The sequence below is a fragment of the Nelumbo nucifera genome, chromosome 8 (genome assembly GCF_055504915.1).
Source record: "Nelumbo nucifera cultivar China Antique chromosome 8, China Antique-T2T, whole genome shotgun sequence".
Taxonomy (NCBI): domain Eukaryota; kingdom Viridiplantae; phylum Streptophyta; class Magnoliopsida; order Proteales; family Nelumbonaceae; genus Nelumbo; species Nelumbo nucifera.
The window spans coordinates 51,616,252-51,760,430 of record NC_142656.1 but is presented as its reverse complement, the minus strand read 5'-3'; the positions used below and the strand labels follow the sequence as shown (position 1 = coordinate 51,760,430).

At 39.0% G+C, this 144,179-nt stretch overlaps 2 protein-coding genes and 1 long non-coding RNA gene across 6 annotated transcripts; all 3 read left to right on the top strand.

Moving 5' to 3' along the window:
• The first annotated feature begins 14,627 nt into the window (after positions 1-14,627).
• Positions 14,628-16,619, top strand: LOC104601558 (uncharacterized). Its single transcript, XR_735909.3, has 2 exons — positions 14,628-15,909; positions 16,105-16,619. It is a non-coding gene; the product is annotated as an uncharacterized LOC104601558 (long non-coding RNA).
• Positions 16,620-33,010: 16,391 nt separating this feature from the next.
• RID2 (S-adenosyl-L-methionine-dependent methyltransferases superfamily protein) lies at positions 33,011-69,880 on the top strand. Of its 2 annotated transcripts, none has more exons than XM_010264929.3 (10): positions 33,011-33,139; positions 33,429-33,584; positions 36,193-36,268; positions 43,044-43,127; positions 43,232-43,287; positions 55,041-55,097; positions 62,388-62,437; positions 62,535-62,687; positions 68,180-68,312; positions 69,387-69,880. In XM_010264929.3, exons 2-10 carry the CDS (start codon positions 33,486-33,488, stop codon positions 69,549-69,551), a joined length of 873 nt encoding a protein of 290 aa, XP_010263231.1. In that variant the 5' UTR covers positions 33,011-33,139; positions 33,429-33,485; the 3' UTR covers positions 69,552-69,880. The 2 variants fall into 2 exon arrangements, with proteins under 2 accessions (XP_010263231.1, XP_010263232.1); XM_010264930.3 differs by having other exon boundaries at positions 33,032-33,139; positions 33,436-33,584.
• A 4,584-nt stretch (positions 69,881-74,464) lies between these two features.
• LOC104601555 (ABC1 family protein) lies at positions 74,465-137,326 on the top strand. 3 transcript variants are annotated; one of them, XM_010264928.3, is made up of 19 exons: positions 74,465-74,742; positions 75,438-75,608; positions 75,715-75,942; positions 95,357-95,443; positions 116,795-116,884; positions 116,968-117,094; positions 117,237-117,337; positions 122,161-122,329; positions 123,408-123,529; positions 125,973-126,101; positions 126,173-126,271; positions 126,400-126,457; positions 126,539-126,614; positions 126,718-126,847; positions 132,991-133,148; positions 134,903-134,975; positions 135,080-135,274; positions 135,928-136,021; positions 136,233-137,326. In XM_010264928.3, exons 2-19 carry the CDS (start codon positions 75,534-75,536, stop codon positions 137,141-137,143), a joined length of 2,922 nt encoding a protein of 973 aa, XP_010263230.1. In that variant the 5' UTR covers positions 74,465-74,742; positions 75,438-75,533; the 3' UTR covers positions 137,144-137,326. The 3 variants fall into 3 exon arrangements, with proteins under 3 accessions (XP_010263230.1, XP_019054038.1, XP_088749104.1); XM_019198493.2 differs by having other exon boundaries at positions 126,715-126,847; XM_088892978.1 differs by lacking the exon at positions 74,465-74,742 and adding an exon at positions 74,816-74,838 and having other exon boundaries at positions 126,715-126,847.
• Positions 137,327-144,179: the final 6,853 nt, after the last annotated feature.

Here is a 144,179-nt window from a genome sequence, read left to right as displayed (position 1 = left end):
AAGTAATAAGTTTCAATGGTTAAACATTAAACAAAATAATAGCAAATTGGCTAATAATTATAAAAATTTTACATTTCATGTTTAAAAATGCAAAGTTCTCAAATAATTCAAACGACATTGGAAGAAATGAAATATAGGAGGAATGATTCATATAATTGGATATTAGATTTATGGTCATACAATAGTTTAGAAGAAGAAAGAAAATAACTTCGTTAATTTGATCTATACAAAAAAATCAATAAAAAGAAAATAAATCCATTACACTCAGTTTCGAAGGGGAAAACTAAAATATAAATGTTTACAACCATTAGCTAGATCTTCCTTGCTCAACATAACCATATACAAGCAATTAGCCAATCCGTGGGCTTAAAAGTACGGAGAGTGGTAAACAGTGATGAACCCAGTATTGGTCGAAGTTGGATTAACGGGATATTTATCACTGTTTTCAAAATTGGACCGGATCAGACGGTCAGACCGACTCCGTTTTCCTCTAAAACCGCTTTTTCCCCCAAAACCATTGATTTTGGTCAGCAAACTGCTGAACCAGCCGGTTAATCATTCAAATCATTTAAATGGTTTTGACTGTTTTTCAATTTTTTAATTTTTTTTTAACTTTTTTATTTTTTTCATCAGAACGGGCTGACCATTTGGGTCGAACGGTCGGACCATTCAAACCGGTAACCGGACCCTGACCGATTCAGTCACCGATTCGTTTTTAAAAACCATGATATTTATAGTTACTGTCACTGAATAGTCAAGTTGGCTGCTACTTGGCCCAATTATAATGTTGAACTTGGGACCTACTGCTACAGTTTCTGGTATAGTTTAGTAGAGAAAGAGTCCATAAAACCTACTATTGCAGTCAGCATTGGCTCCCATTTGTTATCTCATCTTTTCCACACATGGACGTAGTACTGAGAAAATAATGCTGTATCCTTTCTTATCTCTTAGACAATAATACAATTCTAAGGTGTACTACAATATGCACTACTCTAGTCTTACTCTCTTGGACAACACTAGAGTAGTAAGGTGAAGCCAGATGTGCTGATAAGACCAAACTGACTACAAGTACTGAATGAATGCTGCTTTCGAGATGGAAGTTATGGGTGCTGAAGCAGTGAAGCTGGTAGCTGCCACACTCGGTCCGCATGTTTCGCCATTAATGAGTTTCAAACCCAACATTCATCCATACCTACTTAACTTTCCAGGTTGAACTGATGAGTGCACCCCCCGCCCCTCTCCAAAAATAAATAAACAAATAAATAAAACAGGTTTGACATGTTAATAAAATGTTCATGTCTGAGTGAAAACCACAGAAGTTGATGCTATGAGTCTTAAGAGAAGAGCTGACATCCATTTTAGACATCCCCTTGCAGGTTAAGCTAGAATTATCATAAGACAAGCACCCAAACCCCTAGGTTGCTCATCAGGCCACTTTTAAAGCCCCCAATTTCTCAAGCAAGATGGTTTTTCCAAATGCAAAATTGAGTTTTATGGTAGCTAATGAGAGCATTTTCTCTGGATACGATGTAAGAAGAGAAATATTGTAGTTGTTTCTTAATTGACTAAAGACTAATGTGTAATGGCTGGAACACACAGCCACTTGACAACTGTAAAATGTAGGCAACCTGTAAACCAAAATCAGAAGATTTTTTTATAAGTAAAATCAGAAGAAATTCTTATGGAATATGTGAAGGAACTTAGTTACTTGAATTCCTTAGGAAGTGAGAAAGGGAGAGATGAAATGGAACTGAGGTTCAGTTGGGAAGGAGTACTACAAATACAAATATGTAGAGTGAAAAACTTTGTCATTTGTATTTGTATGTATTTATTGTGCATATTTGTATTGATGAAGGAACCCAGCACCACCTGCCACCTCGGCAATGACCAGGGTCCGAGTAGCTCAAGATTGTCTAACTTATCGAGGTGGCACGTATCAGATTTCTAGAAGCATGCCAGCTGTTTCTTAGCTCTTTAGTATCACGCCGCATGACCATAGGATTTATCCTCATTCCACCCGGATCGGACAAACACGATAGGCCTTATCGGCTAGCACATTATCTACCTCCCAAGGTGGAATGGAATCCTAACGGCTCGGGACAAGTATTAGCTCGCTTACACAACTAGCCACTGACTTAAGCATTGGAGTGACCATGTTGGGTTAACTACCCCGGGCTGTCTGTGCTTGCTCCTCTTGCAGCTCGATTCGCCAGCCAAGTAGCCGACGTCCGAGCTATCATCCAACTAGGATCTCCGAATCGTGCACCATCAATTGGTGTCGTCTGTGGGAACGAAAAGAAAGTCGAGTTCTCTACCTTAATCATACCTCTTAGCATTCCATCAATGGCATCAACTAGCAACACCGGAAAGAGCATCGAGATGACTGCCACTGGGGGAAGGAACAGACCTCCATCAATTCGGAGTTCCCCATGGTCTACACTGGCCAGTTCATTATTCCCCTCACCATTTTGAGGGTTCCAACATTGTAGAGTCAGCAGTTCTACACCCAACCGTTGCACACTCCACTGCCTCAAGTGAGCACCACTATCTCGGTTGTAGAGCCATCGGTGATTCCTCCTAGGGTTGGGTCTCAGTAGTTCTACGAGCTGGTATAGAGCGTACGGGTCATGCAATAGATCCACCAGTTCCAGCAATATCAGCAATACTACTTCTACCAGTAGTACCGTTAGCAATTTCCGCCACTTCAGAACTAGAATCAGAATTAGAGCATCCATCCGAATCAAAACTAGAATCAACAGCAGAATGTGCATCGATCTCCTCCTCGGGGCACAGGCACATCTCGGGTCCCGGCCCCTCCTCGGGGTCGGACCCCACCCTAGGACCGGGCAGAAGGTCAGCACACACCACCACCTTCCCAGGTGGAAAATCAAAAGGATCAGCCTTAGGATAGTCGCCACACCAGGACCGATTAGCAACATCATTCATGGCGTTAAAACCGTGATCCTCAAGCCAGCAACCGCCAGCTTGGGGGAAGAGGTGCAGACTCACATCGAGACCCCTCGGTCCCTCATAACAATGAGCGTCAAGTTCGCATTCGTAAGGATGCAAGTAATAGGAACCAACTCCTGCCTTGTGATAGCATTCGAGAACGAGAGCGCACTAGAGTTAAGGTGTCAGACAACACCGAAATGAACAGAACCAACAATGAGGCCACGAGGAAGCGATGTCGTTGCAGAGCACGTCGAGCATCAGCCAAGAGAAGCCTGCCGCCAGCAGTAAATAGAACGAGGGAGGAAGTGAGCTCGATAGTTACAAAGTCGGCTCCAGTATTGTTGAGCCGGCCCTTCCCTCTGGCACAAGAACTTATTTCGGCTCCAAGGCCACAAGGATTCAAGACACCAGCGTTGGAGATGTACAATGGGAAGACTGATCCCAACGACCACATTGACAGCTTCCAGTCTTTAATGCTACTCACCAGAGGCGATGAAGCAAGCCTGTATGTGGCATTTCCAATGACCTTCAGAAACACAACCAGGACGTGGTATAGGAACTTACCCTCGGGCTTGATCAAAAGTTGGTCGCAATTTGTGGATTTGTTCACCATGCATTTCATCACAAGTAAGAAGTGTCTGAAGTCTACAGCGAGCCTTTTGAATGTGGTCCCATGGGATAATGAGTCAATCAGAAGCTACATCAGTAGGTTTAATACAGAGTGCTTACAAGTCCCCAACCTTTATCTAGCTGTGCAACTCACTACAGCCCAGAAGGGAGTCCGTCATGTTAAGTTCTCCGAGCATCTTGGGTTGAACCCTCCAAAAACAATGGAGAAGTTCCTCGAGGATGCCAGCAAGTTCATCCAGGCAGAGAAAGACCTCGGGTCCAAGTTGGAGCTCTAGTAGGGAAAAAAGAGAAAAAGAGAAGACGAGGGTACCAGTAGTAGCAAGCACCGGCGTCGGAAGAGTAAGTCGCCGAAGCGAAGCAACTCCCTGCATAAAAGGAGCAAGTCCCTAAGGAAATCTCCATCTCAGGGTTCTAGATCAAGTTGACGATCTAGGACCCCTCCAATCCATAGGTCTACCTACACCCCCCTCAATGAAAAACAGGGTGAAATTTTGATGGCAATCAAGGATACCGGCTATGTCAAGTGGCCACCCAAGATGCGAGGAGACTCGGTAATCAGAAACCCAAACGTCTATTGCCATTTTCACCATGATGTCAGGCACAACACGAAATGTTGTAGGAACCTCAAGAACGAGATTGAAGAATTGATTCGCCATAGATATCTAAAGAATTTTATCAAGCATGAGGATAGGGAGGAGACGGACCGACAAGCCGACCAACGAAGAGAAGCTCCTGAATCAAGCAGAATTAACGACCAGCAACCACCTCGACAACTGCCACCACCAAAGGACAAGCCAATCTGCGGGGTGATCAATATGATCACTAGGGGGTCCATCGTTGCAAGGTGCAGTATAACAGCATGAAAGACTTCAATTCAGGAGCTAGAGCATGAAGATGAGAACCCGCCAAAATGACCTCAGATAGAGGAGGCAATTTACTTCACCGATGACGATGTGCATGGGATTCAATATCCACACGATGATGCCCTCATAGTCAAGCTCGTGATCAATGACTTCGAGGTAAAGCGGGTACTAGTAGACTCTGGGGATTCGGCTAACATCCTATTCCTATAGGCATTTGACAAGCTATAGTTGGAGCAGAAGGATCTGAAGCTAGCAGACACACCCCTAGTCGGGTTTAGTGGTGATTTGGTGAGGCCTCTTGGCTGAATTGCAGTTCCAGATGCAACAGGAGCATGTCCCAACTCGGTTTAATTTAAGCGCACGTTCTTGGTGGTTGCGACTCTACCCCCCTACAACGTGATTCTAGGTCTACCCATCTTGCATGCCCTATGTGTGGTGGTGTCGACCTACTACTTATCTATGAAATTTTTGACAAGCTACAGAGTAGGGGTAGTACAAGGTGACCAACTTGAATCACGCAAGTGCTACGTAGCTGCACTGAAGAGCAAGGAAAAGTTGGCGGATGATGTTGAACTAGAACCACCACTTAAGCACACAAAAGAGCGAGCTACCCCAATGGAGGAGACAGTCCAAGTCTCGGTCTCTAATGTCGAGCCGATGAAGACCCTCCAGATCGGTGCTCTACTAAGTGAACCGCTTTGGTCACAACTAGTAAGTTTCTTAGTTAATAACTTATGTGTTTTTGCCTGGTCTGTGATAGAAATGTCTGGCATTGACCCTAGTATAATAACTCATAAACTTAATGTGGATCCCTTAGTCAGGCCAGTTAGACAAAGAAAACGAAACCTCACCCCGGATCGGTGGAGGGTAATTGATGAGGAGGTCGGGAAGCTCCTCACAGTAGAGGTGGCCAACCCAAGTTAGGTGGCCAACCCAGTACTCGTGAAAAAGGCCAACAGAAATTAGCACATGTGCGTTGTCTACACCAACCTCAATAGAGCCAACCCGAAGGACTGCTTCCCTCTTCCTAGAATAGATTGCCTGGTAGATGCGACCTCGCGGCACAAGTTGTCGAGCTTCATGGACGGCTACTCCAGCTACAACCAGATTATGAAGGACTTAGCCGACTAGGAGAAGACCACATTTGTAACTGAACTAGGGTTGTACTGTTATAAAGTAATGCCCTTTGGATTGAAAAATGCTAGAGCAATCTTCTAGTTCCTTGTAAATAAGATTTGTGAACCCTTGATTGGAAATAAAGTTGAATGTTATGTAGATGACATGGTCGTGAAGACCAACTTTCAAATTCTTTTCTTGATGATTTAAACTCTATTTTTCAAATTCTAAGAAAATATAACATGAAACTCAAGCCGAACAAATGTGTCTTCAAGGTCACATCGAGCAGATTCCTTGGCTATATAGTGCACCTATGTGGCGTCGAGGCCAATCCGGATAAAATAAAGGCCATACTGGATATGAGACCGCCCTAGAAAATAAAAGAAGTGCAAAGGTTAAATAGCCGGGTAGCTGCCCTAAACTGGTTTTTGTCTAAATCGGCTGGTCGGTGCCTACTCTACTTCAAAGCAATTAAAAAAATGAGAACTTCAATTGGTCCGACGAGTGCCAGCTCATGCTTGGCGAGCTGAAAAAATACCTAAGTACACCACTGGTTTTAACCCAACCTGAAGTAGGAGATGAGCTAAAACTTTACCTCTTTGCGAGTAATGAGGTAGTAAGCTCGGTACTAATTAGAGAAGTAGACTAGGTCCAGCGGCCCGTCTACTATGAGGGTAAAGTTTTGTAGGCACCTGAGACAAGATACCCCAACATCGAGAAGTTGGTTTATGCCCTAGTCATTGCAGCTCAGAAGCTACGCCCTTACTTTCAAGTCAACATGATTGTCATCCTCATCAACAAACCCTTGAGGCACATCCTACAGAATTCAGAGGTCTCAAGCAGATTGACGGAGTGGACCATTGAGCTAAGCGAGTACGGCATCTAGTTTAAGCCATGCCTAGTGATTAAAGCTCAAGTCTTGGCAGATTTCATTGTGGAATGTACGTCCAACACACTGGCCCCTGAGGAGGTTGAGCTGACTAGCACGTCGGAGGCGTCAACCAGTGCGGCACCGGTTCCAGTTAGGGAAAGCTCGGCCTGAGATGAGGAGCCCTGGATCCTCCATGTTGATGGTTTGTCTAATTAGCGAGGAAGTGGTGCTAAACTCATACTGTATGGGCTGAGCAAGGTGAAGCTGGAGTGTGCTCTTTGGTTCGGATTTGAGGCATCAAACAATGAAGCGGAGTATGAGGCATTGATAGCTGGGCTGATCTTAGTGAAGGAAGCACGTCGTGGTATGCAGCAACTCCAAGTTGGTTGGGAACTAGGTAAACGGTGAATACGAGGCTCGGGAACCTATCATAATGGCTTATCTGACCAAAGTAAGGGAACTAAGGCAAGGGTACTACTAGCCCAAAATGAAAGCGGATGCACTTGAGCTCATTAGGAAATGAAACAATTGTTAGAGGCACGCCAACATCCTCCATCAATCTGTCATCGATCTGAAGTATCCGACCAGCCCGTGGCCGTTTTCCCAGTGGGGGTTAGATATCCTCGGTCCACTCCCACTGGCAATTGGGCAGAAAAGGTTTTTGGTCGTGGCAGTGTACTACTTCCCGAAGTGGGTGAAAAACAAGCCACTGGTGATGATCACAGCCCGAAACGTGACTTTTTCTGGAAGAACATAGTCTACCGCTTCAGGCTACCTAGAGTGTTGATATCTGACAACGGGAAGTAGTTCAAGGATATCAAGTTCTAGAACTGGTGTGCCGAGATTGGGATCTAGCAGAATTTCACATCGGTAGGACATCTGCAAGCAAACGGACAAGCCGAGGTGACGAACAAGGCCATCCTCCGCGGACTGAAAGCTTGCTTGGTGCGAGCTAAAGGTTTGTGGGTGGACGAGCTGCCCAGTGTCCTTTGGGCCTCTAGAATGACCATCAAGACCACAACAGGTGAGACACCATTTATTTTGACGTACGGTACGGAGGCCATCATCCCAGCTGAGATCGAAGTAGCGACCCTATGACTTGAAGCATATGACGAAGAGGCCAACGATGACAATCCTTGACTTGATCGAGGAAGTACATGACCTAGCCTACATCTGGATTGTGGCCTACCAACATCGGGTAGCTTGACACTACAATGCTTGAGTCAAGAGACGCCAGTTCCGACACCAATACAACAACCGCAGAATCACAGTAGATCGGGAATAAATGCTGACTACACGTGCATCTTTTATTTACGCATGTGGGTATGCATGCCAAACGATAGTGTCACCCGCGCCACATCAGAATACTAGGATCACATACAGAGAGAATCCAAAAAGGATAAGATTCTCTAACAATGATCCTTTAATAGTCAAACAAAATGAAATATCTCATTTCCTAACAGAAAAGATCCCCTTTCCTAACAGGAAAAAACTTCTTCCTTGGTAATCTTCACTTTCTCTCTATAAAAGGGAGAGAGTGATTCTTCCCCGTAGAGACAACACAATCATAACTCAGACCTAGGGTTTCTCACATAGGGATTCTCCATTCTCCCTTCTCTTCTCCTCTCTTCCCCACATCCTCTTTCAATTTCCCATCGCCATCTCCGGACCTTCGGAGATTGACCGACCTCTGCCTTACCATGGTAATTACATTAGAATCTCTAGTTGTTGTCTCCGATCTTCGAAGATCTGCGCAAGTCCCACATCTTTGCTTTCTTGGTTGGCTCGAACTAAATCCCCCAAAAAAATATTGTTCGTCTCCCCGATCTCAAACACCGAACAAGGGTGGTGGTGTCTCCCTCCCCTCCACCAGCCAGCCGAAGAAGGGGCATTATTTATCGTTGTCCTCTTCCGACGATAACAACGAGAGGTTCCCCAGGGGCCCGACTTGTCGTCTTCATCACCATCAACCTCTTCAACCCTCCCATTTTTCAATTTAAACCTGTTAGGTCCCAATCAGCGCCAAAAGAGAACCGTTTCGTGAAGATAGTATTTTGCTTAGGGTGAAGATAAGCCACATAAATTTTAATTGGAATAAGCTTGCTTTATTCATGACAACAAGGAAATTAAATACAAACGGGAATTAATAATTATTCCTAATTCTTAGATCACATCTCTAAGAAATAGGAAACTAACAGCTAATGGCAACTAGGTAGCCGAAAATTATTCAAAATTAAATAATAACTACTTGACCTATTCTTAAGCAAGCTTGTGGGCATGATCAACAACTACCCCAGAATCTTCTATGCTACATGTCATGGTTCATGCAACGTGTAATGCACTTGCATGCAGTGCAAGTCCTATGCATGACAGCTCTCAGTCAAAATACTTTGGGTTCTTCACGGGCACTCTTTGGGATCTTCTTAGCTTATCAATACCCCCTCCTTTGGCTGGAACCTTGTCCTCAAGGTTCATGTTTATGAACCTGTCTTTCATTTCTTGAGTGTTTTCCCACGTAGCATCATCTACTAGAAGTCTTTTCCATTTGATCAAGCTTTCTTCGATAATTTGGGACCCTTTTTTGACCCAACGGGTGTCTAATATTTCCTCCGATTCAATAATCAAATCACCATCTTCAGTCAATGGAGGTAATTCGGTACTAGCAGCAATTGTTTCACCCAATTTCTTCTTTAGAAGGGACACATGAAAGACCGGGTGAATGCGAGAACCTTGTGGAAGCTTGAGATTGTAGGCCACCTTTCCAAGTTTTTCTTTAATCTGATATGGCCCATAGAACCTGCATGTAAGCTTTTGATAGACTCTTTTAAACACAGATTGTTGGCGGTAAGGATGAAGCTTCAAAAACACAAAGTCTCCCACTTGGTATTCAATGTCCTGACGTTTGGAATCTGCTAGCTATTTCATTCGATTGTTCACTATATGTAAATTCTCCTTAAGCTGTCGTAGCAAGGCATCTCGAGAAGCTAAGCTTTGGTCAATTGCAGCTACTGGACAAGAACCTTCATTGTAATGTGGAATTGTTGGTGGGGGCCTTCCATATAGAGCTTGGAAGGGAGTCATTCCAGTAGATGCATGATAGGTAGTACTGTACCAAAATTCAGCCCATGGAAGGAAAGAATGCCACTTACAGGGCTGTTGGTAAGCAAATAACCGAAGATATTGTTCAATACAACGGTTGACCACTTCCGTTTGTCCATATGTTTGTGGATGGTAGGTGGAGCTCATCTTCAACTATGTGCCTGATAGTTTGAAGAAGTCTTGCCAAAAATGACTGATGAACACCGGATCTCGATCACTTATGATGGATCGAGGCATGCCATGAAGCTTCACAACTCCTTCAATGAATTTTTCAGCCACTAGTTTTGCTGTATACGGGTGGGAGAGAGCCAAAAAATGTGCTGATTTGCTCAACCTATCAACCATGACAAGAATTGAATTTTTACCATTCAAAGGTGAAAGGCCATCGATGAAGTCCATAGTGACATCATCCCGTACTTGACAAGGAATTGGAAGTGGTTGTAGAAGTCCGACAGGTGACAAGGTTTCATTTTTAGTTCGTTGGCACACTTCACAAGAGGCAACATAATTCTTCACTGCTTGGTGCATGGATGGCCAATAAAATTGTTGTGCTAGTCTCTTGTATGTTCTCAGTACACCCGAATGCCCACCAATTGGAGAGTCATGGAATTGTCACAAAAGTTGTTGGGTGATGTTGGAATGAGGAGGCACCACCACTCGGTTTTTGTAACAAGCCAACCCGTTGCACTAGCTGTAAGGAACACCTGGGCTTTTGGTTGCTTGTTTGCTAATTTTTATTCATGTAAGGGTTGTCACCAGCTTCGGCTTTGATTGTATCCCATAATTGAGTTTGAGACACAAACAAGGCATCAAGACTAGGACTAACCGCCACCCATGATAGTGGATCAACTGCATTGTTCTCCTAGCCTGGCTTATATTTGATCTCATAATCATAGCCAAGTAGTTTAGTTACCCACTTTTGTTGCTCGGGTGTTGCTATGCGTTGCTCCAACGAGTACTTGAGGCTGCGTTGATCAGTATGGATGTAAAACTTCCAACCCAGCAAATATGGCCTCCATGTCTGAATTGCGTGAATGATTGCCAGCATTTCTTTTGCATAGACTGACCATGAGCGTTTGGTGGCACCCAAGGCTCGACTCATGAATGCAATAGCCCTTCCTTGTTGTGTCAGAACTGCCCCTATGCCATCCCCTAAAGCATCTAATTCAATGATAAATGGTTCATTGAAATTTGGCATTGCAAGCGTTGGTGTAGTAGTCATGGATTTCTTGAGCTCCTGGAAAGCATTTTCTGCTTCATCTGGCCATCCAAATTGTCCCTTTTTTAAGAGGTTGGTGAGAGAACGTGCTATGATGCCATAGTTGCGGACAAATTTCCGGTAATAACCTGCAAGTCCTAAAAATCCACGCAACTCAGAGACATTAGTAGGCCTAGGCCAATTCAACATAGTTTTAATTTTTCCTTGATCCACCTTAACTCCTTGAGGAGTTACAATATGCCCTAAGTATTCCAATTCTTGTACATCGAAGGCACATTTGCTGAATTTGACAAAAAACTGACGTTGCCTAAGTATTTCAAAAGCCTTTTGAACATGTTCAAGATGCATGGTCCAATTGGGGCTATAAATCAAAATGTCATCGAAGAAAACTAGCATAAATTTGTAGAGGTAAGGGCGAAATATTGAATTCATAATTGCTTGAAAGGTAGATGGAGCATTACAAAGACCAAAGGGCATAACTAAGTATTCATAATGACCATTATGAGTACGAAAGTCAGTTTTATGAATGTCTGTAGGATGCACTCAAACCTGGTGGTATCCCGCCCGTAAGTTAAGTTTAGTGAAATAAGTAGCTCCATGGAGTTCATCAAGCATGTCATCAACTGTAGGAATTGGAAATCTATCTTTGATGGTTACAGCATTAAGTGCTCTATAGTCAGTGCAAAAACGCCATGAACCATCCTTCTTCTTGACCAATAAAACAGGAGATGAAAAAGGACTAGTGCTAGATCTTATAAGCCCCAATTTTAACATATCATGAACTTGTTTTTCAATTTCAGCTTTTTGAAAATAGGCATACCTGTATGGTCTCACATTAATGGGCTCGGTTCCTTCTTTCAAATTGATGTGATTATTTATTTCTCTTGTAGGAGGAAGGTGTGTCAGTTCTTGGAACAAGTCTTCAAATTTCCCCAATAATTGTTTCATCTCAGGATTGACATCCTGAGACGTAGGATCGGCTGCGGATTGAAGACAAATAGCAAACATGGGAATCTCTTGCCGTATATCTTTGAAAATAGCTTTCACTGATGCGGGTTGAATTGATTGCATATCAATCCCTTGTAATTTTTGAGTTTGGTTGCTCCACTGGAATTCCATTGTTAATTGCTTCCAATTACATACCACCGTTCCCAATTGTTCCAACCAATGGACACCTAAGACCAAATCCAGCCAAATTAAAGGTAAAGCATATAGAGTGAGGATAAAAGGAATACCTTGGAGTAGAACTTGGACATTTTTGAATATTTCTTGGCATTTTAATGGCCTTCCACTCGCCACCTTGACATTGAAAGGTTCGGTTGGGACCACTGGTAGTTGCAACATATTGGCCACTCTTTCACTAATAAAGTTATGAGTAGACCCACTATTGATTAGTACAACCACCTCATAAGGTCCAATCTTTGCCATTACCCGCATTGTTTTATAGGCTGTCCATCCTGAGAGTGCATGAAGTGATATCTCGGGTTGTGATTCCATTGAGCCTTCAGTTTCCTCATCATCTGAATATTCACCACTGCCTTCTAACAGTAGAAGTTGTGGTCCTTTACACCTGTGACTCGGTGTAAATTTCTCATTACAATTGAAGCATAGCCCTTGTGCCCTTTTTTTCTGCATCTCGTCCCAAGTGAGCCTTTTCATAGGCAGAGTTGTCTTGAATTTTGTTGGAGAAGGGGAGTCAGCAATGGATCGATTGGAAGGTCGTGTGGCTTTCCTTTGGCGAATCAGCTACTCATCTCTCATCCGTGCAAGGCTAATAGCTTCTTTCAACGATTTCGGCTTGAACATTCTTATGCCATCAGCTATTTCTGGTTTGAGGCCTCCCATGAATGTCCCTACTAAAGCTTTTTGTGTCCAACCTTGTACCCGATTTCCCAGCCGTTCAAATTCTTTTTGATAATCACGTAAGGAGCCCACTTGTTTAATCTTTGACAATGCTTCATCAAAGTCCTCACATTCTGTAGGACCAAATCTTGCCCAAAGTTCCTCTTGAAAAAATTCCCATGTCACCTCTTTGCCTTCTTCCTTATAGGATCTTCTCAACCATTGCCATCATTGATTAGCCTCGCCTTCCAAATGGAAAGAGGCCAAGGACACCTTTTGAGATTCAAGGGTGCCTTGATACTCAAAAAATTGATCCACTCTTGTGAACCATTCGGTGGGGTCATCTCCAGAAAATCAAGGAAACTACAATTTGGCTAATTTGGAAGAGAACAATTGCCGTCCTCCTTCAGAGTTGTCTCGAGATTCTTCTCTTATGTTGCGGAAACGCCCAGTAGGAGAATTTGCCTTAAGTTCGGAATTGTTGCTAATAGATGCAGCTCGGTTGGAGAGTAGGGCTTCAGATAATTTGCTGATGGCGTCTTCTAATTGGTGAAACTTATCAGATACACCCATTTCCATTCGACTAAGGATATCTTGGAGTCCTCCAAGTCCAACCTCTAAATTCTCAATCATTTCCTTGTCCGTTTCCATAGAAGTAACCTGGCTCTGATACCAAATGTTAGGTCCCAATCAGCGCCAAAAGAGAACCGTTTCATGAAGATAGTATTCTGCTTAGGGTGTTAATAAACCATAGGAATTTTAATTGGAATAAGCTTGCTTTATTCATGACAACAAGGAAATTAAATACAAACGGGAATTAACAACTATTCCTAATTCTTAGATCATGTCTCCAAGAAATAGGACACTAACAGCTAATGGCAACTAGGTAGCCGAAAATTATTCAAAATTAAATAATTACTTGACCTATTCTTAAGCAAGCTTGTGGGCATGATCAAAAACTAACCCAGAATCTTCTATGCTACATGTCATGGTTCATGCAACGTTCAATGCACTTGCATGCAATGTGATGAGGGCGGATTTGGCCCTCCAATGACATTATGACATCTTGTCACGGTCTCACACAGGCTTAGCCTTGCCTACGCTTGGCAGGCTTACGTTAAGGGACGCCATCGTCATTTTCGCCTATAAGATTATTGGGAGAATTGATGTCATCTTCAGGCAGACCTCTAAAAGCTTAATGTACTCTTTGAGGAGGAGTGGTCGACCTCCTTGAGTGCCTAACCTTGGCACTCCTAGACCAACTTCCCTTGCAGGGCGGCCCTGGTTAATGGCTAGCATGGCTACCAGGGTTCCTCATGGGTGCACACATGCTCATGGGGACAGTGCACGGACCGGCACTGCGCTGTCGATGCTCAAGGGAGGCTTGGCATGCGAGCCTTGCTCAAGCATGACCCTTCACCTCGCCAGCCCCTTGCCCAAGCTGATCGAGTTATCCCGTTGCCCATAGCGCACGGGTGTGCTTCGACCCAAGCGGCTGTCCAATCATCTTGGCACACAGGTGCCCATCATCATTGGCATATAGGAGACCCATTCACATTGGTGCTAAGCCACCTCTTCGACGCATAGTCGCCTTGCATTGCAGCCGTCCCCCTTTAGCACGTAAGTGGCACCTCCCATGGATCGGCCAGAGCCAGCATAGTGCCCCGGCCATGTGATTTGAGGTCATGACCTAGCGCTACTGACCATGCGCTACTGACCATTGGGGAGCCATCCCGTCGGGCAACTCCTAGCCTCCCAGCATACAAAGGCTTGTCCTGGCCTGCCTTGGCCTGGACGCCATACGGGTTTCTTCCGCTGTAGAACTACCCCCATAACAACCTGGCACCTCATGACAATTAAGTGCAGCCCCTTGACAACCAGGCAGCTCACCACCAGGGAGCTCCACTTCAGCCCCTGAGTCACAGGACACTTGGGGGCAGACGTCGCTGACGAGGTACTTAGCCAAATATTGGTACATCACAAAAATACTAATACGGGATCAGAACCGGTTACATCACACTGCAAGTCCTATGCATGACAGCTCTCAGTCAAAATACTTTGGGTTCTTCACGGGCACTCTTTGGGATCTTCTTGGCTTATCAAAACCACGTTGCTTTCTTCTGTTGGTTAAGCATAGAGTGTTTTGTCTTCCTTTTCTTTTATTTAGTTGCCCTGTTTTTCATTGTGTTAGCTGCAAGTATTTCTCTTGGTTCATTGTCTTTATCTGTGTTGCATTATATTATCGTAATTGTTGGCAAGTATTCTTATTTTCTCTTTTTTTATTTCCTTTGTGCTAAAAACTATATCTGAATCAGTGATCGACTGAAAATTTTATTTCTCCCCTCATTGTATTTTGCGATTTCTTACGCCATAGCCACTTTCTATTCTGTTACTCATTTCGTTCCTTGCATAGTTATTCCCTGATGGACTGATGAATCCTGGGCAATTTCCTTGCTGAAATCGATCCCACACTCTGAGAAGAGTATCACCAAGATGTTAGTAAAGCTACCCCCTGAGTCCGAACCAGTCCCCTTCCCATCAAGTCCACCTGAGCAGACGGGCCCCGAAGTCGCAAGCAGGATTCGGCACCGAACTGTTCACAACCCAATTCTCTTTTTTCGTCGCTACAAACTCTCGAGTTAGGCCACTGAATGACCAATGGTTTCTACGGAGGAATCAACAGAGACCAAAGACTTAATAAAAGAAGGCATCGTTTTGAAGGACACCGTCGTTGAATCCCGAACACAGGGGCTACTATGTCATGGTTGAGATCCGCAGTGAGCAAAGCTGTCGAGGTCGGCGGAAAGAACAACCTTACACGTACCGTCAGGAGCTACGCCGATTCCGTCGTCCAACATACCGGTCAAGCTGTTGCTAAGGGTGCGGAACTTTTGCAGGATCGCATGGCAATATCACTCACTGAAGAATCTAGGGAGTAGACGTAGAAGAAGATTTCTTTTTGTGGTTTCATCATCTTGCTGCAGCAACCTATTCGGTTCCACTCTCAGATGTCCATGATAGTGGTCGTACTGAGACGACAGCGGCGGCGACGAATCCAGTGTTCACCATCATCTTCTCTACCCAAACCAGCGACAAACGATGGGAGCTGCATTCGCGGAGCTCTTCTTTTCTTCTTAACTGAGTCCAGCGAAGAGTCTGATCGCGATGGTGATCGTTGGTTTCCATTATTTCGTTTCTGTATCTTCATATAGCATTCCACGAAGGCACTCTGTGGAAGTGTCAAATCTGCTCGTTCCCCCTGAGAGATCGATCCCAATTGCAGAAAACCTTCCGGTTTCAAGCTAAATTCGAATCAGGTAATTCCCCTCCCTCCTATAGTCCCTTGTTTAGTTCGTATTTGCTTTATTCACTTTTGTTTTATTTTCTACCTCCTGCTTTAACCGGGGGTCGAGGGAAAGGAGGGTCGAAGGAATGGGTTCGGTCGTTCCTTTATCTTGTCAGTTGTGGTGAGATGCTGTTTTTTGTTTTTTGATATTTGTGTTAAATTTCAGCTCTGTTATTCTTGGAGGAAGGGGAACTTGATTCATTCGAAAGGACGTGGTAGAAAGAAATAATTTGTCTGGGATTTCATTGTTACTGAGAGTAATGGATAATTTTTATTTGATAAATCTTGGAATCAAGGTTGGTTTCAGGTTTAGGGATTCTGTTCTGCTTGAACAAGGGTTTGTTTCATATAAGCCTTCTTTTTTATTAATCTGTTGTATTCCTAGTAAATGGTGGGGCAATTTGGGTCCACATGGATTTGGAGATGTTGGAGTTTTGTTCTGATCAAGTGGATTCTATTCATGAAATGGAACTTGGAGCTCAGGGTGCCTTTGCGATAGAAGGATACTGAGATTGACAAAGGTGAGGTCTGGATCTGTCAATGAAGAGAATAAAGACTGCAACCCTAACCCATATTATCAAGAGTATTAAATTATTGAGGTTTGAGAGTTATAGAGTATAGAGATTCTGTTCTTAAGTTCTAAGTCAGCTAATTTAAGAGCAAATGTTTCGTGATATATAACCTAGGTATTGCACAAATGTTTTCCTCTGGAAACTCTCTTTCGGTATTACAGTCTTTTGATGACTTCAATATTGATCAAAATTTTGTGAAGTCTATTCTTTTATGCGAATTATAACCTTACACTTAATTTCTAATCTTCTAACTGCATAGTAGCTTGTTATGGCCTATGGGGATCAAATCTTTTAATAGGCTTTTGAACATTCTGTCATTGGAGCATTATTTTGTATGGTTGCAGATTAGTATTGAATGGTTTAAAAGACTTGCTTTTGAATGTTATTTTCTAAACATTACAGGAGTAAAACAGAAGTCAAGTCTCAGGCATTTTCAAAGCTCCAGCAGCCCCGGGCACCCTCAAAGCCCTAGCAGTCCCAAGAACTTTCAAAGCCCCACCAGCCCCAAACACTCTAAAAGCCCTGGCAGTCCTAGGCACTTTCAAAGCCCCAGCAACCCCAGGCACTCTCAAAGCCTTGGTAGTCTCAGGCACTCTTAAAGCCCTAGAAACCCCAGGCACGAACAAAGCCCTGGTAAGCCCAGGCACGGACAAAGCCCTGGCAACCCCAGGCACGGACAAAGTCCTGGTAACCCCAAGCACAAACAAAGCCCTGACAACCCCAGGTGCAGCCACACCTCCATGTAACCGTCGGGGGGCTTTGTTGATAGTAGGTATGATTCCCATTCAATTCATAAAGGCAGATATTTTGTCTAACTTATAAATGCAATGGTTTAAAGAGGTTAAACTTCACCCGTCCCGTACATTGACGATAACACTTTGCTAAGGAACAACACTAATTTTGGCCATTGATATCTCACTTCCATAGGAAGGCTCATATAGCCCTCTCATGCGATGACCAAAACCTTACCACAAAGGCAACAAAGGTATGAAGCTCATAATTAACCCTTTGGGCTAGTTGCCTTCCCAAACATAGTTGTGACGAAATTCTGACTTATGCTAATTATTTATACTATGACTGAGCCCCAATTGTATCACCCATGAAGGGCCCCGTCTTCCTAAGACACGACAACCCTCGGCCCCTGTATCGGTGGCAAAAACTGCAACGTAATTCAACTTCTCTTCTTTACAAATACAGACCTTAATACTCACCCTACAACTCATTCCTACTATATGTTGGTCTTTCGCACTTAATGTTTAGATATCGGGACAACTCCTCTCTATGAACACGTTTATCACGTACTTAGTTTACATAATGTTATTGCACTTGATAGTATCTCATATGTTGAATAACACTATTCGATATGCGATAAAGTTGACTATGCCTATGTCGATACTTGGTTGTGATATAGTCTAACGGGTGTTCGACCCTGAAATACCTGAATCCTATTATTTCCAATGTTACCTAAAAAACCTGTGAAGTCCCTTCCAATGTTAGTGGACACTTGCAACTTTCTTTCTTCTCAACAACGTTTAACACTTACGTCGAGCCTCTAAACTAAGGGGCATGCACGATTTCCTTTTATAATAGTTCGCAATTAATGGTTGATTACACTTGCAATAGTGTTTGATTGCCTATGATACTTACGAAAAGTACTTATTTGTGACGAAGTGCACAAAATGACCAACTTTAAACGATTTGATTACCATTCAACATTTGCGCTAATACAAGTCATGACAAAAATTCACAGACCATGCGACTTTCTAAACCGCATTACCTACAACCTTGATTCAAACTCTTTCTTACAAACTAATATGCAATAAAGTTTTATTACAAGATCAAAACTTTTGGATGAATGACAAAGTTCTCTCGGAAGTCGTTGCGAAAGTTCTCTCATCTGGAAGCTCTAATACAAAGAGAAAATTTTTCTCTACATTTAAACCTGCTATGCATTAGAAGCCGAACATGATATGCCAAGGCCAATAGCCCACTTACACCGTGGTAAAAGCACTAGTGCAAAAGCACTTAGAAACTGGCACATTTATAACACAATGGTACATATTTATGACAAAGAATTCGCATCCTTCTACAAAAAAGATTAGATACCCTTCCCTATGTGTATACTCCAAAATCCCGCACTATAAAATGGGGGCTTTCCTTCGTCCCTTATTTTAGATACTTGACGCGATACTAGCAAAGCCTTCTATTAAAGCAAAAGTTGGTTGGGTATCATGTCCGCGAGACACCCATACAACACCCTCCCACTCACCCAAGAGGATGGAAAAGGTAACACACCCAACAAAACCTCACTTGAGTGTTTCTCAACAAAAGACATTCTATAAAGATATAGGGGGCTACGCCCACCAAAGCTGTGGCGGGATCACCTCTAGCCACTCCCTCCCTTCCTACTAATGGTCAGGGGCCTAAAATCTAAAAACACCACACGAACCCGGCCATTGCCAAAAAAAAGGCAATACTTATTGCAATCCCATACGCTCTCTTACCAATGGCCATGGGAGCTGAAATACGAAAACTCAGCACTAGCTTGCCCGTTACCAAGAAGGAGCATCACACATAGTAATTCCTAGTGTCTTTTGCTAATTTCCTTCCTGTCAATGGTCAGGGGGCCTGAAACACACAAATAAGGCATAGCATTGACCATTGATAAGAAGGAAATCACCGAAAGATAGGGGGGCTAAACCGTGGAATGTAGGGAGTCCCCATCGCAGACATAAGACGCATCCCACCTACATAAAATCATAAAAATAGGGAAAATTCCCAAACCCAATGCATGCAAACCACTAAGATCTAAAAACAAATACGAAGACAAGTGCTTATTGATAAGCTCCTACTTACCGATAAGCAGGGGGGATAATGTAGGTACATAGTGGTCACTAAGACCATCAGAATACAAAGGGTGTTAAATCAACACTACATGGATGCCTGCAATGAATCCATAACTCAACGCACATTTGCAATAAGTTCATTGCAGATCTGTGATTGCGATAAATTCGTACCCAAGACAAATTGCGATGAACTTCAGCTAGCGCGAATCTAAGATAAAGCTAAGACACACGCGGGTTTAAGACAAACCCCAAACACGTGTGGGTTTGCGATGAACCCCGAACACATGCAGAGTTGCGATGAACCCGACACCATTACATGAACCGTGGAATCACGGTAGATCGGGAATAAATGTTGGTTATACATTCATTTTTTAATTATGCATGTGGGTATGCACGCTAAATGATGGTGTCACCCGTGCCACTTCGGAATACTAGGGTCACATACGGAGAGAATCCAAAAGGGATAGGAATCTCTAATAATGATCATTTAATTTTAACAGTCAAACAAAATAAAAGATTTCCTTTCCTAATAGAAAATATCCCATTTCCTAACAGGAAAGAATTTTTTCCTTGGTAACTTTAACTTTCTCACTATAAAAGGGGGTGAGCAATTCTTCCCCAAAGAGACAACACAATCATAACTCGGACCTAGGGTTTGTCACATAGGGATTCTCCATTCTCCCTTCTCTTCTCCTCTCTTCCCCACATCCTCTCTCTCTTTCCCACCGCCATCTCCGAATTTTCAGAGATTGACCAACCTCTGCCTTACCATGGTGATTACACTCCTGTTAGGAAGTTTTCTACTGAGCTCCTTTCCTAATTTCTCTATTTCTATTCTTATAATTGTTTCTAATTTATTCTATATTATTTTTGTATATATATTCAGTCTTGTAGAGTCATTAAATTAAGTGAAATTTGACCCATTCTTTGAAAACTACTCTTCTCTTTCTTTAACTTGATCCTTTTTCTTTAAAACAGGAGGATGCAAGGTAGACCAGAGGCAACATAAAAATATGTGCTAGAATGTGATGATAAAAACAGTGAAGGTTGAACCAGATTCTGAATTACATAGATCAAGTGCTATATGTCCCATAGGTTGTGCATCAATTGTTAGAGGCAGGTCAAGGAAAATTTTGATTAAGGTACTGGAAATTTCTAAATCTCACATCTGAAACTGTTTGAGTTTCCAAAGTTCCAATTGAATATGGTCCCATGCAGGCTGAGAAGGAAACATGCAAACTACGTAGAGTATTAGCAAATAGAGAACCCGCAAGGCAAACAATTTTGTCATGTCTAAGAATTCTGATTTCGCATGTCGGTATTACTTCTTTTCTTTTAACAAATAAGATATTGTTTTATTATTTGTCAGATGAAATTGTTCCCGTGTACAAGAACTTTATTTTCATTAGCATATCAACATGATTGTCTATATAAAGAACATTTATAGAGACGAAGGTTTGATGGGAATGTAGAGAAATTATTCCCTTTGAAGTCTTTCAAGGATGGAAGATCTAAAAAGTTTGAATGTTGTGTTCACCTAGTAACATACATGATTGTCTTAACATGATAGAACATGTCTTTTCTGAAAAGAGTTAACTCCTGTTTGAAATGTATTAGCAGGGCACTCTTACACCATATTGAACACATGACAACATGCAGTTTTATTTCTTTTCGTATTTGCTATTTTGAAATGCACCATTTTTTATTTCAGTGTAACTTCTTATCCTATTTCTATTTCTGTTTCAGATGGTGCAAATGGATTCTTTTAGTGTTGAGTATGTCAGCCTAACTTTGGTATCCATGCTATGAAGTATAATTGTGTAGAAATATATTTTCCAAAATTGATACTACTTTTACCATGTATTTGCATTTGCTTGTTCATAAAGGAAAACTATTTATTTCTTTGTCTTTTCTTTTCTTTTCTTTTCCTGTCCATGAACAATTGATGATTTTGTATGAATTCTCATAAAGATATAAAAGGGCCATTACCCAATTCTGGTCTTGGGAAGGGTAGTCTAGTAGGGACCCTTAACAGCTAGAATTTTTAGCACGAAGTGACTTCTAAAATTCGTAAGCTACTGCTGGTTCATCTAAGGGAATATAGGAGAAAAGAAATATCACACATAATGCTACTAAAAATTTTAAATTGCAAAATGAGAAATCTCATTAAAAATTGGATTAAGAGCTCTCGAATGCTCTTATTAGAGTTGCCCTTAAGATGAGTCAATTTCGGAAACTTGACCTGAAAGAAAATCATTTCCCTCAATCACTCCATAAAATACAATAGTTAACTGAGTTGGAAATGTTTCTCTTATAGGAGAGAGAAGCTATCTTAAGCAATTGCTTCATGGGTTTTGACCATATATTTTCTGGATAAGGTTTTGACTTGAATTGTTCTTTATTTAATGTTACTAACTAAAGAACCAGACAAGTTTTTTTGAAAAACAGTATCAATAGAAAAAGTTTTCTTAGAAACAGTGTTATGCCGGAATAGTGATAGATTTGAAGGAATATATCATCTTATCTTCCGAAGTATCTGCTAACCAAATTAATAGATTTTGCTGATATTTAAGTACAAAAAGTAAACAAATCTTTGAATGACCATCTTAAACAAGAAAATAACCTAAATTTTATAGTTCAAATCAGAAAAGCCATAATATAGTAGAGGACAATTGTAAATGACGGCACTAATCACTACAAATCTTTTCTCCCAATCATCTAGGGATCTTTCAGCTTTAAATTTCCCAAAGTAAACAAAATTTTCATTCCTTATACTGCTAAAACATTGATGAAAATGAGCAAGGATACTACATTTAAGGTAGAAAAAATAGATTAAACATTACCTTTGAGTTGTAGTAACTTTTACTCTCCTTGTCTCAATGATCCAAAAGCTTCAGGTGGCTATATCTAGAGATGCCAATTCAAAGGAAGCGAGAGAGGGACGATTGATCCAAAACCTTTAGGTGCGAGAGGGGGACGACTGAGAGAGAGAGAGAGAGAGAGAGAGAGAGAGAGAGAGAGAGAGAAAGAGGGAGGGAGCGAGAGAAGGAGAGAATTACTGAGCAAGAGAGAGAGAGAGAGGGACGACTGTGTGTGAGAAAGAGAAAGAGAAAGAGAGGGAGAGACGATTGAGAGAGAGGGCAGGAAGAGGCACAATGGAGTAATTTAGCTCGCACCTTTTATTTTTAGTGGCAGTCGTTTGTTACTAGTACTTGACGCTTATGCCCTTTTATGCCTCAAGCTACTCCTCAAGCCTTAAGGCTTGAGGCTTACACCTCATCCTGACAAAGGCTTAATCCTTATATCAAAGTTATGAAGTTTAAGCCTTAAGGCAAAATTTGTATGCCTCACCTCAAGATATAAGCCTTTTAAAACAATGGCTACACTACCTTGCACATTCTATTTCCAACAATTCATTGAAGTCTTATGAAGCACTATACTCCTAGCTACATGATACAAGGCCTTGCAGTTCTCTCTCTTCATCAGAAACATACTACCACATTTAACTTTTATGATTCCACTTAAAGCAAAAGTCTGGTAGCCTTTAGAGTCAAATTGACTGTGAAATTAGATTTTTATGCATTTTTGGGGCATATGTCACACCACCTAGAGTGCAAATACTCCATCAAACATTTTGATTTTCACTTCCCCAATACTTGTGATGTTACAAGTAAACCCATCACGTAAGGAGAGAATACTAAACCTGTTCATGGGCCGAGTCAGGCCAAGTTTGGGTCAAGCTTTGTCTATGTATGAATGGAATACATTTAGGCCCGAGCCTGAGCCTGAGCCTGGCCCAACCATCAGGCCTAGGTCTTGAGCCTGAGCCCGACCCTCATGTAAAGCCCAAAGCCTAGGCCCGACCAGAAATTTGAAAATAGATTTTTTTATTCAATAAAAGTGTTTTATTTATATTAAAAACCTTTAAAACTCAAAAATAATAAACATCTCACTATTACTTAAAAAAGAACAAGAACAACAAAAAATATTGTATATATATATTTATTAAATAAAATATATTTTTTATTATTTAATACATAGTCTCATGTCAGGCTCGAGTTATAATAGGTTGGGGCGGGCCAGGATGTCGAACTACCTGGCCCATGAACAGGTCTAGACAACACCTATGTTATACTCTTAAAATGTATTAAAATATTCCTTCCTAGAGAAAGCATGTTTACAATACCCAAAATCTAAAACCCACTCATTAAAAAAAAAAAGGTGTACATTCCTTTTGAAACAATGAAAATATCTCCATCATCATTTGATGCAACTACCACACTTCCAAGTTCATCCCCAATCTTTTTCCATGCAACACAATCTCTCTTTCATGTGACCAAACTTGTTGCATTGATAACATTGTATCTTGTTATTATCCCTGACCTTGCATTTAAACTTGAAACTCTTTTGTTCCTTGTTAGATGGCCTTACTTTCTAATTCATTCCTTGCATAACCATTATAGATCCTACCTACTTTTACACTTGGGCTTCCTCCTAATACCATTAGATTGAAGTCATGCAATGACTTCTTCCAGATTTAATATATCTCATCCCAAAGAATAAGAACCCGAAAACTATGGAGAATTATAGACCAATTAGTCTATGTAATGTTATTTATAAAATCATTTTCAAAATTCTGGTTAACAGAATCAAACCTCTCTTGGATGACATTCTATTTCAATTCCAGAATGTCTTTGTTCCTAATAGATAAATAATTGACAATATTTTGATTGCTTACAAGATGAAACATTCAATGAAAAAAAGAAAGGAAGTATTGGAATGATGGCCTATAGAATTGATATGGAAAATGTGTATGGCATGTTAGAATGGGGTTTCAATGAGAGAGTGTTGAAAAAGTTTGGCTTCCATGTGAAGTGGATTGGCTGGGTCATGGAGCGTATAAAGATTGTGTCTTACCAAATTCTTATCAATGACACTCCATCAAGAGCTTTCTACCCCATTAGGGAGTTTTGCTTCTTGTGCAGAAGATTTGGCAAAAAAGTTGGAGAAGTTATCACTTAACCCAAACACTAATATTGGGTGTAAAGCTTCAAAATTGGATTTGACTATTCCTATCCTCCAATTTGTAGACGACTGCCTTATTTATGCCAAAACATCCTTTCAGGCGTGTTCAAATATTAGAGAAGTCCTTCAACATTATGCTGAAGCTTCAGGACAATGCCCAAATTTCACAAAATCAACAGTTAGTTTTTCAAAAAAAAACTTCCCAAATAGGATTCAAAAAATTATTGCTAGAGTTTTAAGAATCCTAATTCAGTCAAATTCCAAGAACTACCTTGGAGCTCCCGTTATTAATGGTAGGGTGACAAAAGATACTTTCGGAAGCCTTAGAGAAGAAATCAATACAAAACTAGCAGGCTGGAAAAACAACACTCTTTCTTTGGTAGGAAGGTTGATTATCATTAATTCCACTATAAGTACAATGCCTTAATTTATTATGATAGCTTTCTAAAATCCCTAATAGTGTGCTTGGTGACATTGACAAAATTCAGAGAAGTTTCCTATGGACAAATGCAAAAGGAAAGAAGCCTATCAATCTAATTAAGTGGATTTGTGTGTGCACCCCAAAAAGCATGGGGGTCTTGGCCTGAAAAACTCCATGGGTGAATGAGGCAAACATGGCCAAGTTGGGGTGCAAACTTTTGAAAGAGGGTGAAAACTTATGGGTAAAGGTCATTAAACATAAGTATCTTACAAAGGATGCCTTTTGGAATGTAAAAGTCAAGGAAAGCCTCATCATGGTCTTGGCATGGCATTCTATCTGCTAGGGAGAACATTAAGGTGAAGTTCACATCTTTGCCCCATTGCACATCCCCGCCGTGTATTAGGAACATCTCCCGATGATAACATCATCAATTCTGTTACTATCATCATGAGATGTTCCCAATACACGACAGGGATGTGCTGTGGAACGTTGTGGGGTGGAGATGTGTTCGGAGTGGGGTGGATGGTTGGTGATGGAAAGACAATTAACTTTTGGCATCACAATTGGGTGAGGGATCGCCCTTTGGTCAACTTGGCGAATCATGTGGATTCAATCCCCATGGACCAACCAATTAGTGATTTTATTGATGAATAAAAGAAGATACAGAAAAGTGATAAAATTTGTGTTGGTTCAATTGATTTAGTGTTTATGTTAGTCTTATTTATGTTTTAAGTTCTTGAGCTTATAATGGGCCTTAGTTATTGGGCCTAAACTTGTTTTATTCCTTTTATGTCTAGGTGTTCCATCACTAATCAGGGGCATTCTAGTCCTTTCTTGTAACATTACATTGTGAATACTTATATAAGATCTAGGGTCGGCTGAAGTGACTAAGCCGCCATTCTCATATCTCCTTTCTTCTTCTTCTTCTTCTTCTTCTTCTTCTTCTTCTTTGGTTGTTGTTCTCCAGCAAACATGGTATCAAAGCACTAATCGGTCTGACTGGTTACAGTCGCCTCTTTTCTCCACTTCTCTATTCCTTCTTTTTTCTCCCTCCTATCTTGGCCACTGTGAAGAAACCCTAGGGTTGACCGTAGAACACAACAAGGTCTGTATCTAGGGTTTCTCTTGGTTGTAGGGCCCAAGGGGAGTTTGTTCCAGAAGATGATGCCCTACTAGAAATCCTACAACAAGTAGTAGCCATTCGACTGCTAAGAGAGATATGTGTGGAACAGATCTAGGTGGAAGGACTGAGTTAGATAGTCCTAGTACAGATCGTAAGGGTGGTCACAGTCTAGGTTCAACCACCAAAGGTGCCAAAGAGGTATGGCCCTCGGCTACAGCTACGACAACAGAAGTCAAAGCCCAGCCCAGAAGTGTTCAATATAGTATAGGGGTGGATTGTTCTTGGTTTCAGAACTATTACAGAGGTGCTTCAGACCTGTTACGGGGGGTTCTCAGACTTGTAACAGCTTCGATAACTCTGAAATCGTGTTCTTTGTACTGAGATTTCAATTGTGATCATTGTAAGAGGAAGGAGATGTCTTCAATATCAGGAGAAGTGTCTTCTAAGGATAATAGAACTGGTGGGAGGTCTTCTAATCTGGAAAATCCAAATTTGCACAGCTTGCAGATCACCAGTGTATTGTTGGACAAATATAACTTCAGAGAATGGTCTGTTTCAGCCATGCTCTTCATTACTTCCTGGGAACTTACGGGTTATTTAGATGGACAGAAGCAGGAACCTAAAGAGGGTGGTGTGGAGTACGCAATATGGTGTAAGAAAATTGCTATTGTTATGTCCTAGCTACTTGCTTCGATGACTCCAATAATGACCAGGACTATTCAACACTTTCCCACTGCTACTAAGATTTGGGAGAAAGTGTCTAAAACTTATGGACAGAGAAAGAACAATGCAAGAATCTTTAGGCTAAACCAAGACATTGTTGCATTGAGACAAGGAGATATGACATTTGTGACTTATTTTGCAACCCTAGAAGAACTATGGGAAGAACTTGATCATCATCTTATTCTCGGTTGGGAGAATATAAGAGACAAGGAGAGGCATGATAAACAAATTGAAGAAGGTAGAGCCTTTAAGTTCTTGGCTGGATTAGACCCAACGTATGAGAGCATAAGGTCTCAAATTTTGGGAAGGGATGAAATGCCAGATTTACACCATGTCTACTATCTAGTAAGGAATGAAGAGGTTAGGAGGAAAGAGATGCAAGTTGACACTCAAATACAGCCTGTTGAACATTCAGCCTTGATTTCTTCAAACCAAAAAGGGAGAAAGCATTCGAACAAGAGGCATCTTAGGTGTACTCATTGTGGAGGTGAAAGGCATGTTAAAGAGACTTGTTGGGTTCTTTATCCTCATCTGAAACCAGCTATGTTAAGGAAAGACAAGAAGCCTCAGAGGAATCAAACAATAAGTGGGAACTTTGTTACTAGTCACAGTGGTGAGAGCCGAAAAACACATCTACAGTTACATTTTCCTCCCATGGGATAGACTGCTAATTCCCACACATCCGGGTCCTTGGATTTCACTACTGATGAGGTAGAGGTCCTTAGCCGGGCCTTAACCCATCTATGGACTAATTCCCTTGCTTCCACCTCTCTTGCCAGATCAGGTAATGTCTCTACTTGTATTGCAACTAATTCTATAGAGTCTACTTCTTGGATTATTGATTTTGGTGCAATTGACCACATGACACACATGTCCTCTTTATTTTCCTGTTATTATTTGATGTCTGGCCAAGATAAGATGAGAATTGCCGATGGTTCTCTCTCCACTATCTCTGGGAAAGGGGGAGGTTGACCTAAGCAAGGACCTCTCTCTTAAATCTGTTTTACATGTTCCTAATCTTACTTCCAACCTCTTATCTATTTTGAAGCTTACCAAGAATTTAAACTATAGCATAACTTTCTTTCCTACTCATTGTGTCTTTCAGGACAGATTGTCGAAGAAAACGATTGGGAGCAGTCATGAGTGTGGAGGTCTCTACTATTTTGATGCAGACATCAGTTCGGTCTTACAATCATCTGCTGCTACTAGTCAGAATAATGAGGAGTCAATAGCTAGGTTACACTTGTGGCATGCTAGGCTAGGTCATTTACTTTTTTCGTCATTGCAAGGGTTGTTTCCTGAATTATTCAAGTGTGTTTCGAGTCAAGGTTTAGTTTGTGAAGTGTGCCAGTTGTCAAAACAATGTAGAACTCTTTATCCAATTTCTAGTAATGGAATTCAAGCTCCTTTTGATTTGGTCCATTATGATGTTTGGGGCCCTTCACCTCTTGTTTCTGTAGATGGCTTTCGTTACTTTATCAGCTTTATTGATCACTATTCACAATGCACATGGATCTACTTGTTAAAAGGACGTGATGAAGTGCCACAGATAACTATGGCATTTTGTAAAATGATTGAAACTCAATTCGACAAGAAGATTAAGCAATTCCGTTCAGACAATGCTGCTGAATATTTTGAAAGTTCCTTGAACCTGTTTATGGAGGATGCAGGAATGCTACACCAGTCATCTTGTGCTAGTATCCCTCAATAGAATGGGGTTGCTGAGCACAAAAATAGACACTTATTGGAGACAGCTCGAGCTTTACTATTTCAACACAAGGTTCCCAAGCACTATTGGTCTCAAACAGTCCTTACCGCATCATATCTGATAAATCAGATGCCATCTAAGATGTTGGGTATGAAAACTCATTTCTCTATCATTTACCCTAATCTTCCAAACTTTCCTCTTCCACCTAGAGTCTTTGGTTGTGTATGTTTTATTCATGTAAAGGATCCAAAGAAGACCAAATTGGATCCTAGGGCTACGAAATTAATCTTTCTAGGGTACTCTCCTACACAAAAGGGTTACAAGTGTTATAATCCAGTTACCAAGAAGAAGTACGTCAAAATGAGTCTCAATCCTATTTTCATTCTTTCCAGAATCCTCTTCAAGGGGAGACTAGTGAGATGGAAGAGGATTCTTCTTCTCCCTCTTTTTCTGTGCCTCTTTCAGCCCCGAGCCTTCCATCTTCTCCTCCTGATCCTCCTAGTTGTAGCACCCCAAGTGAATCTAGTAAGGCTCCCATTGAACCTATTACCACTCTTGATGTTGCAGATGTAACTGAGGACACTAATAGACAACAAAATGATATGAGAATTACTTACAATAGAAGAAAAAAAGACTCTCCAACTCATAGCAGCAACCGATCAGACTCGAATCAATCTATCTCAACAACTCCAAGTAATCTTATCACTCATACTTCTGATTTGAATCTCCCTATTGCTCTTTGTAAACCTATCCATTATTGTACTATCCAACACCCCATTGCTGAATATGTTTCTTATTCATGTTTATCTCCTCGTTATTATTCCTTTGTGTCTATTCTCTCTTCTATGCATGTCCCTACTAGGTACTCAGAGGCAGTGTCTGACCCAAGATGGAGAGATGCTATGAATGAAGAAATGAAAGCCTTAATGAAAGCCAAGATTTGGGAATTAGTGGATCTACCAGAAGGGAAGAGCACTATGGGATGCAAATGGGTGTTCACTATGAAGCATAGGGAGGACGGGTTCATTGAAAGATACAAGGCCAGACTAGTGGCGAAGGGGTTTATTCAAAAGGAAAGGATTGACTACAAAGAGACTTTTGTTCCAGTTGCAAAGCTCAATACAATCTGGGTTCTATTGTCATTAGTTGCAAACTTCTCATGGAGCTATATCAGTTGGACGTGAAGAACGCTTTCCTAAATGGCGATCTACATGAAGAGGTATTCATGAATCCTCCACCAGGTTATGGTTTTGATGGGAAAGTGTGTAGATTGAGAAAAGCATTATATGGTCTTAAGCAATCCCCTCAAACTTGGTTTGAGAAGATCTATGGAGCCATGAAGAAAGTGGGATACACTCAAAGTGGTGTAGATCATACTTTGTTCATAAGGAAATAGGATAGCAGACTTACGACACTCATCGTCTATGTGGATGATATGGTGATTACAGGGAATGATTTAGAAGAGATAAAACGATTGAAGGAATTCTTGGCATTTGAGTTTGAGATCAAAGACTTGGGCCATCTGAGATACTTCCTTGGAATTAAAGTTGCTAGGTCACAAGAGGGCATTTATATATGTCAACGGAAGTACGTCTTTGATCTTCTAGAGGAGACAGGTATGATGGGGAGTAGACCAGCAGATACTCTAATAAAACATAATCATTGTCTATAGGAATCAGTTGGAGATGACTACCTTGATAAAGAGAGATACCAAAAACCGGTAGGGAAATTGATATATTTGTCTCTCACTCGACCAGATATTGCTTATGCCATACATGTTGTCAGCCTAGTTCATGCACTCTCCAAAGATTCCTCATATGAGAGGAACAGAAAGGATTCTTAGGTATTTGAAGACTTGCCCAGGAAAAGGAATTTTATTCAAAAAACACAATAAAATTGAAATTGAAGCATATACTGATGTAGATTGGGCGGGTTCTGTTGGAGATAAGAAGTCTACTTCTGGGTATTGCACGTTCGTTGGAGGGAGTTTGGTTACATGGCAAAGTAAAAAACAGAATGTGGTTGCTAGATCAAGTGCAGAGGCTGAATATCGAGCTATGGCTCATGGTGTTGCTGAACTGTTGTGGCTTAGGACCCTTCTTGGTGAGCTCGGGATAAGGGTCGAGTGTCCTCTCAGGCTGTATGGTGACAACAAGGCTGTCATCAACATTGCAAATAACCCAGTGCAACATGATAGGATGAAACATATTAAGATTGACCGACACTTTGTTAGAGAAAGGATAGTCTAAGGGGAACTCTATATCCCTTATACTCCTTCCGAGATGCAGATTACAGATGTGCTAACAAAAGGACTAGCTTCAATGAAATTCTTAGACTTACTTGGCAAGCTAAACATGACTGACATCCATGCTTAGCTTGAGGAAGAGTGTTGGTTCAATTGGTTTAGTGTTTATGTTAGTCTTATTTATGTTTTAAGTTCTTGAGCTTATTATTGGCCTTAGTTATTGGGCCTAAACTTGTTTTATTCCTTTTATGTTAAGGTATCCCATAACTAATCTGGGGCATTCTAATCATTTCTTGTAACATTACATTGTGAATACTTATATAAGATTCTAGGTCCGGCTAAAGTGACTAAGCTACCATTCTCAGATCTCCTTTTCTTCTTCTTCTTCTTCTTCTTCTTCTTCTTCTTCTTCTTCTTCTTCTTCTTCTTCGGCTGTTGTTCTCCAGCAAACAATTTGCAATGTTGTTCCAATCCAAATATGGAACAAACTTAAGTCCATTTTTGTCTCCTTATCGGGCAATAAGGATAAAATATTTTGGAAACTCAAATAGAAATGGTAAATTTTCAATCAAATCATCATATTACGCTAAAGAAAATTTGGATCACTTTTCTAATTATATGAAATGGATCACTAGGGTGTGGAATCTCAAATGGCCCCCCTAAGATAAGAATGTTTATCTCTTAATATTAAACAACAAGCTTCCAGTTGCTTAGACATCGGGGGTTTGACATTGATGATGCTTGTAACCGGTGTGATGAGATGGAGGATGTTAATCACATATTCAGAAATTGTGTTTATGCAAGTTTGGTTGACATTAACCTCGGATCTAGAAGGGTTGAAAGAGAAAGATGGTAACCTTAGTAATTGGTGGAATAGAACCTATCCTAAAATGGTGCCCCTTGTGGCGAGGTAATGGAGAAATGACATTTACCTTATGGTACCTCTAGAAGAGTAGAGACCTGCGGAGAGTGTTTAACAACATAGAAACTCTGCCTCAAATTATGATAGATCAAGCTATGAGTGTTTATCTAGAGAAGTCAATATACCAAATTAATCCTAATGAAAACAAAAGAATGAAGAATTGGATTCATTGTGGAACAATCCAAACAATGACACTGTTAAGATCAATTTCGATGCTTCCTATGTCAATGGGAACGTTTGTTCTATGGCGACTATTGCAAAGAATTGTAGAGGGGAATTTATTGATGTCAAAGCCTACCGTTTGGGTGATTCAACTATCAACTAGGCATGGGCTGCTTGGGAGGCTCATAATTGGAGAATGAAGAACATCATTGCTAGGTGCCTGGAGAAGAAGAACATCATCGCCCATGAAGCTCTTACAAATTCATTTTCTTCTTCCTGTTTGTCTCTACAATTTATGCCTAGCTAGTTCTTACATTTGTGCGAGTGATTTTTCGGGACGTGCTACCCCCGGGTCTTGTGTAGCCCCTCTTGTCTTATCTGATAAAAAAATAAGGGGTTTTTATTGTTTAGTCCACTTCAGAAATCCTAGCCCCAATGTACAGGTGGGATGAATCATGTGGATTGATGTCAAAGCCATAGGCAGGATGCGGTTTATAAGAGGGCTACTAGTAGAGGGGGCTGTAATTTCAGATTTCTGAAGTGGACTACAATCTAATTATTTCAAAAAATAAAAAATACCATTTACAGGCTTAAATTTATGAGATAGGATTAGGGGTGCAACTTGGGCGGGCCCAACTTGAGCCCGAACTGACCCAACCTAGAATTTTACATGGGTTGAGCTTGGATTTTCGGTTCTTGGGCTGGGCTCAGGCCCAAGAAGTCGGCTTTTTTTTTTGGGGCCCTTAAGTAGCCTGAACCCGGCCTGAGCCGGGCCCAATTATATACATTTATACACACACACACATATATATATATATATATATATATATATGTAAATGTTGTATACATATTTACATATATATACATACATATTTGTATATATAATATTTGTATAGATATTTTGCATACATATTTACATATACACATAAATATATGTATATATTTGCACATTTATATATGTATAATTTTAGAATGAATTCATTAACCAACTTAAACCTGGCTTGGGCCCGAGCCCAACCCAAATGCATCAAAATAGAGGGTGGGCTGGACTCGAATTGAAAAAATCAGGCTTGACCTCGGGCTCGGGCCGGGTTCGGGCCTTAAGCTCAAATTTTAGGGCCAGGCCTGGGTTGACCATAAACCCGGCCCAACCCGCCCGACTTGCACCCCTAGATAGGATAGGGATACATCCATATATATAATTCGGATGACGTTGATAGATCGAATCCGAATTCGAATTTGAATTCGATTAATTGGATACAGTTTGCAGCCCTAACGTTTGAGCGGGTAAAGGGTAGTTTCGTCATTTAAAATACTAGATATATAATTCCCCTAACGATACCTGTCGTCACCCCCTCTTTTGCAGCACCGGAGGCTAGTGGGAGTGAAGTAGGAGAGAAAAGGCTTCCGCTGCTTTAAGGGATTTCAGAGGAATCAAAACTAACCGGAATCAGGTAACCATAATTCTAAGTGTTTTTTCTGATTTTTTTTTTTTTTAATTTTAATGGTTAAGCATGCTAATTCTTTGGTGAGGATATGATTTGGAACTCTTTTTTTTTCTATGGCCATCGGCTTTTTTCCTTTTAATGTATATAAATTGCTTCAAAGATCAAAACTTTATATTTGAGCGTTAGGACTTTGAGGTCCTGTGAAAAGATAAATGTCAAAAAAAGTGTAACAATTTTTGAAAGTTCATTTTTTTTAATGTTTGTGTAAGTCGGTAATAATTCTATCGTGTGTTAGATTTTAGGGGTTGTACGAAGAACTCGGCATCTGGTTTTCTTAGTTGGAGTGAAAGAGATGTCTTCGAGGCCTGAGTTACAAGCTCCTCCGGAGATATTCTATGACGATGCCGAGGCTCGGAAGTATACTTCTTCATCTCGGATAATCGAAATTCAGGTAAATTTTATTTTAAGTTGTTTTAAGCTGATAATTAGCGAATTTTTTAGTATTTATATTTAAAATATAAGCGATTAGTTCCATATCTGAACTTAGCTTGGTTTTTAGCGAATTAAGATGGATTTTCCGATTTTTCTCTGTGGTATTTCTTGTAGAATTGAAAACAAACTATTATACCAATCAATAATTATTGTATATAAATGGTCTATAATTTATATTTAATTGGTTAATAACAAATTATTTAGATAATGTAATAACCAAAACTAGGCATTTTCTGTTTTCTAGTTTTATTTTAAGCAAACCATTTTTTCCTTTTTTTTTCTGAATAGTGGCAAAAAATTGTATTGTATGGAATTATTATTACTATAAAGAGGGTGAGACACCCTCAGAGAAGGGGTTTACAAAATGCTATACATGTATCACTATAGGCTATAGCATATACATTATATCTTGGACTCATAAAAAATGAATCTTCCTTGAAAGAGATAGCTTTAATCCCAGAAAATTGGTGTAGTACTGATGCCCACCGAATTGGAAATCATGCAATCTTGCAAACCAGAACCTTGTGAGAGGAAAATTTCCCTTGAAACACCTTATTAATCATCTCCTTCCAAACCCCCAGAAAACTGCGAAGGGCAGCAAATTCCAATGGATTCTCCATTCAATAGAAAAACAACCCACTCTCCAAGAAGATAACAAATTCTCTACCGATCAAGGACAATGTCTCCAGAATAGATTAAGAAAGTACCTCTAAACTAAAAGGATAGAAGGAAAAATGGGCAATGAATAAGCAAATGATCAGTTGAATTGGTGACTCCCCACAAAGCAGTAGACATTGTGCAAATTCATACCCTTTTTCAAAAGCAACCTCAGTCTTAATCCTATTCCAGCAGCAGCCCAAACCAAGGTTTTAAGAACTGACCCAGAAATAGAACTGCTTTTTCCTCTGGTTCCTGGGTCAGCAATTCAACTGGTTGGGTCAAATAGGTCAAAATGATTGAGTTCAATTTACATTGTATATTGCATTCTGGCCATTAGATTGGAATATTAGGTTAGGTTAGGAAAATACATAGGTCATATATACATATTATTAGAGAGGAGAGAATGGGAAGAGTGGCAGAGAAAGAAGAAAGAAAGAAAGGAGACGAAGAAGAAGATGATTGCCTCCTTCAGATTTCTCTCTCTCAGGTTTCTGTTCTCATCTCATCGCTCTCTCTCTCTTCCCCATCAGCTGGTCAGGTCTCTCTCTCTCTCTCCTCCTCTCTCTCCTCACCAACCGGTCAGTTTCTTTCTCTCTCCCCCACCAGCCAGTCAACTGTTCTTGTTTTTTGTTATTTTAGTTTTTAATAAATAATTTGTTTTTTTATTTAAACTGTGAACTGTTGCTGGAGTTGAATGGTTCAGTGGTTAAACTGTCTAGGTAATTGGTTTGTTGACCAATTCAATGTATTTTTACAAAATAATGGGCCAGGCAGTAGAAGGAACCGAAATGGTAGCCAGTTTCTGGGCTGAGTGGTTCCACTGCCTGGGTCAATGGCGTTTTGAAAACATTGGCCCAAACGAAAAAGATAACCTTGGATGGGACCTGAGATCTCCAAATCCAACTCCATGGAATAGCTTAGAACTCTCTAATCAGCATTTTGTAACAAGATTTGTTGGAGAAAGAACCTGAATGCTCCCTCAGCCAAATTTGAGAACCTCTCTGCTGGGTGTTCAACTGAATGCCTCATAATCTCTACAGCTGCCCTCCAATAAGTGTCACTTTCCAGTCATTCAAATTATTTTTGAATTTGGGTACCCACACCAACTGAGAGCCAACCCATCCTGTACACTCCTCAACAGATGCCTTCTTATTGTCAGCGATGTTATAAAGGCTTGGATACATTACAAAGAACCCGTTCATCACACCAAACATCAGTCCAGGAATAAATATGTTCACCATTACCAGGTTTTATTCAAATATTTGTGTTAAAATTCTGCTTTAGATTCCTTATTCCCTTCCATAGGGAAGAGCTGTAGGACTGGGCAGGCATGAGAGTCTCCTAATCCATAGGGACAACACCATACTTCACTTATTACCTGCTGCCTCTAAAGCTGAATGTGTTCCTCTCCAAACCACCACAACCACCTACTAAGTAGGGCCTTGTTTATTACCTTTTTTTTGATAAGTAAAGAATCATATTCTATTAATTCAAAGATTGGTTACATGAAAATCCCCTTAGAGAGGCACGAGGCAGCTCCATACAGAAAACACAAAAACTATTCTGGGTGCAACTGTAATTTGTATTTTTCAACAGTCATGCCTTGTTTATTACTTTTAACTTAATCAACCCAGTGCCCCCTCCCCCCTTTTCCCTAGGTTCACTTACTTTTTTCTTTTTGATCAAATTTATTAATGGGTTTCAGATATCTTGACGTGTATTTTACTGAAACATTGCTGCATGTAATGTGGGATGTTAAAAAAAAAAAAACTCTTGTTTATAGTTGAACCAACTATTGAATAGATAATTTAATATTATAGAAAATCAGGCATTAGGATGGATTTGAGATTAATTTTTGATTATGAAGGAATCCATTTGCTAATGCTTCTGCTTTGGTGTATCAAAAGTCAAAGCTTTCAGAGAGAGCACTGGAGCTGCTTGCTTTGCCGGATGATGGAGTGCCCAGACTGCTGCTTGATATAGGTGCTTTTCAAATCTTTTAGTTCAATACCTTTTTTATCAATAAGAAACATGAAGGTTTAGTGGAGCTAGATTCCAATCTTATGCTACTTTAGTCATTTTTTTTTTGATAAGCAACAGATTACTTTCATTAAAAATGGAAACCACTGCCTAAAACAAAACACCTCCAGAAGGCACAGAGTACTAACATCATGAATACATAAGAGAGAAAACAAATATTACAGGTTACCACCCAGTCCTGGACAACCCCATTCCAGCTTTTTTTTTCTCTACCCTAGCCCTAGCTAAAGAGTCATCCAGGCCACTAGCACTCCTAGGCACCCAATTGAATGAAGTATTCAATAAGGAACCCCACTATTGTGCCTGTCTCACCAATGGCTTAGCCTTCCAAGGTATCAGGTCCAGTTTCTTCATCCAACAGATTAGAGTTTGACAGTCACCTTCCACCTCTATGTTCTTAAAGTCCTTTATCCTCAGTTCCTCATCACTTCCAGCCCCTGTAATAAAGCTTTCAATTCATCTCTTAAAGAGTACCAAACCCAATAGGCCTAGAGTAGTTGAGTAGGATGTTCCCATTATGGTTCCTGACAACACACCAATGCCTGAGTTCCCTCGGTTCCCATGCTTGCACCTGTTAAAGTTTAACTTAAGCTTCTGTGCTGCTGGTGCACACCAACTGACCATGCTCCCCGAATTCCTCTTCTGAAAGTCAGCAATAGTTTTCCATCCCCGTAACAAATCATTTAGGGAAATACCTTTGAATTCTTTGGTCACCAGAGCCCAATGGGCAGCTCTAATCATGGTGAGCTCAAATAACTCCACCCCTCTTGCCTTCTCAAATACTTTTTTGATGAATAAGGATAGTTTTATTACTTCAAAAGAAAATGAAGATCTCATACAGCAGCCCATGGAGAGGCATGAGCTGCAGCCTCTCTCAACTGATTACAAAGAAACTTAAAAGGAAAAGGAAAAGATGAACATTACGGCTGAGCCCAAAACAAAACTTCCCTATTTGTCCCTTGCTTAGCTAAGCCATCGGCCAAAGCATTTTCTGATCTCCCCACCCATTGTGTACTAACAGACATATTCCTTGTCAGCCACTTAAATTTTTTTGACTTCATTTCTATAGCACCATATAGTTTCCTCAAGGTTCTGCAGCCACCCCACCACCACCTTGGAGTCCCCTTCTATAACAAGCTGTCCTACTCCTAACTGATTTCCGAGTTGCACTCCTTGTATGGCTGCTAATAGTTCTGCTCTGACTGAATCCTCAAATCCCAAAGGACCTGAATAAAGCAGTATAATACATCCAGCCTCATTTCTCAAGACCCCTCCCATTCCAAAGCGCCCTGGATTGCCCTGACTACTCCCATCAAAATTCAGTTTCATTGAACCTTCAAGCGGTGGAGTCCATCTTGTAGATGCCTTAGTCTTCCCAGAAGAGCACCTTGCCACTGCTAGCCAATTTCTCTACAAGTCTGAAAAGGAAAAGTGATGGAAAAGTTCCTAGTCTTCATCCAATGGATTGCCCTATTCATCACACACTCCTTCAAATCTTGACTGCTTCTCTCCTTGTCTTGAAAGATTCTAGCATTCCTTTCTTCCCAAATTGTCCATAGCAAGGCTGCTCTAGCACATCTCCACAATTCTCCCTCTTTTTTTGGGCCAACTAAAGGTAGAAGGGTTAAAGATCATGCACACTTCTGCTGGCATGTTCTCCCTGCACCCAAACAATGAAAAAAGCCAATCCCACAATTCTACAGAGAAAGGACAGGACATTAGTAGGTGATAACAATCATCCATGTGAGCTCTACAGAGAGTACACCAGTTGGGTGCAGTTGGGTGAAATACAAAGGAAAGGTTTTCTCTTTTGCAGATTATCTAAAGTGTTCACTTTCCCATGGTACACTTCCCAACAAAAAGCCATTATCTTCGGGGGAACTGGCCTACACCAAATTTCCTTTGAAGGGAAAACCAATTGAGAGGGAAACTGACAAAGGGACTTAAAAAAAGAAGCACAAGAAAAAGGGCCCTTTGGGCTGAGGAAGCCAAATCCTATTGTCTGGCTTAGATGGTTCCAAACAGACTTGATTCAAGAGACAGAACAGATTAGATAAGGAATTAATTTTTTTTGATCAATAACACAATTCATTAAATAATCTCAATAATAATTACAGAGGAAGACAAGCTTTCTTATCTTCCAGCTATAACTTGAGCCCCAAGAAAGGAAAAAAGGAAAAAAAGAGAAAGAGAAAAAATAAAAATTACAACTATGCCCAAAATATTGACTCCCTCTCCACCCCTTGTTTAGCTAACCCATCAGCAAAAGAATTAGCTTATCTTTTTACCCAACTGATTTTAATTTCCATTTCTCGAGCCAGCCATCTAAATTTCCTCCTCATATTGCTGTAATTCCATAAGCCATTGTTGTCTTTATTCAGCCATCCTACCACCACCTCTGAGTCCCCTTCAGTTATAAGTTTTCGATATTCATCTCCCTGGTTTTCTGGATTCCTTCCATAACCTTATGGATCTCGACTTTGAGAACATGGCAGAAACAATCCCATTCTCATCCCTTAAAACACCCCAGATAAGGAATTAATTTCCTCATCCCTTAACCCCCTACGAAAACCAAAGTCCCAATTTGGAGCCAAAGGTGTACCCTCAATTGTGATAAAGTTTGAAATGACCTCATTTTTATATAGACATGGGGAAAAGTGAAGGGAAAAAGGTTCTTTAAAGGAAGATTACCAACCCAAATATCCTCCCAAAATCGGACACTGTTCCCAAAGTAAACATCATACCTGACAAATTGAAGAACACTGTGAATGGTTTTCCAAGGTGTTGTCAAAGTAGCCTGCCTTGATACACCAGCATCCCACCCATTCTTTGAGCTTCCATGAATGCTTCCCATTACTTCATGCCATAATTTGTCTTTCTCCAAAGGCCACCGCAACTACTTCCCCAACAACGCTAGATTTTTCTGAATCACCTTACCTAGGCCCAGGCCACCCTCTTCTTTGCTTCTACACACAATTTCCCACTTTACCAAATGGTCCTTCTTCCCTTGTCCTGGTTCCCACAGGAAATCCCTTATTAGTTTCTCTAGCTTCTTAGCTTCCCTAGGTGGTATCCTAAAGACAGAAAGAAAGTAAGTGGGTAAGTTTGCCAAGGTAGCTCTTATCAAGGTGATCCTACCACCCAAAGAAATGTAGTTCTTCCACGATGCTAATCTCTTCTCAAACTACTCAACCATTGGAGTCCTAAACCTACCCTCCCTAAGGTTTGCCCCTAACAAAAGCCCTAAGTAGGACAATAGCCAAGAAGAGATGGTGCACTCTAGACAGGTTGCAATAGCCTCACCCTCTCTATCCTCCAAATTGATACCTACTATACAACTCTTTTCCATATTTATTTTCAAATTGGACACTCTTTCAAACCCTCTTATCACCTCTTTTTACTCTGCTACCTTCTCACTAGCACCCCCATCACAAAAATCATCAAGTCATTTGCAAACTGAAGATGGGTGATTGGAATTTGATTTCTATCTATCCTTCACCCCTTATAAGATCTTCCCTATTGGCCGTAGTGATGATTCTACTAAAAATATCAACTACTAGGGTAAAAAGAAAAGGTGAAAGTGGGTTCCCTTGCCTGACACCCCTACAACCTGGAAAGAAGTTCTTCACTACTCCATTCACCAATATTGAGTAGTGACAGGTACTAATACACCCAAGTATCTAGCTACACCATCTTTGCCCAAACCCGCACTTTGTCAACACCTCTAAGAGAAACTACCAATCCACCAATTCATAGGCCTTCTCAAGATCTAATTTATAGACAAAGACTCTTTTTCCAGACCTTTTCATCTCCTCCACACATTCATTGGCAATCAAGATTTGATCAATTATTTGTCGCCCGTGAATAAAAGCCCCTTGGACTTAACTTAACTAATAATGGAGGGGAGAATTGCTTTAATCCTCAGGGAGAGCACTTTAGCCAAGATTTTATAAATGCTCGTCACTAAACTAATCGGCTTAAAATCCTTTGGGTGGCTAGCATCAGACTTCTTAGGGATTAGAGCCAAAAAAGTTGCATTAACTCCATGGCTTACTATGTGTGTTTCTTCAAAAACATTGCTTGTTAGAAAGCCATTGTGAACCTGTTAGGGCCAAAAGCCTCGTCTTTGTCCATTAAAAACATTATTTGTTTAATTTCTTCTTTCTCAAAATTCCGTTCTAACCACATAGCCCTTTCCTTGATCACCCTTGGCCAATTCACCCCTTCCATCACTAATCTCTCATGTATGGGTTTTCTAAATATTTATTTGAAGTGGTCCACGAACTTCTTGGCTATCTTATCCTAATTGGTAATCACCTCCTTTCCTATCTCAAGTTTGGTCACAAAATTCTTCCTCCTCCCATTTGCTAAATCATGAAAGAATCTAGTATTCCCGTCGCCTTCATTAATCCACTTATGCCTTGATTTCTGCCTTCAATAATTTCCTCAAAAGCATCTCTTCTAGATCCTTTCAATTGTCTTCTCAACTCTCTATCACCCTCATTCAAAATATTTTGAGATTCTTTTTCATTCGACTCTTTAATCCGAGAGATTAATCTCATTTTTGTTCGTAAACTTTCCCAAAATGATCCCTATTCCACTCTTTTATTTTGCATTTGAGTCTTTGCAATTTCTTATGGAATTTTATGCCCTTCCACTTTACCCTGCTTAACTCCTCATCCCACCTATACTTCATTTATTCACAAAATCCAGGTGTGTTAGCCACATGTTTTCAAATCTGGAAAGTTCTTGTTCCATTGACAAATGACTCCACCCCTATTTCGATGGGACAATGATTGGAAATGACCCATTGATCAAAAAAAAAAAAAAAAGATTGGAAATGACCCTAGGCAAGGCTCTAGAAACCAAATCTCCCAAGTGATTCTCCCAGTCTAAGTTAAAAAGGAATCTATCCCATTTTCGAGCAGAGGGAATTTTCCTGTAGGTTGGACCAGGTGAATCTAGAGTTTAAAAGTGGGATTTTCTTTAGCTTACAATCTTCAATAAAGCCATTGAATTTCCTCATACTAGTTGTAATTGTCTGTTGGGGACTGCTAGATTCTCTAGTGAATCATGTAACATTAAAATCCCCTCCCAAACACCAGGAACCATCCCATAGGCTCTGAATTGCATACAACTCCTCCCACATTTTGTTCCTTTCTCTATAACTATTAGGGCCATAAACATTGGTTACAACCCAAACAAAACCATCCACCACATTCCTAAATTTAATTGAGACTGAAAATCTACCTATCAATTCCTCCACTGCTTCCACCACATCACCCTTCCAAAGAGTGATGATTCCCCCTGAGTCTCCCCAAGAGGGAGCTGAGGTCCAACCTATACCCCTAGATCTCCAAAATCTCCTAATCCACCTTTTGTCTGGTTTGGAGAGTTTTGTTTCTTGCAGTAGCGCAATTTCAGGATTTTCCCTTTTTAGCAAATCCTTAATCACCCTCCTCTTTCTCGCACTTCCTAGGCCTCTCACATTCTAGCTAATGATTTTCATTCCTTTCTAGCATTTCCTTTCATGCCACAGACTCCATATCACAGTACCCCTAACACATTGCCACAGAATTTTGTCTCTTTGTGTAACATCTCATCCAATTTGTGCTAAACAACTCTTTGCTATCTGTAGGAGGCACCCAACACACTCCACTAGAGAGAAATATTGTTCTGATAACTGAGATGCATAGGCACAATGCAACAAGAGTTGGTTGTACTACTTTAGTCATTATGATTAATCTTTTTTCATGCATAGGCACAATGAAAAAATTGTTCCCATAACTGCGTTGGATATGTATCAAATTCCATTTTTTCATGGATTATTGAGGGAATCTTTTTTTTTTTGTTTTTGATTAGTAAGAAATTCAGTTCATTGCATAAAAAAGATCACCTAACTACCCCACAAGAGGGCAACAGGCTATAAGGTACAAGATATGAACTAATACTTATTCCATTTTTTATGGACATTCTGCATATCATTTTCCATTTTTCTCCTTATCTGTCATAAATGAACTACTACTGATTTATTTCCTATGAAATGTTCATAGGTAACAAAGACAAACTTTTTAGGTTTACTTTATGTCCTTTCGCTTAGGTATGCAATATGATAGTAAACCAATGTTTTAAAACGCGGACACCTCAGAGGTATCAATCCCTCTGGCATACGCCTCGAGGCATTTTGGGGGTGCCTTGCCCCTGGAGGCACACCTCCAGGTGTATGCCTCCCGTGCCTTTTAAAACACTGGAGTAAACAAGAGATGGAGTGTTGAGCCTTTACAATTATTCTATTTATTGGATGTGTCTATGTGTCCATGTTACTGAGTTAGATTCATAGTTGTATGTCAATTCTGACTCCTGTATCCATATCCTTGTAATGCTGGTTTCTGATCAAGTTACAGCTTATTGGTCAAGAAACTTGAATAGGTACTTTGAAATGCTTTAAAATTAAGGAATGAAATTCATCTGGTGAAGTTGGACTTGAGAATTTTGAGCTTGAGAGAAGTTCCATCACCAGCCCTTGCTTGCACAGAACCTTCACTCTGTTATGTAATAGGGTTCTTTTCTTTTTTTGATGAGTGTAATAGGACTCTTTTCTTAAAGTGGGCAGTGGCTCTCTTTTGCAGCCACCTTTTACCTGCTTTGTTTGTGCTTAACGTCATATTGGATGAAACTTGGGAAGTCAACTTTGTAACTTTATTTTTGTTGTTTGTAGGTTGTGGATCGGGTCTTAGTGGAGAAACACTATCTGAAAACGGTCACCGATGGATTGGCCTGGATATATCACAATCAATGCTTAGTATGTCAACTGTTTATTTTTCTTATAGCTGAAATTGTTTTCTTTGGGGTCTTCCCAATTCGTTTCTCTTCAAGGTCCTTTATCAATCACTTCTTTAAATGCAGATATTGCATTGGAAAGGGAAGTTGAGGGTGATCTTATGCTTAGTGATATGGGTCAGGTAGCTCCTTGGGAAACCACTAGCTTTCTTTTCGTTTCCTTTCTATGTAATAATGCTGGTTTTTGCTCTTGAGTTGCATTTTTGAGTTGTATGATAAGATTATACGGTAAATATAATTCTTGGGTTAGGCCTTAGTTGATCAAGTCCCTGTATGGTGCTCGACTTGTCTCAATCAGTAATTGTGAAATTGCATATGCCATTTGCTTCTGTCACACAGTAATGCAATGATCATCCACTTTTCCATAGAAAGTTTAGGGTCCATTATTGAATTTTTTCTATTTAAGTTCAGAAATACATACAGCCTAGGAAGAGGCACGAGATGTTACCTCCCTCAAGGACTGAATCATAAGCACTAAAACATGCCCAAACCTGTGAAACAAATTACAAATTAGCCCAAAACAGATCACCCCTTGACACCCCTTGCTGATCTGCTAACCCACTGGAACCTAACAGTCATATTTCTTGTCATCCATTTAACTTTCTTCACCAGATCCCTGTAGCCCCAACAAACTGTGTCTGGGCTATTCAGCCAGCCCACTACTACCTTGGAGTCTCCTTCTAACAAATTGCTCACTCCTAATTGACTAGCTATCTGTATACCTTGTACCGCTGCTAGTAGCTCTGCCTTACAGAATCACCTTCACCCACTGGTCCTAAGAAAAGAGACAACATATTGCTGTCTTCGTCTCTCAGAATCCCTCCAATTTCGGATGGCCTTGGGTTACCTTGGCAGCTACCATCAAAGTTCAATTTTACCCCTCCATTCGGTGGGGGTTTCCATTCAACTTGTAATTTGTTCTTGGTGGAGACTGTAGAAGCCACTGCTTTCCAATTTCTCCTTAAGTCATCAAAGGAGAAATCTGCCAACAATTGTGAAGATTTCAGCCATGAAATTGTCTTTGTCAATATACATTCCTTGACTTCAGCAAGGCTTCTTTCGTTTTCTTGAAATATTCTAGCATTTCTCTCCTCCCATAAGATCCACAAGGTGGCGGCTCTAATACATTTCCACATTATCTTCCCCCTTTTTGTCAATCTCCCAAGAGCATCTGGAGTGAACAGCAGCTTTACTTTAGAGGGCAAGTTCCACCTGCACCCAAATAAAGAAACAACCCAATTCCAAATATTGGCAGCAAAGGAGCATGATATCAACAAATGGTTACAGTCCTCACCCTTCACTTTACACATAAAGCACCAATTTGGGGACAAACACAAAAAAGGTTTCTTCTTTTGCAAGTTTTCCACAGTATTGATCTTACCATAATAGGCTTCCCAACAGAAAACTGCTACTTTGGGGGGTATTGGCCTTGACCAAACCTCTTTAACAGGGAAGATCTGAGAGGAGGGGTTAGAGCAAAGGGCTTTAAAGAAAGATGTGCAAGTGAAAGAGCCAACCAGGTTTAGAGCCCAGACTCTTTTGTCCGGGTTGGTGGGCTCCAGACACACCGAATCTAGAAGCAACAACAGCTCTGAGACACAATGAAACTCTTCATCCCTTAACCCTCTCCGAAACCCAAAATCCCTATTTAAAGCCAAAGGGCAAACCAGGGGGGAAGGAACCAAGAAATGGGTTTCTTTTTAAAGAGGGGGATGGAATAGAGAAGGGAAATGGTCTTTTAGGGGTTGAGTGCTCACCCAAGTATCTTCCCAAAAAAGAATAGAGTTTCCAGAACGAGCATTATACCTTACAAACCTGAGGAATTTAGGGAGAATGCCAGAGATAGCCTTCCAAGGTGTTGTGAGCAAAGCCCTTCGAGATACCCCCGCATCCCAACCTGATTCAAAACAGCCATGGATACTTTTCACAACTTCATGCCACAACCTCTCCCTCTCCAGGGGCCACCTCCAAAGCCACTTACCTAAAAGAACCTCATTCTTACTCACCACATTCCCTAAGCCTAGTCCTCCTTTTTTGCTCCGACTCACCACTTTCCACTTAATCAAGTGATCTTTTTTCTCTTCATTAGGTTCCCATAGGAAGTCCCTTATCAGTTTTTCCAACCTTTTTGCCTCTCCTTTAGGAATTCTAAAGACTGACAGGAAGTATAAAGGCAAGTTGGCTAAAGTTGCTTTAATCAAAGTAACTCTACCACCCACGGAGATGTACTTCCTCTTCCAAGCTGCCAATCTTTTTTCAAAATTTTCAACCACCGATTCCAGAACCTACTTTCCTTTGGTTTTGCACCTAGAGGAAGTCCTAGGTAGGATAGAGGCCACTGAGAGCAAGTGCATTCTAACAAGGCTGCTATAGACTCCACCTCCTCTCTATTCAAATTAACCCTCACAACACAACTCTTCTCAAAATTTACCTTCAAATTCGAGGCCCTCTCAAAGTGAATTATTAAGTCCTTCATATTCCTTACCTCTGTAAAATCTCAACCTTCGCAAAAGATAATTGTCATCTGCAAATTGGAGATGGGTTACTGACACTCTGTCTCTACCTATTCTCCACCCTCTTAGAGATCTGGCTCTATCCGCTTCTGAAAGGAGTCTACTAAAAGCATCGGCGACTAAGGTGAAAAGGAAAGGTGACGTGAGATCACCTTGTCTTAGACCCCTACTAGCTGGGAAAAAATCAGTGACTACCCCGTTGACTAGGATGGAATAATGGCAACTAGAGAGGCAGCCGTTTATCCATTTGCACCACTTGTCCCCAAACCCACACTTCCTTAGCACGAGTGATAAGAATCCCCAATCCACTAAGTCATAGGCCTTTTCAAGGTCAAGTTTACAAACAAATCACTCTCATTTATCAATTTTTTTTTTCTATTTAAATTTATTAATACAACTGCACATTAGATTTGGTATATTAGTGGGCCTAGTTGATCAAACTCCAGTGTGTGGCTTGAGTCATTACTGGTAAGCATCAAGTCCCATATCCCATCTTCCTTAAACACACATAGACAAGAATAGTATCATATAATGACAATCCACCATATATATATATATATTTTAAAAGAGGGGCAAGAGTCCCTCGAACTAAGTACAAAATATAGAGATATATAGGTCTATATTTCCTATACAAAAAGTATAGTAAGTGACCTGGCTGTATCCACTATTCAGTCATTTACAAAATCCACAAAAAGAGTCCTTTACAACGTTTTTTTTTGTTTGATAATTGAAATTAATTCATTAATCAAAGGATAGGACTGCTACAAGCATCCAGAGGAAAGTGCAAGATCCAGCCTCATTCTAAACACAAAGGCTTTAAAACAGCCAGAAAGAAAAGAAAACAGAATCAGACAATTACAAAACAGTCCGCAACAAATTATCCCTGTTAACCCCTTTGGCAAGTGAATCAGCAAAATTGTTTGCCAACCTTCACACCCATTGGCACCTCACATTCATGTATTATGTTAGCCATCTGAATTTCTTTATAAAATCTCTAAAATACCAATGAATCGAATCCAAATCCAACAACCACCTTAGAGTCACCTTCAATTATTAAATTCTTCACATCAAGTTGACTAGCTAGCTGAACCCCTTGTAAAGCTGCTAGTAATTCCACCCTGCTAGAATTTCCACTCCCCACAGGTCCTGAGAACAAGGCTTTTATGTTGCTGTCCTTTTCTCTGAAGGCCCCTCTGACACTAGAAGCGCTTTTTGAGTGCTGCCATCAAAATTCAATTTAATAAAATCTTCAGGGGGTTGAAACCGTCTGCAATAATATCTCCTTATGAGAGGAACTACTCGCCACTTCTGGCCAACACTTCCACAACTCATTGAAGGAGAAAGATGAGAAGGAAGTAGTAGTCTTTAATCAGTGTATGCCCTAGTCAAAATGCAGTCCTTAACTTCTGACAAATTACATATTTCATTCCTATCATGGAAAAATTCTGGCATTCCTTTCCTTCCAGATTGTCCACAAGGCAGCTGCTCTAATGCATCTTCACATTACCTCCCCCCCCACCCTTTCTTTTTGTAGACCAAGCAAAAGCTAAAGACTCAAGCAACAATCTTGCTTCTGTTGGCAGATTCCCACAGCACCCAAAAAGAGCAAAAATCCAATTCCAAATAGTCAAAGCAAAAGAGCAGGATATAAGTAAATGACAGCAAACTTCACCATTATATTTGCAAAAAATACACCAAATTGGGGACAAACGCATAAAAGGTCTCTTCTTCTGCACATTATTCAAAATATTAATTTTCCCATGAAACACTTCCCAGCAAAACACAGAAACCTTTGGGGGAAGAGGCCTAGCTCAAAATTCCTTTACAAGGAAACCCAAAGAGGCAGGCATAGAATAGAGGTACTTGTAAGAAGAAATCGAGAAGGAGCCTTTTACATTAACTAGTCCTTTCCCACTGATTCATGAATTTCCTTTCAGTTGTGCCTTTAAATTCCTTCTGTTTACCTGGCCATTCTATCAAACACCTTTCGACCTTCCAATTAGCTGCTTGGGATCTACTCCCACCTGATTGAAGACCCTACTATTATGCTCCAACCAAATGGTCCAGCTTAGTGCCCCAGGAAGTAGCTGTTGTAATCTCTTATCCCTTTTGCTGAATGCTTTAGAAGGCCAAGCCACTATCAGAGAAGACAAATCACCTGGCATGACCAAGGCTATTTTCAATGATTGCAAGAAATGACACCATATACAGTAGGATATTGGGCACCAGAGCAAAAGATGAGCAGCATCTTCAACTTCAGCTTGACAGAGCACACACTGATTGACTATAGGCAGATCCTTGGAAATAAGGTGATGTGTGGTAGGAATTCTGTCAAGGATTGCAGTCCACAAAAAAATATCACTTTCAACTGCCACTTTGCTTTCCATATTCAAGACCATAGAATAGGTTCAGCCGAGATGATTACAAGAGATTGATAAAAAATCTGACTGAGAAACTACTGGAACTTCGAAGGACCACCATATGTAACCTTGCCTTGAGGGGTCAATTCTGGCCTGCTGCAGCATGCTTAGCAAATTGGAGAAGTCCTGAGTTTCCTGATCATTTAAGTTTCGCCTCAGATGGGGATCCCATACCACTGGTTCACCCAGGATCTCAGTAGTCTCTTATTGAGGCTCCTTTGTTTTGTGCCAACATGTACAAGGGAAAATTTCCTTGAGAGGCTGAATGTGCAGCCAGGGATCTCTCCAAAAGGCAATATGGTCACCAGCACCTGACTTGAAAAAATGATATTACACCAGAATATCTGATTCAGTTTGGATATGCCCTTCCATAAGTTGAGCCCATAGTCCCATACGGGTAATGAACCTCACCCGTAGACCAACCCTGATTATCCTGTCCATATTTTCCTGAATTAGTTTTCTCAACAAGGCATCCTTCTCAGAGACAAACCTCCATATCCACATCCCCAGTAGTGTTTTATTTACTGCCTCAAGAGGTCTGATTCCCAAGCCACCCTGAGATTTGGGCAAACACACTTGCTTCCAAGGCACAAGGTGTAGACACTTCTCACCATCCAAACCATCCCATAAAAAAATCTCCTGATAATCCATCTTAGTATCAATGAAAAGATGATGATCCACCTTAAAACAAGGGAAATGCAAGTCTAAACCTTCCTTCTGAAACATTTCTTCTGGTTCTTTGCCATTTTACTAGTTACTTTAATATGTATGCAAAACATGGAATCTGCCTCCGGTTTGGGACTAGGTTGAAAGGTGAAACTCCTTAATCTTCAGGTTTTGATAAGTATGTGATCATGGTGAAAAGCTATAGTTATCTTGATTTCTGGTTATGATTAAATTTTGCATAGTATATATAAAATTAACATAAATGATTCGTCAGATCTGATTATTTTCTATTGGTAGAGAAGGTTCTTAGATAGATAGATAAACCCAGAATGGACTTTTTCTTTTTGAGTTTGTTGGGCTACACAACTGGGGGTAGCCCATCGCCCCTACCCATAACCAAATAATGGTAATTTGAAAGAAGGAATGTTAGTAAACAACAATATATGCAACTCTTAGATTTCCTTTACCTCAAAGAAGGTGGGATCTGTGAAAAGACATCCCCAACTCTGTTTTGTAATGTGTTTTGTCATGGGTACAACTACATTTGTAGGGAAAAGTTTACAAGAGTTGCATAAATTCATTGTTTACTGGCATTCCTCTTAAAAGAAGCAAGTAAGCTTTTTTTCTTCATCAAAGCAGAGTTATACCTTAGATGCTATCTTTTGGACTTTAAATACTTACCTTTTTTTTGATGAATAATAATAAGTTTATTGATTCAGAAGCAAATTAGAGTGAGTTCATACATCATCCCAGTGAGGCGCGAGCTGCAGCCCCTCCTTGAAACTTACAAGTAAACTAGGAAAGAAAAACAAGAATCACAACTGAGCCCAAAATAATTCTTCCCGATTTACCCTTGCTTAGCTAACACATCTAACAAGGTATTTGCTGATCTCCCCACCCACTGTACAGTGACCAACATATTCCTTGTCAACCAACTAAATTTCTTCATTTCATTCTTGTATCGCCACATAGCCTCTTCAGAATTTTTCAACCAACCCACCACCACTTTGGAGTCCCCCTCGATTATTAGTTGTTGTACTCCCAGCTGGTTTGCAAATTGGACCCCTTGTATAGCAGCTAAAAGTTCTGCCCTGATGGAATTCCCAATTCCCAAAGGACCTGAGTAGAGCAACAAAATCTCTCCCTTCTCATTTCTCAAAGCACCCCCCACTCCGGATAATCCTGGATTACCCATGCTGCTTCCATCAAAGTTCAACTTAATTGAGCCTTCGGGTGGAGGAGACCAGCTTGTAATTGATTTGGTCTATAAAGATGAACACGTTGCTACTGCTGACCAATTTCTCCAAATGTCATTAAAGGAGAATTGATGAAAGATTTCCAAGGTCTTCAGCCAATGTATTGCCCTGTTTAACACACAGTCTTTCAAATCTTGGCTGTTCCTTTCCTTATCTTGAAAAATTCTGAGATTCCTTTCTTCCCAAAGAGTCCAAGTCAAGGCAGCACGAGCACATCTCCACATAATTCTCCCTATTTTTGTAGGCCAATAAAAGGTAGAATGGTTGAAGAGCATGCGAACTTCTGCTGGTAGACTCCAACTACCCCCAAACAACGAAAGTAGCCAAGCCCAAAGGTCTGCAGAAAAGGGACAAGATACTAATAGATGGTAACAATCCTCACCGTGAGCTCTATAGAGGATACACCAATTAGGAGAAATATAGAGAAAAGGTATTCTCTTTTGTAGGTTGTCTAAAGTGTTTACTTTTCCATGGAAAACTTCCCAACAAAAAGCCATAATTTTTGGGGGAACTGGCCTACACCAAATTTCTTTTGATAGAAAGGGTTGGTGAGTAGAAAGTTGAGAGATGGACTTGAAGAAAGAAGTACAAGTGAAGGTTCCATTGGGTCTAGGAGTCCAAACCCTCTTATCTGGCTTGGAGGGATCCAAACAAACCTGATTAAGACAACCAAGCAAAGCAGAAAGAGAATCAATTTCATCATCCCTAAGTCCTCTACGAAACCCAAAATCCCAAGTAGGATCTAAGGGTGTTCCCAAAGTGAGACAAATTTAGAGACCACCTCTTTTTTGTACAAAGAAATAGAAAATAGTGAAGGGAACAAATCCTTTAATGGTGTGTCTCCTATCCAAATATCCTCCCAAAAATGGACAGAGTTGCCAAAACAAACTTCATACCTGATAAAATTGAGGAATTGAGGAAGGGTGTTGTGAATAGCCTTCCAAGGTGCGGCTAGGTTAGCTTGCCTCGATACACTAGCATCCCATCCATTCTCTGACCTCCCATGAATGCTTCCCACCACCTCATGCCACAATCTCTCTTTCCAAAGGCCATCACCACAACCATTTCCCTAACAGAGTTTGATTTTTTCTAGCTACCCTCCCAAGTCCCAAACCCCCCTCTTCTTTACTTCTGCACACAATTTTCCAATTAACCAAGTGATCCTTTTTTTCTTGTCCCGGCTCCCATAAGAAATCTCTCATCAACTTCTCCAGTTTCCTAACTTCCCTAACTAGTATCCTAAAAACAAACAAATAATAGAAAGGTAAGTTAGCCAAGGTAACTCTTATTAGGGTAATTCTCCCTCCTAAAGAGATATAATTCCTCTTCCATGAGGCTAATCTCTTCTCAAACTTTTCTATCACTAGGGTCCAAAATCTATTCTCCCTAGGATTTGCCCCTAAAGGAAGACCTAAATATGACAAGGCCAAGCAGAGGTGGAACACTCAAGACACTCCGCAATAGCCTCGACCTCCCCTACCTCCAAATTTATACCTGCTACGCAACTCTTTTCCAGATTTATTCTCAAATTAGAGACACTTTCAAATCCTTTTATTAGCTCCTTTAGGTTTGTTACCTTTTCACTAAGACCTCCTTCACAAAAAGTCATTAGGTTGTCTGCAAACTGAAGGTGGCTGACGGGGACTTGGTGTCTCCTTATTCTCCAACCCCTAATGGCATCTTCGCTGTCAGCCTTAGTAATGATCCTACTAATCACATCAGCTACTAAGGTAAAAAGGAATGGTGAAAGTGGATCCCCTTGCCTGACACCCCTGCAAGCTGGAAAAAAATCCTTCACCGTACCATTTACCAGAATAGAGTAGTGACAAGTACTGATACACCCAAAGATCCAACTACACCACTTGTCCCCAAATCCACCATTTCGCATAACCTCTAATAGAAACTCACAGTCCACCAAATCATAGGCCTTTTCAAGATCCAATTTACAAATGAATCCTTTCCTACTAGACCTTTTCATTTCCTCCACACACTCACTCGCAATTAAGATCTGATCTGTTATTTGTCGCCCTTGAATGAAAGCCCCCTAAGCTTCACTAATGATGGTAGGGAGGACTGTTTTGATCCTTAATGAGAGCACTTTAGCCAGAATTTTGTAGATGCTTGCCACCAGACTAATAGGCCTATAATCTTTTGGGTGGTTGGCATCATTCTTCTTAGGTATCAAGGCCAAAAAGGTGGCATTAATTCCAGGGCTTATAGTGTGATTGTCTACAAATTCCTTAAAGACTTCAGCTAGATCCTCTTTCAACACCTCCCAACAGTCTTGATAAAAACCCATTGTAAAGCCATTTGGACCCGGAGCCTTGGATCTATCCATTAGAAAGACAACTTTCTTAATCTCTTCTTCCTCGAAATCCCTTTCCAGCCACCTTGCCACTCCATCAATTCTTGGCCAATCCACCATTTCCATGACTGTTCTCTTACTCAAAGGCCTTCTATAAATCGATTTGAAGTGGTCCACAAATTTTCTGGCTATGGCATCCTGGTTGGTAATCATCTCCTCTCCTATCTCTAGCTTGGTCACAAAATTCTTTCTTCGTCTCCCATTTGCCAAATCATGGAAGAATCTAGTGTTCCCATTGCCTTCCTTAATCCACTTGTGTCTAGATTTTTGTCTCCAACTGATTTCTTCCCTCAATAACACTTCTTCCAACTCCTTTTTTAATTGTCTCCTTAACACTCTGTCCTCCTCGGTCAGCCCATTGTGAGATTCCTTTACATCCAAATTCTCTATTCGAGAGATTAGGCCCAATTTTTTCTCCTCAATTCTACCAAACTAATCTCTATTCCATTCTTTTATTTTGGCTCTCAACCTTTTTAATTTCTTGTGGAACTTGATCCCCTTCCATCTTACCCCCATTTCCTCCTCACCCCACCACTCCACTTTTTTCACAATCTGGATGGGTAAGCCACATATTTTCGAATCTAAAAGGTTTGGGTCCTATAGGAAAAGACTCGGTTCCTATTTGGATAGGACAGTGATCGGAGGTGACCCTGGGTAATGCCCTAGCAACCAAGTTTTCCAAACTATTCTCCCAGGCAAGGTTAAAAAGGAATCTATCCAACTTTGAGTACAAAGGGGTTTCCTGAAGGTTGGACCAAGTGTAACTGGCTTGCAGCAGAGGTATTTCCTTCAGTTCACAATCTTCAATAAAACCATTAAATTTCCTCATGCTTGTTGAGATTACCTGTTGGGGATTACTGGTTTCATCAGAGAATCTAATGACGTTAAAATCCCCGCCCAGGCACCAAGGACCATCCCATAGCCCCTTAATTGCATATAGTTCCTCCCACATCTCATTCCTCTCTCTATAGGAATTAGGGCCATAAACATTGGTTAAGACCCATACACACCCATTTTCTACATTCTTGCACTTAATAGAAACTGAGAATCTGCCTATCAATTCTTCCACTACTTCCACCACATCCTCCCTTCATAGTGTTACAATCCCCCCCGAGGCTCCCCAAGAAGGAGACGAGCTCCAACCTAAACCTCTAGACCTCCAAAAACTCCTCACCCATCTCCCATCTAATTCCATCAGTTTGGATTCTTGTAACAACACAATATCAGGTTTTTCCCTTCGGAGTAGTTCTTTGATCGCTCTTCTCTTCCTTGCACTCCCTAACCCTCTTACATTCCAGCTACTAATTTTCATCGATACAAAATAGCAAAGGAACCCAATAATAGGCCATATTCTCCTCATTTTAGGCCCTTCTATCCCCTCTACCACTGAATTCTAAATCCCCCTCAATGTCTGAGATTAGCCTTTCCACTTCAGATCTTTTTTTCTTATTTGTTCCTCTTTCCCCCCCCCCCCCCCCCCTTCCCAATTTCTCCATCCTTTCCAGCCAATGTTTGAGAAAGAATTTTACCCTTCTCACACTTATTTTTGCTACAACATCTTTCTACGAGTCCTTCCTTTTTATTTTGTTCCTCCATCATTGTACAAATCAATTCCCAATTTCTATCCGCCTCCCCCTTGCTACTTCCTTCCAACACCCTCTCTCCTCCTTCCACTATCACCCTCTCTCTTGCATTAGAAACTCCTGGATAGGAAGCTGGGATATTTGTTACAGGCATAGCAAACAAGTCAGTACCTAAAACAGAATTGACACCCATACCTGATAGAACGGGGGTAGGACTAGAATCACTGAAAATGACTTGCTGACAGGCGGCACATGGTTTTAAGGCCTTTCCCCTTTTTGGACAAGGTTGGGAAGTAGACATGGTGAAAGAATCACTTCCTGACGACCTACCCACTTGGAAGACCTTTCTCTGTGTTTCCTACACTGTAATACCCTAATCCATCCTCACGTTCGATTCTTGTCCCTCTCCACCAACATCCTGTAATTCATTAGACTTAGGGTCAGCTCCCTCGACGAAGGGAGGAGGAGTTTTCACAGCTTTAGAACCAATTTCTTCACCATTCTTCCACATTGATATTTATACTTCATAGTTCATACTTTATTCTTTATCGGATATCATGGGTTTGTATGCATTTTTTCCCTTTAATTTTCCTTGAAGAGCAACAAGTCAACAAACTATATTGTAAAAATGCAAATTAGACATATAAGAGGACCATAAAGGAAAAAATTGTCTGGTATGAGTAAGGTTATTTGTGCAAAATTTTAGCATTTCTTGTTTTGTATGTTTATTATGCTTTTTTCTTTTCTTTTCTTTTCCTTTCTAGTGTCTGGTAATTGCCTTACGATGCAAAATTTATTGAACTGTTTTTTCTTTTTTAATTTTTAATATAGTCCTGGTTTGGATTTTTTTTACCAGAGTTCTGGTTGTGGTTTTGATTTTGGATTTCTCTTGCCTCTGTTATGGTTTCATCCTTGCTTTTACTAATTCCATGATTTCTGCCATTTAACAATTACTTGTTACATTCTCCTTAGTCAAAGTTCTTGTTTGGTGTTATCACATTGATAATTCATGGTCAGTGAGTTTGTGACATTGGTTCCATAGACTTATGATCAGACTGTGCTGTGGTTGCAGGGCTTAGGATTCAGACCTGGAGTTATTGATGGTGCTATTAGTATCTCGGCAGTTCAGGTTAGCTATGTATCTTTCTATTGTCTTGTTTTTAAATGATATCCAGCACCCCAAATACATGTGGTTAAGGCTCAGTTGCATTGACTCGAGTATTTGCTCGTAAGTTGTAGCTTGTAAGTCATAAGGCATAAGATTAATACGTGATATATGTAATGGTTTTTGTGTTACTTGTGGGTACTTGGTTCATGATATAAAACCGTGTACATCAATGAGCCAAACTTGAGAAAGCATAGCTTAGACTAGTTATCCTGGTTCAAGATCATGCTTATCTTAGCATGTGGTGCCAATAGATTTTACCATTAAGAAATCATTGAACTAAGGCTTATTCTCCACCCATTGTAACTAGATAAGGAAATGATACCAAAGTTCACAGATGCAAAGTTTTCATAAGAGCCTTTGGATCTTTAGAGTAGGGTAGTAGCACTGTGAGAGCTCCACTGAAGATCATAAGATATGTAGTGAGTAATGGTGATGGTGCTGTATATTACTATATTCTTGTATCATCAATAAGGCTAATCAGTCTAGGTTGCTTAGAGGCTGGAGGGTAGGCAGAAATGAGGTGATAGTCACCCATCTGCAGTTTGAAGATGAGGTTGTAGTAGGTTTTAGAGATGATATTGAAACTTTCTTTTATTGATGTATTTTCAATTTTATGTATGTGGGTGTTGCCTTAACACCCAAGCTGGATTGTGCTATTTTTTATTGTTTAATGAAATTTTCTTTATTATAAAAAAGGGAATTGTTGAGGATATTCAGAGGCCTGTTAGAGAGACTCTAGTTGGGGATGAGTGACAGAATAATAGGAGTGATCCAAGAGTGAACAGAGATGGGTGGATCTTTCCAACAAATCTCTAATGTTAGGGAGTGTTACTAAACCAAATGAATAGGGAAGGATAATGGAGCATTCAATCCTAGAAGCTGCCTCTACCCAGCCCTCTTGTTCAGGTACTATTGTCATTTTGGTTTTGGATACTAACTCTTGCTCCGTCCCTGTTAGCTTTTCTCCAGGTACCCAACCTAATTGAAATCTGTAAGCCCATGTTAGAGCGGACCAAGCATTAAATGAGAGGGAAGATGTGGAAGAGAGAAAATGAAAGAATGTGGTGGTTGATTTGGAGGGGAAAGGCAGTATAATTTGGGAGTTAATAGAGTCCTATTTGAAGAGTTAAAGAGGGAAGAACTAGAAGGGGAAAGTAATTTCAAAGAAAATGAGGAGGGAGGTAATTTGAGGGAGAGGGTGGTAGAAATTGGGGAAGATAGAGGTGAAGGGAGAGAGGGTTCTTTAGAGAGTAATAACAAAGATGAGGATGGGGCCAATTTTGTTGGGAAGCTTGGCTGCATCGTAAAGAACCCAAATGATATGAAACTTAAGGAAAAATAAGGGTGAAGGGAAGGGAAAGGATAAAAGGGAAATTGGTTGAAGTTGAAAGACTAAAGTGTTGGAGATAAGAAATATAGTGTGAGAAGGGAAAGGATAAAAGGGAGTAAATAGGAAGAGAAGTAATAAGAGGGGGAGGAACCAAGGAAAAAGAAGGTTGAAAATGAAGATTTTAAGTTGGAATGTCCAAGGTTTAGGCAGTGCTAGGAAAGTTTCAATCATTAAGGAGGTGATAAGGAAAGAAAATCCTGATATAATCATTTTTCAGGAAACCAAGCTGGCAGAGTTTGACAGAAGATGGGCTAGAAGTCTATGGAGGGGTAGGGAAGTTAGTTGGCATCTTCAGGGGGTATAGTGGCCATTTGGAGAGATGAGATGTTGACTAGAACTAAAGAGCTTGTGGGTAAATTTACAATGACCTTAAAATTTCAGCAAGTAGACAATGATTTTGAATGGGTATTAACAAATCTGTATGCGCCCAATGGTTATAGGGAGAGGAATGAATTTCTGGAAGAATTGGGTGATATTAGAGGACTTTAGGAGGTTCTTTGGTGTATAGGTGGATATTTTAATGTGATCAGATTCACTAAAGAGACAAATAACAGGAGACAAGGTAGCACTGCTATATGAGAAGGTTTAACCAATTCATAAATACCTTTGAACTTAAGGAATTGCCTCTCTTACATAGTGGTTTTACTTGGTCCAACCTCCAAGCCAACCCAGTTTGTTCTAAATTGGATAGGTTCTTGTTCTTGGTGGATTGGGAAGAGCATTGGGGAGGTTTAGTGTCTAGATCTCTACCTAGGGTAATTGGTAACATTGGGTCATTGGCCAATCTCCATTTGTAGGAAGGAGCTACGTGGGAGAGGCTGAACTCCCTTTAGGTTTGAGACCATGTGGTAGGTCATTCGGGCTTTGTACAAAAGATTAAGGAATGGTGGGGGGAGAGTAACCCAAGAGTAAAATGGAAAGGAATGAGATTCCATAGGAAGTTGCAATTTTTGAAGACTAAGGGCCTGTTTGTTTGCTCTAACGTCTGACATCTGAAAGTGCAATAATTACACTGGTGAATTTTTCGTTCCTCTGAACTCTGAATAAAGAGAATGGTGTTCTGAATTCTGAAAATTGTCAAATGTCAATTTTAACCCCATATATGAGAACTTTTGTTTGTGTTTTTGGTGTATCATTAGAAAACAAAAAGTTGTAAGATTTATCTTTAAGAGATAAGAGATAAGAGGAAATGAACACTATAAGATTCCTCTTAAAAGATAAGATTTAAGAAGAAACAAACATGCCCTAAGATTTGAAAATGGAATATTCAACAATTTGGGAGGATTGAAGAGAGGAAGCATATGGTGATTACTCAAATTGAGGAGTTGGATAAGAAGGGAGTGGTGTATTTGTGGAAAGGGATAAGGAAGCAAGATGGTCTTTGAGGAAGCAACTGAAAGATATCCTCTAAGGGCAGCCTAGTGCACAAGGCTCCCACCAAGCGGGGTCTAAGGAGGGACAAATGTACCCAACCTTATCCCTGTACATACAAAGAAGTTGTTTCCAAAATTTGAACCCTAGTCACTCAAGTTTATAAAGAGGAAATTAGCTAGAGGCAAAAATCAAGGCATAAATGGGTTGAGGGTGACAAATCACATAACAAAATGGTAGATAAAGGAAAAATCATATCTCAAGATTAGTGGTGGATGGTGTAACAATCACGCAACAAAATGAGGTAGTTGGGGCCTTCAAAGAGCACTTTAGATCAATTTCTAGAAGACCCTTGAATGATAGTGTGACTAGATGGCCTTGATTGGCCGAGTTTATCTTGTGAACTCAAGGATTGGTTGGAGAGGAGTTTTGAGATAGAGGAAATCAGGGAGGTTGTGTTTTCTATAGATAGATTTTGGGCTAGATGGGTACAATGCCATTCTATCAAATTGCTAGGGCATTTTGAAAGATGATTTGCATGAAGTGTTTAATGAATTCTTTGAGGGAGGAGTAATAAAACTAGGTTTGAACTCAACTTTTATTGCTTGGTGTCTATGAAGTCTAATGCAACCCATCCTCAAGAGTTTAGTCCCATTAGCTTGGTGAAGAGTTTATATAAAATAATGGAGGGTGGGCCTTGGCACAATGGTTGGCTTGCTCCATTTTGACATGGGTGACCAAGGTTCAAATCTCGGAAATAGCCTCTTTGTATGCGTAGGGTTAAGCTATGTACATTTGTCCCTTCCTAAACCCCGCATTGGCAAGAGCCTCATGCATTGGGCTGCCCTTCTTTTTCTATCCTTGAGGATTAGGGTAGCTCTTCATATTGTGATTTCACCTAATCATGGTGCTTTTATGAAGAATGAGAGTGTGGAGGAGATGAAAAGAGAAGGAAAGAATGGCTTAGTTTGGAAATTGGACTTGGAAAAAGCTTATGATATGGTGGATTGGTTTTTCTTATTGGAAGCAATGAGAAGCTTTGGATTTGGGGAGAGATGGTGTCAGTAGATAATGGGGTGCATTAGGACTTGTCATTATTGTATACTGGTGAATGGAATAGTGGTGGACTTCTTTTTGGATTTAAGAGGAATTAGGTAAGGGAACCCTCTCTCCCTTTATCTTTACTCTAATTGTTGAGGTCCTTGGGAAAATAATTTCTAGGGTGGATTCACAAGGTCTAGTGAGAGGACAAAAAATTGATCGTGATGGGATTCCAATTACACATTTGCAATTTGGAAATGACACAATGTTGTTTTGTTAGGAAGGGAGTAGAAGGTGGGTCAAGAACCTTAAGTTAATAGTACAACTTTTTGAATAGATCTCAAATCTAAAAGTGAATATTGATAAAAGTTATATGGTGGCTATTGATTTGAAATAAAGGGTCAAAGTGTGCAATTGGATGTGAGGGCCTATGAATGGCCATTGCAATATTTAGGTTTACCTCTTGGGAAAATCCAAAGAAGAGTAGTTTCTAGGATCCTATTGTGGATAGGTTTGCTAAAAGACTTGCCTCGTGGAAGAAAAGCTATTTGTCATTAGCAGGTAGGATTGCTTTAATAAGATCCACTTTATATAGTTTGCCTATTTATTGCATATCTGTATTTAAGATGTCGGATGGGGGGCTTTTTGTGGAAGATAGGGGAGGAGAAAAAGAACCATAAAGTTAGATGGGAAGTGGTTAGTAGAAGCAAGGAGTTGATGGTCTAGGCATAGGTAATTTACAAAAAAAGGAATGTATCATTATTGGGGAAGTGGCTTGGAGACTACCTATGGATAAGGATAAACTTTGGGCTAAGGTAGTGGTAAGCATTCATGGTTTTGTAGTGGACTGATGGGATGTTGATGTATTGACTAGGGCTACAACAACTTCCTCGTGGAAGGCCATCCAAGCTATTTTGCCTTTTTTCCTACCTTTTGTTAGGTATGATCCAGTGTTTTAAAAGGCGTGGGAGGCGTAGGCCCCTAGGCAAGCACTCCCAAAACGCCCTGAGGCGTATGCCAATGGCGCTAACACCTATGAGGCATACACCTCATACGAGCTTTTTTCATGAAGCGTGCTAGAGGTGTACTTCTCATGCACCTCATGCACACCTCATATAAAAAGACAAAAAAAAAGAAGAAAAAAGGAAAGGAAAGGAAAGGAAAAGAAAGGGAAGGGAAGGGAAAGAAAAAGAAAGAAAGAAAGAGAAGGAAAGGGAAGGGGAGAAAAGATAAGAGAAAAGAAAGTGGTCTGCCCCCGGCCCCTTCGATTAGTGCTATGCATCTTTATTCTTCTTAATATAGAAGATTTTTATTAAAAATAAAGAAAAATGAGATCCCCCCTTCCTCTTCTTCCTCCTCACTCCCCTCCTTGTGTTCAGGAGGCTTACGCCACTTACGTTATGAACTACGTCTCACGCCTCGCGTGACGACTTCGCGTTTTAAAACATTGGTATGATCTATGTTTTGGAAACCCTAATTCTAGGAACATATTTGGGTGGGGAACCGTCCTTTGAAAGACAAATTTCCCTCCTTGTTTTCCCTTTCAAGATACAAAGATGAGCATGTCTCTACTTTCCTTGTTCCATTTAGTTCAAGAAATTGTTTTGATTGGGACTTGGGTTTGAGAAGGGGTGTAAGGGATTCCGAATGAAATTGTGTTTTGGCTTTGCTTCATATCCTTGTATCCTTGAAGGGATTTTCTTGGTTCCCTCTAAAACTTACAGCCATATTTGGACCCTCTCCTCCACTAGTACCTTTTCCTTTGCCACGTTCTTCAAGACCTTAATTAAACCCTTTATTAGTTTGGGGCATCATCCTTTCCCTATAAAGGAGGTTTGGAGTAAATCTATCCCTTAAAGAATTGGAGGTTTCTGTTGTTAAGTCTCCCTGAAAAGAATAAATACTTTTGAGGGGAGTTTTTTGGCTCCCTCTAAAACTTACAGCCGTATTTGGACCCTCACCTCCACTAGTACCTTGTCCTTTGCTTCGTTCTTCAAGGCCTTTATTCAACCCGTTGATAATTTGGGGCATCCTTTCCCTATAAAGGAGGTTTGGAGTAAACTTATCCCTTAAAGAATTGGAGGTTTCTGTTGTGAAGTCTTCCTGAAAAGAATAAATACTTATGATCTAGGCTAAAGAACAGAACTAATTGGTGCTTATCCCCACGCTAGTGTGTTCTATGCAAGGTTAATGGAGAAACTTTCTTTTACTTATTAATCTCCTGCCCCCTTTGTAACCTATATTTGGAAATGGTTTCTCTCTCTCTCTCTTTGGGTGTAGGTGGACTCCCCCGCTTAATGTGCAAGGCTTGTTTGCCTCTATTTTCTTTAGTTGACCAAAGAAAAGGGGAAGGATAATGTGGAAATGCTTAAGGGCTTCTTTGAGCTGGACGTATGGGAAGAATGGAATTCAAGAATTTTTTTCAGATAAGGAAAGAAGAAAAGAGGCAACCATAGGCACCATCATGATTAGAGTGGTTCAATGGGGGGAAATCTTTGGAGCTCTTTACTGATTTCTCAACAGGTGACATTATGAAAAACTGGATGGAAGTGGCTTGTTCAGACCATCATTAAGTCTACTACAAGCCCCTTATGGTCTCCACCAGCTAATGACAGTAAGTTTAGTTTTGATGGGAGTAGTGCATGTAACCTAGGTCCTTTTGGCATTGGAGGTGTTCTTGGAGATGGTGAAGGCAGAATTATTGGTTTTTTCTCAGGCCCAATTGGTGTAGGGGACTCATTAAAGGCTAAGATTATGGCTGTTATGGAGGGAGTGCAAAAGGCGAAGGATATGAACTTAAGTAAGCTGATTATAGAAGGTGATTCAAAGCTGGTAGTGGAATGGCTGCAAAAGGTAGAAGCTGGACTGTGGAGTTACAATAGTGAAAGAAAGAAATTCAAGTGGATGACACAAGATATGGATGTGAGACTTAGTTGGGTTAAAAGAACTGCTATGCCTTTGCTGATATTCTAGCAAAGAAAGGGGTGGGAAGAAGTCAACTGTTTTGGTCTCAATTGTAATCTCTTAAGTTTTTGAGCAGAGTTAAGAAGCGTTACCTCTCCTCTTTTATGTCTCCAATGTTCTCTGATTTAGTTATTAATGAAATTTTCCGTTATTGATAAAAAGGTACACAGACAAGAATACCCCTGTCCACATACCTACTATGTCAATGTTTTCTAAAAAGAATTACTCTATATGTTAATGTAACTAAATGAACTCATTCGAGTTTTCAAAATCTTGGTCCAAAAGTGTTATTTTGAAAGTTCTACCTGTGAGCTGTAAATCATACCAAATGTCTTATGGCTCATTTAGATTTCAATGCAAAAATCCTTAGTTTCCTTTGGAGAAATATTAAGTGGTTACTCTTTGAATATTTTTTTGATTGATGTTGCAATTCTCCCATTTGTCTGTCATTGAGTTTGATCATTTTCTGGTTTTGAATTAAGCAGTGGTTATGCAATGCTGACAAATCCTCTCACAATCCAAGATTGAGATTGAAGTATGCTTTTTCTGACCATGGAGCCAATATTTTCCTCTCCCAATCAAGAAAGATATTTTGTGGCAGGCATAATGAATGGGGCATAATCTTTTTGCAGGGCTTTCTTTGGATCATTATATAGATGTTTAGCAAGGGGAGCAAGAGCAGTGTTGCAAGTATATCCTGAAAACTTAGCACAGCGTGAGTTGATCCTAGGTTTTGCTATGCGTGCTGGATTTGCAGGTGGCGTGGTGGTTGATTATCCCCACAGGTATGCTATAGGTTAAACAGTCTCAGTCATCTTTATGGCATCAAGAAACTGTGTTGGTTCTTCACCTTTATGCTCCTTTTTGGTTTTCCTTGTTCACTTTTGATAAATTTTCCTTGTTTGCATCCAGCCTATGACTAATCTTGAATCCCCTTCCACTTCTAACTGGAGGCCCAACTGTTTAGCCAATCTGAGCCCTTGAAGGAGCGCCATTACTTCTGCTCTTAGTGAGTCACCCACCCCTAAAGGGCCAGATAAAAGGGCCAAAACTCTTCCTTCCAAATTTCTAATCACACCCCCGATTCCAAGGACCAGGGTTTCCCATAGAACTTCCATCAAAGTTCTGTTTCACAGAAAAGTGTTAGGGTGGGGTCCACTCCTCATTAACAATAGTAGGAGGGATGGAAGAGCCTGCTACTATGTTCCAACCTCTAAGCAAGTCATCTGCAGAAAAATCCTTGAAGAGGTCCATAGTTTTCAGCCAATGTATCACCTTGATGGTAATGCCTTCTATAACTTGTTCTTGGCCTTGGAAAATCCTGTTATTGGAAAAAACTAGAATCAACAGCTCTCATTGTTCTCCACATCACCCTTCCCCGCTTCTTTTGTTGTTGGAAAAAACTAGAATCAACAGCTCCGCCACTCTTGAGGGGGGATTCCACTTGCAATCAAAGAAGGAAGAGAACCACTCCCAGACATGAGTAGCAAAAGGACAGGATAAAAGTAGATGGTTTTTTTTTTTTTTTGATGAATGAGATAAAAGTAGATGATTTACCATCTCACCACTGTTCAAGCAAAGACTATGGGGGTATTGGAGCATACCACACTTCTCTAGCAGGAAAAGAGTTAACCACATTAGTATCAGTCAACAAAGCATTGAAAAATGAGGAAACAGAGAAGCAACCTGATGAAGACTCTGACCAAAGAGAATGCTACTCTCATGCCTTTCAAAAAGAATAAAGCGATTTTGGATGCTGGTAAGCTCCAAATCCAGTGAAGGAATTGTGGTGGTGGAAAGTCGGTCTCCATTCTGCAATTAAAAAACAAAAAAACAGTAGATGGAACCTTTCTGTTGAAGATTTTGGGACTCCCTCAGTGTTTTAAGAGTGCAAGGCTTAGGGGCCAATTTGCACCCGAGGCACAAGCCGCAAGGCGAGGCGCGTGCCTTTTTGAAGCAAGGCACAAAAATAAAAAATGTCAGAAAAATAAAAAAGTGCCAAAAAATTCAAAAAATGTAAAAAAAGTATAAAAATATTAAACATAATATTAATAAAAAATATAAACTTAAATTTTAAAATAAGTGCTTTAAAAAACCTATTATCTAAAATTAAAATACATAAGCATAACATGTGAAGTGTATTCAAATGAGAATTTAAAAATAAAATCAAACGTATAAATCATTTCCAAGCATGTAATTCCCACAATTTCTTTTATTCCTTAATTGCATTACTTCAAGTAGCTAATGTGATATAAAACATATTATATTCCTGATTCTATGAGCCACCTTTGTGCCATGCCCCTCAAGGCAAGCCCAAACAAGTCCATGTTAGGGTCTTAAATTCTTAGTTCTCACACAAAAATAATGATTTTATAATTTTAATTGCTTTTTAAGAAGATATTCTATTAGGATGAATGAATGAACAAGTCCACCCCGACCCAGCCGCTAGGTTCAAAAAAAGCAAAAAAGTGTCCAATTTTCAAAAGGTGCATGCCTGGGCTGAGGTGCAAGGCGCACACCTAGGCGCACCAGGCATGTGCCTTTTGAAAGGGCTGTGCCTAGGACCTAGGCGAGGCGCATGCCCTAAAATGCGCCTCACCTGTGCACCTAGGCGTGCCTTTTAAATCACTGGACTTCAATTGTTGGACTGAACCAGTTCTGGACATGATTGTGACTGCTTGTGGGGGAAACTTGGAGGCTGTGAATGTGACGGATCTTCATGCAGCAAGAATCAAAATCTCAGGTTCAAAGCCAGAGGTCAGTCCTCATTCAATTGATCTGTTTCTTGAAAGTTTTTGGAGGAAAGTGTGGGTGGCAACAGAAGCTCAAGCAACACTTTGGTGCTGTGGGAGAAAGCTTGAAGATGATGATGAGGCATGGTGGGCGATACGTGGAGGTGGGGGTTTGGAAAAGAAAGATGAGATGGAAGTAAGAAATAATTTGGGAGGGGAAGGTAGTTGAGAAGCAAGGTAGACATTGGGTTAAAAACCCAAGATCTTATTCATTGGTGCAAGGAAGAAATGGAATTTAATGTTCCAGAGCATGTGCACGAGGTTCAAGGGCAGAACAAGAAGTCTAAGAGACAGGGAGAGGAATTGGAGATAGGTCAGGTGGATGACTCCAATCAGGCTTTCGATTTGGATCAGGTATCTTCACGTAATGGCTTAAATGGTCACATGGGAGGATGTCCAATTGAGTTAGTTGGGCCTACTATGATGGAGCCCATAAAGGGTGGGCTGGATGTTGGGTTAAATGTATGTAACCTGTTGAACATAAAGGAGGCACATGAGATTTTAAGTGATCCAGTGGACTTTTCAGGAGGGGGTTGTTGGACATTTCTTCTGGTCCATCGTCTTCCTCTTCGACTAGACACTGATGGATGGGATGGGAGGATATGGGGAACCCTGCAATCAGGTCAGTCGAGATTAAGGGGTTTGAGGTTTAAAGGAATGAAGGGTTTTCAGCGGAGGTTTTGTACGAGATACAGGTTTCTCTCAGTGATAACAGAGGAAAATGATACGGTAAGGCTGAAAGGAAAGGAAAAGGAAGGGGCAGGAAAGATATTAAGTAATAAAGTAAGCAATGAGAACAGATTGGGGAAGAAGCAGAAGAAGGATTTAATTAATGGAATGGAAGGAAGGGTTGAATTGGAAAGGTTTGGGGCTATCAAAGGAAAAAGACCTTGCAATGGATAATTGGAAGTTGAAAATGAAGAGGAGGAAGAGGTGATTATGTTGGATGAAGTTCACGAAATTGAGAAGAAAACTGATCTGGAAGCAATTATTAACATCAAGATGGGGGTGGGTAAAAAGCTGGGCCTTTTTTTCATGGGAAGAGAGGAATTTGCAAGAAAAGCCTTTGAGGAAATAGAAGAAATTCCTGGTGGTCTTTGGAAGAATTGTGAGGACAGTGCAATTGTTGAAGAGAGGTCTAAGGTTACAGAGGAGGAGATGGGCATGGTTTTAACAGCAGAGCAACTGTTTTAGCAGAACGCAGTTTAAGAGTTTGAAAGAATTTATGAAAGGCTGGATGAAGGGGGGAGTGCTAAGGACATGCCCAATGCAGTTAAAAGGTTCAAACAACATAAAAATTTCCAAGTTGTGCCAGTATCAAAGGCTTTTGCAAGGTTAAGGGGGATTTATTCGGTAGGTGGAAGGGGAGTTTTGCGCTGTCTGCTTGTAAGGTGTTTGGGTAATATGAGGAGGGGTTCAGTAAGGAGTTTACGCATGGACAATGTTGGGCTTTAATTGGGTGGTTCGAGAGTTTTGGTCGTTTTGTGATTATAGTTTTGGAATTTTTGGGGTGGCAGGGTGTTTTGGTTTCTTATTTTTTGGGGGTTGATTCCTGATCACCCATTGTAATCTCCTATCTTGTCTCTTTCTTATAATTTTTTTCTTTATTTATCTTCAAAAAAAATGGAAGAAAGTATCTGTTATTAATGCCATCCTTTTTATCTATTATTCTGTTTCACCATTAAATAATATCTTAGGTGCAGATCAAGCAACTATATAGCAAAAAATTGTCATATTGTCCTTAATAAACTTCTAATCTGGGTATGCCATCTCACTTCTGATCCATATGATATTCTTTATTACTATCATAAAGTTAGTTCATTTCAGGTGCAATCCAATCAGCTGGTGTAGGGGGGAAATGCCATTAACCTAAGGAGATGCTCAATTGAGGAGACTGTTCTATTAATTATTTGTCAGAATATTTTTTCCATAAAAATTCATTGATAAAAGAAATATTAAAAGTTAGAAACTACATCATTGGCTAATTCTAGCTTCCTGATTGAAGCGGATAAAATTTCAATTTTGTCACTTAGTGGACCTATCTTACTGGGTTAGAGTCTATGTTTTCATGTTCTGTATGTTGTGCACTTTTTAAGCCCTCATTTCCAAGGGTTGTTTATCTTAATTCCTCTCTTTTTGTAGGGAATTAAGGATTTCTCTTCTTTAGTTTTCTCTTTATTATATACATCTATTTTACACATTACTGGTGTAAAAGTTAAAATTTTATGAGGCTGTACAACAGTGGAGTGCCTTGTAGCCCATCTAGCTAGGCCCCTTCCTAGGCATCATCTAGGCAATGTTTTAAAATGTGGAGGCGTGAGGTGTGAGGCATAGTTCAGAACGTAAGAGGCATAAGCCTCCCAAACACAAAGATGCGTAAGCCTCCTTAAGAGGAGGGGGGTCAGGAGGAAAAAGAGGAAGGGGGAATCTCATTTTTCTTTATTTTTAATAATTTTTTTTTTATATTAAGAAGAATAAAGATGCATAGCACTAGTTTCTTTCCTCTTATCTTTTCTTCCCTTCCCTTCCCTTTCCTTTTTTCTTTTTCTTCTCTTTCTTTTTCTTTCCCTTCCCTTTCTCTTCTTTTCTTTTCCTTTCCTTTTTTTCTTTTTTCTTTTTTCTTTTTTCTTTTTTTTCAGTCTTTTTATATGAGGTGTGCATGAGGCACATGAGGCGTATGCCTCTAGCACACCTCATGGAAAAAGCGCATGAAGCGTACGCCTCTTGCACCTGGGGCATACACCTCAGAGGTGTCAGCACCTCTAGCCTACGCCTCGGGGCTTTTTGGAAGCACCTTGCTTGGAGGCACACCTCCAAGCGTACACCTCCCATGCCTTTTAAAACACTTATCTAGATGATGATTTTTTCATATAGAAACTTGGGTAATTTTAACTTGTTTCACTAGTTGGTACAGCAATTAGAAAACATTTAAAGTGATCTAAACACATTGAGAATTATATGACTGAAAAACTAGGGAATAAACCTCTACTCTGTTAATATAAGATGGAGATGCAGAGACTGTGTTTCTATTAGTTAATGAAAGAATAGAGGAAGAGAAAGGTATGAAGAGATGGAGCCCTTGTTATTTTGGATGCAACAAAGATACAGGTGAGAGAATGAAAGGATGGAGCTCTTGTTATTTTGAATGGGAAAGTCAGTTTCCTATTCTTGTATGTTTTTGTTATAGTAGCTTTTGGGAATTCAAAATGTAACATGTCTATTTTCCATGCTGGTGATGTGACATGCAATTTAAATGATTTAATATTTTCTTGCAAACTTTTTAAGAAAATCATTTAATTTTAAAGATGCATAGAATTTCCGTTCTGGATATTTGATTCATGCTATTAATGTGTTTTATGATGGGCAAATCTTTTTGAAAATTTTTTATTAAAGCTACACTGATTTTTGCTTTGATCTTGATTCTTGCCATAGATATGAACCTGCAAATTAAATGGCTCTGGCCTAAATATTTATCTTCATGACAGTTCTAAGAGCAGGAAGGAATACCTTGTCCTCACTTGTGGTCCACCATCCCTAAGCACGGCCCTTCCCAGCGGGAAAGGTGAAGATGGAGAGACTTGTTCTGATGATGATAGTGGAGATGAGGATAATCAGACGGTAAGCTCCACTTAATTGACTCTTCAAGGAAGTGGACACTTATTTGGTACATCAGGAGTATGATGTGCTTATTTGCAGACTGCTTGATCCTTTTCCCTTAAATAAATTCTATGGTCAAATCAAATTGATATACTCTATTTGATTAAAAAGCCATCATCTGGTCAAATATTATCTTGGTGGTATGGCTCATTAATCAAGGAGATAATCTGTTTGCAGCAGTGTTGCATGGGCATGGACATGGGAGTCGGAATCCGACATGTGTCCAGGAGTCTGACTTGGCAAAATGAGAAAACATGGACTGGGGACACATATACTGAAAAGTATATACTATTAAAAGAATTCCATATTCTTTGAATTCTAACGTTAGATACTTACAAAAATATTGCCTGCCAGGCTGTCACTAATTAGGCTGCATTTGGTTGCTGTGCAAATTTTGACCAGCTGCAAGATTTGTAGCCTGTTCAGTGTTTTGCTTTCGTTTTTTCATAAATATAGTTTGCATTGCTACCTGATACAGAATTTGTACTTTTTGTCTATTTTGCATTCATTGGCAGTGTAAATTTTGCATACCAAAAAGTGATGCAAAATTTGCACCACCTTCTACCTCAACTCTTTCTCATATAAAGTGAGGTCACATCATCTTGTATCCTACCATACTCCTAGACGGATAACCCTCCTACCTTCATTCTCCGAGTGAAGGTCACTTTAGTTTACTTACAAACAAAGAAAACTGGCCAAAATCTGAAATAAACCAGAATTTATACTTGGTCCTTTTACACTCACATGCAATGTAATGCAACCAAACACAGCTTAGGTGACATTTGATACATCATTTTCATCTTATAGATTAGCTGTTCATTTATATCATTTTCATGTTATAAATGGGAAATGTTACACACAAGTGCTTTCAAGAATTCATGGAGTATCATACTTGGATGTGTAACCAACACATGTCATCCATTTAGGAGAGTCCATTCAACACTGTTTTGCAGGGGTTTGGAGACAATAGACTCTACAACACCTCATTTATTTAGTATTTTTAGTAATGATGCTGAAAATACTTCTGGCATCCAGGTCTGCATTTCAGATAGGCATCGCCCCAGGAAGAAACTGAAGACAACAAAGAAGGTTAAGGGAAGAGAATGGGTTATCAAGAAAAAGGAACAGATGAGAAGAAAAGGGAACATGGTACCTCCTGACACAAAATACACAGCCCGCAAAAGGAAAGCTCGGTTTTGATCAGTTCATTTTTCATCTGTATTTAAAGCTTGGGTTTGATCAGTTTTGAGGGGTAAATCTAGATTTAGAAGCTTGTAAGCTTTAAGATGTTTACGGTAGTGGTGCTTTTGGAGGATTTCTGAAATTTAGCAGCAAAAGAAAAGCAAATTTTGTTCCATCTCAATTGTCCTATTTGTTTGCCTTATATTTCCGAATTGCATGAAATGGTACACTTTTTTTTTTTTTGAATGGAATGAAATGGTACATTTTTGTAAACTAGAAACAAGTGTTGCCTACTTTATTTAGGCCCTGTCTTGCATTCTGATTCAGTGAAATGAATTTTAGACAAATCTGGATCTTATACTTAATGGAATATCAGTAGATACCTTTTACGTCAGTGATCCCTTTCAAGCTTGTATAGTATTTTTTTTTGCTATATAAAATTAAGGTTCAAAGTATCGTATCGGCCCGTACCGGCCGATACGTATTGTGCCAATGGCTTACTGATATGCCCCTTCAGGGGTTGTATCGGGTCAGCCACTGGTTCAGAGGGTAGCCAGACCTTAAACTGGCCCCTCTGAACTGGTTTCGAAAAAGAAAACAAATGAAACTTAAAAACAAAATGTACCATCATGGGCCGATATGCCGCCCTACCAGTGTATCGGCCCGTGTAGGTATTTAGAACCTTGTATAAAATAACTATATTAACCACCAAAAGAAACAAGGTTCACAACATCCAGCAGCCAGGTAGGCTGATGATCAAACCAAAGAACTCATGCAGAGTTCGTTTAGCATACTTCTTCAAACAATGCGCATTATCATTCAGCCGTCTGTTAATATAAACAAAACTGAGATCTTGAAATTTGACTTTCAGGGCCTGGATTTCAAAAAGAAGATAATAAGGCTGCATTTGGCATTCACTTATCTCCTAATGAGGAATGCCAAATGCAGATATCGAAGAACTAGGAGAACGAGCATCATTTAAACTATTAATCACCAGAGGGAGTCTGAACAGCACACCACCTCGGCCAACCTTCTGTGTTTGTCTTTAAACGAGCCTTTTAGGCCATGTTCGTTTTTCGTGAAGTGAAGGGGGAAAGTTTGGTAAATGGGATTGTGAATGCCATTGACCAATTGGCCAGTGTTCAAATTCTAAAATCATATGGGACCCACGGTAAGTTTAATTTTCCCGAGTATCATCAGTTCTCCGGGTAAACGATACCCTTGCGACACTCGGGTAAATTGGTTTCCCGAGTGGAGGGTAAGTGGATAAAAAAGGAAAATCTCAAAATTGCCTCCCCTTCCCCCCAGTAACATATAAGGTTGAGAGTGTCTCTTCTACTTTTTTCCTAGAAATCACCTCTCGGCTTTGCGTTTCTCCTCCAATCCGTTCTACTTCTCTAAAAATCACACTGCGTTTCTCCTCTTCCACTTTGATACATTGCAATCTGGCTGCTCCTAGCTGGAGGTGACTTGGCTTTTAGTGGACGACAGACGTGGAGAATCTGCACAAAAAGAATCAGAGAACCCGGGAGTGTTTATCCGGCGAGGTTGTTCCGATGCTTAAGTTAGTATATGCGAGTTGAGAGTAATTAAAGAGCAAGAGAGCTAGTAAGCAGTAATTGCGCGTACCTTGGGCCCCGAGAGGGAGGCCTTTATATAATAGAGTCCTCGCGGGCTTTACGAAGTAGTTCCGTGATCTTTGCCATGATAGAATCTGTTTCCGTGTTATCTGGAGATAACATTTATCAGTGGATAAGGCTAATCACTTCTGCCCGGATCGGATGGGGAGATAATGCTTAGTTGTTACGAGGCGTGATCCCGCGGAATTCGGGAACCGTTGGAGTGAATTTCGGGATTACATCGAGGGCAGATTGGCACACCCGAGCTGGTTTCCCCTTGAATTGATGTTCCCGAGTTAAGGCTCGTACACCTCGAACTGAATTAGGTACTGGTGCCGCGACCTGGTACCGAGGTACCCTTAGCTCGGGGTGATCTCAGCTCGAAGAATTTTAGTTCGCGGTAGTGGAGTATTACTTTGTAGCGAGCTGACTATGCCGAGTTGTCACCTATGTCGAATCACATCCACGTGTCCCCTTATTACGAGGTCATGCCAAATCACCCTCCATCATCTTGTTGCCGTTGGTTCTCTAACTTGCTGCTTTGCTTGATCTAATCATCGGCTCAATCATTGATTCTCCTCCATTGTTGCTGCTTCATCCTCCTCCATTGCCAACACCATTGAGCTGTTGCTGCTTCGCCCTCCTCCATTGCCAACACCATTGAGCTGTTGCTACTTCGCTTGTCGTCGCTACTCACTGTTTTTTTCTCCATTGAAACGGTAAGAATCACTATTCCTCTTCCTGTTGATCCGCCATTCCAATTTCCGACCAGATGTTTTTTTCTCCATTAATTTTACGGTCTACGATTTAAAATTTCCGACCAAATGTTGTGCAGGTAGAAACTCTGAGAATGAGAATCAATATGCGGGAGATATTCCTAATGTGCCATTCAATGCTATATAAATAGAGCTTTTACCTTGAGATAACTTGGATGCTTTCTCCAACCATAATCGATCAAGAACCAAATAAAGTTCACAAAATACTGACATGACCATTCGCTTTGAAAAATTTTGGCCTCTTCATCAAACGATTTAGGACCTACTGACCAAAAAATGTTGATATTCAGATTTATTCAACTGCACATCGGGAATATCGGTAATCCTTTACATTACTAAGAAGTCTAATGTGCAGTTGTGTGAACATAACCAGCAATGTGTTGTAGCCAATAGCTCCGACTTCAAACTACATAATGCATATTAAACTGTCGTTTAACCTGATTATGTGACCATTCTCAAATGGTGTAATACCTGTTTTTTAAATAAATTTAAGACATTACATAAACTAATTTTTATTTAAACAATGATGTATTCTTATTTCATTGGGGTTGCATGCAGCCAATGCTACATTAGAATGTTTATTAGTTTTAAATTCTAAACACTAGACAATCTGTTTTTTTTTTTGTTTGATCATTGAAGTATCCATATTTATTTTATAAGGTTCCTGGATCCATCGACTACAAAAAAAGTTCTATGAATATATTCCTTTTTTTTTTTTAGATTTTGAAAGAGGGGAAAGTTGGTCAATAAGATTTTAGTTTCCATTGAATTTCTCTTTTTTTTTAAAGCAATATTTTTAGTTTTAATAAATTTCTCTGTTTTTTTTTTCCAAGGCTCTATTTTTTGTCTAAAACATATTTTGTGGTTTTTTATCAATTCCTGTATTTTCTGCAATTTCTGCTTTTTTTTTGTCTGAAATATAATTTTTGGCTCAAACATACATTCTTTTTATTTCTATCAAATTCTGTACCTTTTGCAATTTCCGCTATTTTTGACTGAAATATACATATATTATTTTTTATTAATTTCTATATGTTTTTGTTATTGTATACCGGGCTATAATCTTCGAGTGAATGCCTTCTTGTTCCACTCCTTTTCACATAAAGTTTTATTAATAAAAATATTGCTACTTATAAGGAAAATGTAAAAATATCAGAAATCTGAAATTGGTATATATCAGATTATCAATGCATTATTTTAATCTTTTTTAAAGACTTTTTATTTTAATTTCTAAATGTTAAATAACATCATTTCCACCCTTCTAAAATTAAAAAAAAGCGGCAGATAGAAATTATATACAATCTTCCGACGTATCAAGCTGTAATCTATGGAATTTTTTTTATACGTTGGGAGAAAGATAGACTATCGCTTTGTATAATTGTATTGCATTCATATCACAATTTCCATTTTTGGCTTGTCATTCATTCTCTCTTCCAGCTCTCAGTCCGAACTTGAACTCGACTTGATACTATATATTAAATAATAAAACATATTTTATTTAATAAAATATGTATATGATATTTTTTCTTCGTCATTCTCTTTTCTTCAAATAATAATGAGATGTTTATTATTTTTAAGTTTTAAAGATTTTTAATATAAATAAAACACTTTTTATTGAATAAAAAAGAAAAAATTTCTATTTTCAACTGGCTAGGCCCAGACGTTGGGCTTTATACGAGGACTGGGCTCTAGCTCAAGACTTAAATCGGATGGCCAAGCTAAACTTGAGCTTGAACTTGAATATATTCTATTAATACATAGACAAAATCCGGCTTGACCCGGCCCATGAGGTCTACTGAGATCTTGAGCACATTTTGATGATAAGCAATTGAGCATATAGGGCGTAGAATGCAAAAGTTGCATAAATGATTGTTTCGTATTCGTTGCACTTACGATTTCTACTTCAAGGACGTTAGACAATGACACCAAGTTTCGGAATGGAGTTCACACTTCCCGTATTTGTCATTGTGAGGGAGATGTTCGTGTTCCCAATCGATGTGCTGTGGGCGTTTGAGGGCGCAAATGTAAATTTCTGGGAATGTTGGCAAATTTGCCAAGTGGCAACTGGCAATAAAAGAGGCGTGTTGGGTTTTTAGGTGACCGACTGACCCTCTGACCGATCGTTCCTCAACAACCTTACGATTTTAGTTTACGAATCACGTATCACGTTAAATGGCACTTCCGTAAATCTCAGGTGACTTGAATCTGTGAGTCTGTACCGTGAGCCTCCAAAGTCCAAATCATCGATTCTGAAAGTCTGCTGAATCCTCAACTCTCAGCACACGTGGCTCAACTGTAATATGCCACGGCAGTCTGATACTTGCCCCACGTGTACGAAAATGACGTGGCGTATCAACAGTATTACAAGTAGAACTGTAGACAATTAGAACCATAAATCGTCTATCCGTTTCCTTTCTTGACTTTCCACTTTCCATCTTAATTTGCTTGAAGACTAGAAATATCAATAAAGCGATAACGAGAGGCTATAACTTTATGCCTCGTCTTTGAAAAACCAACGGCCTTGATTACGTCACTCGTCCAATCCAACGCTCAGATTCCTTCCCGCGAAGTCACGCAGGTGCTTCCGAGCTTTGGAACTTTTGACGTTGGTTCTACTATTTTTTTATTCGTTTCATCTATATTCAAAAATCAATCGAAATTCATTAATTTGATTCTAAGCTCCAATTTATTTTTTTTTGTTTTAATTCGTCTTTTTGTTATCTCACGTCTGCGTCGCGGAGAACATTCGCAACCTATCTCGTTAAAAGTCTAAAATCTGTGCCTCGAGTCTCGCTGTGGAGTTCGCCGAGTTAGGTGAGATTGTATACTCTGCTTCTATGAATAGTTTCGGATTTTGAGGCATATTAGTTGAATTTATGAGGATATCGAGTTCGAATTGATTTAATATAGGTTAGAAATTTTCTGGGGTTCAGTTTGAATTGACAGTATGTTTGCTATTAATTGCTGAATTTTGTAGTGATTCTGCAATTAGTTTCGGATTTTGGGGCATATTAGTTGAATTTATGAGGATATCGAGTTCCAATTTATTGTTATATGTTGGAATTTTCGGGAAATTCAGTTTGAATTTACAGTATATTGGCTATTAATTGCTGAAATTTATAGTGATATAACAATACCCTTGATATTGTGTATTCAGCTCCCTGGGTTTTGGTGAAAATTTTCACAGATTTTGCGGTATTTCCAACGTTTTCCCAATTTCTACAATACCTGGATGTAATTGTGCAACTTGTAAGGAATCAAAGATTTCTGTGCATAGTAAACCCGCAACTGTGCTCTTCCTGAAGTTGCGGACTTTTCTATTATAGTTGCATTAATAGTTTTTTCTTTTTGTTATTCTTTTGATATGTTTACTTGAAATATCTGAAGGTATGACAAACCTCTTTGAAATATATCTTCAGATGGATGTGACCTTGATTAACACTTCGGTTCTTCTTGGTTTAGTGAATATAATTAACTGAAAATGTTAAATATATTTTTGCTGATCCCAGAGAGAGCAAAATTTGAAGAACTACCGGGAGTACTTTTCATCGAATATCAGCGAACTCTGACTTTCCTGCGTCTGTTCTGTAACCATACAAACTCTAATGGGATGGGGAAACATCTACAGGAGACGTGTGAAAGTATTCACACTTGCGTTGATAATCTACCTAGACTATAAGGTCTGTCTTGTTTCTTAATCACTTCTGCAATCTTCATTTTATTTTCGGACTTCCTTACTTTAGGAAACTGCATGACCAATATTTTATTTTTTTGTTATTACTGAAGGCTTTGCAGCAGAGAGAGAAATGGTTTAACAAATCTAAAAGAGATTCCCTATGGGAAAGAGCTCATGAACGCAATGCCAAGCGTGTTCTCAGTTTGATAATAGAGTTGGAAGGATTGTGGGTAAAACTTGGTCAGTATTTGTCTACACGTGCAGATGTGCTTCCTGAGGCTTATATACGTTTCCTTAAGCAGCTACAAGACTCTCTTCCTCCTCGCCCTTTACAAGAGGTAATCCCTAAGAACCTTTGAATTAAAAGGACAAATGAGTTGTAACCATGATAATTTCTTTAGTTTTATTCAATAATATAACAATGACTGCAGGTAGTCTATGAAAAATCTATGATAACAGAAAGACATGGTACCAGAAGAGCTTTGACCAATCAAAACCCACCTATGAATTTTGATAAATGCCACCTGATTGGTTAATACGTTTATGATACCGGTTGATTGGTCACAAGTGTTTTGGATATCATGTCTTTTCCGTAGCATAGTTGAACCCATTTTGTATGTTATTTTGGTAAACCTCAGTAAATTATTTCTACAGTTCATTATTGCCATTTGTTAAAGATCACAAAGAAGAAACAAGCATGAGTGAAAGAAGAGAAGAGCAGAAGAGTCGAGGAGAATCTTTCTTGGGTATGTGGCAGTGCCCACATAACCCTATTATATTAGTGTTTAATAAAAATAAGTGAATGGACAATAATACCCTTGCACCTAGTTACATAAGATATAGTACACCTCATGACAATTATGTTCCAAAACCATGGTGTTTTTTGAGAAAATGAGAGGTTTTAGAACTACTAGACCTTGGCATTGAGCTGAAATTAGAGAAAACTTGGGAAACTATTTTGATTAGTAAGAAGTATATTATTCTGAACAAAGGTACAAAAGGATTAGAGAAGGGATATCCTAGTGCAAGAGGTCTCTTTACTCAGTTTTAGTACCACCTGATTCGAATAAAGCGACCAATGCACCTGTGTAGCTGCACTTGAGTTAACGATTCTAGTTAACTCCAAAGAGAGAGACCTTGAACCTTTCTCTCGTAGTAAGAATTTTCCTTTCACCATCATCTGTACCTTGGAAACTTGTAGCATTTGCCTCTACCTTAACTATAAGAAAGAAACTCTGTATGGCCACATTTCCCTATTCACCCTATTTCCAGAAACTTATTGAGGTCTTGGGAGCCATTGTACTCCTAACTAGATGATACAAACCCCTGCTCTTTTCACCTTTCATTAGGACCATGCCACCATATGTGGTTTTCATAAGTCATGACTCCACTTGCAGTAAAGACCTTGCAATCTTTGGGGTCCAACTAGCTAAGTGATATTAGATTCTTATTCATTTTTTTGGACATACACCACACATCCTAAAGTGCAAATCATTCCTTCAATTATTTTGTTCCTCACCATTCTAACACCCGTGATGTCATAAGTAGACCCATCACCCAAAGAGACAATATCTATCTTCTTCTCTTGGAACATGTTAATATTTTTTTTCTTAGAGTACACATGTAAAAATACCCAGATTCTAAAACCTGTCAACCTAGTACGAGCAAGCAGAAAACAGTTCTATGGGTGTCAAGTAAAATAAGTCAACCCCACCCCAAAAGGCCTCTTGTGTATTAAACATAACATATTATGTATATTTACAAAAGTGCCTTTATGGGGCTGAAAGAAAATAAAGGAAAAAAGTAAAACTACAAAGCTGATATAAAGTGTACAACAAAGGCTATCCTAGTATACCAAGTCCCTTCACACTCCCCCTTAAACTGATGCATGGGTATAAGTATCAGTTTGCCAACAAGAAAGAGATGTCGGGGATGAGAATTGCCTTTGTGAAGATGTCAGCAATCTGCATGTTGGAGGCTACATGAGAAAGAGCAATAGATCCAGCAAGGAACATGTCTCTGATAAAGTGACAATTCACCTTTATATGCTTAGCCCTCCCATGAAACATAGGATTCGATGCAATTTTGATAGCACTAATATTATCTGTATAGAGAGGAATGGGTGTAGGAATGGGACCACCAAGATCCAAAATAAAGACTATAGCCAGACTAGCTCACTGCATATAGAAGACATCACCCTATACTCTGCTTCAGTAGAAGACTTGGAAACAATTTGTTGCTTCTTACATTTCCAAGAGAGGAGAAAATCACCTAGAAACACACACAACCCAGTAGTAGAGCAACGAGTGTTTGGGCAACCAGGCCAGTTAGCATTTGCATATTCTCTCGACTGCATGGGTGAATAGGAGGAGAAGAAGAGACACTGAGTAATTGTGCCACAAACATAACAAATGATCTGATGACTTCAGTTAAGTTAGGCTGACAAGGAGTAGAGACAAACTAACTTATAACTCGAACAACATGAGAAATATCAAATCGGTTCATAGTGAGATAAATAAGAGACCCCACAAGCTATCTATATAGAGTGGCATCTGGAAGTAATAAGTCTTCTAGTTTGGACAACTTAGCATTCATCTCTAAAGGTGTATCAACATGCTTTTCATCTGTAATGTTGGCTAGCTTGACAAGATCAGTGGCATATTTTTGATGACACACAAAATATCCTTGAGCATTATGACAAACTTCCAAACCCAAGAAATAAGTAAGAGGACCTAAATTCTTCATGTGAAAGGAGTTATGAAGAAGAGACATAAGCTCATGAATTCCCTCATCATCATTCCCGGTCAACAGCATACCATCAACATATAATAAGAGGATAGTAATACCATGGGGTCTCTTACAGACAAAGAGTGAGTGGTCAAAGGAGATCTAATTGTATCCTACTACAACAACACCACAGAATCTTTCAAACCATGCTTAAGGAGCCTACTTCAACCCATATAAGGACATCTTTAGCCTACAAACTAGAGAAGGATCTTTGCAATATCCAGGAGGGGGGTTCATATAAAGATTCTCCTTTAATTGACCATGAAGAAAGGAATTATTCACATCCAACCAATGAATGGACCATGAAGAAAGGCATTCTTCAATTCACTCCCAACAATAAAGGCATTTGGAGGGGCATGCACAAGGTCTCATGTGTCATTCTCATGTAAAGCATGAATCTCTACATCCATGGCCTCTTTCTAGTGTGGACTACTAATGGTTTGCTGGCATGAAGTATGAACAAGGAATATCTATGGAGGATGAGACAATAGAGAAAAAGCTATGATTTGAAGGAAAACTATAGCGGTCAGGTGGTCGAGAAATACAAGTAGAACAACGAAGAGAAATGGAAGAACTAGTATCTGAGGAAGGAATATAGTAGAAATCTGCAGAATTAAAAAATATGAAAGAAAAGTAGTTTCTTGAAGAGAGAAGGAAGAGAGGAGAAGAAGAGAAGAAGAGAAGTTGAAAAGAAAAGAGAGCAATAATCTGGCCGCCCCCTTCACTTATTATTTATACTAAAAATAATAGTAGTACAAAGACAACTATGCCCTTATAAGGCGTCTAAACACAAAACAGCATATATAAGACTCAAAAACATAATAAAATTTGGACTCACATAACTACTGTGGTCCCCACCTCCTATCTAACAATTAACATAAAACGTCTACTTAGAAAAACATCATAAAACTAATTAATCTTCAACACTCCCCCTCAAGTTGGGAGTAAATGTCACACATTCCCAACTTGCGTAGATCATGTTCAAGTTTGTTCTTTGCCACCCCTTTAGTGAGAACATTAGCCAGCTGCAGCTCTGAAGAGACATAAGGCAAATAAACTTCTCCGGTTGTTACCGTTTCTCTTATAAAGTGTCTATCAAGTTCAATGTGTTTTGTCTTATCATGCTGAATTGGATTGTGGGCAATATTGACTGCAGCCTGATTGTCACAGTATAACATCATAGGTTCCTTTGCTTTCACCCTAATCTCACTCAAAAGAGATCTAACCCAAAGAAGTTCTGAGACACCATGAGTCATGGATCTATACTCAACCTCTGCACTTGACCTTGCCACAACCGTTTGCTTCTTACTCTTCTAGGAGATCAAGTTTCCACCTACAAAGGTACACATTCCTGATGTAGACCTCCTGTCATCTAAGCATCTTGCCTAGTCTGCATCTGTATAGGATTCTAGCTTTAGATTCTCATGATTTGAGAAAAGAATGCCTCTACCAGGGTGCTTTTTTAGATATGCAAGTATTCTCTCAATAGTTTCCCAGTGCTAAACCCGAGGTGCATGCATGTACTGACTCACAACATTGACAACATAAGAAATATCTAGTCGTGTCATACACAAATACAACAGTCGGCCCACCATTCTTTGATATCTCCCCACATCCTTTACCAACACACCATCCACACCATTAATTCTGTGATTTGGATCAATAGGAGTGTTTGCTGATTTGGTCCCCAACTTCCCAGTCTCCCATAGTAGGTCAAGTACATACTTTCTCTGTGAAATGAAAATCCCATGCTTGGATCTTGCAACTTCAATCCCTAAGAAGTATTCGAGCTCACCAAGATCTTTGATCTCAAATTCTTGCTGCAATGATTTTTTGAGATCATCAATCTCCTCCAAATCATTTCCTGTCACCACTATATCATCCACATACACAATCGGAATTAACACCAGAGCATCTCTCCTCTTCACAAAGAGGGTGTGATCAAAATGTGTCTGTGTGTATCCAAAACGGATGAGTGCCCCTCTGAACCTGTCAAACCAAGCCCTAGGTGACTGTTTCAGTCCATACAAAGATTTTCTGAGTCTGCACACCTTTCATTTACCAACATTTTCATAAAAGCCTGTTGGAATGTCCATATATACCTCATCCTGTAAATCACCATTGAGGAAGGCATTTTTTACATCAAGATGGAACAAGGGCCATGAATAGGTGGCTGCAAGAGATAAAAGGATACGGATTGAACTCATCTTAGCTACTGGTGCAAAGGTTTCCAGATAATCAACACCATAGGTTTGAGTATACCCTTTTGCTACCAACCTTGCATTGTACCTCTCTATCTTGCCATCGGCCCTATACTTCATTGTGAATACCCATCTGCATCCGACTGTCTCCTTGTCTAGGAGAGATCAACTATTTCCCAAGTTTGGTTTTTAACCAAAGCATCAATCTCATCTTGCATGGCTGTTTTCCACTTAGGTTTGGAGAAAGCCTCAGTAACATTCCTGGGTATAGACATAGAATCCAAGGAAGAAAGAAAAACACGGTAGGAGGGTGATAAGGCATTAAAGATGGTGTGAAATGCAATGGGTTGTCAACTTTCTCTTCCCCTTACGAAGTGCAATGGGAAGATCAAGGTTAGTGGGATCAGCTGCAACAATGGTGTTAGGGACAGGAACATTATCATCAGAAAACATAACAGGCTCATGCTCAAGAGGAATACCTGGAACTGCATCTGTCGAATCTAGAGTTTCAGAATGACTGATAGAGAGTGGTGTGGGTTGAGGATGTGTGGAGTCAACCATCATCTTCCGACGTTAATATTTTTGTGAGGCTACCTATAGTGGCTCAGGTAATGAAACCGGAGGTGCAGGACTGGCTGAACTGATGCAAGTGCTGGCTGAACTGATGGAGGCACCAAAGAAATAGGAAGAGGAACAGATTGTGAGTTCTCCTCCCCAAAACTCTCCCCCTGAGGAGAACCACTCGAGAAGAAGAAGGTGGATTCAAAGAAGGTAACATCCATAGTGACAAATCTGCTCCTCGACACTGGGTTATAACAACAATACCCCTTTTGGTTCTGAGCATACCCAAGAAAAACACATTTCTTAGCCTTAGGATCCAATTTCTTGCGATGAGGGCCAAGAATGTGAATAAAGGAAACACAACCAAAAACCCTCAGAGGTATATGAAATATCTCCCCATCTGGAAAAAGAAGACTAAATGGCACCTTAAACCCAAAGTCCGTGAAGGAACACGACTAATCAAATGCACGGCTGTAAGAACTGCATCTCCCCATAACTGCACAGGAACTGAAGCACATACCATAAGACTCCTTGCCACCTCCACAATGTGTCTGTTTTCCCTCTCAGCAACTCCATTCTGTGGCGGTATATGTGCACAACTACTCTGATGAATTACACCATGTTCTAAGAGATACGTGGTCAAGTCCTTCTCAAAGTACTCTCTAGCATTATTTGATCTAAAAGCCTTAGTTCTCACTCCAATTGTGTGAGAACCATCTGGTGGAATTGTCGTAACAAGTTAGAAAACTCATCACGTGATCTCATCAAATATATCCAAGAATATCGTGTATAATCATCCACAAACAAGAGAAAGTAATGGAATCCTCCCATGGAAGGGATATGATATGGTCCCCATACATCAGTGTAAACAATATTAAAAACAAAAGTACTTCTTTTATTACTTGGTTTAAAAGACTATCTACAATGATTTCCTAACTGACAACTCTCACACTCCAAAGTAGATAACTGAACAGACTCAAACAACTTTGGGAAAAGACATCTCAAAGAACTAAAGGAAAGATGACCCAAGCGATTGTGCCAAAGCATAATCTGGTTCACTAACTCTGGCCCACTACTACTGCTGCTACTAACATGATGGCCCTGATGTCTCGGAATCTCATCAAGAAGGTAGACTCCATTCACCTCACGATCACTCCCAATCATCTTCTTTGACTCCAAATCCTACAAAACACAATTACCAGAAAGAAAGGTCATAGAACGGTTCAATTTTTTTGTCAAAGAACTATCACACAGTAGGTTGTTATGAAGTCTAGGGACATGTAAAACAGAGGACAGAGTTATATCATTGGTCACTCTAACTGTCCCCTTCCCAGCAATGGGAATATGTGAACCATCTTCTCCAGAGCACAACTGATAGGAACTGAAAAGGGTAGGGGCATTAGTCATGTGTTCAGATGCTCCTGAGTCTATAATCCAGGGAGGTCCCTCCTTACCTGAAGTGGATGCAAGATTTGCAGTTGTATATGAACTACCTGTATGTGCAAAGGAAGTGGTGTAGTTGGCTCCTGCATTCTGCTGTCCATTTGGAAGGCTAGAGCTAGGTGAATCTTTCTTACTCATAAGCTATCCAAACCTCTCCAATTCTGTTCTCACTATTGCTGTTGCAATGGATTCCCAATAAGTTTGGGAAAGAGGGGCCGAAGAGTCTCCTGTAGTGGCTACATTTGCATTTCCCTTCTTGCTCCTTATCCGGGCAAGAATAAGATTTGGATGAAGCTTCCAACAAGTGTCCCTGTTATGCTTAGGCTTCTTGCAATAATCACAGGGCAAGTCCTTATCTTCCCTTTTAGTCTCACTACTCCCCCTATCTCCATTCGGCTTAGGTTTTGTTGTACCAACCATAGCCGACTGGTCAATCCCAGGCTGTCTCAGCATTACATTCCTCCTACTCTCCTCTCCAGAGACAAAGGCATAGGCTTGAGAGAGTGTCACACCCTCCCTAGAAAGAATATGCTGCCTAGCAATGTCAAATTCAGGGTTCAGCCCTGCCAAGAACTCAAAAACCCTATTCCTCTCTACTAGTCTGTGATAGGTTGTTGCATCATTTACACTTTCCCATACCATAGTTTCTAAGTGATCTATTTTCTGCCATAGGGTTTTCAGCATGGAGAAATACACAGCAAGAGGTTTTTCTCCCTGTTTCATACTTATCACTTGATTTCTTAACTGATAGGCCCTGGCTTCATTTTGCTTTTGAGAGTAGGTTTCAATCACTCCATCCCAAATCTCCTTAGCAGTATTAGCCCATAGGAATTTTTTTTCAATATGAGGTAACATAGAATTACACAGCCAAGACATTACCATGTAATTTTCCTACACTCACAGGGAAGAGTCTATATCAGGTTTCTTCTCCTCCCTAGTGAGATACCCTAATTTTTTATGGGCACCAATAGCCATTTTAGCTGATTGTGTCCACTCCAAATAATTTGTACCATCAAGTTTTACTGTAATAATGATCCCATACCCAAAAATATCACTACTACCTCCAACACCCAGTTCCACAGTACCGATAGATTTCATCTCGATATTCCAACTCTCCATCTTACTTCAAACAGTTCAACAGTAAGAAAAAATAGATTGGAGACCTTCCAAAAATAATTTAATATCACACACACAGAAACCAACCCTTTTGAAAGAAGAAAACCCTATCTAGAGAGAAATCTCTCTCCTCCCCACGCCTCCCAATAGAGAGAAGAGTGAATCGATCACTCCAGGAGGCTTGGAAAATTCCAGAAATCAAACCGCCCTCTTTAGAAAATCAAAAGAAAACTAACAATACCTGGGCGCCCAAGATCAGATCACAAAGAGTCCAACTTTTCTAGGACTCTTCCCCGTACTCCAGTTCTTCCTAATTTTGATGCCGAATAGTATATCACCTTCCTGCTGACTAGATCCCACCAAAAAATCCAAGAACTGGGCAATCTATAGCAGATCGATCAGCCCTTTATTACTTCATGTATTCGGTTGATCTAGGGCTGCATGAGAATGCTTCAAGAAACCCTAGTCGATGCTCTGATACCAAGTAGAAATCTGCTGAATTAAAAAATATGAAAGAAAAGTAGCTTCTTGAAGAGAGAAGGAAGAGAGAAGGAGAAGAAGAGAAGAAGAGAAGTTGAAAAGAAAAGAGAGCAATAATCTGGCCGCTCCCTGCACTTATTATTTATACTAAAAATAATAGAGCAGTACAAAGACAACTATGCCTTTATAGGGCGGCAAAACATAAAACAACATATATAAGACTCAAAAACATAATAAAATTTGGACTCACATAACTACTGTGGTCCCCACCTCCTATCTAACAATTAACATAAAACATCTACTCAGAAAAACATCATAAAATTGATTAATCTTCAACAAATATCGTTTATTGGAGGAGCAGATGGATGATGTTCAAGACTGGGAGGAAGGGGGTTGTAGGCGTAGGGTCTGGAGCACGTAGGCACTTGCAAGAGAAGACAAGAAGATCCTTCATAGCCAGAGAAGGAGAAACTTCCTCATAATCAAAGTTCTACAAAATAGAGATAGGTGCAAACAATCTAGCAACTCTAACAAAGAAAGAGATATGTTCCAGAAACACAACATTCTGAGAAATACAAATATGACAAATAACAGGATCAAAGCATAGAAAACCTTTGTGATCTGGACTATACCCTACAAATCCACACATCACAAATTAATTAGACAATTTGAAAAGATCATGAGAAGGAAGATGTACAAATCATAAGCAACCAAAAACATGTAGATTAGATAGGTCAGGTGGATGACCAAAAAACTTTTGAAAGGGAGAAGTATTCGCAAGAATGAAGGAGAGAAGACAAATACATAGTTGTACTATCTGCTTCTACCCAAAACGAAGGTGGTGCATGAGATTTAATTAACAAAATTCTCTCAACATTGAGAACATGCCCATTCTTGCACTCAGCTACATCATCCTATTGAGGAGTGTTTGGGCAACTTCGTTGTGACTGGATCCCACAACTTTGCAAGTAAGCTTGAAGATCTCCATCCATGTATTCTCCCCCAAAATCTGAATAGAGAATACTCACATCTGACTTGAACTGAACTTGAACCATGGTGAGAAACAACTTGAGTGTAGGAAACACTTCTGATTTATGTCGTAGAAAGTAGATCCACATGTATCTGGTGCAATCATCATTAAAAAATACAAAATGCTTGTATCCCAAATGAGAAGAAACAGAAGTAGTCCAAACATCATGGTGTATAATTTCAAAGGGTGAAGTGGCATGTTCATATGTGTGATAAAAAGGTAGAACATGACTTTTACTTAAGCAACAAGAAGTACAAGACACATCAAAATTATGAATAGAAGGAATTTTATGCTTAATCAAACCAGAGCCAAACAAAAACTCTAGTTTTTCGGTATATGGGTGACCTAATTGTTTATTCAATAAGTCCCAAACATTATTTCTTCGACTCAAAAATGAACTAGATGTAGATGAACTAAGATATGCTGAGGATGTTGCTGGTTGAGACTTCTCGAACTCCAATGCAAACAGACAGCCCAGCCTATGCCCCTTCCCTTTCACCTTCCCAGTGTATCGGTCCTATATCAAACAACCATCATGAGAAAAAGTAAGAACATTACCCTCATCAACAAGTTGACCAACAAAGACTAGATTAGTAGTAAGGTTAGGAACAAAAATGGGTCTTTGAAAGAGGAAGGGACATAGTAAGTGAAAGTTTAAGGCACAAATCATTACTACCGATGATGTTTAATTTTTCACCATTGGTAGTAACAATGTGCTCATGATGTGTCTCAGTAAGGTGGTTTGGTAGATTAGGATAGGCTCTTTGTCATATAATTAGTGACTCCATAATCAATAATCCAAACATGTGAAGGGGAAGAGCAATAACCAAAGAACTTACAAGACAAGCCAATGGTAGAAAAGGCAGAATAAATAGCAAGTGATACCAATTGCCAAATTTTGTCTTCATCCATGGATACAAAGGAATCACCTTTAACAAAAGAATTACCCTTGGTTAAAGTGACATCAGAAGATTGGCCCTCTATTACCTGATACGCACGGGGCTGACCTTTCTTCTAGGCATTCTTAGGTGGTCGAATAGGACAGCCTTGGATAATGTGACCATGTTGTTTGCACTTGCAGTATGTACCAACATTCTTCTTCTTACAATGGGATGCAACATGGCCAAATCCTTTACATTCATAGCACTGAGTCTTAGAGAAATGTTTTTCAATTTGTTTCTTATTTCCATGTGCTATAAAGGTGACATCAGTTCCAGAATCTACTCCTTTTCCAATCCAGTCTAGTAGCCTTCAATAGTCTAGTTTCTTCTAAAAGTTCCCCCATTACTAAATCCAAGTCTAGAAGAGTTCCCCTACTCAAAATATTAGACCGAATTATCTCAAACTCAAGTCTAAGCCTAATGAGTAATTGATTCACCTTTCTTTTTTCAAAATGTTTCTGAAGATATTGAGCACAATCAAGAGGATCCAAAGGGTCAATATGTGCTAATTCGTGTTCTGCCCATAAGTCCAGAAATCCGGCATAATACTCTTGTATCTTTCTGTCTCCCTAACAATAAGAAAATATTACAGATTTGATCTGAAATTGTCTAGAGATATTTGGCTGATGGTAAACCTTCTTTAGATAGGCATACATTTCATAGGCTGTTTGCATTCTTCGCATAGTTACAGCAATATGGGTCTCAATGGAACTTAGTATCCAAGACACCAGTTTTCTATTATCGAGCTTCCATTGCTGGTAAGCTTTGGCTTCAGATTCATCTGGTTTCATAATTTTGCCATTTCTTTTCCCTCAACAAATAAATTGAAGTGGAATTTCCACATGCTGTAATTTGTCCCATCAAATTTCACCGGGATAACATCAGCCTTTTCAGCCATCCTAATGAAATACCACAGTCCGGAAGAGTAACGGCTATAAATTCAAAGCCATAGGAAGAACAAAACGGGGCTGCTGCCCAACCAAATCATATTGAAACTGAGTAACAGTGATACAAATGGTGCAACAACACCCAAGAGATCAAAACTCAATCAGACAACCACCCAGACAAAGGTATTAACAGGTAAAAGTCAAAGACAATTCAAGTCGAATCCAATCCACAAACCAACTGTAGAAATACTTGAAACTGACCTGGGCGACACAAAGTCTGGAATTTCAAGTTCATTGGTGCAGCCGATTGGGAGAAAGAGAGGAATCTTCAACTCTGACTGCGATTTTCCAGAAAAAAGAAAAAAAGGAAACCTCATGCTGAACAGAGCAGCTACCAGAGGTCTTCTGACCAGCTGAATAACAGTCGATTTAGATACCCTAAATCTTCTTTCAATCCTCTAATGGAAGATTTGATCAAAGACAGGTTTGTAGGTGATGCAGTAGGGGTAGAACAAACTATCACCACAGAAATGAGAGAGCAAGAGAGAGTGTGTGTGTGAGAGAGAGAGAGAGGAGAAGGGGTGGAGAAAGAGAAATGAGAGAGAAATCCCAAGGAATCACTCCAAGGGATCCTAGAATCACTCTAGGGTTTGTAGGAACCACTCCATACAGAAAACTTGCTCTAAAGAGATCTTCATTCATTCATTCATCCATCAGCTTCAAAAAGGAAGAGAATACATCTATTTATAGTGACATGTGTGGTCCGGAATACTGTTCACCATAATTACAAAAATGACATTCCTTATCTTTTGTATCAAGAAGCACAATAACTTTCTATCTACTAGTGCAAATAAATTGAAATTGATAGACAAGCCCTACTAAACTAGAGGAACAAGACGTTATAGCCCAGGCCCCACACAGGACTAGTTAAAATGACGAAAATACCTATACTGTCCAAATATACAAAAAATACAAAAAATTTTTAGAAAATTCCATATTTGATTCTTCAGCTCCTGCATTAGTAGGACCTGCTCTGATATCATGTCAACCTAATATGAGCAAGCAGAAAACAGTTCTAGGGGTGTCAAGTAAAATCAGTCGACTCCACCCCAAAAGGCCTCTTGTATATTAAGCATAACGTTTTATGTATATTTACAAAAGTGCCCTTCTAGGGCTGAAAGAACATAAAGGAAAAAAAAATAAAACTACAAAGTTGATATATAGTGTACAACAAGGGCTATCCTAATATGATGTATCAAGTCTCTTCACAAGACCCACTCATATGAAGAATTAACGCACATGACTTTGGAAACTATGAGGATGTCTCCATTGTCATCCAATGCAACTACTACACTATTAAATTCATCCCCGATTTTTTTTCATACCATACAATCTCTTTTCATATGACCAAGTTCCTTGCATCTATAACACTGTACCTTGCCTTTTTCCCTGACATTGGATCTAGACCTACCACTTAGGACTGTAATGAGTTGTTATGCTTAGCAATTTGTGGTTTTCATTGTAAAGAAATTAGCTTTAATATGGGCTCTCCTACCTTTTTGAGCTAATCCCATCTTGTATATGATATTTTAGATTTTTTTTTGACATAAATGCCAATACGTTGGTCATTTATGTTGCTAACTCAGGAGTGTAATTAGTTTTTAGGTATAGCAATTTGAGGTTGTCAATGTAAAGCGATTAGCTTTGGGATGGGTTTCATTACCTTTTTTAGCTAATCCCATCTTGTCTTTGTTAACAGTTGTTTATGTTCTCAGGTTTAGTACCGCAAGGGTACTGTTGTAATTTTCTCTTGTCTTTATGTAGTACGACTGGGCTAGTATAAATAATAATACTAACTCTCGCCCACTGAGTTAAGGAGGGCTCTCAGTCCACTCGAGTCTCCTCTCTTCTCTCCCTCTCTATTCTCCTCTCCTCTCCTCTCTTCTCTAGTTCTTGCTCAACATGGTATCAAAGCAAGTCGTCCAGGCCTGAAGGGTGGTGTCAAGCAAACCTGTTGTTCAATGTCGAGCAGATGGTCTTCTTCATCTTCTAGTCCAGAAGTTATAGAGACTCTTCATCTCCCAGAGCTGGCTCCATCGAACTGCTAATCTGGAGTACTCAGTTCGACCCAGAAGTCATAGAGACCTTTCATCTTCCAAAGCTGGCTCCATCGAATTGCTAATCTGGTGTACTCAGTTCGACCCATAAGACATAGAGACCTTTCATCTTCCAGCCCAGAAGTTGCATCCACCGTCTGTTTGACTGTAGAGAGGCTATCTCTTGAGGTTCGTAGAGGGAGTTCTAGCTTACAGGGAAGCTATCTTCTGAAGTTAAAAGAGGTACTGGTCATCTACCATTCGGCTGCCCTACTGATTGACTGGTTATTGATTGAATGTTCAGCCGATTGATGGACTGTTGATTGACTGTATTCCTTAACAAGCTGCTGTATTCAACTGAGTTTTTTTTATTCTTTCAACCCTATGATGGACTGTTGATGCCCTGAAGCTGATGTTGTATTGATCTTATTGATTGACTGTTCGGCTACCCTGTTAATCTCGGTGATTGTTTGGCTATCAGGCCTGCCGATTGTGTGGTGAACTCCACCATCTTTTTCATTCTGTTGGGAGGTCATATGACTTCGGTTCATTTGTAGGTCATTCAGACCTGGTGATGTACTGCAACTGCAGTATTTTTTTTTAGTTTCCTAAAAGGATTGTAGGTCGTACAGACCTGTTCCAATGATGCATCAACAGGGTTCAGCCTTTACTCCCAGTGAAACCGTAGGTCAGAAGGACCTGTTTTCAGCAATAGCCTTGTACGGCAGTATTCGTTTGGTTCCAGTTGAAAACAACCCTCTTGTAGTCTAAAACAGCTTGAGATTAGATACAAAACCAGAAAAAGAACAAGAGAAGCTTAACGAGTTGAGAGAGGAAGAGAGCTGGCGGCCATGAGAGAGTTAGAGAAGAGAGGTTCGAACTTAACCTCCCTCTAACACTCTAAATCATTTTATTAACTTAATCTTTGAAATATTACAGAGGGGCCCTTGGATGGGCAAGAAATTACAAAATAGAGTATATAAGAGTATGTGCTCAGAATAAGGCCCATTACAGAGAAAAAAAACATAAACATAACATAGAATGAGAGCCTATGGGCCATTCGGCCCATCTCCTCTACACTCCCCCTCAAGCTGAGCATAGATGCTAATCATGCCCAGCTTGCCAGTGTTATGCTGAAGCCTTGCCTTGGGAATGCCCTTGGTGAGAAAATCTGCCAATTGTCCTTCAGAAGTGATGAACGGAAGACACACTTCACCCGAAGAGACTCTTTCTCGAATAAAGTGTCTATCAACCTCAATATGCTTAGTCCTATCATGTTATACTGGGTTGTGGGCAATGTTGATTGTTGCTTGATTATCACAATACAACATCATTGGCTTGTCATGATCAATCCCAAGTTCTTCCATCAATGACCTTAGCCACAACAGTTCAGAGACTCCATGAGCCATGGCCCTGTATTCTGCTTCTGCTGAGGATCGAGCCACAATTGATTGTTTCTTGCTCCTCCAAGAGACAACATTACCAACCACCAGACTGCAATACCCTGAAGTAGATCTTCTGTCATCAATATTGCCAGCCCAGTCAGCATCAGTATAAGCTTCAAGCTTCAGATGACCATGCTTAGTAAATAGAATTCCCTTTCCTGGAGAGCCTTTCAGATAACACAAAATTCGTTCTGCAGCTGTCATATGAGTATCTTTGGGAGCATGCATGAACTGGCTAATACAACTGATAGTATATGCAACATCTGGCCGAGTCATGCACAAGTACAGGAGTTTCCCAAGAAGTCTCTGAAAGACCCCTTTGTCTTCCAACAATGTTCCATCCGAAGCTGAAAGTTTGTGACTCATATCAATGGGAGTTGCAGTTGGTCTAGCACCCATCTTTCCAGTTTCAGATAGCAAATCAAGGACATATTTCCTCTAGGAGATAAGAATCCCATCCTTAGATCTAGCAACTTCTATGCCAAGGAAGTATCTCAACTCTCCCAGATCCTTAATCTCAAATTTTGTGCGAAGGAAAGACTTAAGGGCCCGAATGCCTGAGGCATCATCACCAGTTACTATAATGTCATCAACATACACAATGAGATACACTACTAGAGATCCACTTTTCTTCACAAAGAGAGTATGATCTGACTGTGTCTAGACATAGCCGAATCTAACAAGTGATTTCTTCAACTTGCATACTTGATGCGAACCAGGGAGGAAGTACCAAAAATCATTCAAAATTTCCAGCGGATGGTCTTTACTCAATTTCAGACTGAAATTCAAATTTTTCAATCAGATAATGCCAAAGAATTTTTTCATAGTGACCTCACAGAATTTTTTGCTTCATGTGGTTCTCTTCACCGTAGCTCTTGTGCCCGCACGCCACAACAAAATGGTGTGGCTGAACGGAAGAACCGACATCTCCTTGAAGTGGCTCGGGGTTTACTACTTCATATGAATGTTCCCAAACGTTTTTGGCTTGAAGTTGTTCTTTGTTCCGCTTACCTTATAAATCGTATGCCCTCTCGTTGGTTAGAGTACAAAGCCCCACATCAACTTCTCTTTCCTAAGGCTCCCCTTCTTTCTACTCCTCCTCGTGTCTTTGGTTGTCGGTGTTTTGTCCAAAATCTGTCTCCCACCTGTGGGAAATTGGATTCTCATGCTATCCCTTGCATATTTCTTGGTTACTCCTTTACTCAGAAGGGATACCGTTGTTTTGATCCTGTTTCTCGGAAATTCTATGTCTCCATGGATGTTTCTTTCTTTGAAGATGAGCCTTTCTTTCCTGTTTCTCCTCAGGGGGAGTGTAGACATGAGGAGAAACTGGTTCAGCTTCCTCCTCTTCCTAATTCTTCGCCATTGGCTCAGTCTCCTCTTCCTAATCCTTCTTCCCCTTCTCTTCTTGACCCTCCGCCTTTTCGTGTTTTTTCTGGTCGTCGCAAAGGCCAACCAAATTCAAGAGCTATGGAAAATCCGGAAGTTGTACCTCCAGTGCCACTAGACTCCTCGGGGGAGGATCATACTCACTCAGGTATTTTGGCTCCTAATGATGTCCTTGAATCTATTGAAAATGATCCCTCTGCTGCTAATGACCTTGACCATCCTATTGCTCATAGGAAGGGTGCTAGATTGTGCACCATTAAACATCCCATTTCCAACTTTGTTTCCTATGAGAACATTTCACCCTCATTCCGTGCTTTTCTTACTTCCCTTGACAATGTTCTTATCCCTAAGAATGTGGCAGAAGCTCTTTCAGTTCCTGAATGGACAAATGCCATGAAGGAAGAAATCAATGCCCTTCATAAGAATGGCACATGGGATCTTGTTGATCTTCCTAAGGGAAAGGTTCCAGTTGGATGTAAATGGGTGTTCACTGTCAAACATAGGGCTGATGGAACAGTGGAAAGGTACAAAGCTCGCTTAGTGGCAAAGGGGTTTACTCAAGTGTATGGAGTTGATTATGCTGAAACTTTTGCTCCTGTTGCCAAGATGAACTCCATTAGAGTCCTTTTCTCCCTTGCTGCTAATTTGGACTGGGATTTACATCAGCTTGACATCAAGAATGCTTTCCTGAATGGTGACCTTGAAGAGGAAGTTTACATGATTCAACCCCCTGGGTTTCTGGCTCAAGGCAATGAACAGAAAGTCTGCAAGTTGAAGAAGTCTTTATACGGGCTGAAACAATCACCAAGAGCTTGGTTCAGCAAATTCCATGTGGCAGTTCAGCAGAAAGAATACAAGCAATGTCAATCAGATCACACACTGTTTGTGAAAAGAGGAGAAGGTAAAATTGCTGCCCTAATTGTATATGTAGATGACATAATTGTTACTGGTGACTGAGAGGATGAAATTCAGAGGTTGAAGTTCTTTCTTGCCACTCAGTTTGAAGTGAAGGATCTAGACCTACCAAATACTTTCTTGGAATTGAAGTTGCCCGATCAAAGAAGGGTATCTTCATCTCTCAAAGGAAATATGTCCTAGATTTACTTCAAGACACAGGGAAGATGGGGGTGAAGCCAGTTGACTCTCCCATTGACCCCAACCACAAATTAGGTGACAGTCGAGGTGAACCTCTCAAGGATGTGAAATAGTTTCAGAGGCTTGTAGGGAGGTTGTTATACCTTTCTATGACTTGCCCAGACATTGCATATGCTGTTGGTGTCCTCAGTCAGTTCATGCATGCTCCTAGGTCCTCTCATCTTGAAGCAGCAGAGAGAATCCTCCGATATCTAAAGAAGTATCCGGGTGCTGGTTTGTTATTTCAAAAGCACGGACATTTAAAAGTTGAGGTTTATACGGATGCAGATTGGGTTGGATCCCAAAGTGACAGAAAGTCTACCAGTGGCTACTGCACATTTATAGGAGGGAACCTTGTTACATGGAGGAGTAAAAAGCAAAATGTTGTGGCTAGATCTAGTGCTGAAGCTGAATATCGTGCTATGGCCCACGAGGTAGCTGAAGGCATGTGGATAAAGAATTTATTGAGTGAGTTGGGCTTCTTAGTGGACAAACCTATGTCTCTATTCTGTGATAACAAAGCAGTTATAAACGTTGCTGCCAATCCGGTGCTACATGATAGAACAAAACACATTGAAGTTGACAAGCATTTTATCAGAGAGAAAGTCATCACAGGCGAAGTGTGTACTCCCTATGTCAATTCTGAGAACCAACTTGCAGACATCTTTACAAAGGGTCTAAACCATTCCAAACATCATGATCTGTGTGACAAGTTGGGCATGATTGATATCTATGCTCCAACTTGAGGGGGAGTGTTAACAGTTGTTTATGTTCTCAGGTTTAGTACCGCAAGGGTACTGTTGTAATTTTCTCTTGTCTTTATGTTGTACGACTGGGCCAGTATAAATAATAATACTAACTCTCGCCCATTGAGTTAAGGAGGGCTCTCAGTCCACTCTCCTCTCCTCTCTTCTCTCCCTCTCTATTCTCCTCTCCTCTCCTCTCTTCTCTAGTTCTTGCTCAACAGTCTTTGATGTAGATTTTGTTTTGGCATCAACACTGACATGTTGGTCATCCAACTCAAAAATAGATTTAATTTAGGCATAGGACATGAGTGGCTAACTTTTTCAATTTTATTGACACTTTCTATGAATCATCATCATCGTCCCAACTACATGGGGTCGGCTACATAAATCCTGTTTTGCCAATCTGTTTTCTTTAAAGCCATATCTACTGTTAAATTATTAGTGCTTAAATCATTTCTTACTACTACCCATGTCCTTTTTGGTCTACCCCTAGCCCTTCTAGCCCCTTCAACTTGTAACAAATCACTTCTTCTAACTGGTGCTGCTTATGGTCTTCTATGCACATGGCCAAACCATCTTACTCTACTTTCTTTCATTTTATCACCTATTGGGTCTACTCCTAGGTTCCTATGGATAACTCCATCCTGATCTGCCATGCTCATTCTCTGGACATGTTGTTTCTTGATTGCCCAACACTTTGTTCCATACAACATAGCTGATCTTACAACTGTTCTATAGAATTTTCCTTTCAATCTGAGTGGTATTCGCTTGTCACGTAAAAGTCCAGATGCACGTGTCCATTTTGCCCATCTCTCTCTAATTTTTTGGGTGACATCCTCCTCACTTTCTACGAATGTTAGTAATATAAAAATAATACCAACCTTTCAGTAATTATGTTTGCTTGCACTTAATACTTGAGTGGGTTTGTGCTTGTCCACAATTCAAGTGCGATGGGCTTTCATGTGAGGGTGTGTGTTAGAGAATAAAGACCTATTCAGTAACCTCATCTAACAGCTTGCTTTTAAGCTGAATGGTTCTGTGAGAAAAATAAACCAGTAGTCTTGTAATAATGGCCTATGAAAATTTTTAGATTTCAATACTATATACAACTTATTTAAATAATTACTATGTTTTTAAAACTCTTAAAAAAGTATTTAACATGTAAATTCTAAAAGTCCATGAAAAGTCAAGTTTAGCAACAACTTAATAAATTATCCACATTTATTGACCAAGTATTGACTGTATCACATGATATTGGGTTTTGTTATACCTATGCACTAGAAATCATATCATAAGTTATGGAGCTGTGAAATTTATAAGATCACTTGGTGTCTATATCAATGCGAGAGCAGCAAAACATATGTATTTGTGGATTTGAATGGAAACTATTGTCACTTTAATCCTTGTCAGTAATTACCCACCATCTTAACTATCATCATTTAAATCCTTGCTTAATTCAATGGGGCTACTCTAATAGTTAACTGCATTTTTTACAGGTTTGCCGGACAATAGAGAAAGAATTGGGGAAACCAATGGTTGATCTCTTCTCTTATTTTGTAGAGACACCTCTTGCAACTGCATCAGTAAGTTCTTCGTATAAGCAATAGATAGATAGATAGATAGATTTAGTTTAGGGCATTTGTTTGTCCACGTCTTTGTGCACATATTTGTTGAAAGCACATGGGAACACATACAAAAAGATCTGGTGATGTAGGACCAAGTTCTCTGATATCAAACTGATTGATGTAGGATGAGGAGAAAAATTGTACAATCTTCACGTGGTGGAAAGAAGAGGAAATTAAGGATCTGAATTATGAGAGAAAGAGATTCAGAGAGAAAAAGGAAGAAACAATGCACCATTAGAAGAAAAAGAGAGATTCATGGTGAAAAAAAAAAGAAGAAAAAGAAAGAGAAAGGGGATAATGTATCTCACAAGGCACAACAAAATACAGCTTCAAATCATTTTACATTCATAAAGCTCTTATTGAAGGCTTGCAATATATTTATAAAGTTCTATGTAGGTTATGCTTAGGCTATGTAAACAAACTCTGATACCTAATGATGAAGAAATTGTAACCTCAATAAAAAACTCTTTGAAGAAACTGACAACCACTAACTTAATCTGAAGAAAAAATAGAAATTTGTGGCTTTACCATAAATAATAATTTTGAGGGTTATTATTTGTTGGAGTACACAGATTGTAATGTGAATGACAAATGGGAGAAGAAAATTTTGGGAGAACCTGTGGTGTGTTCACCAGTATCTGTCCAGATACCAATCTGTATTACATGTGCAAATCTCTGAAAGATCCTCATGAAGGGAAGTTTACAGAGCTGTCCCCCTTGATGGGCTAAATTTAAATATAAACAAGAAATAAAGAAGAGAGATATGCTACACATTATATACTGTATTATGGTACAAACACTTAAAACAAATTTATAGATAGCTATCTCTTGAACTTTGCTGAATATTTCCATCAAGCACGTGGTGAACATCCTCAACAAGTTCTTGGTAAATCTTTTGAACATCCAAATTTGGCTTTGGGAATTCCATGTTTTATCCACCTTTTCTTGTATTTCATCTTCAAGAATAGGATTCTAATTCTTTATAGACTAGCTATTATTTGGCACTCCAATCATATCTCTGGTGTCATTCATCTTGAATTTTATAACATTTTTCATGAAGTTCTACTTGTGCTTTAGAGATATTATTGCAAACTTAGACTGAAATTCGAATCTGTTTTCTATCTTTTGCTTTATTCCTGCTGTTAGGAGAGGACGCAGCTCGTGCCTCTCCATGGGAAGCTTGTAACTGCATTATTTCTCTATTAATGAAATCTTATTTTATTTATCAAAAAAATAGACTGAAATTCTTCTAGAAAATGTTAGACATTGGTCAAGATTTAGTTGTTTCCCATGACTAATGGAGACATTTGTAGAAACCAAACAAACAAGCGGGAGCACACAAGAAAAACAAAGAGAAGCAAACACACTATAACTGAAAATAGCTATGCATATTACTAATGCAAAGCATACAAAGATACAAGCATTCACAATGTATCACACACATGCACTATTTTAACTTTAAAAATTACACTCACTAACCTTACTTGGAGGCTACTCACCAAAAGACTCTTCTGCACCACACCCTTACTATTTAACTTGGGATTACTACATGTTTGAAGGGGGTGAGCCCCTATTTATACATGAGCTAACCGCTCATTAGAGGCGGTTTTTATTTTTTACGGTTTTTACATGGATCACGTGGGTCCTTTTTAACCAAAAGTTAAGTCAGTTTTTGAACCGACTTAAGGAAGTCAGTTGCTGACTTCTCATTTCTCCCCTTTCGCAATGACTTCTCTCTTGCTAATCATCAAAAGTCTTCATTTTGCTTTAGGCCTTGAATCTCTTTTCTTGCCTTTTGCCATCTTTCACTTTGACAGGCATCTTCATAACTAGTTGGTTCTAAGTTGCTAACTTCTTCAGCGAGTGTGGCATCTATATACTTAGGGTTAGGGCACCTAACCCTAATTGACCTTCGTAATTCTTGTCTTGGTTGTTCCTCTAGCTCCTCCATCTGACTTGGTCTAATATCTTCAGCTGTCTTTTTCTCAAGAACACCAGTGCTCCATGATCTTGGAGATTTTTGAGTATCAGATGAGCTAGGTTGGGGCTCTAAATCTTCTTTTTCTTTTATCTTCTCTTGTAAATTCTCTTCCATAATTTCAGAATTAGGTAGCTTCATCAAATACCACATTTCGAGATGTATAGCAATGATTGGTATTTGGATCACAGCACCTCCATCCCTTTCTTTCACTATCATAGACGAGGAATATACACCGAATAGCTTTCTTATCGAATTTGTTGTGTAGATGGTTTGGCACAAATACGTAACATATGCAACCAAATACGCGAAAGTAACTTACTATGGGCTGACGATTCCATAACTTTTCATATGGTGAGAGAAAGCCAAGTGATGCTTGCGGTAGTCGATTGATAACATGTGTTGCAGTCTTCATGCCTTCTGCCTAAAATCGTCCTGACACATTTTTACTATGCAACATGCTTCTGCATACTTCAGCTAAATGCCGGTTCTTTCTCTTAGCTACTCCATTCTGTTGCATAGTATTTGGACATGTCAACTATCGTCATATCCCATGTTTCTTGAGATAATCTGAGAATTCTTCTAATGTGTATTCTCCTCCATTGTTAGTGCAGAGGCACTTTATTTTATACCCAACTTCTTTTTCGACCTTCTCTTTCAATTCTATAAACTCTGAAAATGCTTTAGATTTTTCTTTTAAGAAGTACACCCATATGTACCTTGAGAAATCATCAATAAATGTTATCATATACCGCATCCTGGTGTTTGATTCTTGCTTCACTCGTCCAAATGCATTAGAGTGAATGAGCTCCAAAGGTTGTTTAGCTCGAAACTTTGATTCAGTATCTGGTAATTGGTGTGCCTTACCATATTGGCATCCAACACATACTGTGTCGGTCCATACTTCCAATTGAGGGAGGCCTTTCAACATTGACTTTACCATCATTACTTTGAGCCTGTTATATCCAACATGGCCAAGTCTTGCATGCCAAAGATCAACAGTTTCATTACGTCGAGTCTTTTCTACATGAGCTGATTCAACAAACATTACGTAGATAGACTCTAATTTCCGTCCTTCCATAAGTGGTGCCTCTAGTGTATGTATTCTTCGATATACTTTAACATCATTTGGACCAAACACTACATAATTACCAGATGCAGTTAATTGAGATACTGATAATAAATTCTTTTTCATACCTAGCACATGGTAGACATTTTGGAGTTGTGCTTCTTTCTTGGTGAATCGTAGGATGTGCAATGCTTGACCAATATGGGTGATTGGAAGTCTTGCATTATTAACTGTAACAACAACTCGCTTGCCTTTATATTCTGACATAGATTGAAACTTCTATTTATCTCCTGTCATTTGATTTGAGCATCCAGAATCAACGGTCCAATCTCAGCTATAGTCAATTGCTCCATGATTTGGCAAGACAGACGGTGCTAATACGGTTGAATAAGCTTCAACAGAGCAGCCATGCTCATCTGGCTCTATAATACAATAGGAGGCTTTGGCTTCCCATTCTTCTTCACTTCCTTTATCTCCTTGCTGACTGGCTGACGTTGCTGTATTTCCTTCAGTTGGCTTTCTTTTGTTGTACCAGCATTCACGTGCATAATGGCCCTTCTTGGAACAGTTGTAACATACTACATTGCATCGATTACTCTTTACTGCTGAGAAGCTCCCCTTTGTTGATAACTTTCCTTCTACTAATAAAACTTAGCAGGCTTCTGCTGCTTAGGCCTTCTACTTGGCCCCTTCCTCTGAGTGAGAAATGCTTCTTCTGTTTCTTTGATTGACACACTAGCCATCTGCTTATTTAGTGTCTCTTGGTTGGTCAACATATTTTCTAATAGAAAAACAGCCTTTTGAGAAGAAAGGACTGTTTAGAAAGATGCAAAAAATCAAAAGAAAGTAGCAGAAATCAGAGTTCAAGAGGGGAGAAGATGAAGAAGAAGGTGGTGGCAACTTGGGTTCAGAGAGAGAGATTTTCGAACATAATCTCTTCTCTTACACCCTTAATTCTATTTTATTAAGTTAAACTTTGGTAATTTACAGAGAAGCCCTTAGTTGGGCAGAAAATTAAAAAGACATAACATAAGAAAGAATAGGCTCAGATTAAGGCCCATTACAGCAAAGAACATAAAAGATAAAAAAGGATAAACAGCCTATGGGCCATTCGGCCCATCTTCACTACACTCCCCCTCAAGCTGAGCATAGATGTCAATCATGCCAAGCTTGCCAGTATCATGCTGAAGTTTAGCCTTGGGAATGCCCTTGGTGAGGAAATCTGCTAACTGTCCTTCAGAGGTGATGAAAGGTTGACACACTTCACCAGAAGCCACTCTTTCTCGAATGAAGTGTCCGTCAAATTCAATATGCTTAGTTCTGTCATGTTGCACTGGGTTGTAAGCAATTTTGATGGCGGCCTGGTTATCACAGTATAACATCATTGGCTTATCATGCTCAATACCCAGTTCCTCCATCAATGATTTAAGCCACAATAGTTCAGAAACTCCATGTGCCATGGCTCTGTATTCTACTTCGGCTGAAGATCGAGCAACAACTGATTGTTTCTTGCTTCTCCAAGAGACAATGTTACCTGCCACCAAGCTACAGTACCTAGAGGTAGATCTTCTGTCATCAATGTTTCTAGCCCAGTCAGCATCTGTGTAGGCTTCAAGTTTCATATGGCCATGCTTAGCAAATAGAATTCCCTTTCCAGGGGAGCCCTTCAAATAACACAGAATCCGCTCTGTTGCTGCCATATGAGTATCCCTGGGAGCATGCATGAACTGACTGATGCAACTGACAGCGTATGCAATGTCTGGCCAAGTCATGCATAGAAAAAGTTTTCCAAGTAGTCTCTGGAAGACTCCCTTGTCTTCTAACAATATTCCATCTGAGGCAGAGAGTTTATGGCTCATATCAATAGGAGTAGCAACTGGTTTAGAACCCATCTTCCCTGTTTCAGAGAGCAAATTAAGAACATACTTCCTCTGAGAGATAAGAATCCCATCCTTGGATCTAGAAACTTCTATGCCAAGAAAGTATCTCAATTCCCCTAGATCTTTGATCTCAAACTCTGTATGAAGGAAAGATTTGAGATCATTAATTCCCGAGACATCATTACCAGTCACAACAATATCATCAACATACACAATCAGGTAAACAGCCAAGAATCCACTCCTCTTCACAAAGAGTGTATGATCAAACTGTGTCTGTACATAGCCAAAGCTGACAAGGGCAGCCCTAAACCTTTCAAACCATGCTCTAGGGGACTGTTTGAGTCCATAAAGAGATCTCTTCAGCCTACAGACCTTACCTTTCATATTTGTTTCATACATCCCTGGAGGAAGAGACATATAAACCTCCTCATGTAATTCTCCATTCAGAAATGCATTCTTTACATCGAATTGATAAAGTGGCAAGTCTGAGTGTGCAGCCAAAGATAGAAGAACTCTCACAGAAGCCATCTTGGCAACAGGGGTAAAGGTCTCCAGATAATCAATCCCATATGTCTGTGTATAGCCTTTTGCAACCAGCCTAGCCTTATACCTTTCAATGGTGCCATCAGCATGATATTTGATAGTAAAGACCCACTTACAGCCTACTAGATCCTTCCCTTCAAGCAAATCAACCACTTCCCAAGTGTCATTCTTGTGCAGGGCATCAATTTCTGTTCTCATAGCATCCCTCCATTCTGGAATATTAAGAGCTTCTGACACAGATCTGGTAATTGGGTTAGAGGCAACAGAAGAAAGGTAGGCAAAATATGAAGGATAGAGCAAACTATAAGAAAGGTGTTTGGAAATGCAATGTGCAATACACTTCCTTTTTCCTTTCCTAATAGCAATGGGGATATCAAGGTCTGGGAAGGATGGCTCCAAAGGGGTTGTAACAGTACCTGTTGTCTCATCTGTAACTGGAAGTGCATGAGGCTCATGTGTTGTAGGGGAAACAACCTGCTCATTTCTGGTTCTTTGCCTTTGATACATCCTGGGATTAAAAAGAGGGCGAGGAGGTAAAGGGGGAGGAATAGGAACACTGGAATGAGAGTGAAGTGACTGATCCTGCCTTGATTCATTTGAAGGAGGAAGAGACTCAGCAAAAGACTCAACTGGGACAGGAAGAGGAAGAGCAAACACCTGTGACAAATCCTCCCTCTTTGGACAATATCTCTCCAGGGAGGAACCATAAAAGGAAGAAAGCTCATCAAAGGTGACATCCATTGAGACATATCGAGTTCCAGTCTTCGGATCAAAACAACAGTAATCCTTCTGTGTGGGGGAATAACCAAGGAAGATACACTTGTGGGCTTTTGGTTCAAATTTATGTCTTTGGACACTTGGGATATGTACATAACAGGTGCAGCCAAAGACACGAAGAGGAATAGGAAAAAGATCCTTGTCCGGATGAAGGAGATTGAAGGGAGACTTAAACCCTAAAATCCTGAATGGCATGCGGTTTATAAGGTAGGTAGCAGTGAGAACAACATCACCCCAAAACTTTGTAGGAGACATGTAAGGCAAATAGAATACTTCTTGCAACTTCAACAATATGTCTATTTTTTCTTTCAACAACTCCATTCTGTTCTAGGGTCCTAACACAGGAGCTTTGATGAATAACCCCTAAATCAGTGAGAAAGCAGGTCAAGTTTTTCTCAAAATATTTTTTTGCATTGTCGGATCTGAAAATTTTAATCCTGGTATCAAACTGGGTTAGGACAAATTCATGGAATTGCCTCACAAGTCTGGGAACTTTATCACGGGACTTCATCAAAAATATCCAAGTGAACCGAGAAAAGTCATCAATAAACAAGATGAAATATTTGTAGCCACCCATAGAGGGTAAGTGGTAAGGCCCCCACACATCAGAGTGCATAATATTAAAAGGAGAAGATCTTTTATTACTCAAAGGATAACTGTTTCTACAATGTTTTGACAGTTCACAAGACTCACAATGAAGACTGGACAAACTAATTCCCTTAAGCAGTTCTGGGAATAAATGACTTAATGCAGAAAAAGAAAGATGACCCAAACGAAAATGACATAACATGACTCGACTGATGGACTCTGTAGATGTAGACCCAAAAGCAGCTTTTCTAGGTTGTTCATGGCACTGTCCAGGAGTATCTAGCAGGTATATTCCATTCGCCTCACGGCCACTCCCAATCACCTTCTGAGACTCCAGATCCTGAAAAACACAGTAGGAAGGGAAGAAGGTTACACAACAGTTTAATGACTTAGTTAGGCTACTTATAGATAACAAGTTTGTATTTAGTTTAGGTACATGAAGAGCAGAAGGAAGAACCAAGGAGTCTGTAGCCTTGATGGTTCCCTTGCCGGAGGTAGGGGCAAGAGAGCCATCATCTAGGGTGATTTTGTCACGACCAGGAAGTAAATCATATGAAACAAACAAAGTAGAAAGGCTGATCATATGATCAGAAGCACCAGAATCAATAATCCAAGGGATCCTACTATTACCTGAAATGGTTGCATGATTGGCAGAAGCCCGTATACCTGAATGAGAAAATGCAGAAGATGTTGAATTTTCTGAAGGGTTGGAAGAAGAGGTCACACCCTCTAGGTGACTGATCATCCTTCCAAACTTTTCATATTCTGCCTTCATAGTTGCTAACTGCACACTAGCCGTCATCTCTTCAGTTTGGTATCTGTCACTATCTGGACCAGCAGCAACATTATCACTCCTTGCCCTTTTATTACCAGGCTTCTTCTGAAACCGAAGTGGTAGGAGCTCAGGATGCAATTTCCTGTTGGACAGTTTTGTATGCCCTTAGCTTCAATCAGAATGATGTACTTTATGAGTTTATTGTAAATGAATAAAAGTACATATTTGATTCATGTTCCCTTGGTATGTTTCTGTGTGATACCCTTAAACTGGACACTTAATGAGACTCGTGTTAGTTTAGAATGTTCACAGCCAGTGGGTCGGTCTGGGGAGACCTATCCTAATAAGGCTGACACTGTTGTGCCACCAAGTCGGTTGGGGTGGCCTGTCTCAGCTGCCAGGGTGAGACCCTAGGCACATACAGTGTAGGATTAATTGAATCTTTGAACTAGACCAGATTTCCAGTATTGCCCTGGACCTTGGAGATTAATGGGCAAAACTGGAAAATTACACCCGACCCCTAGACTCGATTATGATACTGCACTAGTTGTCGGATTGGGTTGTCTTTGATGTACTAATCAGTGAAATCCTTAGCGGGGGTCAAAACCTGGGTATGTTGGGACAATCTGAGAATTCATCTGAGTGGGTGATCATAGTGACAGGATCAGCCCCTTTGTCGGACAAAGGTAATGATCAGAGATGCACTCTCACTGATGGAAACCAAGACTGCCGGCAGCCGATTTCAATTGCTGAGATTTGTTTTGCAAAATATATTTTATATGAGATATAAAAGTATATATATATATATATATATATATATATATTATGGTTTCTAAAATGTTTGCAAAAAGATTTCAATTCCCGGGATCCATATAAGCAGAGAGTGCAACACTGTTCCTTGCAGCCGAGGGAGAGGTTCTCTCTGGTCGGGCAGTGTTTGATCATTATGGGCTGAGAGGTTAAGTGTAAGACCATTGAGGGTAATACCTGATGGGCTAATCTTGCATCTGCCCACAGTCCCTAGGTGTTACAAGGTGGCTTGGCCCAGGGACCACTTAGGGTAAGTGTTGGGCCCATAGAGCCCATTTGATGGGTTTCAGGGGGGTGCACTGTCCATATCAGTGTATTCAGCCAGGCCTTGTAACAAAGGCTGGGCCAAACCCATGTGGCTGATGTGTAGATCAATGTTTGGGTCCCACGCCATACAAGGAAGCCCAACTGGGCAACAGTTTGGAAGGCTAAGTGAGCACACAACCTTAATGGGCCTAAAGCCCATTTCGAACTGAGCTGATTTGATCAGTTTAAATGAGTTAATTATGGGGCAAATTCTGAGATGGATTAGCAGATAGGATAGGGTCTTAACCCTATCCACTCAGAGAGTCCAGATCTGAATATGATTCAGATCTAGAAACCTCCTAATGAGATTAAGAGAAGGTTGATCTAATCTACAGATAAGATAAGGGTTTACCCTTATCACCTAAAGGGATGTCTGATCCAAATATGATTTGGATCAGCAACTCCTAATTGGATTAGGAGCTGATCCTTTAGGGTTACAAAAGAAGGAAGGGGCGGCAGCTTTTAGAAGACAAATATTCACATCCTCTTTAGAGCTGAAATCACTGAAGAAAGAATTAAGCAACCCTGCAGAATTCTTTCTTGCCGCCTCCTTCTTGCTGCCATCAGACCTCCAGTTCGATCTCCAACTTTGCAGGAGAGATCAAGATTTGATCTTGATATCAGCCCTTTGTGAAAGGACTGACTTGGAAGCAGTGCTCCAGCTATTCTTACGAAGGATCAGGTTCTTGGAGAACGCTGTTGATTCTGCTCCATCCTACACTGCGCCATCTTCAGTGGGAGCAGTCTTTGGATCCTTCCTTTGGCGTGAACACCTCCATTGAGAGATAATATTTCTCTGTATCAAGTATACTTCTCTCCTACTCCTTTTGGTTCAGATCTGGTTCAGTTTATGGTTCAAGATTGATCCTTGAAAATATGATTTTCTAAAAAGGGAATGCGATTCCCAGTTGAGAGAAATTTTTGAAATTCGCCCACCTTATTCCGCAATATTTGGGCGTCCATACGATGGATCTCTCATCCCTTCATTTCCAGCACTTGTCTTTAGTGTGTTTTGGCTTTTTACAGTACTCACAGACAATCTCTTTCTTCCCTAAGCTACTTGGAGTCCCTGCAACCCCCTTGGGTTTCACTACCATATTAGCAAAGTGATCATTTAGACCAGCCCCTTGAACCTGGACAAGTCTCCTGCTTTCTTCACTACTTACCAAGGCATATGCCTGAGACAGTGAGACACTATCCTTGGATAAAATATTTTGTTTTGTAATGTCATACTCTGGATTTAGTCTTGTTAAGAACTCAAACACCCTGTTTCTCTCAACTAGTTTTCTATAGGTCTCAGCATCATTAGTGGTGTCCCAGGTTACAACTTCTATCAAATCTATTTCTTGCCATAAAGACTTCAGCATTGAGAAGTATACGGCTAATGGTTTCTCCCCCTGTCTTAAATTCTTCACATCACTTCTCAACTTGTAAGCTCTGGCCACATTTAATTTTTGGGAATAGGTTCCAGCAACACTATCCCAAATTTCCTTTGCTGAATTCATCCACAAATAGTGCTGACTAATCTGTGGTTGCATTGAGTTCACAAGCCACCCAATAATAGTATAATTTTCTTGCATCCACTTTTCATACGATGGATCATCTTCCGAAGGAGCCTTTTTGCTCTTGGAGATAAAACCCCACTTGCCTCTACTACAAATATGAATCTTTACTGATTGTGACCAAGCCAGATAATTAGTTCCATCTAGCTTGACTGTGGTCACAGCCAGTAGAGAGTCTACAGAGGCTCCCGGAACCTGTCCGGATTCAGCAACATGCTTGTTTTCAATGTCTGAGGAGTTCATCTTCTTAAACACCTCAAAAGTGATTTCAAACAACTTCGAAAAACACCAAATGAAGACAGAACAAAACTGTGTTGTGAGCCAACCTCTATGCAGCCGTACCAGTAATCTGCATCACACCCGGAAACTGGGAGAAATAGAGAAAATTCAGCCGCTCCTTGTAGACTTCACAGAACACCAATCCACTTGATTCGATCTTCAAGAAGGAGAATGAGAAAGCCTTCAGTCACTGAGCGCCTAGGTCAAACTCTCTGTGGGGCCTGCAATCAGATTTCTCCAGAAAATTAGGGTTTCGGGCAACACATTTGAATCTGTCAAGGGGGCGACAAATTCAGTCCTCTTCTCTCCAGAAACCACTAACAACTGGGCTGAAAAAGGTGTCTTCAACTATTCATATGATTCAGTTCTCCATACACACTGTGTATGGGAAACAAATGAAAAAAAAGGGAAAAACGAGCCTGCTTTGATACCAAGAAGAAAAACAGCCTTTCGAGAAGAAAGGACTGTTTAGAAAGATGCAAAAAATCAAAAGAAAGTAGCAGAAATCAGAGTTCAAGAGGGGAGAAGATGAAGAAGAAGGTGGTGGCAACTTGGGTTCAGAGAGAGAGATTTTCGAACATAATCTCTTCTTTTACACCCTTAATTCTATTTTATTAAGTTAAACTTTGGTAATTTACAGAGAAGGCCTTAGTTGGGCAGAATATTAAAAAGACATAACATAAGAAAGAATAGGCCTAGATTAAGGCCCATTACAGCAAAGAACATAAAAGATAAAAAAGGATGAACAGCCTATGGGCCATTCGGCCCATCTTCTCTACACTAATTCAACAAGTGATGGTTGTGTTGACCAGCCTCTAATAGCTGCCACAAACCCATTATACTCGGGTCTCAACCCTCATATAATTATTCATCTCACTCAGGTTTCACTGATTGCAGACTCTTTATCTAATAGAGAGATTTCATCACAAAGGCGCTTTACCTTTGTAAAATACTGGCTAATTGTCATCGATCCTTGACTGATAGATGCAAGCTCATTTTCCAACATTTCGAGCTTCGTTTGTTTTGGAAAATAATTTAGATAAAATATCCCAGGCTTCACTTGGAGTCTAGGCCTTTTTTATATGCTCTAAAAATTCATTCTCAATAGTAATTTTGATATCATAAAGAGCCTTACCTGCCTTGATTTTCCACTTCTTTTTAGCATTTTCATCAATGGGAGCAGTAGTTTCACCTCCAATTGTTACTTCCAATAAATCTTCGCCTTGTAAATATGACTCCATGCATGTGCGCCAACGTTTAGCTTTTCTGTTCCCGGAAGTATGTTGGCTAAACCCGCCATTATGATTGGTGAAATCCTTCTCTATTGCCTTTCACCAAGAAGCTTAGTCCCAAACTAATCGGCTTCATAGCGTCATGCTGCTCACAGTGGACGGCTCTAATCCGGCAGAGTAACGGCTAGATCTTCGTTAATCGAATGTCAATTCGGCAGAATGACGACTTCGGTCAACCTGCTCTGATACCAAATGTAGAAACCCAACAAACAAGCGGGAGCACACAAGAAAAACAAAGAGAAGCAAACACACTATAACTGAAAATAGCTATACATATTACTAATGCAAAGCATACAAAGATACAAACATTCACAATGTATCACACATGTGCACTATTTTAACTTTAAAAATTACACTCACTAACCTTACTTGGAGGCTACTCACCAAAAGACTCTTCTACACCACACCCTTACTATTTAACTTGGGATTACTACATGTTTGAAGGGGGTGAGCCCCTATTTATACATGAGCTAACCGCCCATTAGAGGCGGTTCTTATTTTTTACGGTTTTTACATGGACCACGTGGGTCCTTTTTAACCAAAACTTAAGTCAGTTTTTGAACTGACTTAAGGAATTCGGTTGCTGACTTCTCAACCTTCATTTCACTTTGATACCAAATCAGTCTAGAGCGGGTAGAAGAAAAGTCCTGTTCATGTAGTGAGAAAAAGAGGGAAACTAAGGATCTAAATTATGAAAGATGGAGATTCAGATTATAGTGTATTGAAAAAGGGAAAAAATGCACCTTTACAAGCAAAAGATAGGGAAAGAGAGAAAAGATATAGCATACCTACAAAGCACGATAAAAATAGCTTTAAACCAATTCATATTCATTTCATCTCTTAAGAAAAGGCTTACAATATATTTATCATAAATCTCTAGGTACACTGGGCCTAGGCTTTTGAAACAAACTCAATGCCTACGGATCAAGAAATTCTAACCTTAAGCAACTTTTCAAAACAACTAACAACCACTTTGTTTAAAGAAACTGTTGAAATATCTTAGTTTATTTTAAGTTAGTGCCGCAAGGGCACCTTTGTAATTTTATCCTTTCTTATTTCTGTATGGTTTCCCTAGTATAAATACCAATTAAACTGGCGCCGCCGGTTGACTTTTGTCTCTCTCCTCTCTTTTCTCTCTTCTCCCTTCTCCTTCTTCTCTTCTCTCTGTTCTGGAATCATACCATCTCAGCACCAAGAAAACATGGTACCAGAGCGGCAGATCCAATCTTAGGACCACAGCAGCAGATCCAATCTCTTCTTTCCTTTTTTGTCTATTGCTGATCAAACCAAAGAACAAGATCTCTGGTGGACGTGTGAGGAAGCTCACTGCAAGACAGTTCTTTCCTCTTGGTTGTGAGCCCAGAAATTATCAGGGGAGAGAAAAATCGAATGCTGTGAATCAGTTTCAAATACTGTGAGTTTTTTTTTTCTTCATCAGTTCTGTGGATCGAACTGATCCTTTTGTACCCAGATCAGTGGGTTACTGCATGAAAGTTGATTTATTGCTAGAGGGAATGGTCAGATCTGTTTCTTTGATATACCTTACACATCTGAAATGGTGTGTGATCAGTCTAAAATGGTTCAGTAAGAAAAAAAAAATTCTGAGAACAGTAATGGTGTGTGACCAGCTTTGATCTCTGTGTGAGAACAAGTTTCTTGTGTCCAGAAGTGTGACTGAACTGAGACGGCAACCTGGTTTTTGACTGTACTGTGAGTCTGAACTGAATTAAAAAACTTGTTTTCTATCTGAATTGTGACTGATCAGATTCAGATTCTATGTCTTCTGAAGATTCTGGTATGTCTGGTGTTACTTCTAGTCAGAGTGGGATGAGCGGAGGTTGACATGAGTTTTCCCATGGCTGTGATTCCCTTTGATGGCCTCAATTACCTAGAATGGTCAAGGGGAATCAAGCTCTACATAACTGCAAGGGGAAAAGTGGGGTATATCAATCGCAGAATTAGAGAACCCCAGTCTAGTGGTGTAGAACATGATAGGTGGGACCAGGTAAACAGCATGGTGATGTCATGGCTGTTATTGTCTATGCTGCCACAAGTGAGAAAGACCTTCATGTGGGCACAAACAGCTCATGAGATATGGGAGCAGGCATAGTCTACATACTCTGAACAACAACATTATGCTAAAATATATCAGTTGCAAACTACCTCCTCAACTTGTAAACAGGGGGAGAGGAGTCTCTCCGCCTACTATTCAAACCTAACTTCTGTTTGGAAGGAACTAGATCACTATCAGAATATAGACTGGAAATGTGATGCAGATGCCAAAGCATACAAGTCTCTGGTTTCCCAACAACGAGTGTTTGCCTTTCTCTTAGGGCTGAACCTCACATATGAATCTATCAGGGTTCAGATATTGGGGGGTAAAGACCTCCTATCAATACAAGAAGTATATACTCTAGTACAATCAAAAGAGAGTAGATGGAATGTGATGAATAATCCTGGGGGGGAGAATGTTGCTTTAGCAGCTAAAGTGGGTGTTGCTACGGGTGGTGGAAATTCCTTCAAGAAGAGTGACTCCCAGAAGAAAGTTGATGACAAAGATAAGCTATGGTGTACATACTATCAGAAGACTAGGCATACTCGGGAAACATGGTGTACACACTATCAGAAGACTAGGCATACTCGGGAAACATGTTGGGAGATTCACGGGAAGCCAAAGTGGGCTCAGGAAATGAGTGAAAAGCCGGATCAGAATAAGAAGCCAGGACAGCAAGGTCAGAGAAAGTTGCAGCAAATTTAGCCTCTCAAGAGCCTCAATCATCTACCACTACTATGAGTCCTTCCGGGACTGATTCGAGGGAAGATATCATTTTTTCTTTCCGTAACCATCTAGAATTGTATGGGAGGGCAATCCGCCAAATGGATTCTACCTCTCCACCCTCGACTTCCTTTGCATCTACATCAGGTAACGGTAACTCTGCCACAACTTTCCATGTGTCCTCTCATCCCTCAGACTCCCCTTAGATAATAGATTCTGGAGCCTCGAACCATATAACGGGTAAGTCCAATTGTTTTTAATCTTATCATCTATTATCTGGACGGGACAAGGTGAGATTTGTTGATGGTTCTTTCTCCACCATAGCTGGTCAAGGAACCATCTCCCTTCCACTTGGACTCACTCTCTTTGATGTTCTACATGTTCCTAAACTACCCATAAATTTGTTCTCTGTTAGTAATATAACAAATTCGATGAACTGCTCAGTAACCTTTTTTCCTTCCTCTTGTGTGATACAGGATTTGGCCTCGGGGAAGACGATTGGTAGAGGTCGTATGGTAGATGGTCTTTACATGCTAGAGAATAAAGCCTGTCTTGCGGCTATTGAGTCTAAGAGTCCGTCTAATAAGAGTCAAGTCCTTTTATGGCACAATCGTCTGGGTCATTTATCTTTTGAGTCATTGAAAGTTTTGTAACCATATTTATTTAAATCAGTGTCAGTGTTGGATTGCACATGTCAAACTTGTCAATTGAGCAAACATTGTAGAAATCACTTTACTTCAAGAAATAGTCTATCTGATTTTCCTTTCCATATTGTGTATTTTGATGTTTGGGGCCCTGTTACTTTAACATCCGAGTCTAGCTATAAATATTTCATTACACTTATTGATGACTACTCCTGATATACATGGGTGTATCTTATGCGGTCCAGAGATGAAGTACCAAAAATCATTAAAGATTTCCAACACTTGATATTCACTCAGTTTCAAACAGAAATCCAAATTTTCCAATCAGACAATGCCAAAGAATATTTCCATAGTGATCTCATGGAGTTTTTTGCTTTGTGCGGATCCATACACCGTAGCTCTTGCGCTAGAACCCCCCAGCAAAATGGTGTGGCCGAAAGAAAGAATCGCCATCTTCTTGCAGTTGCTCGCAGGTTACTTATACACATGAATGTCCCTAAATGTTTCTGGTTGGATGTTGTGCTGTGTGCTACCTATCTCATTAACCGTATGCCATCCCGCTTGTTAGGGTACAAGGCCCCACATCAGCTCCTTTTTCCCAAGGCTCCCCTCTTTTCTATTCCTATCCGTGTGTTTGGTTGTCGTTGTTTCGTCCAGGACCTTTCTCCTCGTACCATTCCTTGTGTCTTCTTGGGTTATCCTTCTTCCAAAAAGGGCTATCGATGTTTTGACCTTGTTTCCAAGAAGTACTATGTCTCTATGGATGTGTCTTTCTTTGAAAGTGACCCTTTTTTCCCGGTTTCTCCTCAGGGGGAGAGTAAGGTGGAGGAGAAACCAGTTCAGGTTCAGGTTCTCCCTTCTTTACCTGACCCTCCTCCATTCCGTGTTTTTCATCGTCACAAGAGCCAGCTAAATTCAAGAGCTATGGAGCAACTTGAAACTATACCGCCAACACCATCAGATTCACCGGGGACAAATCATATCCAACCAGGTACTATCATTCCTATTGATGTTCCTGATCCTCTTGCCATAGATATTCCTTTTGGTGATGACCTTGACATTCCTATTGCAAAAAGGAAGGGAGTTAGGTCTTGTACCACCAAGTATCCTATTACCCATTTTGTTACCTATGAGAACATCTCACCCTCCTTTCTTACATTCATTTCTTCCATTGACAACATCCCTATCCCAAAAATTTTGGCAGAAGCTCTCTTGGTACCTGAATGGACAGATGCAATGAAAGAAGAGATAAATGCCCTACATAAAAATGGTACGTGGGAATTAGTGGATCTCCCTGAAGGTAAGGAACCGGTAGGATGCAAGTGGGTGTTTACAGTATAGCACAAGGTTGATGGCACAATAGAAACGTACAAGGCTAGGTTGGTGGCAAAAGGGTTTACCCAGATATATGGTGTAGATTATGTAGAGACTTTTGCCCCAGTAGCCAAGATAAACTCCATTAGAGTTTGTTTCTCCCTTGTGGCAAATCTTGAATTGGGATCTTCATCAACTAGACATTAAAAATGCCTTCCTGAATGGAGACCTTGAGGAAGAGGTGTACATGGTCCAACTTCCTAGCTTTAGTGCCCAAGGCAAAGACCAAAAACTGTGCAGACTAAAGAAGTCTTTGTATGAAAGCCTGGTTCAGCAAGTTTCATCTGGCTATACAACAAATTGGCTACAAACAATGTCATACTGACCATACACTATTTGTGAAAAGAGGGGAAGGAAAGATTGCAGCCTTGATATTGTATGTTGATGACATAGTGATCACAGGTGACTGGAAGGTTGAAATTCAGAGACTAAAAGATTTCTTAGCCACTAAATTTGAGGTGAAGGATCTAGGATCTAGGTCCCCTTCAATATTTCCTTGGAATTGAAGTGGCCCGCTCTCAAAAGGGGATCTTGATTTCTCAGAGGAAATACATCCTAGATCTGTTACAGGATACAGGAAAACTAGGGGCTAAGCCAGCCGACTCTCCCATTGATCCAAATCACAGACTGGGTGACTGTTGTGGTGAAGTTGTCAAAGATGTAAAACAATTCCAGAGATTTGTGGGAAATCTCCTGTATTTATCCATGACCAGGCCTGACATTACTTGTGCAGTTGGTGTTCTTAGTCAGTTCATGCACGTTCCTAAGACCACACACTTAGAGGCAACAGAAAGAATACTCTACCTAAAGAGGTTTCTTGGAGCTGGTTTGTTATACCAAAAGAATGGTCATTTGAAGATTGAAGTCTATATAGATGCTGATTGGGCTGGATCAGTTGATGACAGAAAGTCTACTAGTGGGTATTGTTCCTTTGTGGGAGGAAACCTAGTCACATGGAGAAGTAAGAAACAAAATGTCGTGGCTAGGTCTAGTGCTGAAGCTGAATATAGAGCAATGTCCCATGGGGTGGCTGAAGGCATGTGGATAAAGAATTTGTTGAACGAACTAGGTTTTCCTGTTGATGGCCCTATGTCCTTGTATTGTGATAACAAGGCTTCCATCAATATTGCAGCCAACCCAGTTCTTCATGATAGAACTAAGCATATAGAGATTGACAAACACTTCATTAGAGAGAAAATTGTTAATGGAGAAGTGTGCACTCCATATGTGAGTTCCAAAGAGCAACTGGCAGATATATTTACAAAAGGCTTACATCACTCGTGGCACGATGATTTATGTGACGAGTTGGGCATGATTGACATCTACGTCCCAACTTGAGGGGGAGTGTTGAAATATCTTAGTTTATTTTTAGTGCCGCAAGGGTACCTTTGTAATTTTACCCTTTCTTATTTCTGTATGATTGCCCTAGTATAAATACCAATTAAACTGGCGCCGCCAGTTGACTTTTGTCTCTCTTAATTCTCTCTCTCCCCTCTTTTCTCTCCTCCCTTCTCCTTCTCTTCTCTCTATTCTGGAATCATACCATCTCAGCACCAAGAAAACAGAAACAAAAATTACTAAAAACAGTAAGTTGTGATTTTGCTGTAAACAGTAGTTATGGGAATTATTTTAAATAGTAAGTCTGAGCATGACTATCAATATTAGTTTTGATTTTTAATGAGAATAGTAAATTTGTAGAAGATTGAAGCTTCTATATTACTGTCTAACAATGTAGCACTTATTGCTTTGATACCATGATGTAGATCTTTTTTTTATCATCTAGAAAATCTTATTAATTGTATTAATATGTGGAAACAAGAAATTACAGAAAAGTGGTTATCCAGCCACCTATGGATACAGTAGGCAATGATTCAGTACCCAAAATCAAAAGAGTTACAATAATGCCAAAACAACTGCGAATGCTTATAAATCTAAGGCACAAGGTGCCTAGTAGTGGTCCAATAGACAATCAGTTTTGAGTCTCCTACTTCCAAGTTCTTGAAGTTAGACTGCTTAGAAAATTTTAAGCCTTGCAATGAAGCCATCAGTTCAGCCTTTAGTGAATCTCCAAACCCTATTGGTCCTGAATACATGGCCATCACCCTGCCTTAAGAGTCTCTAAAAACACCTCCAATACCTGCCATTCCTGGGTTTCCCATGAAGCTCCCATAAAAATTCAGTTTTATATTAGTACTTGCTGGGGGCTTCCATTCCATTACCTCTCTTTCCTTTTCTTTGGTAGTCTGTGCCACTTCATTCCACACCCTTATTATTTCAGTCACTGAAAAGCTTTGGAAAAGTTAAAGTGTTTTTATCCAATGTGCAACTTTGATCTTTATAATCTCAACAATTTCCTTCTTTGACCTGCAATTTTTCATTGAAAATTCTTCTATTTCTTTCCTCCTAAATAGTTAAAACCACTTCTATCCTGACTGCTTTCCACATAATCGTCCCTCTCTTCTTGGGCTGCATTAGGAAATTCGGATTGAAAAGTCTCACTACCACTACCAATGATGTAGAATTAGAATGACTGAAGATGATCTTAGGAGAGTAATGATGGGTTAGAAAGGGCTTAGGGATGATTTTAGGAGTAAAGGGAAGAGTTTGGAGGGGTTAGAAAAGACAAATCTTTAAGAACTTTTATTTTTTGATCAATAACAGAATTTCATTAGAGTTATAACAATTACAAGATTGGGAGAGGTAAACTATCTTAACTCTCCATAGACAAATTTGCTATTACAATTGAGCCCAAAACAAATGATTCCTTCCCACCCCTTGTTTTGGTGAGACATCAGCAAAACCATTTTCCATCCTTTTAACCCAACTGAATTGCACATCCATATCTTGAGTCATCCACTTGAATCTCTTCTTTTCATTGTTGAAGATGCAAAAACCCTTTTCTTCCTTTTGCAACCACTCCACTACAAACTTTGAATCACCTTCTATAATAAGCCTTCTTACATTCAACATTTTTGCCTTTTGCAGACCTTCAATGACCGCCATAACCTCAGCCCTTAACGAGCCACCTACTCCAATTGGGCCTGAATATAGACGAATAAATTCTGCCTTCACTATCCATAAACACCCCTCCAATACCAGAGGGTTTAGCTTGATGTTGTCAATCATTAGGGGAGACCAAGCAGGGCTTATATTGGATTTGTGACAACCAGAACTAGCCACCTCCGTCCAATTATTCATGATATCACCTGTTGAGAAATCAGCAAATGTCTCCATAAATTTTACCCGACGAACCACTCTCACCATAATGGTTTCGATGACAACTTATCTTCTTTCCTTGTCTGAAAACAGTCTTGCATTTCTTTCTTCCCAATGCAATCTCTGGCAAACAAGTTTCTACATAAATGCAGAAAATGCTGATTGGGAAATAAAGATGAGAAAAATCAATACTTCAAGTTCTTATCAAGGGAAACTTGACTATGATCCATATGTACTTCTGACAAGGATGATAGGCCAGAAATCCATAAGCTCATAGAACCTTCCACCTAGGGAATAGGAGTAATGAACCCTCTATCAGAAAAGACTCTTCCATCAAGTTCCTGGAAAACCATAGTAAGATCGCTTGTTCAGGCCTCTTAACAATGCCTGCATTAGTGCATGGTGAAGCTGTACAGTTCATGAACTTTGTCCTTTCCATAACTTCTGTTTCTAATCTTTTACCTCATGCAAGATCATTCCAGACATCAACCCAAGCTTTGGTTGGAAAGTGTAAGGTTCAGAATAAAAGCATTTGTAGAACTCATCCCCATTCTTCTTCTACAGAGACATTGTCAACCTTTAATCTGGAGGAATCTTAAAGAAAAATAAAAGCAATCCATAGAAAACATATAGGTTATTAATTTTTTTGATAGATAAAAGTAACACATTTTATTAATATGAACAGGAGATAGTTTATACATATAGCAACTCATGGGGAGATAAGCTTATCTCAACCAGAAAAGAAAAAGTAATTACAACTGAACCTAGAACATCTGTTCCTGTTTACCTCTTTCTTGGTCAAAATGTCAGCCAAGCCATTTTCCAACCTGGGTGCCCGCTGATAGCTTATCACCATATTCCTTGTTAACCATTTAATTTTCTTTAACACATCTCTATAACTCCTAACTGCTGTCTTCTCGTCTCTGAGCCACCTTATCACCAATTGAGAGTCACCTTCAACAACTATTCTTTATCAATTCATCTAGTTTTCTTTTTGTATCCCACAATGAATAGCCACTAATTCAGCCTTTGTAGAGTCTCCCATACTGGTAGATTATTAATGTTTTTGAATTAATAATTAAGATATAAGTAAAAGAAATAACTAAACATTTTCCAGAAAGGAAATATTAATATATTTGGTGTGGTATTATTGATAAAAAAAATATATATATTTGGTGTGGCATTTCAATCAGCCCATGCTTGATTAAGTGTTCTCATTGTCAGGAACCTATTTTTGGCCTTTTTCACCCCTATATCATCTGGACCATTTCTGTAACACTGATAGCTCTGGGTTGACCTTGGATGTATTATCCTCAACCAACTGCTACCATTAAATATCAAAACATAGATTATGCCATTTAGAAAATTTTTAATTTTCTTTTCAGTGATACAGCCTTGTTGAGTTGTTTCTGGAAAAAATCATTATATTCTGCTGCACAGATAGCACAAGTTCATCGTGCAACCTTGGATAATGGGAGGGAGGTGGTTGTCAAAGTTCAACATGAGGGCATCAAAACAATCATTTTAGAGGTAATGCATTTAAAAACAAATGTGGACGACAAAGTAAGACTACTATTAATCATATGATCATTGGATATTCCATTCGTTTTCAGGACTTAAAGAATGCAAAGTCAATAGTTGATTGGATAGCATGGGCAGAACCACAATATGACTTCAATCCAATGATAGATGAGTGGTGCAAAGAAGCACCAAAAGAACTTGACTTCAATCATGAAGCTGGTATGATAAGCCCATTTTATGAGCAAATACTACATATTTAAACGTTCTATGAAGATATGTGGCATGCACATAGCACTTTGTACTTAATTTATGTTCTATTTATGATTACATGATATGGTTCACATTATTCTTTTACCTGTAGAAAATACGAGAACAGTCTCCAAAAACCTAAGCTGCAAAAATAAACATGACAATACCACTTCGGAGAATCATGTGGATGTATTGATTCCAGAAGTTATTCAGGTACTACACTGTTATCAGTAAGAAAAGCATTTCATTAATTATAGTTTCAAAGATATACAACTCTTATATTTTGTAGTAGCACCTTTTCTTATATGATTATTCTTTGTACATATGCCTTCTATACCAGTCAGTTGTGATTCAGAACAGCAAGTGTTCAATAATTAATCAATAAAATAGTGCACAGAGATCAAGAAAAAAGAGGGTTCAGAGCTGAGAAGAGAAGAAGAAAGATATGAATTAAGGCAAGGGAAGAATTAATTTTTAAAGTACTAACAAATGATTTGAAGGTTAATTTAGACATTTTAAAATTTTCAAGGGGTTAATAGTTATTTAAAATATATATTTAAAAGGGAATCTTAAAGTTATAAAATATGGTCCCCACTTTAAAAGCAAAAAGCAAAAGCCATAAGCCAATAAAACATTGGTTCTACTTATCCAATAAATTAGCTTAAAATTATCCATGAGGGCATCAAGACAATTATCCATTGTCTGTATTCCACTTCAACTAATGACCTTGCCACCACAAATTGTTTCTTGCTTCTTGAAGAAACTACGTTTCCACCAACAAGAGTGCAATACCTGAGATAAGTCTCCTGTCGTTAACATAACCAGCCCAATCTGCGTAAGTATAAGCCTTTATCCTTGTATGTACATGATTGGAAAATAACATGCCTTGGCCTAGAGTACCTTTTAGGTATCAGAGTGGAATCCGGATGTCTTACACTCAACATCCTGCACTCTTAATCGTAGGATGCCATGTCAGAAACGCATCATGTGTAGGTCTCCCATGTATGAATAATATTAATAGACACTTCAAACACTCTTCTAAATCTTATTTCTAGCATATAAAAAATGCAATGGCTCCCAGAGGAATTGAAGAGAAGGGCGAGGGAGGAAAATGCTTTTTAAGTCTTCCTCTGTTTGTTGAGAGCTGTCTATGCATGGAGTCAATGAGTAAGAAGCCTCAAATAATCTATCTCTTGATCTATAGCGGCTTTGAAAGAGTGCAAACTCAGTTTTTAGAATGATCCGGTTCCAAAGCTTCATCAATAACACACTCTAGAAGGTGGTCAAGGAGAAGCTTCTACCCCTGTTAGATAATGTGGCCTCTACTCACTTAAGCATCAGATCTCCTACACTTGATGGTGACCAGTCATAAGAAAAGGTAAGAGAGAGTAACCATCTCAAGCAGTGCTAAGTCAGTGAGGGTGGAATCCTTCGAGCCAAAGAAGAGAAAAAACCTCTCTCCTTTCGACTGGGTCAATATCCCCTTTTACATTTACATTTAAATTTTAAAAATAAGATAGAAGGATGTTTAAAATTTGGATCTTTCATTGATGTTATTCACACATGGGAAACTCACACATGATGAAGTGTTGACATGGCATCCTATGATTGGGAGTTTAGGAATTTGTGTAGGATGTCAAGTGCAAGAGATCTAGACTCATCAAAGTACCCTTTGTTGCAACCAAATGGGTATCAGAAGAGCATGCATGAACTGGCTAACTACATTGATAGCATAAGAAATGTTTTATCTAAGTCATACATAGATATAATAATATACAAATCAACCTATAAAACACTCCCTTGTCTTGCAAAAGTTCTCCATTTGTAGTACGCATCTTATGCTTGTAACCAATGGGAGTGGAGGAAAGCTTACTTCCCAGTTTCCCTATCTCCTTTAACAAATCAATTGCATACTTCCTTTGGGATATTAAAATACCCATCTATAGTCTTTGCTATTTCCATACCATGGAAGTATCTAAGCTCGCCAAGGTCTTTAATTTCAAACACAGTACTGAGAAATTGTTTGAGTCTCCTAGTCTCCTACAAGTCACTGCCAATCACCAAAATGTCATCAACATACAACAATAAGAGTTGTGTAAGTAGAGAGTCTCTTTGCTTAACAAACAATGTGTGATCAAATTGGGCTCAACAGTAACCAACCCGAATGAGAGCACCTCATAATCTCTCAAAACCAAGCCCTAGGAGACTATTCAAGGTCATACAGAAATTTCTTCAACCAACATACTTTCTCCTTCTCTTCTTTTCCGTACATACCAGGGGGTAAGAGTCATATGCACTTCACATCAAGCTGGTACAACAGCCATGAATATGTAATAACCAAAGATAAGATCACTCTCAATTAGTTCATTTTAGCCATTGGAGCAAATGTCTCCAAGTAGTCTACCCCATACGTCTGTATATATCCCTTGGTAACCAATTTGGCCTTGTACCTCTCAATAGTGCTATCAACATTATACCTCATAGTGAACACCTACTTACCACCAATTGGTTCCTTCCCTATAGGCAAATAACAATATCCCATGTCTGATTATTCTGTAATACATCCATTTCATCTCTCATAGCATCCCTCCATTTAGGTTTAGAGAGTGCCTAATACATTCTTAGGAATGTATTAGGAAACAAAAGAAAGGAAAAATAAGGAGATAAAAGGTTATAGGAAAGGTACTTAGAGATGTAATGAGTGGTAGAATGATGTTGATGTTTACCTTTCCTTGGGTCAATGGGAAAATGCTCTTCCTAGTTTTGGGTTCAGATTTAGACCAATTAGAAGTTTAGAACCATGAATGTGAAATTAGCAACTACATCCGAAGACTTGAAGAGGAATAGAAAGCATCTCTTCTTAAGGAAAGAGAAGACTAAAAGGTGATTTGAACCCAAAAACTCTGGAAGGCATACAGTTAATTAAGTAGGTAGTAGTAAGAACATCCCCCCAAAATGTTATGAACATTAAGGCAAACATGATGCTTCTGGACAAGGTTTTAAGTATCAATACAGTATTAGTCTGTATTGATAGGCACTTTTTAGTTTTTTTTTTTTCAAACCTGTTAAGGGGGGTCGGTATAAGGCCTGTCTACCCATTGAAACAGGTCAAACCCCAAAATAATGTCTATAATAGCATACCAATGGATCACTGATACAATATGTATCATCTGATATGGGCCGGTACATTGCAAAGTTTTGATCCTTGCTTCTGGAAACTTCAATAATATATCAATTTTTCCTATCATCTGCCCCATGTTGTTGAGGGTGTAGGCACATGCTTTCATGAATAACCTCAAAATCATGAAGGTATGAAGTCAGACCCTTCTCAAAGTATTTCTCAGCATTATATGAAAAAAACACCTTAATAGGGGTATTAAATTGGGTAAGAATCAATTGATGGAATTGCATCACAAGTTTAGAGACTTCATGGAAATGCATCAAGTATAGCCAAGTGAATCTGGAAAAAACATCAATAAATAATATGAAATATTTATAGCCATCTATAAAGGGATTATGTTACAGACTCCACACATCAAAGTGCACAATTTCAAAAGGAAACCTAGACCTTCTATTACTTGAAGAATATGAGTTTCTCCGATGTTTGATAACTAACATGTTTAACAATGAATACTAGACAAACTGACACTTTTAAATAACTCTGGAAATAATAAAATCATAGAAGAAAAAGACACAATAATCCAAATGACAGTGACCAAGCATAATATATGATTTATTAACTTTGAAATCACTGACTCAAAATTCACATTTTGTTGCTTTTAACAGGCTTCTCTTTGGTACTTCTAGAAGATATGCTCCATTTTTCTCATGACCACTCCCAATCACCTTCTAAGACTTTAAGTCCTAAAAAATACACAATAAGGGAAAAATGTTATGATATATCTAACGATACCATAATGTTATTAAACCTGAACATTGCCAAATTGCACAAACCTGTATATCTGATGGCCCCTTTTATGGGCCTGTCCCTGTGTCATAGCAAAAGTTGCAACTTATGTGATTGCAATATTTCAATATCATATACTTGCAAGCAAGATCACTAGTTAAATGCCATAATATTATTAAACCTGGACATGGCCAGATTGCACAAACATGTATATCCAATAGCCCCTTTGTGGGTCTATCCTTGTGTCATAGTAAAACTTGCAACTTATTGTAATGTATCGGCCCATATCAGATTGGTATGGACTGCCACCTGTCAATATGAGAGAGAGATAGAGAGAAATTTTGGTTTGTCTTGGTTTGAGCACAAGATTTTGATTGGTGTTCTTTCTGCTCTCATAAGGATATTGGCCAGATTGCACAAACATGTATATCCAATAGCCCCTTTGTGGGTCTATCCTTGTGTCATAGTAAAACTTGCAACTTATTGGTATGCATGTTTTTGTTGACTAATTCCAATTTGGTTTTAAAATTACATCCAGTGCTTACCATTGGTATTCTAAGAAGTTTTATTATATTGAAGAAAAAAAATTTGTTTACATTAGGGTAGTTTAGGTACTATAATATTGTAGACTCATGCCATAGGGCACAATACGGTTAAAGGTTTCCAACATGTGGGACACAAATAGAAAAATATCTTCTGCATGCAAAAATCTGTGTGCATGCTATGCACAGGACACTACGGCCACACATCGGGAACTCTCCCCAATGTGCCTCCACATAGCAGATCCAGACTCAAATAGAAGTGCCTCCACATCAAAATTAACCCAAGCAGGTGATATCATCCATGTGATTAATTGAACCTTTAGGACTTTGAGAAATACAAGAACATTCTAAAGTAAATACTGGATGAATGTACGCATGGACATATGAGTATTACCCAGTTTTTTTACAGAAAAAGGCTCCAGTTATTAATGACAATTTTATGTGGCCCAACCCCTTTTAGTTTCTCCTTTAGATTGGTTTTAGTAACTATTATGTCTAATAGTTAGATTTTTTTCATCTTACTTAGAGTTTCCTTTGCTCTCACTTATCTTTATATCTCTTTCTTCCTTCTTTTGGTCCAATAACAGTCATCTGAAAAAGTTCTAATTTTGGAGTATATGGATGGAATTCGCCTGAATGACCATGAGGCACTAGAGGCCTTGGGTGTTCATAAACAAAGGCTTGTGGAAGAAATAACACGTGCATATGCCCACCAAATTTATGTTGATGGATTTTTCAATGGTGATCCACATCCTGGTATGTTTTCTCTATGGTTCTTTTCAAATACATTTTGGCACTATCATGAAGGAAGCAACATCCTGTCTCTCCTGGTTTTACAGCCAAGAAGGGTTAGCCTTTCAATGATGGCTGTTAAACCCAGAGCCAGGGTTGGTTTGTGTCTGTGTGTGTGTGCGCGTAACGAGAAAAAGAACTGACTGCAGGTTAATCCCAAGTGAAGAAAAAGAATTGAAATTTTTTGGAAACCTAATCTTTCTAATCTAATAGTCATGCCTTAATGCCACCTGTCCCCACCTCATCCAACTAATTATGACATATGAAATACCCTCAATGATAATCCTATCAAATTCCTTAAAGAATGATAAATGTAAAACACTTTAGGGGAGCCAGTAGCTCTCCTAACCTAAAGCATAATCTCAGCTTCCTGCCATTCCTGTATAAGAAAATAAACTGCCATTCCTTCCATCCCTTTTGTTTTTAATGAATTAATTTACCTTACAGTTTCAAAAAATAAATAAATAAAATAAACCGTATTGTTTTTGTTCTCGATAACCTTCTTGTACCTATATCTGATGGTCCTTGGTTACCCATAGAGCAGCCATCCAAGTTTAGTTTGACAGTTACTTGGTAGGTTGCTTATCAACATAGGAAGAAGATGATATCTTGCAATCATACATCAAACTAATGATGAGTCTGTTGTACTATCAAGCTCTCAAACCCACTATCCAGTGAATCACTCTTATGATGACCAACTCAATCAGCACCTGAAAAGGTCTAAACTCAAACCTGAAAACTATTGTATTCCTTATTTTCCAAATGCTCCATAAGACATCATGAATTTCCATGGACATTAAAGGAGCACTGTTGACATTTCCAGAGGACTAATAATCCAGAGAAAGTGAAATATATTTACCAAAGAGTAATTTTCTTATAAGTCTCCCTAGAAAAACTTTAGTGGATAAATAAAATGTTTTGTGAACACCTCATTGATAAATCACAGGCCAGCTTAGTTTTGCAACTATAGTTCTTGTGCTTGCAATAACCCTTTTGTTGTAGATTAATACATTCTTTTGCTTTGTGCCTCTTTTCTTTTTAGGTAACTTTCTTGTGAGCAAGGACCCCCCACATCGCCCCATTTTGCTTGACTTTGGGCTTACAAAATCAATATCAAGTTCTATGAAGCTTGCTTTAGCAAAAATGTTTCTGGCAGCTGCTGAGGTTGGTAACTAGAAATACAAAAATAAAGCAGCCTTGTTTTGTGAGAATTCATACACTGGTCTAATCTGGTCCTTGTTATTTTTCATTTTCTTCATACGGTGAATCTTTGTTATTTTTCTTTTACCATCTACTTATAAATTCAGAAAGGTATTCCTTACCATTTTTGTATTTATCATCTACTTATAAATTTAGAAAAGAATTACCGTTTTGGCTTTTGCCCTTTACATATAGACTCAGAAAGTTATTACTATTTTTCGCTTTGCCCTCTACTATAAATTCAGAAAACTATTACTATTTTTGGCTTCTACCTTATAAATTCAGAACGGCATTACTATTTATTTCTACATTGAGGAAGAGAGATTTTCTGTATAATTGTTGAACTATTTTGGATGCCTGAGGTAGTATGCTGCAAAGATTGATGTCAATATCTGCTTAGGCAATAAGGCTTTTGTTTGGGAATGCCTTGTGTCTTGCCTCAGTATTTCCATACAGAAGGTATAAAAGTTTTAGGTGTACTGTGGCTAAACCATATTTTAATATCTTAATAAATAAAGTAATGGACATAACAAAAGACCAATCTTCAACTGAGCCATATGATATGTATGTGCGTGGGAGTGTCCCTCAGAAGGAGAATGGTTAATATTGGTCACTAGAATATCTAGGGATAACCTAGAGAAACAGTTTGAGCTCCGCAAGCTCATTACTGCACATGATCTCAGAATTGTTGGGGTGGTGGAGAATAAAGTTCATGAAGTCAATGCCTCCATAACTGCAAACTTGATCAATAGAAATGAGCAGTTGCTTTCAAATTATGAGTGCCACCAAGAGGTGCATTTGGTGTTGTGGGATAATTTGGTGGTTGGCAAGACTCCATTCGGAAGACTGATCAGGTGACACACTGTCGGGTCTCCTATAGAAAATCATTTTATAAACTCATTTTTTATCTTTGTTTATGATAGTAACCTTCCCATCGCTTGGTCATTTCCTTGGAGAAACTTGGAAGCTATTGTTGTCTAGGTTGATTCACCTTGGTCAGTGTTAGGCAACTTCAACTCAGCTCTATTTTGTGATGATTGAAGAGGGGATGATACTGTCCACCAAAACATGATCATCCTTTTCTATTATTGTGTCTGTAGTGTGATCTTGTTTGGACTAAAATGGAAAGACTTGGTTCAGCCAAAACGAGGGCCTCAGCAGGATTGAAAGCAAATTGGACTGAGCCCTAATGAACCACTTATGGTTATAGACCTTTCAGCTTTGAGGTGCCCTTTCCTGCCCCAGGCATCTCCAATGACTCCCCAATAATTGTATATTCTGTGCTGAACACTAGGATTTCCTTGACATTGTTGGAGTGGAATGGAATGTAAGAACCTGAGGTATTCATATATATGTGGTAACTCAAACTGAAGAGGATAAGCATTGGCTGAAGGAATGGAGTGAGTGTAGGAAGGAGAAACTTTCTTCCAACCCTCTTAATCCAGAGCTTGCTAGAAAAGAGAAGAAAAAATTGACTTCTAGCATACTTAGACAAGTTGTATGCTAGCAAACACTTAAAGCAGAATTGTGTCATTAGTTTGGATGATACATAGCTCTCCTGTAGAATGATAGGAATATTAAAAACGCAGCTTTTGCACTTTTCCCAAAATGATAGGAATATTCATTTTCTTTAACTTATCATCCCACAAAATGATGCCATTTTCAGTGAAGAGGAATCTCTAAAACAGTGCCATTTATTGGGCAATTAATTTAATATAGAACAAATTTTGATTTCAATTTTTGTCAAAATGTTTGTAGATGATAATGAGGATGATGATGTGATGGAGGTTCCTAAAGGATTTGTTTTGGAATCATTTGGAATACAAATGATTTTATCGGAATTGGACCAATTGGTGATGAATTTGGTGTTGATTATACTAGTGACGATGGTGGTGATTATTAGCTCATTTATCTTGAACTTTGTTAGCTTATTGATGTTCTTATTTTTAATGTAGGACATTTGTTGCTTTAAACCTTGAAGTGTTATTTTAGTTTTTAAGACCAACTTGTTAAAGTAAATGTTTTTTTTTCCTGTTGTATTGCGGGGTGTAATTTTTGGGTTAACTTTCCTTCATGTTCAATTATTTTTTGAATTTTTCTTATTTTAATTTTTATATTTATTTATTAATTAATAAATATTATTGTTTATTATGTCATCACAATTCAACCACCAGTCCGGCAACGGTGAACCTCTCCCTTTTCTGGTTAAATGCTTAGTCTGATTCTCTAAACATTGTTGTATATATATCAGTTCAAGCCAACTGAATCGGTTTACCCTGTAAGTTATTTCAAATTGTAGTTGAGGTGTACATCTGTAAACATGCTAAACACTTTATCTCTTTTTTAGTTAAGAATCATCTAAAGCATCCTTTGTGATGGTAGAACTTTTGTGGTGGTGATTTTGTAGGGGGACCTTGTTGCACTATTGTCTGCCTTTGCAGAGATGGGGCTTAGATTGCGCTTAGACATACCAGAGCAAGCTATGGAGGTGACAAGTGTGTTTTTCCGTACTTCAACACCAGCTAGTGAAGCCATTGTAAGTATGAATGGAATGCCCAGTCAACTTCAACATGTTATATCTTGTTCTGATTCCTTCCTTTTGTTAAGGAAAACATGAAATCATTGGCTGAGCAAAGAACAAAGAATATGAAGGTCATCCAAGAAAAGATGAAACTTGACAAAAAAGAAGCCAAGCGTTTTAATCCTGTAAGTCCAAAATATGATTCAACTGCTTATGAATTTATCTTCTTTTAGGTGTTATTTATCATTTTGTAGTTCTAGAATTTATTGTATATTTTATCCAGTGCTAAGAAACATTAAGCTCTTCCCCCCAGGTTGATGCTTTTCCAGGTGATGCTGTGATATTTGCTAGGGTTCTAAATCTTCTTCGAGGTTTGTATTAAACATGAATTCAGTTGTGGTATTGTAAAACAAGATTTTGCATAATTTTATTGAAAATTTTCTTTCTGTAAGGTCTTTCATCCTCAATGAATGTTCGCATAGTTTATTTTGATATAATGAGGCCATTCGCTGAGTCTGTTTTACAAGGGTGAGGCTGTTTTCCAATCTCAATTTGTTGTTTCCCATTACTAAATTTTAGTTGTGTCACTTTTTTTTGTCTTTCTTATTTCAAATTATATTCATGTTAGCAGAAATATCAAGAAGGGACCAGCAATAAATTCACAGTGGATATATGACACACCTGTGCTCTCTGATGTGGAGTCTAAACTCAGACAGCTTCTACTTAAGCTAGGCAATGATGATAAAATACTTGGAATTCAGGTACATATAAATGACCAGTTGTTGTTAGAGTCAACAGTCCAGGGGTATCTGAGTCATTCCATAATGTTTTACCTAAAGTTGTTTTGTCTATTGTGTCTTGAGTTTGAATGGTGTCCCATACATAAAGAGGGCACAAAGGTCTTTGTACTTAAAGTTAGAAATCTATATATATATATTATTCTGGTCGGCTGGGAGACTGATTTTTTCTCTTTTTGGGACCAGTCAAACCATCTCTTCGTCTTCTTCTTCTTTCTTCCCTCTTCTCTCTTTTCGTTTTATTTCAGGAAGTAAATCAGGTCTGATTGAATAACTAACAGTTTTATTTGATGGTAGAGTGTCGTCCCCCTTTCTTCTGCTATTCACTTTCTAATTCTTTTCTACGCCACAGTTGGTAACTTAGTATCCACTTTCTTCATCTATGGCACTCCTTTTTATGCCTTTTGTACATGTTCCGTTCAGAGTTGTTCTCATTAATCTACATAGTTGACCTTTTATGCACTCTTACAACAATTTTATAGAATTTTCCTTCTAGCCAAAGTGGAATTCACCTATAACATAAGACTCCAGATGTCCCCTTCACTTCTAGCCCATCCTACTCTAATTATATGGGCAATATCCTCCTCAATCTCTCCTTTGTTATGAATTATAATGGAAGAGGTTACATTGAGTTATCTGTTGGTCTCCAATCCCAAGTGTACCATGGTTTAAACTCCTATTATTATTATTATTATTAAATTTACATTACATATATTTTATTTGTCTTGACTTTTTTTCAAAACCTCTTGTTTCTAATGTAGTTTTCCATAAACCTAATTCTACATTAAATCATTTGCTAGTTTCATCAATTGATATTATATCATCAGCAAACATCAAGCACCATGGAACCTCCTTTTGAATATGTCTAGTTAGTTCATCAATGACTAGTCCATATAAATAAGGACCAAGTGTCAAACCTTGATGTACACCCATACTGTAAAATTTGTTGTCTCTTCCACAAGTGTTTTAACATTGATTTTTGTACCCTCGTAAATATCTTCAATTAGGTCCACATACCTATTTTGGATTCCTTTCTTTTCCGAAACACATTATATTACCTTTCTAAAGACTTTACCATATGCTTTATTTTGATCAATGAAACTATATGGAGATTTCTCTTCTTCTCTCTAAGCTTTTCTCTCAATTGTCTCAATAGCAAGATGCTTCTATGGTTGATATCCCTAGCATAAAACCAAATTGGTTATTTTGGAATATTTCTTTCATGTCTTAACCTTTGCTCAATTATTCTCTTCTGAAGTTTTATAGTGTGGTTCATGAGTTTAATTCCACGATCATAGCTTTCAAGGCACCAAGATGAGGCTAGGTGACAAGGGAACACCTTGTCCCCTAGTCACCTAGGTGCCTGCCTAGGCATGACTTAGTCGCCCGCCTAGGCAATGGATTTTTTTAAGTAAAAATCCTAGGTAGTTCCCTAGATTCAATAACCATATTTCCTAGGTAGTTCCCAATTCAAAAAAAATTGGGGCTGAACCCCTATTTTGTTATAGGAAAAGAAGAGGAAGAAGAAGAAAATACAACATTTAGTAATGTTTGTGTTGATTAAACCCTAACAAATAAGAAAATAATAAAAATAAATTAAGAATATAAAAGTATTTTATAACACAATGTACAAAACTACTTAGCGATTAGGCGAGGTGAGCCTCCAAGGGTACCTTGTTGCCTAGGTGTTGCCTTGGCAACTATGTCCATGATAATTATTCCAACTTTGTATGTTCTCCTTGTCTTTAAATATAGGTACCATAGTGCTCTTTCTCTATTTATCTGGAATTTTCTTTGTTTTCATTATCGTATTAAATATAGTTTGGTTAACTATAAATAGCCTACTTGTCTCATACCTTTCCACATTTCTATTGGGATACTACCTTTCCCTTCCTCATCTTGTTTAGTGCCTCCTTCACTTTGGTAATTCTCATTTTATAAATGTATATTTATTTTTAGTTCTTAGAGTTATTAATTGCTCCTCCACCAACACCCTCTACATGTTCTTCAATTAATAATTTTCCAAAATAGTTTTTCCACCTTTCATTCATTCCTCTTTAATGCATCTAACTTGGTTTAAATCTTTGCCTTTTCTTTATCCCATTTTTCCCAAATTATGATTTCTCTCCTTCGTAAGTGCCTAATTTATGATGTAGTTCATCATATGCCTTAAATTTAACTCCATTCCCTTTCCTTTTAACTTCCTTATGGGTTTAAATTGTTCTAAGATTTCTATGATCTTAGTCTTCTACTAATCTTTTTAGTGTTTTCATTTTACTTTGATTATATTTTGAAAATTTTCATTCCACTACCAAGTTTCATTATCACGTTTTTATTTGTATTTAAATCCTCTTAAAATGCCTATTTGCTACTTTTTTCATATAGTTGACCATTTCAAGCCACATATCATTAATGTCTTCACCTAAATCCAAATTTTCCTTCTACTACCGGTCTATCTTTAAATTGTACTAGTTTTTTGATAATAATGATAATTTTATTAAGTAGTGAAAAGTATTACAATAAATGATGATAATATTACTAGGGAAGTGGCTGTGGAGGTGGCCCTTGGGGAGAGAGTGGTTATGGCACAAGGGAATAGGAAGTATACATGGTCAATCAAAAATGGGTGTGACACAGGTGTCACTTGGCAGGCAACTCTAGCAACTCTGTAGAAAACGATTCATGCTATTCTTCCTCAATTCCATAGTTTAGTCAAGTACGGTGTCTGTGCTGGTAACTCCATCCTCTTTTGAGGGATACTTGGGTCGGAGAGGTTCCTTTGAAGGACCTCTTCCCTTCTTTATTCTCTGTCTCTCAATATAAAAAGGACCTTGTTTCAAAATTCTTCTCCCCTATGGGAAATCCATTGGCACCAAATTGGGATTTTGGGTTCTGTAGAGGTTTAAGGGAGGAGGAAATTGTTTATCTTACCAGCCTGTTAAGTCCGGTAACTTGTCCATCCTTTTTTTAAAATGTGTTTACTATTTCCATATCATAAGCAATTGCAAATTCTAAAATTGTCTCCTCTTTCATTCCTTTCTCCAAAAAACCCAAACCCTCCATGCACCATATCATAACATGCACATCTTTTTCCACATGCCCATTTAGATACCATCCTATAAAAACTTGGCTTTACTTGGAATTTCTTGAATTATTCCTTCCAAGTTTTTCCAAAATTGTATTTTAATATTTTCTTCTAAACCCACTTGAGATGCATAATCACTAATTATGTTAATGATTTTATCCCCTAAAATAAGTCTAATTAAAGTTGTTCTATCATCCACTCTTTTTACATTTACAAATTCTTTTTTCTTTCAATCCTTAACTACTAGTATTGCTACTCCATTTCTATTATTTACTTCTCCAATGTACTATAGTTTGTAGCTATTGATTTTTTAGTTTATATCTCTTCCATTTAATTTCCTATAAGCATGCAATATTAATCATTTTTCTCTTCATTGTGTCCACTAATTCAATAATATTTTTTTGTTAATTTTCCTACATTCCAAGTGGATAAACAAAGTTTGTTTTCCAGACTAACTTCTTCACCCACCCTTGTCTAAAAGGATGTGGGAACCCTTGCCTAACACCACATCCAGACATTTTTTGTGGCAAGTTGCTTCTAGGGACCATCATATCATTACCCTTTCTCACTCAACACTACATTTGGTTAATGTGTAGTGTGTTGCCTCTAGGGAACGCCCTAGCATGCCCTTGCTCACTTGGCACTACATATGGGTGTTGTTAGGACTCCTTTCTTTTCCAAAACCTATTTTCCATCTTAAGCAATAAATCGCGATTACTGAACTTACCATTCTTCAACCACTTTAAACAACCATTAGGAGGAAAAGCATTCATGTTCTTGTTTGAAGTTCATTGAATGTCATAAGTCCCAACCAAATAAGAGCTTTGAGAACCTAATAGGACAAAATTCTAGACTCCAGGCAATAGAATCTTCAAATGCATAATTGTCTTCAAATATTTGAATTATTAATAGCTTTAAAGGTTTCCTGGTCCCTACAGTTCCTAGGAAAGTTCATGTTCCACAACACAATTGAAGGATATACAAGAAACAAAAAAAAATAGATAAGAGGAAATCAGAATTTTTGGAAAAGATTTATTTTTGACAAGTATAATTATATTAACACAGAGGGAGAATTTCCTGAAGCTGTGTGTAGGTTCTGTAAATGAGAATATCAACAATAGGAATAAAAAATAGCTAATCAACCTGCTGAAATGCTGAAACGGAGGAGACAAAAGTGGGTGCAAAGGAGTCGATGGTTGAAATTCCTTAACTCCTTGTGGGATTTTGCCCATATAATGATAGTTCTCTCCATTTTTTATCAGCAACAGAAAACAGGATTTCATTAGATTAGAGAAAATCAGTACAACAAAAGGTTGTGATTTTACAATACGTATGGAAAATGTGAGTATAGCCCCCGGTATCTCACCCTAATACAAACTGTTACATTTGAGCCCAAAACAACTGTTGTCTATTAACCCCTTGCTTTGCTAACCCATTGACCAAGCTGTTGGTTGATCTGTGTACCCATTTTATTTCTGGTTGCATACCTCTTGATAACCATTTAAATTTTCTGACTTTATTCCTATAACTCCATTTAGCTTTTTTGCTTTCCAATAACGAGCTGATAATTATTTTGGAACCTCCTTCAACAACCAATTTATCAGCTCCCATTTCCTTTGCCTTTTGTACTCCAAGCACTGCATCCATAAGCTCTTCTCTAATAGAGTGTCTTTCCCCTATTGGTCCTAAATACATTGCAATTAGATTTCCGCTCTCATCTCTTATTACTCCTCCAATTCTAGACAAATCCAGATTCTCCATACTACTCCCATCAAGGTTCATTTTCATCCATCCCATAGCTGGAGGTGTCCAATCCTTCTTATCCTTTGGTTTCCCAAATGAAGAGCCTACAATTGCACCCCTATTCCTGTAGAAGTCGTCCATTGTGAAATCTAAGAATAAACCCATTGTCTTTGCCAAATGTGCTTCCCTCACTGTGATACTTTCAATAGTAACCTCCTTGATTTGTTCTTTGCCATCAAAGATGCTTATATTCTTTTCCTTCCACAACGACCATAACTCCACTGCCCTTGTACACCTCCACATAATTTTACCTTTCCTCTTCTGACATCTAAGAGTTGATGCTTAAACAACCTGTCCAAGCTAATGGGGGGTTCCATTTGCACCCAAAACAAGCAAAGAACCATTCCCAAATACAGCAAACAAAAGGACAGGAGATTAGTAAGTGGTAAGCAGTCTCACCATTTAATTTGCACATGACATACCAGTTAGGCCTTTTCCTTTGTAATAAATCAAAAGTAGTATTGCTTCCAAGGAAAACTTCACAAGAGAAGGAAGCAATTTTAGGAGCGACAGGGGCACACAAAACTTCCTTCACAGGAAAAGAGATAAAAAGGGTTGGAAGACATTAAAGATTCAAAAAAAGAGGAACAAGAGAAAGACCCAACAGGATTGGGAGCCTACAGCCTACCATCCCCTTTAGAGAAATTAAAGACTTCAGGGATTCTTTATTATCAAAAATCCTGCAACTTCATTCTTTCCATAGACTCCAGCATAGAACTAGTGGGACTAGCTTCCATAAGTATTTACCCCTTTGACTTAAACCTTGGGTTGTCTAAGAAGAGAATAGAGTCTGGAGATCCCCAGGTAGTGAGCTCTGTCTAGTGAAGAACTGAAGGAAATGAGTTCATATACTGTAGGAGAAACTGCAATTACTTAACAGGTGACCAGCTGGTTCATCATAGCACCCATATAAGTAACATCTTGCATGCCTCTAACTTGTAAAGTTGTCTCACTCAACAATAGCAGCTTGGAGCCTTAGACATCACGGTGCGTATAGTATGTCTAAACAATGATCTGGATATGGCTGGTATATACTTTCTTTTCTTTCAATGTTTGTTAGAATAAAAATGAATTGTTTATTTGTTTAAAATAAAAAAGGAAAGATTTTATCTGGCTTATCTTTTAGTGAATGAATAGGCAAGAATGAATAAGAAAGAAAAATTTAGCCTTGTTTTGTTGACTTCAAAAAAAAAGTTATGAATAATCATGTCTTCTTTAGGTATGTGCCTATAAAGATGGAGAAGTTATAATCGACACTGCTGCCGGTGTGCTTGGGAAATATGATCCCCGCCCTGTCCAGCCTGATAGCCTATTTCCAGTTTTTTCTGCAACAAAGGGGATCACTGCAGGAATGTTGCATTGGTTGATTGACAGTGGGTATGTTACAATTTTCTATTGCATAATTTATGTTTTGAATCTTTGATGCATTTTTATGCAAGACGTGTTCTGGTACCCAAGAACTTATCACGAGTTGCATATATTTAGGACTGATGCCCACATTTGGATGAATCTCAACTTAGAGATTCCCAGCATCAAAGACCATCATGATCAGAAGTCTTACAACCTAAGTATTAGTTGCTTTGAGTTGTAAGAGAAATCCTTTCCTCCATCAAAAGTTTAAAAGTAAAAGACTGTGTTGTATCAATGTTTTAAGTTGACTTTTAGCTTGGCTAATCTCTTAGATGGGACTGACAAAATGTTGGTTCGGATTTTCTGAATATGACACATGTGACGAGTTAGAATCCATTGTACATAATAGTGGGCATGCTATTGTGGTTTTCTTGGAACTTGGAAGACATAATCTTAAACTTTTGGTTATGGTATTTTAAAATGTGCGTCTAGTGGGTTTACAAGTGAGGCTCATTGTATGTGCATCACCTAACCTAGCTGCATTTCAATCATTTTTATGTTTTCATGAGTTAACATTCAATTTACTGTTAATTACATAATATATTTTAGGTTTTACATTTTTTTCTTTTTTCAATAAGTATGAGAGTATTGCATTACTTACAAAGGGTGAGGAGCCCTCATATCATATACAGATTTGCAGTGTAAGATTGTGTGTCCCCACAAAACATGTACATCAGAACTAACCCGAAAATACAAGAACCCCACTAAGCATGAAAAAATAATGTCATTTCACTGATCTCTAAAATTCTCAAAGGTGACACCAAAAAATAGCAAGTACCCCCACCCATCATCTCAAAATCCATCCAACTTTTTTGATCAACACATCATAAGAGGATGCCTGGGCTTCAAACACCCTGATATTCCTTTCCTTCCAAACTGTCCAACAAAGGGTAAAAGGTAAGGTGTTCCACAAAATCTTCATTTTGGCTGAGAACCGACTAACTGTCCAGGCTGACAGGATGCCACTGTCTTCCACGTGAAAAAAAAGGTGACCTTAGAGGAGATTTGCACACTCCACCAAGGGGTTGGCTGATCAAGAACACCCATAAGAACCCTGTAGCAAGATTTTGTAGAGAATACCACAGATTTTCCCTAACAGACTCTTAACGTCAGTATGATCAGTTTGAATGTCGCAGTCACTTATTGATGAAAAAAATGTGGCAGCCACTTAACCTTTCTAGCAGATGCTTCAGAATCTCCTAGTCATTCGAGTTCCATATGAAATTAGGATTTCATACAACCTGAGACCCAATGAGCTCATAAAAATCCTTCATCAATGCTTCTCCATTAGTAAAATTATGAAAAAATGTTGGATAGACCTCACATAGAGGGTGGTCAGAGCACTACACATCTTTCAAATGTAAATTTTATCCCATTGCCAAGTTTCAACCCAATGCTCTTTACAAACACCTTTTTCGACTTCATTATCTCCCCTTCGACAAGCTGGAATCATAGGACTGTTGGTTCAAGGGACTCCCAGTCCATCAGTGCTCTTCTATAATATGGTAGTCTTGATTTCATATCTTTTTGTCTTGTACAATATTTTCCCTGACAGAACTGAGAATGAAAAGAACCTACTGACCTATCCAGATGCAATTATTTTGCTTAATGTTCAAAGCCTTTGTCTTCTTGCTCTTATCCCTTGTTATCTTGAAATCTCATATTTAAAAAAAATAAATTAGGAATTAGGAAATGACTATTCTCGGTATTTTATCTCACAGGAAGTTGAAGCTTGAGGAAAATGTTGCAAACATTTGGCCAGAATTCAGAACAAATAAAAAAGAATTCATAAAGGTATTATTTAGAAAAAAATCTTTATAAATTGCATCATCAATCTATCATCATGACAGCTACTTTCTTATTTTTATTTTTCTTTTTCTCTTTTGGATTTTTTCTAGGTCTACCATGTGCTAAACCATACATCTGGTTTGCATAATGCAATGGCTGACATCACAAGGGAAAATCCTTTATTAATGACTGACTGGCATGAATGTTTGAACCAAATCGCCATGTCAGTTCCTGAAACCGAACCTGGCTATGAGCAGCTTTATCACTATCTGTCCTATGGTTGGTTGTGTGGTGGAATTATTGAGGTAATATTTCCTATCTAATTAACTTACAGAATTATTTTCCAATTTACATGACTCTAGTCAATTTGTACAACATTCCTAAACTGGATTAAGAAAGATGCTCCTTATCATCATTGTTCATGGGATAGCTACATAGCAACTTAGATTTGAACCAAGCCTTTGTCAATAGGCTGGGGAGTGAAGGAAAACTTGACTCAACCCAAGCCTAACGAGGACAAAAACATGATCCTAACCTGGATGGAGTTGAATTGGATGAATTTCCAACACCTCAATTTGAGCTTGACCTGAAATTTTCAGCCCGACTTTGAATCTCTTTATGCATTCGTTTTTAACTTAAATATATTAAGAGAAAACAAATTCATTCAGCTACACACAAAAGAGTGATATCCATCTGTGTCAGACTATCACCAGAAAACCTCTCTGGTAAATGTATGGTTGATTTTAATTATCCAATGAAGGGGTGACATGATTTTGTTATATTTTATTTCAATAGTTATATTTTCACTATCCAATGAAAAAGGGGGGATTAAACAAAGCCCGATCATTGTTAAACTGTTCAATGGATGGGTATGTCATTTTCGTTTTGATTGCTGTGTTGTTTGCCACTGTTTTGAGTTTTTTTTTCTATGTTCTAACGGTGCATTTTGATCAAACAGCATGTATCTGGAAGGAAATTTCAGGAGGTTCTGGAAGAAGCAATCATTCACCCTCTCAACATTGAAGGCGAATTATATATTGGCATTCCTCCAGGCATAATCAAAATTCTGTCTTTATGTAGCATTTTAAGTTCAAGTAGTTTTCAATAGAAAATGTTGAAATCAAGAGAATTCATTCTCAAGGCTTCATTCTTCTTTTCCTTGTCCCCTTTTATTTATTTGGGGCCACTGGGGTTTTTGTTGTTTTACTTTCAGATTTGTTGTTGTTCTCGAAATTAGGTTTGATATATTCTCATCATTTACAGGTGTGGAGTCTCGACTGGCAACACTTACATTAGACTTGGAGGACCTCAACAGGATTTCCACAATTAACAACCGACCTGACCTGCCATCCACCTTCCAGCCAGACAACATCTCTCAGATTGCGACTGGCCTCCCTGCTCTATTCAACTCATTGTTCATGCGCCGTGCCATGATACCTGCTGCCAATGGGCACTGCTCAGCCCGAGCACTAGCACGCTACTATGCAACACTTGCTGCTGGCGGTATGATCCCACCACCACATACACCTTCGAAGCCACCACTCGGCAGCCACCTTCATATCCCAAAGTTTCCGTCATTGGAAACCCCAAAGAAGAAAGGCAGAAAAAGCGAGGTAGCAGTTCCGAATCACAGAGCTAGGTTAGCTGATCATAACTACAACCGCCGCAGAGATCCCAGGAATGGTAATGGTGGAAAAAAGACTAGCAATGACAAGTACACTAGGCTTGCTAACGATGACAATAATACAAGCAGTTCTAGTAATAATACACCTTACTACACTGACAGTGATATCAGGCACAATCATAAAACCAATGTAACTAGGATTTTTAATAACCCAAGGATACACGATGCATTCATGGGTGTCGGTGACTATGGGAACTTTGCCTTACCAGATGGGAAATTCGGGCTAGGGTTTAGGAGGTTTACTTTGAAGGATGGGTCTCTAACTAGTTTTGGGCACTCAGGCATCGGGGGGTCAACTGGCTTCTGTGACGTAGAAAATAAGTTTGCTATTGCGGTTACCTTGAACAAAATGTCATTGGGGACTGTAACTGGGAAAATAATAGAGTTAGTTTGCTCAGAGCTAAACATCCCGTTGCCTGAGGAGTTCTCCAGGTTCGGAGAGAGGAGACCTGATATGCAGTTAAACTTGGGAAAACCACTGATTAGTTAATACAGAAATGTATATTTCTTTTTTTTTTAATTTTTGGTATTTTAATGTTATATGTAAACAGATAATATTTCATAATGGCCAAACTCAGCAACCCCTGCTGCCTGTCTCACCAACAATTGTTCACTGTTGTTATTATTTGTTTAGAGATAAAGCAAGGAAAATCTGTCTTTTCTCAAGATGAAATTCTTGAATTAAAACCAGGGGTGCTTAAGTGCTTTTAGTTATTTTATTTTTGAGAAGAAGCTCGTAGTCTGTTTCATTACTTTAGCTTGATGAAATATCGCTTACAAGAATAGGATGTAAAATATCTGGAGAAAAATACCAAGTATAAGGCCGACCCAGACCTTTCTGTGCTACAGCGTGGGCAGCCTTATTGGTTGAGCGACAAACACAATTCACCAAGCAATTAGAAAGGTTTAGAAGTGAACTCCTGCAGGTTGCTAAGACATGAATTAGCTGCTATGGTGGATCAATATGATCAACCAACAAGAGTTTATAGGCATTTTCAGCATCACCTTCAAAAATCACATTTGATAACATCTGAGACGCCAGTGACAGGCCTTCCAACAAAGCTAGAGCTTCAGCCATTTGAGAACTATCACAAGAAAGCGGGACTGTTCTTGCCAAGATGAGCGATCCAATATGATCTCAAAGACTCAGAATAAAACCTGCTGCCACTCTCCTAGATTTAAATGCAGAATCAATGTTAAGTTTAAACATATGTCTGTCTAGTTTAAACCAAGAGATAGGACCAGGCATTTGCAATTGTGGGGAACCTTCTGTGTGAGTAGTTGTCAAACACAGAGTATTACAAAACTATATGAGGATCAAAGGCAACATCATCGAAGAGTTTAGCATTCCTGGCTTGCCAAATAGTCCGCATAATAATAGCACCTGAAAGCAATAAACTCGATCAACAGATTCACTCTTCATATCTTCACTCCACCAGAAGTAAAGAAAATCTCTAACCTCAGAAAAACTGCAAGAAACAGGGTAGAGAAAAAGTATACGTAGAAGAGTCCCATTAGCAGTAGAACATAAAGGGCATGCATCGTCAATAGAATAACTATCTTTCTGCAAGTTGTCAATAGACGGGAGAATATTTAAAGTGCTTCTCCATAAAAACATCTTAAGGGCAGGTGGCATTACTTTGTGTTTCCAACTTTCCACAATTGAGTCCATTGCATGTCAGCCTTTATATATTGTGAAGAGGAGGAGCTAGGAGATGAGGAAGATGACAGTTTTAGTGTTGAAGAACATGTAAAGCATCCATGAGGAGTCTTACACCATACTAGTCTGTCCGCCACCTTTGAGTTGGGAAACAAAAGAGGAACACTCTGAATTTTAGTAACCAAGTTTGGAAGTAGAACACAGTGTATCCATATTCCAGGTGTGTGAGATGTCATCAATAAAATAAGCAGCTCGTGACAAAAAAGGGTATCTAGATAGAACTGTTGGAGAGAAGAGCCCACACCACTCCACAAATGAGAGAAAAAGTCAATGTTCCACCCATCTCCAATTAACCACAATGTTCCTTTAGCCAATAATGATTTCGAACTGAGCAAAATTCTCCAGAATTCCTTTGGCAATAAGTATTTTAACCCGTAATGATTCAGAACCTTGCAAGAACCGCCAACCTGTTTTTTTTCTAACAATACCTTATTGCAATCAGAATTCAGAAGTAGATGCGAGATCATGACCACCTTCAGATTTGGGTTTCAGCATCACATCCCATTTGGAAATGTGAACTTGTTTTTTACCTTTCATATCACCCCACCAGAAATTCCAACATAGCTTATCAAGTTAGGAGCATGTCACTTTTGGAAATGAGTCTGCATTTGGAAGGAAGGTACAGCTTCCAGGGTGGATTGGATAAGTGCAGTGCATCCGACCTGTGAAAGCAATGGAACCTTCCATCCAATTAATTTGGTCTTCACATGTTCTACTATATGAAACCAATCTGCTGGCTTAAAGTTGCCTCTTAGGAGGGGTACCCCTAGATAAAAGCTCATCTTTGCACATAGGGTAGACCCCCAAGCCTTGAGAAATCTCTTACTCTTCGATGGGCGTTTCCACTGAAATGAATGGCTGATTTGGCAAAATTTATAATCTGGCCAGATCATCTACAAAAGGACGTTAGTTGTTCCTTCAAACAATCAACTTCAAAAGAGGTACACTTACTAAATAACAGCATGCCTTTAGCAAAAAATAAGTGGTTGAACCTTAAACCGGTTCTTCCAAGAGGTACACCTCAAAGTCTTCCATCCTCTAACTATAGAGAGTGGAGGTATGATAAGACCTTCGTACAGATACGAAGAGAGGGGACAACCTTGACGAAGGCCCCTAGATGGCTGAAAAAGTTCATTTGGATGTCCATCTAACAGAATGGAAAAGTTAATAGTCGATAAGCATTGATGTACAATTAGGGGTGCAACTTTTTTGGGTTAAGGTTGGGATTTTGTTAAAATTTCAATGAGCTCAACCGAAAGTCCGAGCCCAAAATAGTGTAAACTGTTAACTCAAGCCAATCTGACTTGTACCCCTATGTACAATTGTACAGAACTTTTCAATCAAGCCCAAGGACCGTAGAATCTTCATCAGAAATGGCCATTCCACCCTATCATAGGCCTTGGAGAGAACTAATTTCATTTGGGAAGTAAGAGGACTTCCCCTTTTGTTTATAACAATTTCTTTTGCCATGACAATATTGTCATTTATTTGTTGACCAGGAGAAAAAGCATTTTGGCATGGACCGATTATCTTCTGGAGAAGCGACTTCAATCTGTTAACAAGAAGTTTGGTGATGAGATTATAGGAGACATTACTAAGCCCGATGGGGCAAAAATCAGAAGCAATTTCCGGGGCTGATGTATTAGGAATTAAACAAATAAAAGATTGATTGAATGGTTCAATCAAATCTGGATTCCCAAAGCATGCAATTACTAATTTTCCCATTCTCGTCGTCACCCAACATTTTGAGGAAAAACTTTAGCTGTTGGGGGCCAACAACCTCTGCTTTGAGAGAATTTCTGGAAATGCCACGTTATTCTGAGAATGGGTAAATCAGTAATTGCATGTTAATTTATTTTTACCAAATACCAAAGCATGGGCATGAATAGGTGAACTGCCCAAAACGTGCCCAGCCCAAAAATTGTCTCAACAGCCTATGCTGTTGGGTCCAACAGCCAAAGTTAACCCACATTTTGAAACACTGCTGTATGCATACCATCCGGACCCGGTGCTTTAAGGGCTTCCATATTGAAAAGAGTTTTTTTTATTTCAATCTCATTAGGAATGGAAACTAATGCACTGTTATCAGCAGTAGTGAAAATCTGTATGGGAGAAGTAGTAAACAAATCTTTATAATAGGAGGTTAAGATGGAAGAAATTGTATGGGAAGACGAGGTCCAAATACCATCTTCATTTTTAAGCTAGTGGATTGTATTCTGTCTCTTTCTATTTGAAGCTAGTACATGAAAGTATTGCATCCAATACAATTCCTCCTTATCAAGCCACTTCTCCAGTTTACCACGGAGATGAGAGACCTCTAAAAAATTTGTAGCCAATGGTGGGGCACATTGCATTTGTTGTAGTTGTTTTTAAATCTTGTTAATACGTTGTCGAATTGAACCTGTAGCTCCACCTCTCATTTTACAAGTATGGATAACAGCATTACACTTATCTGTGAAAGTTCCCAGAGTGGAAGCCTAAGTGTCTTTGAAATTATCATTGAAATTTGGGTCTTCAAACCAGATTGTTTCAAAAAACTTCCTTGTCGAAATATGTATATGATTAGAAAATCGAAGTAATATGATGGAATGATCACTTGCCATCCGTGTAACCTATGGGCCTTCATAACCCAAATCCAGTGCCCATTTGCTAATACATGATCCCCAAACCGGTTGTTACACCATGTAAACTATGGGCCTTGATAACCCAAATCCAAGAGTTGGTAGTCATCTATACTTTTGAATCACAACACCTTCAAGAGAATGACAATGACCTCCCATTTTTGGGAAAATCTATATGATATGGAAAAGATATGGTATGGAAAGAGTTTTAACCAATCGAAACTCACCCATGAATTTTGATAAATAACACTTAATTCGCTGCCAAGTTTATGATTCTAATTGATTGGTCAAATGTTTTTCGGATATCATATCTTTTCCATATTATAGTCCAACCCCTCATTTTTTTAGTAGCATCAACAATACAATTGAAATCCCCTAATGCGCAAAGAGGCCCAACCTACTTTCCTGTATTAAAAAATATATTTAAAATATAAAATATTAATATATATTTATGGTTGGATCATTCGATTTGAGTCAGTTTACAAATGGCCAAAGCAAAACAAATCCAACCCATTCGGGTTAGGAAATTGTTGAACCAAAATCGATTGGAAATACTAGAAATTGGATTGGTCAGTTTCATTAATTTGATTAGGAAGACAATAGAGCGGGGTAGGGACGAGGAGCCTCTCCCAATCCCCGTTTCCACGGGGATCCCCACTCCCCGTGATTCTTTATAATGTCAACCATTATTTTTTTGTTTTTATTTTATTTAAAAATAAAATAATTAAAATTTACAATCCTATTAGAAATGATTCAAACATATTCAACCATATTTTTAAAAATATTAACATATAGACATATGTATACATATATACATATATAAACATATGCGTATATATACATATATTAGCGGGAATCCCATGGGACAGGGATCGAAGTCCCCGCGGGGCAAGGAGTGCTCTCCCTATCCCTGTGTCATCCCTGCCAACGAAGATGAAAATTTCCCCATCTCCATCCCTACGGGAGGAAAATCATCCCCACCCCCCTCCCATTTGGGGCAGATCTCCACGGGGATTGGGGAAATGGGGAAAATTGCCATCTCTAAATTTGATAAATAACTTTATCTAAAATTAATTATTGTTATTTTTGTATTGTAAAAAAGTTATTAAAAGTAGTATATAAAATATAAATGAGTATTAATTATTGTATAAAACAATTGTATATTCTTATATTTTCTATTATTTATCTTTAACTTAGCCAATCAATAAAAAATTGCTTTATTTCTATTAGGAATTGTTGTTTTGGTAAAACCACAAGGTAAAGTTGGTTTAAATCACAGAATTTATTTTTATTTATAAAATATTAATTATGAGGAGCACCTACTTGTTTAGACTGAACATCTTGTCTGGTTGCAATTGATTGGTGCACTAAGATTTTGGCATGTACGTTGTTCCCCATTATCCTTCCATGTATTACTCAAATATTTGTGAACACAAGAAATGTATACAAGTCTAAGATATATATTAAAATTGGTCCGTCCATGTAAGCATGCCTCTCCTTTGTGAGAAGTTATTTATCTATTTTCTCTATTTTTTATATTTTTTATTTTCTTTTGTTTTAAAAATATAAAACAATAATCATTGTTTATCTTGATTAGATTAATAAAGTTGAACACTATTAGAGAGCTTTGGGTTTCCTATGGCCTCTTCCATGTTATTATTACATTTAAAAAAGACATTTAAGAGAGAGAGGAAGAGAGACCTTTGAGTTTTCCAATGCCTCATATTTTAATACATGTTATTATTACATTTAAGAGAGAGAGAGAGAGATAATAGTAATAATATAAATCAAATAATATAAATAGGCTGAGGTTAAATAATCAAAATATTATTAATTTAAAAATCCACTAAACTTTCAATAAAAATAAATATTAATAAAACTTAGTAATATTGAAAATGTGTTTCAATTCCACTTAGAAATCAAATTTAATAAACGCTATATAAATAAGAAATTTAAATATAAAAATATTAATTAATATTTCAATAATATTATTAGATAACTAATGAGTTCAGAACTTTATTGTGCATAAAGAACTCATTAAAAATAATAGAAATTAATGAAAAATTAAAATGAAGAACTCCTTCTACTAATAGTATTTTATTGCAAAAATTACTGAATAATAATACCAACAATTAATTAAAAATACGAAACTTAATATAAAAATATTAATTGATAGTTTTAATAACATTATTAGATAACCTTGTATTAATGCATTTTTAATTAATTAATAATTTTTATGAGTTGAGACCTTTATTATGCATAATGAACTCAATAAAATGATAAAAACTTATAAAAAATTAAAATGCAAAACCAGTTTTGTTAATAGTATTTTATTGCAAAAATTATTGAATAATAATGAAAAAAAGCAACAATTAATTAAAAATCCGGAAAATTTTGAAAAGCCTAGACATAATTAAAATACTAAAAATAATTAAAATATTGAAAATTAACAATATTTTATATTAATAAGGGTGTTTACTAAAAATAATTAAAAAGTGAAATTAATAGTATTTTATTATTAATTTATTAAAAAAGTACACAAGTCAGAAATTATTGAAAATTAGTTGTATTTTTTATTAGCTATCATATTTATTTAGTTATTTAATTTATTTTTACTAAAAGCAAATGCAAATTAATTTTTGTAGTGACTAATATGTAAAACTAAATACTGAAAACTATTGAAAAAATACTCATATGCAAAAATTACTGAATAATAATGAAAAACAACAAAAATTAATTAAAAAATCTGAAAATTCTGAAAATCCTAAAGCTTAATTAAAATACTAAAAATAATTAAAAAATAAATTAATTGTATTATTGCAAAAAATAATGAATAATAATGAAAAAAGGTGTTTTAATTATTAGTAGTAATATAATTAACAATAATTATTTTTAAACTGTAGTTAACAATAAATAATTTAAGCTATAAATAGTAGAAAATTACATTTAATTACCGATAGGTTATATTTAATTACCAGAAAATTACATTTGATTAGTTTTAGCCAAGAAATTAGCAATATCTCTGAATATATGATAATTTCCATAAATTATTGTATATTAAATAAGCACAGAAATTTAATTTGTATGCACAAGCATTATCTGGGATTTCCATAAATTAATATTTAATTTAATAAATACAACAATATTTCTAAAAATATTGCTAACAAAATCTTAATACTTACTAA

Excerpts from the sequence above, each read along its gene's own strand:
- RID2 (XM_010264929.3), top strand. The coding sequence starts at position 33,486 with ATGTCTTCGAGGCCTGAGTTACAAGCTCCTCCGGAGATATTCTATGAC. Across the intron at positions 36,269-43,043 it reads CAGACTGCTGCTTGATATAG|GTTGTGGATCGGGTCTTAGT; the intron begins GTGCTTTTCAAA and ends TGTTGTTTGTAG. Across the intron at positions 68,313-69,386 it reads GAGATGAGGATAATCAGACG|GTCTGCATTTCAGATAGGCA; the intron begins GTAAGCTCCACT and ends TCTGGCATCCAG.
- LOC104601555 (XM_019198493.2), top strand. The coding sequence starts at position 75,534 with ATGGGATGGGGAAACATCTACAGGAGACGTGTGAAAGTATTCACACTT. Across the intron at positions 126,102-126,172 it reads CACCAGCTAGTGAAGCCATT|GAAAACATGAAATCATTGGC; the intron begins GTAAGTATGAAT and ends CCTTTTGTTAAG. Across the intron at positions 126,848-132,990 it reads ATAAAATACTTGGAATTCAG|GTATGTGCCTATAAAGATGG; the intron begins GTACATATAAAT and ends TGTCTTCTTTAG.